The sequence below is a fragment of the Thermobia domestica genome, chromosome 2 (assembly GCF_964235325.1).
Source record: "Thermobia domestica chromosome 2, izTheDome1.hap1.1, whole genome shotgun sequence".
Classification (NCBI taxonomy): Eukaryota; Metazoa; Arthropoda; class Insecta; order Zygentoma; family Lepismatidae; genus Thermobia; species Thermobia domestica.
Genome location: NC_137455.1, coordinates 377,344,358 through 377,488,536, shown reverse-complemented (window position 1 = coordinate 377,488,536; position 144,179 = coordinate 377,344,358).

Here is a 144,179-nt window from a genome sequence, read left to right as displayed (position 1 = left end):
GCAGATAAGTAAATCGTGATAACGGTATCTCATGTAAAATGATATTGTCTAGGGCGCTGTTGTTCCACATTTCGATTATCTTTTTATCTATTTGAAGATATCACATAACTACTGTAAAATTAGCGGTATTTTAATTTCGCCGGGATGAGGCCTCTTAATAAGAAAAATTAAATCTTTTAAAGTTCGTTCTGACAATGCTCTTGGAACATTCTCAATTGGTTTTATCTCGTCTCGTCCCATGAGCAGCATCATACATGTCCATTATGGTGTAAGATCGGATGTGATTGATGGATCCCATACAATATGTACGGTACTATTCTTTGTGATTGTGAGATGGAGAACAGCGCAATACAATATGCCCTTGAAGTATGTCTTTAGTACACACAGATGAGTGCATACAGCTTAAAACGATTTTAGGATTTAGATTTCTGGGCTTTCGGCATCTGTGGACATTTAGCTCGTCACGTATAAGGGATGACGTCCCTCGGCGAGGACACTATCCGGGAAAAGGGGAGGAGGTAAGCGGTCTAGGAGCTATATGTTAGGTACCATCTCGGCATTTGCTTGATGTCAATGAGGAAAACCTTATTCAGGGCGACTGGCCTGAGAAAGCGTTTTACACTTTTGCGACCGAATGCCTGGACGGCGAATCGAACCCGGGACCAAGCTTAAAACGAAAAGAAGAAAAAAAAAGAGAAAAAAATGGATTTTCTTTGATCTTGGCAGTACATTTTAATCAGCGAATGAACACGTTTAAGTTCCCACAGATCATAAATTTGTTGCAACTCTTGCCCCTTCTTTTCTGTGGCAAAATTAATTGATTTTGTTAAAAAAAAAAAAAAAGTGAGAATGAAAATTGATTGCTGAAATGACTACTGTAATACAACATTCCGAAAGGCTGAGAATTTGCTGTTATTAGCATATGATATTACACAGTTGACGAAATCGCTGACACGATGTGGAAACGTGAGAAAAGTTGAGGTAGTGTTTAGCAGAAAGGGAAGAAAAGGGAGCACACCTTAAACTTAGAAAGTAAAAAGCAACCTGTCATTTAGTTAGTGCGTTCGTGCACTGAAGGGGTATATAAGCAGCCTGGTAAATAATTGCTTGTGTCGAAGATAAGCTACTGACTGCAGCAGATGAAGTTGGAGTCTCTCCCCCTCTCTCTTCCAGAACTCCCCCCCCCCGTCCATAGCGTCGGGAGCGCAATGGGAGTCCCTCAAGTGCGTGGGCTCAAGTTGATGATAAGAGCGGGACGTTTCATGTTTGCGAGAAAAGTAGTCGCACAGCGAGAACTTCAAGTGCTAGAAAAAAAATTTAAGCATGATGCATACATATAGATAGAAGACACATGAAGGATCAATGCGCTTCTGTATTAGAAAAGCAGCCAGCGGAACTTTTATGTATCTGTGTACGTGAAAAAGTAATCGAGAGATGCAGAAACCCTCTGCCAATATTTCTAGATAAACAATTGGTTTGTATCTGATTACTGAGAAAGGTTGAAGTGACCTTTTCCCTTGAATTACTACAATAAATATTAAAAGTGTTTACAAAATTTTGCCGTAAACTTTTAACCAGTAGCTGACAAATGTACTGCCAGTAGGTCCTTATTGATTTACAGCGATGCGAAAGATGTACTTATAATAAAACAGCAATTATTTATATTACAATAACGATTAGTACTAATAACTATGATTCATTATATATTTTATTATGAGCAAAATTATTCAAGTGATTATGGGACACCGTAGTTAGAGCATTGGACTCAAGTCCGCGAGGTTCCGGGTCGATTCCCGGTCGGTGCTTCCCAATTTTCGGCGTCCACCCAGCGTTGTGAGGCAAACTGGGGAGTCTAGAAAACTCCTGATGCGCCTGTTAGTGACAGGGCGACCCATCGCGCTGGCGACGTGTTCGTCGATAAGCTGGACGTAGTACAGCCGGTCGCTAGCAGATGGCGATGGAGCAGGTTTAGGCTCAGAAAATGGGCTTTTACGCTAAGTAGTTTGTTTATTATTATTATTATTTTTCAAGTTATTTGACAACAATTCAATATAATACTACTAAAACTTAAAATATACCAATTTACTTACAATTATATTTCGATATATTAGTATTTCCTTTTGGGAGAAGTAGTGCTAATCCAAGTTAGGAGAAAAAAATGAAATGAAATCTTTAAGTTTTACGTCCCACGCTTATGCCGGCTAGACTAAAGGAGACGGTGATTATGAGAGATGAATGAAATGGTGGAATGAAGAAAGTGAGAGGAAACGGGAGATCCCCGGGAAAGCCCACGAGCACGGTGTTTGTCCACCACAAAGTCCACACGGCGCGAGCTGGGATCGAACCAGGGACCCCGAGCACCGGAGGCAATTTAGGAAAGATACTGTTTGCTAAACATGCGTCAACTTACGAAACAAAACCAAACTAACGAACAAGATATTATTTGTGTATCAGAGCAGTGTCGTAACTTGAAACTTTTTCTGGGAGAACAAGGATTACTACTTCAGCCTCACTCAAAAAATAACTTGGCCCCCTTACCTAGAAGAATAGATAATATGAAATTTTGCCCCAACTCCCTCCTAGAATTTTGAACATTAACTAGCAGAACCTGGGTTCTCTACACAGCGCATCATTCACATATGAGCATGAATCTATTTGTCATTCCTCACAACATCTGTACATATCCCTTTATAGACACAAGTGAAAGAGAACTTGATAAAAATCGGCAAGGGGTACCATAAAGCGGAGATTTTTTTCGATTATTTTTCAATATCTCGTACCGTTTACAAGATTTGAGTATACTTCCGGTTGGAGTTTCTAATTCATGTATGATCAGTGTTTTCTTTCTTGTTGCATGCAGTATGTAATAAGGAAATACATTACAAAGCACAATTAATTATAATGGAAGTGATATATGATATTCATTGGGCAAAACACTCCAGACAATAAAGATTCATCTTAAACTGGAGAAATGGTTATCCTTCCTTTTTCATTATCATTGGCCATGAAACAAACGCCTGAGAGATATACTACTCCTATATAAAATAATGTAGTGTTAGAATGTATAAGTGGTAGGATATGATTTTTTTGTCTTAAGTTTCAACACCTCCAGTGAACCTCTATAAATGTAATAAAGAAATAACGGGCCATGTTTTTTTTTTTTTTTTTTTTTTTTTTTTTTAATATTCAATTAGAAGTGAACAATCTACAGAAAATTTTGGAATCGATCAGTGAAAATGGCACGTTTCTAGCACTTGAGGTTTTTGAGATCTCAATGTAGAAAGGATTGGAGACAAATAAATAAAGTTTTCTTTGAAGAAAAACATACAAACCTAGCATTTTAATATGCAAACAAATATTTTTATTACTTCTAAGGACTTGAGATGGAGTTCTACTGAAGTAGGTCATAGATTACTGAAGGGTAAGGGGAAAAAACAAGGAATGTCACAAAACTGCATTTTCGAGAAAACGGCGTTTTAATATTGAAAAACGTGTAAGAAACAATTGTGTTAGTCTAGTCTTTTGTCCGTTTTTAATGAACATTTCTGCATTTACGCATACATGGCATATACGGTCAAATAGTACCAAGGGTCACAAACAGATAGGACAAAGCACTCGATAAAACACATTCATGGACATTCCTTGTTTCTTTCCCCTTACCCTTCATTTATGTTTCAGTGCAGAGCAATATGTTTTGTTCAGATGATGGGACAGTAGGAGTATCTTAATTTATGTTCAGTTCTTTCTGAAATGGCTTTGTGAGCCCATTCCATGCCTTTACCTAATTAGGTGTTACTGTTTGACACAAGAAAATATGTATTTATAGGCGTTAAAATTTGATGAACATCTTATTTTCCCCCAAAAGTGACATTAGCCCTTTTAGACCCAAGCCACAGATATATATATGCGTGTTCAAATTATTAGACTCAAAATTCAGTTTCTGAATATTTTACTGTTCTTACAATATTACGTGAGAAAATACTTCGAACTTAGTCCAAATTACTACTTTGTAACTCTATCCTAATTTCTAGTGGGTGTGGTATATGCTTTTCAATATCAATAAAACAAATACGTACGTAACATTCAAATATAATTACTATAAAGTGTGTATATCCAAATAGGAAACAAAAAATGAAATGGAATACTTACAAGAAAATTATTTCTCAAACAAAGATTAATATTTCTTATGAAATTCCTTATTCTTTATTAAGTCTTTTATCCTTTGTGGCATCCTATGTATGAGTTTAGCACATTTTGCCTTCAATTCAGTATCGTGATACCACAAATTGTTGATCTCCTTGATCAATTGAAGTTTGGTTTTAATGTGCTTCTTCTCTAGCTTTTCTTTCATGAAGCTCCAAAAGTTTTCAATCGGGTTCATATCAGGACTAGTGCCTGGCCACACAAGAACACTAATTTCATTGTCCTCGAAGAATTTTGTCATAGCTTTGGCCCGGTGGCATGGGGCTTCATCATGCATGAAGATGAATTGAACGTCATGAAACCAGAGTGCAGTCTGGGAAAGCAGTTCTTCTTGAAGAACTTGCAGGTATTAGTCGTGCTTCATTGTCCTCTCTACTATATACAGTCTTCCAGGCCCGAAGACAGAGATCACAACCCAGACCATGATTGAAGTAGGATGCTTCACGGTTTATTAAAGACATTCCAACTTGAATTCCTCCCATGCCAATGTCGCACATATTGTGAACATTCATCAGACGAAAAGATACATGATTCATCACTGAAACACACTATTCTCCAATCGCCAGCAGTCCAATATTCTAGGCCTCGTGCCCATTCGAGGCGCTTCTTTGTCATGATTTTAGTAGACTCTAATTTTTGTTTCTTTCTTGACCGTGTGCTTTTATTCCCTCGGCACAAAGAGTTGAATTGATTTTAGCGTCCCTTTCAGCAGCGAGGCTATATGAGACGTGGACCTATTGATTAACGTGGAATCCGAATCACATGAGCTCCCGCCGGTCCTCGGCACAAAGAATCCTTCGAACACTTTCAGGCCAAATATCTGCGTCATACTCAGCCATTTTCATGCTTAAATCTATTAGAAGTTGCACTTCTGTTTCCCAGAGCCAATCTTTTTAGTTTTTGATACCTCTTAGCGATAGCTTTGGTTTTCGCCCACACTTCCCAACCCTATTTTGGCTCTTGTTCATTTCAACAGAGATTCTACTCACAGATTTTTGTTCTATCCCAACTCTACTATAGTCCGCGTCACCCGAATTGGCGTGTGGCATTAGCCAATAAGTTTGCAGTGCGTTGTTACTATCCCTTCAGAGAAGAATCTAATCATTCATAATTGTCCATAAATACGATAGATTCTTCTCTGAAGGGATAGTAACTATCCCTTCAGAGAAGAATCTAATCATTCATAATTGTCCATAAATACGATAGATTCTTCTCTGAAGGGATAGTAACAGCGCACTGCGAAATTATTGGCTAATGCCACACGCCAATTCGGGTGACGCGGACTATAGCAATGTGTTGCCCTGTATATCTTATTTCCACCAGAAGTATTTTGTTAAATTCCATTTTACGCGGAGAAAGGTCTTTTGCTTTTCCCATTATGCTGCAATTGCAGGAGTACACAGAATAAAAGATTGATACACAAAACACGTCACGATCATTTTAAACTGGCCCATTCGAACTGTTGAGCCCTTTGAATGTCTGCTTCTTACGACAGCAACCACAACACTTCACACTGTAATTTGTTAATAGGAACCACAATAGCTATCTACAACTGAAACACCACTTTCAGAATCTCCCCCTCCCCTTCAAATACCATCTGCAGTTCAACGGTGATATCACCACTTCAACTGTACAGTAAACAAATGAAGGATCCTATATTGGTGGTTTAGCCATTAAATTAAGTATTCTAGAACTCTGAAATTAGGACTCCTACATTAATTTTGCATTTTTCGAGCGTGAGTCTAATAATTTAAACACATCTGTATGGATGGATGGTTGAGATGGAAAATTATATGAGGTTGAATTGAATTTTAGGGAAATTTTAGGGAATTGAAATTAGGGAAACAACAGAATTAACATAAAATAGAATCCGATGGAGAAACTTTTTCTGCGGCGATGAACCTTCTACTTCCTTTACCATTGTGTTAGCATAAATAGTAAAACATGGCTAATGGATCTAAAATAAGCATTCATTCATTATATTTAGATAAAACGTTGCCACAAAAGCTGAGACAATATACGCTCTCTAGTGTTGCTACGAAGGGGGGCGAAAGCATCCAAAACAAAGAAGAAAGAAAGTAGGAGGGAGGACGGAATGAGGCTGAGGCAGAGGACCCTTCTCTTGAATTCAGTTGAAAGACACGAGGAAAGAAACCCGTCAGTATCGGCGCCCGGCTTCGTTGACGCTTCATGTTTAGAAAACTGTTCCTGTCCGGACGCTGAGCGACAGCGAGATGCTCTCGAGACATAGTTGCCAGCTTTAAGCGTTTAAAATATTTTCATTCCCCGATCATGATGTATGAGTTTTGTCAGGATTTTTTCATTCGTTTCAAAATGTACCATTGAAGCGTAATAACTCAGTGCTCCTTTGTGTATAATATCAAGATGGTTCATGGGAAAATGAGTAAGAATAAAGTCTGGTAAAGACTTTAAAGGGGATCACGTAATCTTACATTTATGACTAAACCTAGTGGGGGCACAGTGGCTCAGTGCTAGAGCGCTTACTTCTAATGCGTGGGGTAAAAGTCTGAACGCGCCGGAATTTTTAGCCCGAGCCCGGCCCGGCCCGTGAATTTACAATGTGAGGCCTCATCCGAGGCCGAAATATGTTTTAGCATTTAGGCCCGAGCTCGTGTGATAGAGCCCAAAATAAGCCCGAATTACAGACACTTAATAATTAACGCAAAATTGTATTTTTATTTACAGGAATTAGAGGTACAATTTTGCAGTTGTGCTTTAAACGTTCTCCAGAAAGAAATGTGGAATATATAGCGTTGTACAGTATATTTACAAAGTTAGGCCCGAAAAAGCCCGAGAAATATGGTTGTGTATTTAAACATTTTTGGCTCGAACCCGGCCGGGCTCGAAGTTATATATGTTTTCTAGGCCCGAGCCCGTGCACACCTCTAGCGTAGGGTATCTGGTTCGATTCACAGCCAAGTAAGTTTGTGGTGGAAAACATTGTATCCGTCGGTTTTCTCGGGGTACTCGCGTTTCCTCCCACTTTCTCATTCCACCAATTCTTCCATCATCATTCACTTGCTTTAATAATCGTCTCCCTTAGCCTAAAGGACATAATCGTGTGACGCTAAACTGAAAGATATATGACTAAATCTATACTGGTAGTTGAACTGGTCAGTATTATCATGTACCCTCTCACACCCACAAAGTATGTGAGGCTTTAACCACATCAATACCATGAAATCATGGCCACCAAGCTTATCAAGCTCTACCACCAACTATGGGCACTAAGCTTATTAAGCTTTATCACCAAATCATGGATACTAAGCTTATCAAGCTCTACCACTAAACCAATTTTGATCAAGTTCGGATAAGTTTCGTTGATCGCATGCAATGAATGGGTATACTATGTTTCTAGTTGATTTTTTTAGAGAAATCAAATGAAGGACAATAAATACGTGACAAATGTAAGGCAATATCAGGAAGTATATATATATATCCAAGGGGGCTATAGGGGACGCTCAGGTATACACTGGATAAAATGGGCTTCAATCCTGCTTTACACTGGATAAAGCTGCAAACTATGGTTTAGCTCCTCCCTTGATCATATTCTGGATCCGCCACACTATATATATATATATATATATATATATATATATATATATATAACTTTTGATTTTAAAGAGTTTTCTTCTTACTTTGCCCCTCTTTATTAATGTGACTCATTTTATAGTACATTGGTTTTGCACACCAACCAACAAGTCTCCATTCTTTTCCATATTCACATTCGAACATCATTTTTCATCGTGCTTTCAAAACAACAGTTTGTTTTCGTACAGTGCAATACTGTGTATACACAAAATATGTAATGAGTCTTAAAAAAAAGATATATTTAACGGTAACATTATACACTCCTTTCTTCTTTGCCTTTACAATCTTTGTTTTTATTAGAATCACGCTAGTAGACCGTTCACTAGTAGTCATTATAAGATTGTAATGTTATTAGAATTACACTGATAGACCTTATAAGATTGTAATGTTATTAGAATCACGCTAGTAGACCTTATAAGATTGTAATGTTATTAGGATCACGCTAGTAGATCTTATAAGATTGAAATGTTATTAGGATCACGCTAGTAGACTTTATAAGACTGTAATGTTATTAGGATCACACTAGTAGATCTTATAAGATTGTAATGTTATTAGGATCACGCTAGTAGACTTTATAAGACTGTAATGTTATTAGGATCATGCTAGTAGATCTTATAAGATTGTAATGTTATTAGGATCATGCTAGTAGATCTTATAAGATTGTAATGTTATTAGGATCACGCTAGTAGATCTTATAAGATTGAAATGTTATTAGGATCACGTTAGTAGATATTATAAGATTGTAATGTTATTAGGATCACGCTAGTAGACTTTATAAGACTGTAATGTTATTAGGATCACACTAGTAGATCTTATAAGATTGTAATGTTATTAGGATCACGCTAGTAGATCTTATAAGATTGTAATGTTATTAGGATCACGCTAGTAGACTTTATAAGACTGTAATGTTATTAGGATCATGCTAGTAGATCTTATAAGATTGTAATGTTATTAGGATCATGCTAGTAGATCTTATAAGACTGTAATGTTATTAGGATCACGCTAGTAGACCTTATAAGACTGTAATGTTATTAGGATCACGCTAGTAGACCTTATAAGACTGTAATGTTATTAGAATCACGCTAGTAGACCTTATAAGACTGTAATGTTATTAGAATCACTCTAGTAGACCTTATAAGACTGTAATGTTATTAGGATCACACTATTGAGCCTTATAATACTTTAGCTCTTTCGTAGCTAAGCGGTTAGCGTATGCACCTTTGATGTGTGAGACCCGGCTTCGATTCCCGGCGGGAGCTCATGTGATTTGGATTCCACGTTAATTAGTAAATCCCGTCTCATATAGCGTAGCTGCTGAAAGAGACTCAAAATCAACTCAACCTTATAAGACTAATGTAACTAGGATCACACGAGTGGATCTCTCCGTCAGTTAGTACGTTTCTCCGTTAGTCCACAGAATCACTCTTGAATGAAAAATAATTTTTCAATTGTTTTTAAAATGGGCACCAGGACCGATTACTTCGCCCAAGTGTGTTAATAAAGACGGGTAACGGAGTTTAACTGTGGACACCCATATCTCGTACATGAAAATATGTTCTGAATTTAAATTTTTTTGAGATTAAGGGCTAATTTTTTTTAGGCTAAAAGGTAAAAAGAGCTTAAAAGTTATTTTTTTATGATATTAACAGATTTTGAGGGTAAAATCTCACATACTTGAGGTATCAGAGGATGTATACCTCACATCTTTGGATATGAGAGGGTATATAAACCTTAGAGTACTATCGTCGTTTGGAATCAGAGATTCATTCATAAATGTAGATATCGAGTGATTTTTTTTTTTTTTTTTACTGTCTGTAAAAGAATTCATTTTGTGTTCATATTTCAAGATCGGAAATGAAATGAAATCTTTCAGTTTAAAGTCCTTCGATTATGCTTGTAAAGCTAAGGGAGACATGATTTAGGCAAGTCAATGATTATGGGGAAAAATGGTAGCATGAGAATGTGGGAGGAAACGGGAGTAGCCCGAGAAAATCCACGGACACGATCTTCACGAGAAGCAAGATCTGAACCTTCTTATGCATATGATATGATCTGAATCAGCATCATCATCATCATCATAGGTATTCTGCCATTATTGGCAGGTTACTTGCCACAACTGAGTAGCTTCCATGCTCAACGTTCTTCCGCTAACTTCTTCGTCTTCACGTACGATTTTTCTGTTTTAATATCGTCCATCAATTGTAGTCCCCTTTGTCCCCTCCCTCTCTTTCCTGACACCATACCCTCTAGTACACCTTTTATGATACAATTCCTTCTTAGCCAATGTTCCAACCAGTTTCTCTTCCTCTTCTTAATAATATCTAAAATTCTTTTTTTGTCCCTACAATCTACAACATTCTCTCATTCGTTTTCTTCTCGACCCAGCAACTCTCTCCATTCTTCTCTACACCTACATTTCGAAAGTTTTCAGTCGTTTTTCATCACTTTTGCGTAATAAATAATGCAATAATCTTACATCCCTAAAAAGATTGTTAAATAAAATGAAAATGGGCACATTTCAATGAAATGTCTATTATTAGAGCCTTCAGAAATAGTATATGGTGAAAGTGTCAAACACTAACCCCTAATTAGCAAAGGCATGAAATGGGCTCACCAAGCCATTTCAAAAAGAACTGAACATAAATTAATGTACTACTACTGTCCCATCATCTGAACAAAACATATTGCTCTGCAGTGAAACATAAATGTAATCTAGGACCTACTTCAGTAGAACTCCATCTCAAGTTCTTAGAAGTAATAAAAATATTTGTTTATATATTGAAATGCTAGGTTTGTATGTTTTTCTTCAAAGAAAACTTTATATGTTTGTCTCCAATCTTTTCTACATTGAGATCTCGAAAATCACAAGTGCTAGAAACTGACATCTTGTCCACCACAAATTTGCTTGGCCGGGATCGAACCATTGACCCCACGCAATAGAGCTAAGTGCTCTACCACAGAGCCATTGTTGCCCTTGAAGATCTGAAACACGTCTTTTAATATGTAGGCTAAAGTCTGAAGCCTGGGATTAATATCTGTGCCGGTAACCATGTGAGACAACCTGAACTTGAGACATCAAAGAATAAAGCAAAGTGTTGGGATATTGAGAGGTCATGGAGTGGATAAGGATTGATTAAGGTTTTTTTTAAACTATCAGAAATCGAACTTGAGCCCACACCAGGGACCCCCAAAGAAAATTTTCTAGGGGAGTCATCTCCATGGTTGCTATATTAGTCTATGTCTGGTACTTCTGGTATTTAATATACTTGGTTTGGTATATTACATATACACATTTTCGTGAGTAAGGGGGACCCCGAGACCCTCTTGGGGCGCCCATGTTCCACATTATGACCAACTAATTTCCTACTCGGACCCTTAAAGAAATTAAATTCCAGCAAACTATATTACATCTAAAAGTTACATGCCCTATAAAAGAAAACCTTACTTTCACCGGAAATCGAACCCACAACCACGGACGTCAAGGGAGAGACAGCTAATGACCACATAACTAGTCTGACTCTCATTACAAGAAGGATCGTTGTAAGATTATCGTGCAATTGTGTGAATTGTTACGATTAGTCGATCGCAGTTGACGACCTATTTTCCCGGAAATATTTCCACAACATCCCTTCTCAGTCAGACAACCTGTCACTGCACATCACTCGAAAATCCATATGCACACGCATCGCATGTGAAAGTGCTTTGGAACGAGTGTCTCGCAACTCCAACCACATACATACATATATACATACATGTATATAGGAGCATCTTTCTTTGGAGGGCAATAGGAAAGAATCCGGAGGTTCCTGCCCAACTGTCAGTTTTAATCCAGAGAAACCAGGCGGAGACCAGCATACGACGCTTCTTCAGAGATAGAAGAAAAGAAGTGGCAGAGTTGCAGACCATGGTTATGTTTTCATTGAAATTAGGTATATTTCTTTACTATTAATCATATAATAATTACCACAAGGTAATTCCTAACTGTTGATCAATTCTAGGCTAAAAGTTTGAAATAACTTGAATGGAAGTAAAAATTGATATTTATTTATGGCCTTTACAATTGCCAACTTATAGCAGCAAAAAATATTTAATACTGCACATTTAATTTTCACATACACATCTAAACATATATTCCTATTCTTACCAAATTGTATTCTATTCTATTCTTAATTCCATTCTTATCAAGGGGCCGCGGTGGCTCAGTGGTAGAGCGTTCACCTCTGGTGCTAGGGGTCTCGGGTTCAAACCCTGCTCCCGCCAAGTGAACTTTGTGGTGAACAAACACCGTGTGCGTGGGTTTTCTCGGGGTTTTACCGTTTCCTCCCACTTTCTTCATTCCACCATTTCATTCATTACTCATCATCACCGTCTCCTTTAGCCTAACCGGCATAACCGTGGGACGCAAAACTCAAAAATTTCATTTCATTTTTTTTTTTCCATTCTTATCAAATTCTCGAATGCAATCAGGAAACAAACAATTCAAAATTTTGTAATATGAAAGTCGTACAACGATGTTGCAATTCTTTGGTGCAGTTTCCCATCTCTCAGCAAACCCTGAAAACCACGAAGAACTGAACCTTTCGCCAGGGCCGGATTAAGGAGGGGCTTAGGGGGACTATAGCCCCGGGCCTCCACTCTAATCAAAATCTCAACTGGCTATCTAAAAAAAGAATCATGAAGATACAATCATCTTCATAAAATAAAATATGACCAAAAATATGTAACAAAAAAGCGCGCGTGTGTAACACTGAGAGTTCTATTTAGCTAGGGTGACCAATCGTCCCGTAGAAACGGGATTGTCCCGTTTTTTCACTACCATTCCCGGTGTCCCGAAAAACTTTCACGGGACGCCAAAATGTCCCGTGTTTACGTACATTGGGTAAAAAAAAAAAAAAACTTTCCAATCTAAAATTTCCTACTTTATATTATTTTCTAGGATGTGTAATTATATTTGAATATTTCTAACTTGTGAGCAACGTCATTAGGACGTTTGCGATATTGGATGTGGTGGATACACTGTTTTCCCTCCTAGGCCTCCCCCTCCAAGACTTCCACTCCACAGACGACAGTGCAAGCAGTGGCGGATCTAGCCCGAGGCTAGGAGGGCCTAGGCCCCTCCAGTTTTTGGAGTGCCAAAAATAATTTAAGCTATTATTTATAAATATTTTGAAGTTTATAGTAAACTTATGATATACCTATCATAGTCTGGGGTCTGTCTGCCTCTCCAGTTTTTACCTTCTACCTAGTAAATACGCCACTCAGTGCAAGGGGGCTGAAAGTATTATGAAAACAAACTGGTTTCACTCTCTGTTTCGGGCGGTGGAAGACTGAGGCGCTGTCATCAGTACACTACAGTGTTTCCGTGATTTGACTAAGATGTAACGTACCTTCGTTTACGAAAGGGGAACAAAAGTATAGAACTATAAAAGTGAAAGTAAAAAGAAAACTAGTTGTAAGTGAAATAATGTTTAAAAGTAAGAAAAAGCAAATAAAGGGAGTTGGAATCAGATGTTGAGAGTAGTTTGTTATAAATTCTGCCGGTGTCAGATTTTGTTGATTAATAGATGTTTCATATATTTTTAATAATGTTTTCGAAATTTTATTTTTTGTTAGTTGTTGATAGTTACTTGTTATTTAATTTATTCCACAACCATTTCAATATTTTTTAAAACGAAAAAGTGTAAATTTGCCCTTTCTGTGTGTGTGTGTGTGTGAGAGAGAGAGAACGGAGAGGCAAAAATATATATTTAGGGGAGTAACCTATACAAAAGTAAAAAGTTGTCCCGTTTTTTATAGTTGACGATTTGGTCACCCTATATTTAGCAAACCAAAGCTTGTATATGGTCAACCGGGAAAATCCCGATTTTCACTCCTAGCGTCGGGACCAGAATTATCGTCCAATGAACTTTTGGTTATAAAAGTGCGTAGGTGGTAATGCAAATGTCCCGAAAGTTAGGGAGCAGAAAAGTCTCCAAGCATGTCACTATCACGTGAACAAAAGTCCTGCTTCTCGACCATATATGGCCGCAGACTCGAAGTGAGCCCTACCAACACAAATGTACAAAATACCAAACTGATGAAGCAAACTTCTACAATGTTTCTGTATGTACGAGGCTTGGTTAATAAGTTTTGAAATTAAGTTTGTCTTTTCAATGTCTTTTTTTTAAATTCAATAAAAATGAGCTTTGGGTCGGTGATACATATTCCCTTAACTTTTCTACTGTGCTTTCGCAGAAATGTATTAGGCGAAGTAAGCAGAGGCCACATATTTTTTTCTAGCCCCGAGTCTCCAGACAGGTTAATCGAGCCCTGCCTTTGGCCCAATCAAATGCGAACATATTGGCTATCAAAATTGAGGAATAAAACTTAACTTAGGTTGATTCGTGATAATACATGCAAAAACCAAACAAAATAAAATGTTTACAATGTCATGTATAACTTGTAGGAAGAATCATAACAGAACTTGGTGGTAAAAGTCGTTATTTCTAGAAATAACAGAATTGACGTGGTACAATTCATTTACCGTAAAACAATACGTTACTCGATCAAAAACATGCAACTGAACAATTGTTTTACGAATGTTTTATACATCATCATCATCATCATAGGTAGGCCTATTCTGCCTTTGTTGGCAGGTCACTTGCCGCAGCTGAGAAGCTTCCATGCTCCACGGTCCTCCGCTAACCTTTTCGTCTTCACGTATGATCTTTCTGTTTTAATATCATCCATTAATTGTAGTCTCCTTCGCCCCCTCCCTCTCTTTCCCGCCACCATACCCTCTAGGATGTCCCTCATGATACAATCTCTTCTTAGGCAATGTCCCAACCAGTTTCTCTTCCTCTTCCTAATAATGTCTAAAAGTGTCCTTTTCTCACCCACCATTTCTAACACACTCTCATTCGTTTTCCGCTCTAACCCAACTAATTCTTTCCATTCTTCTCCACACCCACATTTCGAAGGCTTCCAGTCGATTTTCATCTCCTTTACGTAATGTCCACGTTTCCGCCCCATACAGTACAACACTCCACACGAAACATTTTATGAGTCTTTTTCTCAACTCTTTCTTCAAGGTCCCACAAAACAGACTTTTCTTCCTCCTAAAGGCTTCTTTCGCCATTCCTATCCTTGCTTTTATTTCACGTTCGCATTTCATGTCATTACTAAGAATACTACCCAGATATCGAAAACTATTCACTTGTTCTATATAGTGATGTTATATAAAGTGATGTTAAAATCTTCGGGTGAACTTTCGAGTCTATATATATTATATATCTCCATAAATGAGTGTTGTTACATGTAATTATCATGAGTACAGAATTTAAATTTGAAGTTTCAGGTAAACAGGTTTCATTAATAGTTCCAAACAGTAGTAATGTTGTTTCGTTAGGTTAGATTAAGTTTTCCAAAGGTAAATGTAGACAGAAAGTAATTGAACTTCCAGACCAGGTAAATAATGTTAATTTCCAGAAGACACGTATTTACTAGGAACTAGAGACCTGCACGGGCCGGGCTTGGGCGGGCCGACCCCGTTATTTCTTTGGGCCGGGCCGGGCTTGGGCGGGCCGACACAATTATTTCTTTGGGCCGGGCCGGGCTTGGGCTGACCGACAGTGATTTCTCTTGAGGTCGGGCTGGGCTGGTGCCGATCAATTGCAATTCTTTAATAATGATTGACTTTCGTTAAACGATAATTGGAATAAAGCCAAATGTTGAAGAAGTGTCTCCGTGAAAAATGTTACAAAGAATGCAATAGCTATTTACAGTTTGTGTTGCTTAGCGGCTCCACTTATGCGGTATTAGGCATTATGCGGTAAATTGAACTCTGACCTTGACCTTCACTGAACTCAAAATATAACAAGAAGGGGTGGGAATGTTTTGCCTGTCGCTAAACAATATTGCCATCTTCACTTTATGCTAAAAATCAATTAAGTTAGATTTTTGTTACAGGGAATGGAGTTTTTGTTCTGTCGATGAAAGGCAAAGTTCTAGGAGACAATGGTACCATTCGGAGGCAAGCGTCAGGTTGTAAACCAGAGTTTAGAAAAGGTTTCTGAGGTTAGGTCAAATTTAGTACTAAATTTTGAGAAAGATTGGAGCTCGAGCTAATTTTTTAAAAAAAAATTATCGGGCCGGGGTCGGGACAAAAACTTTTAAAATTTATCGGGCCCGGGCCGGGCTTGGGCCAAGAATTTTAAAAATTATCGGGCCGGGCCGGGCTCGGGCCGAAAACCTCTAAAACTTTTCGGGCCCGGGCTGGGCTGGGCCGGGCCTAATTATATTCGGGCTGGATTGGGCTCGGGCCGAAAAATTCGGCCCGTGCAGGTCTCTACTACATACATAGTGACTATGCTTGTGACTCTTAATCTCTCGAACCAGCCAACCGATCTCGATCAAATTTTCAACATAGATGAGGCTCGGGCCTGGGATGCTTTTTTATCATTTCACTTTCACGGTACAACTTAGGGTACAGGAAGGGGGAGATATTTAAAAATTATCGAAAATGACCAATATTAGTGCCGAATCCATAGTTTCCGGGGTCGCTGAGATGAACAGTGACACTTCCCATGCCGTTTAAATCCAAATTCAGCCCCGCAACTTGGGGATCGAAAATTAGCAATATCAGAGAGTACTAGTAAAAACTGAATAGCTAACGAATCATATTACTAATCTTTTTTATTTCTTATATAATAAAACCCTGTATTAAATTAAGTATTTGAGCAATTGCTTTAGGTATCTTTGTTTAGTTTGTCTTTTTATCAGATGAGTTATAAAGCTAGCTTTTATTTTTATTTATTATTTTATATAACTGTTATTTCGCATGAATTTTATTTTATTTTTATTTATTTATTTTGTTTCCTTTCAAATTACTTAATGTAGCAGACATTGTAGAATATCTACAATAACAAAATAATCTAGGTAAGCATCATGTTAATTGTCCTTCCCATAACGAAACATCATTTATCTTTTAATTACTTGTATTTATATAGGCTAACATCACCTTAATTCTTATTAATATATTTTTCTTTATTCTATTTTACTTTTATTATCTTTTCATTGCGTAGCTTCTTATATTCATTTTATTTTCACATACATTAATTATTAAATATTTTTCTTTACGGGGAATTGAAATTGTCAATTCCGTACCATGGATTATCCACTTGACTTAATGACGTCTTCTTACAGCTGAATGAAGTTTTTGCTCCATAGTTCTACATAAATGCCGTAGACTATCAGATAAAGACACTACTCTTAACAATATACAGGGTGTGTCAAGAAAATAATGAAACTGGCAGCCGCGCAGCGCTCCAGTCACCAGTACCACGCTCCCTCGGGCGGGGGAGGATTGTGGTGGAGTCCAAGCTAAGCAACGCACTGGGTGGCAGTCACGTCCGAGCTCTGACGCAGAGAGAAGCACGCGTGGGCGCAAAAGCTGTTTTTGAGTTCTGGTCACGGCAGAGAATGTGTGAAAGGAAGCGTCCATGGAGCAGCGCTACGCGATTAAATTTTGCTTTCACCTGGGTAAAACCGCTTCCGAGACGCTTGCCTTTGTCAAGGAAGCTTATAAAGATGACGCCTTGTCAAGGGCCCAAGTTTTCCGGTGGTTCAGTGAGTTTACGAACGGATGGGAAGCCGTTGAAGTCATGGAACGAACGGTGGTCGAAGTCCAGTTGTCATTTTGGCCACGTTTTTGTCCAAACCACTCATTGAAGGGCATCCAGAGCAAAATTTAATCGCGTATCACTGCTCCAACGAATGTGTCCCATTTCGCATATTCTCTGTCGTGACCAAAACTCAAAATAAGCTTTTGCGCCGCGCATGATCCTCACTGCCTCAGAGCTCGGACGCGACTACCACCCAGTGCGTTGCTTAGCTTGGACCCCCATCATAATCCCCCCGGGGAGCGTGCTACTGGCGACTGGAACGCCGCGCGGCACCCAGTTACATTTTCTGGGCACACCCTGTATTGCCAAATCATAACTACATTTACGAGCACATACTATCTTTTGTTTGCATGGAAACGTTTGACATGTTGACCATAACGTACTTCAAATGATTTGTTAATATTTTTATTTGTGTTGTTTACGTTGACTTGAAGATTGCATGACAACAGAAAAATGGAATCGTGAAAATTTTCGTGCGATGATTTATTTCGATTTTCGGCGTGGATTATCAAGACAAGAGTGCTTCGATCAACTTACTTCCACATTTGGCGATGAAGCCCCATCCTTTGCCACTGTGAAACGCTGGTATAATGATTTTACTCGTGGCCGCCATTCGCTCACTGACGAAATTCGCGAAGGTCGTCCAAAATCAGTTGTTATCGAAGAAAACATTGATGCAGTGCAATCAAGATCGTCATACTGCAAGATCGTCATGTGACATACTGTGAAATAGAGGCAACCCTAAGTATTAGTTCCACCAGCATATATAAAAAATGCGAAAACGGGTTTCTTTTACACATACAGAAAAGTTTCTTAGAAAGTAGGTTGATTCAGGGGAGGATCCCCGCCCCCCAGAAAAGTAAACTTTCTTATTTTATGTATTAATAAAACCTATCCCAGAGTTTGGAGCTCTTAAAAGTAGCTGTAAGTAGCAGTATTACAACCTACCGCCCCCCTACTTCCGTTCTTGTAAATACTACTGTTGAAAAAACAGCCAGAAAAAAGGGTGTTGTTTTACTATACTGATCCACAGATTGTAAAATATACATAAGAAATTGGGCAAGACTTTAATTTGCCCATTTTATGTCGAGAATAGAACCCAATCAACCCCTGTGGGGCTTCAAACCCCTTCCTACTACTTATACTATGGATCCGTATAGTAAAAGTACACGGAAAAAAGTTACTAGGAATAGTGAAATTTTTGTACATTGCCAAATTTTCATGAGATTCCTTATTTTCTCCCAAATATAATTATGAGAAAAGTACTAGATTTGTTGGTGAACGTACTAGAACACTAAAATATTATAAAAAGGTACTAGATCTAGTACGGAAGTACTAGCGGTGGTCACACTGTTGCTCACGTTGTAAATTTCTGTTTGGGTAATGTTTCTTCAAGTAAATTTTCAGAGGGTAGGCTTCATCCCCCCAAAACAAATACGTCAATGTAGTATTTGTTCCGGGTAAGCTCTTTTTCCCTCCTAATACCAAAAGCACCAGTTTCTAACAAGTGATAAAGACTGGAATTACAAAATATTCCACCTTCGCTTTCTTTTCCATAATGACCAACATCGATAACTAAAAATCTGTAATCAGCGACAGCTACGGCTTGAAGGACAATGGAATAGAAACGCTTATAATTGTAATACATGCTTCCAGAATGTGATGGACATTGCAAGCGGATGTGCTTCCCATCAATGGAACCGTAACAATTAGGAAAGTTCCATTTTTTAAAGAAATTATTCGACACCTCTTTCAAATAATCTATAGATGGGAAGGGTAAATGAGTCTTTTCGAAGTAATTATAAATAACTTTACATGTTTCATGAACAACTTTTCCTTCTGTGGTATTGGAAACTCGAAAAGAAAATGACAATGCACGAAATGACATTCCAGTAGCCAAGTACCTGAAATGAAAAGAAAGAGGGAATAAGATATATATATAGAATACTTTTTACTACATTAAAATATGTTTACTTAAAAACGAAATGAAATATTTGTTAAGTATTTGCGTAATACTTTATGTCCTGTAGGCTAAATGAGACAGATGATTAGTTAGTTATTATGAAAGGAATTTACGGAATAAGAATATGAGAGGAATTTGGAGAACTCCGAGAAAACCAACGGACAACATGATGTTCACCACTAACTGACATGACCTTGGGATCAAACTAGGGACTCCTAGCCCCATAATTGAGCACTTTACCAGTACATCACCGTATACCCTTATTTTCCTTTAAATGTGATAACTAACTTTGTGGATATATTCCACACGTTAAAAAAAGAATTTAAAAAAGCAGGATATGTTTATCATGCCATCAGTTGATACAAGTTTACATTAAATAAGGGATACGCTTCCAAGCGCGACTAACTTCTCTGTAACAGCCTGTTCACTACTGTAGTTTTCATTTATTTTTAAGGGTCTTCACTACAGCGAAATTAAACTACCGCTAATTTTAGAGTTTTTTTTTTTTTTTTGTAATATCTTCAAAACAAATAAAAGTATTCGAAAAGCAGAAATGTATTGAACTAGATAATACGATTTTGGATGTGTTACCGTTATCACAACTCATCTATGTGCTTTCGATTTGCAGCTGTAGATAGATTTAGCATTTTTTGCGGGTTCTGTAAATAGCGGCATACCAAAAGCAGATAGGTGAATTGTGGTAAATATATCACATGCAAATTCGTATTGTCTAGTTCACTACGTTTCCAATATCTGCTTTTTCAGATATTACAGAAAAACACTAAAATTAGCGGTAGTTTAATTTCGCTGTAAGTGAAGGCTCTCAAATATTTTTCAATCGCTCATACATGGTTACATATTTTTTTCTGGTCTTAAAATACTGTTACAATTTAATTTTTAAAAATATTTGATGGGGGGGGGGAATGTCTCCAAGTCCCTACTTTTTTAGCTGACGCCTCTACTATTACAGGTGCATAGTACTCATTCATATGAATATTCTATAATTTGCGAGCAGAGGAAATGGTAAAGGAAATCAAAATAAGGCAAGGAAATTTCTACATGGCATCATGTTTAAAAATTAAACATTCGGACAGGAAACTGCGGGCCAGAAACAGAGCTTTAACCACCTTCGACGATTGCCTTTTAAAGAAGGAGAGAGAGAGAGAGAAAGAAAGAAAGAAAAGAAAATTCCATTAGCTCCATCAGGAAATTCTACTAGCACGAATGGTATGGTGACATCATATTGACTGCGTACTTGTATTTTGTTTTGTCTATGCTCACGTTCCTTCGTTGAATTATGACGTAAGCACGACACCCTCAGAGGTGATATACGCACAATAATGAGAACAGTGAACTTACATGTTCTGTTGCGTTTTTCTAATCATTTTGGCACTTCTTTCAATAATGGAGCAAAGTTTCAGAATGTAAATAATATTTTATTGTGTCTAAATTCCAATTGAATTCTTAAAGGGTGGTTGGTGGTGGTTGCTATAGACATAGATTAATTACCTTAATTTAATTAATCTATGCTATAGAGCGCTGACCTCTGGAGTTCCTGGTTCAATTCCAGACCATGTGAGTCTGTGAAGACAACATCGTGGGGGATTTCTTAAGATTCTCCTGTGTCCTCTCACATAGTTATTCTACTAGTTCTTTCCCTTCCATTATTCATCCATCTCCTTTACCCTAGAGGGCATAATTGTGGGACGTAAAACTTAAAAAAAAAAAATCCCAAACAGTGAGTTAATAAATTTAAAACTGTTTTTCTAAAAAAAATGTTGAAGAACCCTTACTGTACTGAATAGTTAGTGGACATGATGTGCCTGTACGCATGGTCCTGAGTTTGATGTCTGGTGAAGGAGTAAAATTTTCGTTGAATGTTCGGCATCTGGTTCGCCATACCCCTGCTTGCTGTATGAGACTAAATTTATATATGTACTCGTATGGAAAGGTATGGTATTCCAAATTTAAGTACCAGTATAGATATAAATGGTTTTGTAGCCCAAGTTCAATGTTTCAAATGTCGCTGCGGCGCACCATACAAAATTAATATATAATATCTATATAAACAGGACTGACCCCTGATTTTACATTATGTGTTAGTTAGAAATAAATCTTACGTGGCACTTATGTCCAGCCAAACTTGCAAACAATCTACTTAATAGACTGATTATTTTTACCAGTGACGACGCTAGAGGGGAAGCAAGACTCCCCGACTGCCCCCCAGACATGTACAAATATTTTCGGTATAGAAAGAAACAACTGCCTCCTCCCTTAAAAAAGTCTCTGCCCGCTCCTTTTCCCCCAAGAAAGTAAAGCTGATGCCGTCACTGGTTTTTACTCTTTCTTTCCGGATACAAATTAGAAATTAAACAAAGTTTATAAATTTACTTGAGTGTTATGCTTCATTATTTGAGAGACTAAAAATACTAAATATTACCCACCTTATGCAGAGTCGCTTTGACATATGATTAGAGTCATACTAAAGGCCTGACTACTGCAGGAAACATGTTAGTCGAACTCTTTAGTATGTCTCTAATCACACGTCAAAACGACTCTGCAGAAGGCCCTACATGTTTTATATTTTCAGAGGAGAAGTTGAGAGCCAGATGGAGAAGATTACGGGACACATTTAGGAAAGAATTAAAGAGAGAGAAATCAGGTCGTTCGGGTAACGCAGCTAGTTCACAATCGGCATCATCCTGGTCTCATTTTAAATCTTTATTGTTTCTCTTGCCACATTGCTACGTTAAATGAATGTTGTAGTTGTCATAAAAAAAAAAAAAAAAAAACTTGCAACCCGATCTTTCTATTTACTGTTTACATACTACAACTTCTTGAAAGCAAGAAAGGTATCTCCACACATGCAGCACTGCACTCTAGTGGACAAACAGTGAACCTCCTAATTAGGAACGTGTATTTTGGCGCGGTTCATCTCCCTGTCCAAAAGAATCAATCCGTTGTTTCGGAAGCGGCGAAACTGGTTTTTATTTTATGTCAGTGGGAGGACAAGCAAGACGACCCAGAAAGTTGCACATGGTTCAACTCCTTGCAAGATGGAAAAAATGTTGTGTGTCCCTTTCAAGACTATGTTTACATGGTAAAATATGGTAGGGTTTCAAGATTTTTTTTTTTTTTTTTTTTTTTTTTTTAATGTCAGCTGCAAGATTCATTTAACGTGGCAATGTGGTTTCTCTGAAACAATGATACCAAGAGGTTACTCAGAGAATATTCCTTCGGAACATGTAGAAACGTTACCGCATTCGGAGGTACGGCAGGCAATTGCCACCACAGATGAGACTGTTCCAGACGAATTACTGTTACCGGGACCATCCCATGAAAATACTGATGTAGCCAGTGGGACCAAGCGCTTTAAGAAGCCAGTTTCTTAAAAATAAAAAAAAATATATAAAAAAACGATCATCCGACTTCAGTGAAAAACTATTAACGTTGGAAGCAAAAAAGATTATGTATCTCGAAAATAATGCTATGCACAATGACAGTGATTACCAGTTTTTAATGAGTTTGCAGCCATTTTTGCACCATACACTGTAAGCTTCAACAAGTTTTTATTGATAAACAATAATTGGGGGAAACGGTTTCCTCAATATCGCCATCACGTTCTACATTTGCATCACCAAACGAGTTACCTCATACATCAGAGAGACTGGTCTATCAAACTGATGAGACAGGTTCAACATATTATGTAACATTGCACTAGTGGTTTCAGAATACAGAAATATCAAATATCATCACTCGGAATTATTCCTAATTATCATGTTTTTTTTTTATTTAAATATAAATTTCAGAAAAAGTGGAAAAAATTACATTGTTATTCTATTGTCTATTACATTTTAGGTTGCTGATAAATTTGTATGCATTTTTTAAGGTGAATTAAATTCTAGGAGGAAATGGTTTCAAAAGTACAAAGCAGACAATATAATAATTGTATAAATTGATATAGACTCCTTGTATATATTATTATATTATATTATATTATATTATATTATATTATATTATATTATATTATATTATATTATATTATATTATACTAGCAGCGTTCACCCCGCTTCGCTGCGGTCACCCCGGAACGCAATAAACCTTGTTAATTAGATAATTTTTACTTTTTCGCTTTCAAGTGATATGATAAAAAACATAGTAGATTCCAGTAAATGTTAACATTATATCGCCTGTCATTTATGTTAACCCGCCGAGTCACATGGTCATGCGGGTTGCATATAAATACGTTTATTTTTACCTATGATGAACTAATAACAAAGGATTTGTACGTATGGACACTTGAATGGTCAATTATCTCAAGACACTGGTAATTAAAAATTAAAGTGATATGATAAAAACCATCTAGGGTCCAAATCCTAATAATCCCCCAAAAATGAAAGAAATTGGTTCAGCCGTATTAGCGTGATGAGTTCACAAAGGATTTGTGCGTTCTCTTTTATATATATAGATTATATTATATTATATTATATTATATTCAGAGTTAAGTCATATCGACAAAAGTTAAAGTTTTATTGCTTCAAACAAAGGGAAAGAAGATAGTTTGCCACACTAACTCTATACGAATGGCTGTATTGGGTAAGTTTTCTTTCTTCTAGTTCGAAGCAATAAAACATTATTTTTTAGCGACATGACTTCCCTCACGAGCCGCTCTGATTACATCATACGTTCACGTATACTTACAAATTGAGGGAATGATTAGTGTGTAGTTGGCAATTTATGAACATTTAAAAATAGCTCCAGTTTGTAACATCTACATAATTTGATTCAAATTGTATGTTTCCATATATGAATTTGAATATATATCCAGAAGATCTAAATTGCCGTAATTATATATTCACTTAACAAACAAAACTGATGGTATATTAATAGATACAAGAAAAATGTCGCTTCTTACCTTAATGTCAAAACCAAACGATTCTTCGCAGAGAGACACTCGTGAAATGTTTTTCAAGTGCACGTGAAATTTTGTGAAGTATGTAATAGAATGTTGCAGGTGTCATTCTAAAATACTCGAAAAACTCTTCTTCTTGTTGGTCTAGCTCAGGCAATGAGTTAAATTCTTCCTCCTCATTTCTAGATAAAAATATGTCATTTATCCACATTCGTCTTCTTCGTGATCTCAAAACTTTAAGGTTGGCGTAAAGGGACAAGTATTGCCGATAGATGTCACTACAGTCTTCGTATGTATATAATGTATTTTTTACCTTTCACGAAAATTCACGATTTCTCTTACAAATTTCAACATAGAGATTTCAAATTTTTAGAGAAGGAACTTCATAACCTATTGAAGGCAACAATCCGTGACGATTTTTTATTTAGAATTTTCTTAATTGTTGAAACAGTTACATTGTTAAAAGTTTGGATACCCATTTCAACAATCAAACTTGACCCTTTAAACTAACCTTAAGGTACGAATTTTCAAGCAAAAATATTTCACATTGAAGCTTGAAAAGAGACATTGCAACTTGATTCGCATTCGCAAAACTTCGGATCTAGTAGAGACACATGAATTCGCAGTTCGCATTCGCATTCATATTTGCAATCGCATTCGGAAGCAATGGAGGCGCGAAAGGACCTTGGGGCAGGAGCCCCTGTCAAATACATGTCTCTGGTACATTAAAAAATTACAAAAAGCACAACCTATGAAACTATTTATTTCATGTACTTCGTTGCCACACAAGGGATTTTTATGTTCACAAAATATTATTTTAGCAGGGAGTTACATTAATCGGTGCAGATTTACTTTAGGAGGTCTGAGTATATTACTTATTTATTAAATTTTAAAAGCCTTCACTTCCTCCTGCCATTGTATATCTTGTCTATGCTTGTGTCGGAGTCACTAGTAGAGTTTATCTAATGTTAAATTAATTGGGTCTCACTGGGGATTGAAGCCTCAAACATACACAAAAAGTACAAGCATAAGACAGTTAGCTACAAAGTAATACTCCGGCTACAATAATTCTACCGTCAAGAGCGAAGTGAAAAAATAAGAAGGAAATTAACGATTGAAAGATGTTACCATTTATACACTTTTGATCTCACGTACTATTTTTTCGAGAATATCGAGACGAGACAGAGATTAATTCGACACTTGATCCTCGAGATCGAGACAAGCATTTGTTGGTCGAGACGAGACCGAAACTGAGACCACTGTTTGTCGACCGACCAGAGACCGAGACTATATGCAGTCTCGTCTCGATATCATCCCTAAACTGCGTAATTGATGCCGTTTACCAGTGTTAGGTCCACTTAGGTCTACGAGGTTCAGGTAGGCAGGTCATGTAGCCAGAATAGAAGAAAGTAGAAACGCTTTCAAATTTTTTACTGGAAATTCAATCGGGAAATGACCATTAGGAAGACCTAGGCGCAGATGGGAGGACAATATTAAGATGGATCCCACAGAAATAGAAATACAAAGTAGAAACTGGATCCAGTTGACTATAAACACTAGTTAATGGAGAATTTTTGTACTTTTTTTTTAACCTCCGAGTTCCTTAGACCATCAAGTTTGTCCTTCCCGCCGGATGTGTTATATATATTTCTTTGGAAAGTGAACATTGCAACAATATTAATATTAACAATTACGTCAGAATGCTTGAAGCATGTATATATATAAAGAGTATTTTCCACTTTTTTCTTAAAAACTCGCCCTGATTATTATTCTTAAGGTCTGAAAAAGAGGAAGTTTGGTAACCGTAGAAGTAATACATTCAATTTCGGATAAATCAAGTACGAATGCTTAAGTAATCCAAGAAATCAATAATTAAAAAGTAGTTAGGGACAGGGCCGAGTCTACCGTTTGTGCATCACGTGTATTTGCATGGAGCAGCAAGTTTTGAGGGGCAGGAAAACCTGTCATAAACTCTATTATTTAAAATAAATATTTCTTGCTGGACAGACTTCATGATGATGATGATGATAGAGTTAAATTTGCTAAGCTCATTTTCTATTTGAATACCACATTCATAAATCTTGTTTAGGTCGCATTAGTTTGTCACATGAACAGTGCTAAGGCAAATGGTCAAATAAATCCCAGCATGAATTATTTGATTGTTGTCAAATACAAGAACTCAATTCTCGAACAGTAGCGAACACTTGTTCCATTTAGTTAGGTACCACAGTTTTGTTATGAAAACTAGTCTTTATCACAAACCAGTTCCTTATCATTGAAGGTTAAAACAACTTTTTTAAAAAAGAAAAAAAAACAGATGTAGAAGGAAAATCAAGAAACAAAGATAAAACAGCTAGTTGCACTGGAATTGCAAACTGATATATTGAGATTGAAGCTCGATATTGAATTTTATAGAAAAGGATTATCAACTTTCCTCTGCAGATGTGTTTGTTTTATCTTTCACTAACATACTAGATTATTATTTAAAGAAAAAAAAACACAGACACAAGGAAATTGTACTTGTAGTGTTTAGGCCTTTCTGAGTCGAGTGCTATTTCCCTCTGCTTTCTTGTTTATGATGGAGTGGCATACTTAAGATTTGTTCTTTCTGAAGAAAAGGGGAGGCGAATGATATCACTGCGCGGAGCGGCAAATTGCCTACGACTGGCCCTGGGTAATGAATCATGATTCAAGCAACAATTAATTGTTGCAGAAATTAATATTTTTTAAAAACACAGAAAAGAAGCTCTTATTTCGAAAATATTAAAAAAAATAACCATACAATTTACGGTACGTAATAAAAAAAATGTCCCGTTTACACTAGGCAACGCACACAGGTATACGCCATTTCATGCATATGTGGTATTCGAAATTCGCTTGTTCAAAAATGGCTACCACTCGTACAGCAAGTACTTGGAGTCCAGCAAATGACATAGCAGTCGTTATAGAATACGTATACAGAATTGAATCTACTGTATGTTGTATGCATATCCGGATACGAAGACAGTTTGTTTAATCTTTTCTGACAGCATACCACACAAGTGTTATTGCAAATGCCAGAAGACAAATTGAATTGGCACAAGAGGGGGTTCTCAAGATATCAAAGGATTTGCATAACAAAGAATTTTCCATTTTTTTTTTTTTTTTTTTGTTACTTCTCTATTTGCTATTACTGAGAAGATGTAAGGATTATGTATTCTTTAAACATATTTATTCATAATGCATTCTTCATATGACCATTGTTAAGTCTTCTCAAATAATGCATATTTTCTCTTCGAGTTTTTCTATCTCGCATCCTCCAAGTCTGGTGTGACTGTACACTTTAAGGCAGTGGTTCTCAACCTAATTCTTATTACGACTCTCATTTTTTCACATCCTCTTGCCCCTGACCCAAGGATGCCGATCCTTGGGGGGGTTAGGGTCCCGGGTCCCCCAAAGTTCACGTCCTCCCTTATTGTATTTAAAAATATACAATACTAGGCATAATTTGAATGAAATTTGTCTTTAAATCCTCATATATGCCTTCTGCATCTGAATGCCCCCCCCCCCAAAATTTACAGAGTAATGGCGCCCTAGCAGCGACCCCCTTATAATTTCTAGTTTGTAATAAGCTTGTGTGGGAATTCTAATATACCTATTGCGGAGATCTCATAATATGCATCTATTTCTATAATAGAGAATCCATTTCTTGTATACAGTGGATACAGTATCTCCAATAAAAGCGAATGGATTAAAACCAAATTTGCTCAGTTCATTCACATTACAAATATCGAATCCTATCCGTCATACTGTATCAAAATGGAATCTGTTTGAAAATTTTAAAGCTTCATAACTGCCTTAATTTTGGATCATGTGAAAAAAAAGTGATTTCTCACATTGGTTAAAAAAAAACTTGGACATATGTTTAAAAAAAAAGTTATTGACTAATTTAATTTTCGAGAGGCCGCCACTGAGTTACCTTATATTGTTGTGAATTTCGTACATTGTTGTGTGTGTGTGTGTTCAGTATTACGAAAAACTGTTAGAAGTAACTTGTTTTTCTTCCACGGTAAGCTTTGAAACAAAGAGATGAAATCGCTTATCAGTTGAAAATGAGTTGATAATGTGCGTCACGAAGATTGAACCAGACATTGCCGCACTAGTGAAATCACACCACGCGCAAGTATCTCATTAGCTTTCAATTTTGATTATATTTCAATATGTAGGTTTAATTGCATTTGTATTTTTTTTTTTTTTGGTATTTCAATATGCAGTTCTGATTAGTTTCATATCGTACTTTTTTCATTTAAATTGATTTTTAAACAATATAGGACCTGTTGAGAATGTTTAGTAGACCTATTTTTTGTTGTTATGGACAGTATGTATCCATGTGCCTATCAGAACAAATTTCAAAATAATAGCTAATTAAAAATATTTTCCGGTATTAGATTATAATTATATTTATCTCTTCTGTTTATCTTCGCGACCCACAGGTTGAGAAACGCTGCTTTAAAGGGAAAATTCGTATTTTGACACTATAGAGCAGAGTTTCCCAACCTTTTCCAACTTGCGGCACACTACTGGTGTAGCTTGAATTCTCGCGGCACACTTATAGATATTATTATTATTACTATGATTATATTATTATTATTATTATTATTATTATTATTATTATTATTATTATTATTATTATTTGTAAATATAAAATTCCGTGGTATATTTGTGATTACTGGCTTCCTTCTCACAGAGAAGAAAGCTCGATCACTGTTTTTCCTCATGGTAAATCATTATGTTTATTTCTCATTCTAATTTAAAAATAGAAAACAATTGTAATAAAATATAGGACTCAGGTTTTTAAAAATTCACTTTCTTTTTCGAAAACTGTATCCAACCTTTCACCAAGAAGGAAGATCACTAAATAATGAATGAACAAACATATCTCTAGTACTTTTATGACACAAATGTAGATAATTTGTATGCATGTTTGCTTTGTAGAAAGAACTGAATGATATTTTAAAATTTCAAGTTACGAAATAGTCTGCAACAATAAAGAAGCAATAATGGTCCTGACAAAGATAACAAATACTTTTTTACAACATAAAAATGTACAGAAAGGTACATTACATTACATTACATTACATGTAACAACTTTTCAATAATATCTATTGAAAGTTACAATTGTTTAATAATAATATATGAAAGTTACAAATTTACAAAAATAAGTAAAACAAGTTGGTTCACGAAGCAAAATTAATGTGCAACTATCCGTCAATTGTGGACGAATACTTGATAAACACACCCTCATATCGTGTCCCGGAATTAACAGTTGTGACCTGTTCTTACACTTGATTGAGTTCATTGCAGAATATCCTGCTTCACTTAAGCAGGATGTTGAAAAAAGAATGAGAGCATTTCACAGCCCTTGTAGTATTCACCCCCGGAAAGAAATCCAGATGATGCCATGTCTTGCTGTGAGTGCTGGAGGTTCAAACCTCAGTCATTCCTCACATCAACCAATTCACTTTCTTCCTAGACATTTAATTCTGCTGACTGTAGGATAGAATGCACAAAAAGGTTCCTCACTGTAATGTATGCACAATAATATATTACAATTAATTTTTTTCCATAGTAATGTGAAATTCAAATTCACATTAATTCTTATGTCTTCCAATTTGGTTGACTCTTCGATTTCCACGCGGCAGACCAGCTGACCAATCGCGGCACACCGGTTGGGAAACGCTGCTATAGAGGAAACACGTGAAGGTGTTATCCAAGTTATATGTCAAACAGTTTAAAAATGCGGTTTATTCTAAAATTAATAATAATAAAAGGTACGGTCCACCACAATAAACCTTCTCGCTCCTCGCTCTTGAATGAAATCATGACATATTGTAGTTATGGTTATAACTGAAACGTTTACAGTAGAATCCCGAACATCCGGCTTAATGTGGCAGAAAGGACAGGTCGCATCAGTGATGCCAACCTGGAATCTCAAAAAAACCTTTGAAAGGCAGAAATTCTCATTTTTGCTTTTAAATTTCCTACGCGATATACTAAATTACAAAATTTATAAAATTTGAAATTTGAAATTACTATACGTTATTTACTTTTTCCGATGTTTGAGTGAGTTATTCGTAAATTCCGATCTTCTAAATTCCTAATAAAGCATTTTTCTTAATTTAGAGAGACCATTGAAATTGTAAATGAAAACAAGATTATTTTGTCGTCAGAATTTAGTATCTTCATCACGCTTTAGTGGCATGATGTTCTACTGAACGTAATGAAACTAGACAAAAGTAATTATCCTGTTATATTCCTTGTGGGACGTTTTACAAATTGGCTGTTTCTTATGTGGCAATTTACTTTCTTTTGCTCATGATTTCCCCCCCTTAAAACTCCGAAGCACCATTTACGTTTCTTGTTGCTTGTTTTCTGAGATTCACGAGTTCCTGTATAAATCACTAACACGTACTTTCAAATAATAAAATTTGACAATTAACACTAATTTGACGCTTATTCAAACGTCTTTTCTGTCATAGAGAATTTTGTTGGCTTTGATGAAATACATATGTGAAAAATCTCATATATGCTACCAATTTTGACGAAAATTCCCTTTATCCATATTCGAGTCAAAACATCCCACAAAATGGGATTTTCCCACGGGTTGGCATCACTGGCTGGATAGGCCGTAGTTCTATAATTGCTCAGTTCTTGCCCCACCCGTACCATTAAAAGCGCACTTTTTATACCAAAACAAGCTCTTTTTCGTATTTGCTGACCTCTTATGACAGATCAGTGTTCTATAAATGTTTATCACGTACTGTATTGTATGTTCACAAAATTCATTGCAGAGAAAAGGAAGTGAACTAATAGGTCTAAACAATATTGTATACATTTTAAGATGACTTTTATAGTGTTTAATTTAATTGCAGGGAAACGTAAAATGGTATACACTACACATACACACAATTTTAAAATAAACAAAACATTAAAAAAGAAAAACGTAGGTCTAATTCTGAAGATGATGATTTCAATTTGTCTTCCTGCTCATTGCTAAATGATTAGTAAACAAATGTGTAAAAGATAAATCTAAAAGAGTCAAAACTTACAATTCTTAGTTTTTAGAAAAGTGCTTTATAGCAGGGGCGGCTTTAGGATTTTAATTTCCTCAGTTATGGATACATATACACATTTCATTGACAGTAGGAAATTACTTTTACAGCAGTGGTTGATGCTATTTGTTAAATAATTACAGTAGGTGATCAGAAAAATGGAAACACCTGAACGAAATTGCAACTTACCAGATTAATATGGTGTCGGGCCACCTTTCGCTTTCAGAACAGCCTTGATGCGACGTGGGATGGAGGCATAGAGATCGTGAATGATAGCAAGTGGAATTTTACACCATTCCTCGTGCAGGGCATCGGCCAGTTCTATGAGAGAGGATGGAGGTGGAAATCGTCGCCGGAGTCGTGTTTCCAAGACGGACCACAGATGTTCAATTATGTTGAGATCTGGGGATTGGGCGGGCCAGTGGAGGTGTTGAACTTCATCCCGATGTTCCTCAAACCACGCTGCAACAACGACAGCTGTGTGAATGGGTGCATTATCATCCTGGAAGATGGCGTCATTGTCCGGGAACAACATCCGGACCATAGGATGCAAGTGGTCTCCTAAAATTGCGACATAATCGTTGGCAGTGATTCGTCCGCTAAGTGTGACCACAGGATCCAATGAAAACCATGATACCGCGGCCCACGGCATTACCGAGCCGCCGTCATGTTTCACAGTTGGGCGGAGACACTGCAGATCATAAGCTTCTTTGGGCGTTCTCCACACATAAATACGGCCCGTGGTTGGGAATAGGGTGAAGGATGACTCATCCGACCATATCACACGTTTCCAGTCCTCAACGGTCCAAGTTGCATGGTCGCGGCACCATTTACGGCGTGTGAAAGCGTTGTGGTCCCTGATGAGCGGTTTGGCCCGTGCAACACGACCCCGTAAGTTCATGTCATGTAATTCGCGGCGGACTGTGATTGTCGAAACAGGGTGGGGGAGGTGCTGATTGAGTTCCTCCGTCACTTGCTCCGCAGTGGCACGACGGTTCTGCGCGACAATACGCTTTAATACCCGGCGTGACCTGTCACTCATGATTTTCTTCCGCCCACTGTTCCGCTTCCCCGATGTGGTTTTCACGTGTGTTGTGTAGGCCGTCATCACCTTCGACAGTGTCCCACATTAAAAAAGTGGACACATCTAACACAGTAGCCACTGCCGTCACACCCACTCCACATAACCGCGCACCAACAATTTGCCCTCTTTGAAAATCTGAGAGGTCTCCCATTTTACACTACCACCGTCTGCTGCAGTCACTGGACACTGCTGTTCCACTGCGCCTGACGTAGTATGGAGACCGACCTAACACAACACCACCAGCGGTCCGGCGCTGCGGGCGCCACGACACCACTGCCAACCCATACATCTGACGTGTTGCCAACTACAGGTGTTTCCATTTTTCTGATCACCATCTGTATCTACCATTAATATAAATAGTGGAAAACATATTTACTCTTTATTGCATATTTTAGAGTTTATATAGTTTTCAAAATTTTTGGGTAGGCTCGTGCCTACCCACTAAAGCCCCCATTGCTTTGTAGATGATTGCCAGTCATCGTTGATTATTTTTATATATCCCCCTCCGTCCTCATGTTCCAGGGCAGAACCTCAGAAGTCTCATTGTTCATCAAAGAGACCCCGAAAACTATGAATTCAACACTGGTATTGGTCATTTCGATCATTTTTATATATCTCCCCCTCCCCCAAGTTGCGGGGCTGAATTTGCACTTAAATGGCATCCGAACTGTCACTGTTCATCTCAGTGACCCCAAAAATTATAGGTTCGACACTAATATCGGTCATTCTCGATCTTTTTTTAAAAAAAATATCTCTGCCCCTCCCCCTCCCTTAAGTTACACCCTCAAAGTAATATGACAAAAAACATTTGAGGTTCGAACTTCATCTAGGTTGAAAATTTGATCGAGTTCGGTCCGGAGTTCGGTTTTATATATATATATATATATATATATATATATATATATATATATAGAGAGAGAGAGAGAGATCCCCTTCCCATCCCGAGTTCCTCCGTGGCGGCTAAGCGGTTAGCGTACGCGCCCTTGGCGCTGGAGATCCGGGTTCGATTTCCGGCGGGAGCTCATGTGGTTCGGATACCACGTTAATCAGTAGGTACACGTCTCACATAGCCTCGCTGCTGAAAAGGACACGAAACTGAAATTCAACTCAACTCAACCCCTTCCCATCCCTCTCCCCTAAGTTCTGCAGTCAAAGTGAAATAATAAGAAACATCTCAAGCCCGAACTTCATCTATGTTAAAAATTTGATCGAGATTAATCGTTTGGTTCAAGAGTTATTAAGTTTTATTTATTTTTTAACTCCTCTCTCCTCCTCCCTAAGTTCTACCGTGAAAATAAGTAGATAAATACCATCCCAGGCCCGAATCTCATATATGTTGAAAATTTGATCCAGATCGGTCGGGTGGTTCAAAAGTTAATAAGTTTAATTCATTCTCATATATTTCCCCTCTTCCTCTTTCCCACCCCTAAGATCTACCGTCAAAATGAAATTATAGGAAACTTCTTAAGTTCGAACCTCATCTATGTTGAAAATTTGATTGAGATCGATAGGGTGGTTCAAGAGTTATTAACTCACGAAGATAGTCACTTTTATTTTTATATATATTGATTTTTGTATATCTCCCTTTCCTCCCCCTCCCAACGTTGCTCCGTCAAAGTGAAATTATAAAAAACATCCCAGGCAACGAGCCTCATCTAAGTTGAAAATTTGATTAAGATTGATCTTTTGGTTCAAGAGTTAAGATTTTTAATTTTTTTCTATATCCCCCTCCTCCCCTTCTCCTAAGATCTACCGTCAAAATGAATAGCTAAAAACACTCCCAGACCAGAACTGCAGCTACGTCAAAAATTTGATTGAGATCGGTCGAGCGGTCCAAGAGATAAAGAGTCGCAAACATAGTTACATTCAATTTTATAATATACATTTTAACATTTTTACTCTTATTATTAATTTTAAAATTTTTACTCTTACTATTTATTTTAAAATTTTTATTGTGTGTTGTCGAGATGTTTTTCTTAAGTTTGAATGTATTTTGGAAAAGATTCTGGCACATAATTTAAAAAAATGATAAAATTATGTGACACACTTCTATATTCATTTAATAATCCTAACAAAAGTAAACTGGCTAAGCGGTTAGCGTACGCGCCTTTGGCGTGGGAGATCCGGGTTCAATTAACGGCGGAGCTCATGTGTTTCGAATTCCACGTTAATCAGTAGATTCACGTCTCATATAGCCTCGCTGCTGAACGGGACGTTAAACTCAAAATCCACTAAACAAAACAAAACTTTCAAACTATGCTAAAATGAGTACAACAAATCTCATAAAACGAGTAGTCTAGTTGCTAGGGCGTGCATCCTTGGTGCACGGAGTCTCCTGTTCGATTCCTGATGGAAAGGTCTCGACATTTGAACGCGTTACGATAGTTTGAATTACACCTTAAACTGCAGGCTAATGTCTCACATAGCATCGGTGCTGAAAAGCGGCGCTAAATTTCAATAAACGAATACGGCAACAACAAGAACGACTCTTCGTCTAACAAACTAAAATAGAAGGAACAAGAACGACTGCTCGTCTCATGAACTAAAATAGTAAGAACAAGAACGACTGCTTGTCTAATGAACTAAAATAGTAAGAACAAGAACGACTGCTCGTCTAATGAACTAAAATAGTAAGAACAAGAACGACTGCTTGTCTAATTAACTAAAATAGTAAGAACAAGAACGACTGCTTGTCTAATGAACTAAAATAGAAGGAACAAGAACGACTGCTCGTCTAATGAACTACAATAGTAAGAACAAGAACGACTGCTCATCTAATGAACTAAAATAGAAAGAACAAGAACGACTGCTCGTCTAATGAACTAAAATAGTAAGAACAAGAACGACTGCTCGTCTAATGAACTAAAATAGTAAGAACAAGAACGACTGCTCGTCTAATGAACTAAAATAGTAAGAACAAGAACGACTGCTCGTCTAATGAACTAAAATAGTAAGAACAAGAACGACTGCTCGTCTAATGAACTAAAATAGTAAGAACAAGAACGACTGCTCGTCTAATGAACTAAAATAGTAAGAACAAGAACGACTGCTTGTCTAATGAACTAAAATAGAAGGAACAAGAACGACTGCTCGTCTAATGAACTACAATAGTAAGAACAAGAACGACTGCTCATCTAATGAACTAAAATAGTAAGAACAAAAACGACTGCTCGTCTAATGAACTAAAATAGTAAGAACAAGAACGACTGCTTGTCTAATTAACTAAAATAGTAAGAACAAGAACGACTGCTTGTCTAATGAACTAAAATAGAAGGAACAAGAACGACTGCTCGTCTAATGAACTACAATAGTAAGAACAAGAACGACTGCTCATCTAATGAACTAAAATAGAAAGAACAAGAACGACTGCTCGTCTAATGAACTAAAATAGAAAGAACAAGAACGACTGCTCGTCTAATGAACTAAAATAGTAAGAACAAGAACGACTGCTCGTCTAATGAACTAAAATAGTAAGAACAAGAACGACTGCTCGTCTAATGAACTAAAATAGTAAGAACAAGAACGACTGCTCGTCTAATGAACTAAAATAGTAAGAACAAGAACGACTGCTCGTCTAATGAACTAAAATAGTAAGAACAAAAACGACTGCTCGTCTAATGAACTAAAATAGTAAGAACAAGAACGACTGCTCGTCTAATGAACTAAAATAGTAAGAACAAGAACGACTGCTCGTCTAATGAACTAAAATAGTAAGAACAAGAACGACTACTCGTCTAATGAACTGAAATGGTAACAACAAGAACGACTGCTCATCTAACGAACCAAAACGGTAACATATAGCGAAGAAAGGTTTCAACGTACATAGGATAAGTTTTAACTCGTGCTTGTTCTCCTATTAAAACCGGAAGTTGTGTGATCTACTATCTTTGTTTTAATATTGGATTTTCATGGAGTAAACATGGCAAAATAAAGCTAGAAATGTTTTTTCAGTGTAAATCCGTATCCGAAGAACAAGCTCTCTTATCTACCCTTATCCTTCTGATGACACCAGAAGTGGTCAAGATCTAACACCAACGATTTCAATATTGGACTCAAATTGTTTGAAAATTATCGTAATTTCACAATCTGATTTCAAGTTCACGTGTGTAAATTGTTGGTTTCGTCGTGACTTCCACAAGCAGTATTAAAGGAACACTTTCGACCCTCTTTTTACGCCACCCTAGAGAATGAACTTCGGAACGCAGGAAACATGGTATTGAAATTGCACTTAAAACACTGGATGCCATTTTTAGAGGTGGAGAAGTCTGACATTCTGACATGTATGAGTACACAGAAGAGGATGTGTGTGGTTTTTGGTTCAAACTGCAAGGGTCGTGAGGAAGGGAGAGAGACAATACGTAAGTATTATTTCTGTTACTATTTGCTTTTGTCTTTCAATTTGCAACCAACTGAAAGGTGAGGAGAGAAAGGCAGAAAATGAGAAAGTAGTGGAGTAGAAAGAAAGGGTAATTATATACTCAACTTGTTTGACGGCAATTTGTTAAACATGCGTTTACAGATATATTGCATGTATCTCAATGAACATATGGAAGGGAGTAGGTGCGGCGTAACGAGTTAGTAAACAAAATATTTGTGACTCTACTGACATCAATTAATACAGTACAATTCTGATTTCTTCAACTGACACATCTAGAGGCAGGAACAAAATATGATAGGATGACCCCATACATCTAATTGAAGAAATCAGAACATTCACAAAGGCAGAAACAGAATATGATAGGGCGATCCCACACATCTAATTGAAGAAATCAGAACATTCATAGAGGCAGAAACAAAATATGATAGGACGACCCCATACATCTAATTGAAGAAATCAGAACATTCATAGAGGCAGGAACAGAATATGATGGAACCAGGGTTCAAATCAACGGGGAGGAATTTCCTCCCCTCGTGACAACTTGTCCCCGGCTAGTGATATGTAAATGTCTTACTCGCCGGGGATATATTTTTTCTGTAATGTTATTATTACTTAACTGGTAGAGGTTAAGAATTATTATTGTTGTTTGCAGCGTAATATTAATACCGTATATTTGTATATATTATGCCGTTTTTGTAAAGACACACACATACACATAAATACGTATATATATACCGACAATACACAAGCATCCCCCCTAGTCTGGAAGTTTAATTCGAACACTAGATAGAATGACCCCGTACGTCTAATTAAAGAAATCGGAACATTCCTAGAGGCAGAAACAGAATATAGACTAATAGGACGATCCCATACATGTAATTGAAGAAATCAGGATATTCATAAAGGCAGGAACAGAATATGATAGGACGACAGAAACAGAATATGATAGGACGATCCCACACATCTAATTGAAGAAATTAGAACATTCATAGAGACAGGGACAGAATGACGATCAAAGCATGTACTGGGCCAATTCATGAGTATTTTTTGTTCAAATCTTTTCTAAGAACTTACTTAGGGCCATTGTGGCTCAGTGGTTGAGCGATCGCCTTTAGTTCGATCAATGGCTATGATATGAGTTCTCGTGTACAACATCGTGTCTCTAAATATAGTAAATTGGAAGAAACTTGTGATTTATCAAAAGAATTCAGAGTTCTGTCTATTATTATGGGTAGTAGAGGAGCAATCCCGAAGATAACAGAGAAAGGCCTCGAGCAATTTATCATAAAGTAAACAGAATTTGATGATCATATCAATGCTTACATTGAGATCTTCTATCGAAATTACGAACACATCTCGTCTATTAGTTATATCTGTTGTGTAGGCCTTTCAATATGTAGGTGTATAGTATTTTAATCTTTGAAAGGAAATTTTTGAATCAAACCTGAACAGATGTAAATTCGGAAGAGGACAATATCCTAGACAATTAGAGATATGAACCTTAGTGTTTTGGACTTTTAATCTAAAACTAGCTGAACCTGCGCTCTTACACAGCGCATCATTTACATATGAACATGAATCTCCTCGTCATTCCTCAAAACATCTGTACACGTTCTTTACAGACGCAAGTGAAAGACGTATTGATAAAAATCGGCAAGGTATCATAAAGGGGAGATTTTTTTCAATTATGTTTTCAATATCTCACACCATTTGCAAGATTTGAGCCTACTTCCGGTTGGTGTTTCTAATTCATGTATGATCAGTGTTTTCTTTCTTCTTGTATACAGTACGTAATAAGCAAGTACATTACATACACAATTAATTATAGTGTCAGTGATATATGGTGTTCATTTGGCAAAACACTCCAAAGAATAAAGATCCATCTTAAACTGGAGAAATGGTAATCCTTCGTTTTTCATTATCATTTGGCCATGAAACAAACGCCGGAGAGATATACTAATCCTGTATACAAATATGTGGTGTTGGAATGTATAACTTGCAGGATATGATACTTTACTTTTTAAAAAATTTCAACACTTTCAGTGTATCCCTAAAAATGCAATAAAGGAATGACGGCCATTTGTCAAATGATCAATTAGAACTGAACAATCTTCTCAAAATTTCCAATCGATCAGTAAAAACGATATCTTTCTAGAGCCTATGATTCTCAAGAATTCACTGTCGAAAGGATTGACCACAAACATATAAACGTCCACAAACATATACACTTTTCTTGACCACAAACATATGCAGATAATATAGCATTTTAATATACAGATAATTAAACCCATGGTTCAGCGTTCTTATGTTTGAGCTAGAATGGAAGAAAAAAGGAATGGGTACTTCTTTAAGATGCCCATTCGAGACGTTCGAATTTTTTGGAGAGTCCTCGAGTTCAGATGACTTCTAAATGAAAGGTACAGAAAGAAAAACGAAAAAATATTGCCTACAGTTAACACGTGGGAACACTTGCTGGTGTGTATAAAATCCAAATTCGTTTTGAAAAACCAATGAAGATGTAATTATATGTGAAGAAGAAATTAATAATTCCAGTTAATGTGAAATGAAAGAAAATAAAAATATTTTCCCGTAGAAATCAATAAAAACAAATATGGCGCATGTAATCGACTCCATTAAGATACAACACTGCTCTGGTCTTGGTTGACAGAAACCTGTGCCTTCCAACATTTTCCATTGTTAAAAGCCTGACAGTAAAAACAATACAAAATTTCCTATTTTTCTTTTGCTTGTTTTTCATAAGTGATAGGAGAAAATGAAATGCAACTTACCACAATCATAGGTAATGCTATTCTACAACAGAAAATATGAACGTGAAGAATTTTCAGTGTTGCCATCCATAGAAATTACAGTGTTTCCAGAATAACATTTCCCCTCAAAACTAAGTTAAGGCAACGACTAGAGGAACAAACTCAATTACATTTGATTACGTATTATGTTTTGATATCTTGTGAACTACTTTTTTAAATAATATTATTTTTTAAATTTTAATACCTGTATGTTAAAACTATTTTGTTTATTAGAAACTAAATACAACTATTATTTGAAAAAGTAGTTTTCAAGATTCCAAGACAAAATAATATGTAATTAAATGCAGTTGAGTTCGTTCCTTTAGTCGCTGCCTTAACTTAGATTTTGGGGGAAATGTTATTCTGGCAACTCTGTAATTTATATGGATGGCAACACTGAAAATTCTTCAGGTTCATGTTTTCTGTTATATAACAACGTTATCTATGATTGTGCTAAGTTGCATTTCATTTTCTCCTTTCACTAATGAAAAACAAGGAAAAGAAAAAAATATTATTTTTAATAAGTCAGTCTCTTAAATGTGAGTGAGTCAATTCTTCTGCCTCCGTTCCTGGAACCAGGAAATTGGATAACCTTCGGCCGAAAGCATGAACACCCGCTGCCGGGGGACAAGAAGGTCAATTGCTTAGAATTTCAAAAAAAGGTTTGGTTCTTCGAAATACTTGTCAAAACATATTAGATTCACTTACTTTTCCATTACAGTATTTAACATAAGTACTGTAGTTAATGAAGCTATGAAATAGGCGTCGATATGAAGCGTTATGACTATCCAAGTGTTTGTTTTCGCGATTTGGTATCAGTCTTCCGCTTTGGAAAAAATCCTGTCAGGCGTTTCTCTCCAAAAGTGTCCAAAACAACAAAGCAACTTTGGAATTCAGTTTCAGAGGTCCTAATTTCTAATTTTTCAACTCTAGAAAATGAAGTATTGTTATTCTTATTATTTCATCTCTAATTTCTTTTTGCAAATGTTTCCAGCGACTTCCTTCCTTGAGCGAATGGAGTCCCCTCACACCCTTCGCCATCTGCCACCGATTTCCTTTATCATAGGAGTTTCGCCTCACCAACAGAGAACATTGAAACAAAACTTACTGGGTCATCAATCATATTGAACGTTGCACAGGAAGAAAAAAAAACGTTGGTTCAGGAGGGAGGGAAGACGGGTGGAACAAGTTAAAAGCATAGAACAGTAAGCAGTGGGATGCGTGAGTGAGGGAGCTTGGGATTAAGGTGGAGCTGCCCTACCTTAAGTCAGGTCATTTTACATTTTGCAATGGTTATAATGAATTGATTATATACTTAAAACAGCTCTATCATTATCTTTTTAAGTATTAATTGCATGATGATGAATCTTCGATATTCTTGCCAGTACGCTATTACAAACAACTTGTTTATGTTTCAGAATTCATTAAAAGCCTTTTCCTTTTAGATTTCCAAACAATGCTGTTTATAAGTACGGGAAGTTATAGAACGGCTGTGCTCTCCGTCCATTGGTTTATTTGTCCAACAGTCGTCAGTTATCATAGCAAATGCGCTAATACATTGTGAAAAAATTCTTGATGTAGATTCAGGGCTTCAAAACTAGATACCAACTCCTAACTTATCCCTCTACTCAAACCAGAAGTACTAGGAATCTACTTTTAAAAAAAGTAAAGATGCAGCGCTCCAAGGTTGGATCCATCTTCCTCGTAATCTCTCCTCTAGTAGCAAGAAAACTTTCAGCCAGTTGAACTACGCTTGCACTTGAAACACATGCTCTCATACAATCTTCCTTTTGTTGTACTTGCAAGCGATGTTTTAGACCCTTCGCAGAGCGTCATAGCATCACTGACCGTTCATTGGCTATTGACTTGACTTGACTTGACTTGAAAAAAAAAACTTGCGTCAAGCTTGAATGGAACACTGAATGCAAGATTGCCCCCATGTAACTTCGTTACTGGAATCCAGTTTGTGGCATTCTTGCATGTTTTCCAATCAAGCTAGATACAAGATTGGCCAACTTGCAAATCAAGCTTACAGCAAGTGGTTTTCAAAGCTGTCTCTGCTACTAGGGTCGACTACAATCGGAAGTGATAGAAATCAACCACTGCTTTTGACTTCAATATTGTTCTCGATACAGCAAGAACAGGAATAGTTGAAAGTAGTTTTCTTTTCTCATCTATTCTTTCTCCCTTTTTTATGTATGGATTCAGTATCTCGATAATTAGATTCCATCTATATCTCTCTTACGGTTTCAATATTGATTTTAGTAGAGAGAAACTATGTGAGAGATAAAGAGTTAGAGGAGCATTTTACTATGGATCCAGTGTGATTTGCCCGCGATATTGACAATAAGGTTGTCTTGTCCCGTCTTCTAAATTTTGATAAAGCTTCATCCGTCTCGATTCTCGAGGAATTCTTTCTCATCTAGTATCAATTCTCGAAAAGGGGCCGCGGTGGCTCAGTGGTAGAGCGTTCACCTCTGGTGCTTGGGGTCCCGGGTTCGATCCCAGCCCCCGCCAAGTGAACTTTGTGGTGGACGAACCGTGTACGTGGCTTTCCTCGGGATTCCCCCGTTTCCTCCCACATTCCACCATTTCATTCACTACTCATCATCACCGTCTCCTTTAGCATAACCGGCATAACCATGGGACGTAAAACTCAAAGATTTCATTTCATTTTTTTCAATTCTCGAAAAAAGTGAGTGATGATGGACGAATTGGTGGAATGAGAAAGTGAGAGGAAACCAGAGTATCCCGAGAAACCCCACGGGCACGATGTTGTCCACCACAAGCTTAGTTGGCCGGGAATCGAACCAGGGACCCCACGCACCAAAGTCTACAAAATAGAAACATGGGACGTTAAACTAAAGACTCCATGCTTACTGCTTACATAAAACTTACTCTAGTCCATTTCTCCCAATGCTACTCTACTTTTGTTGTTTGAGGAAACACATCAGAAGTGTAGCTCGTCTGATGATTATAAAAGATGATTCATGACTCGAATGATTCAATGGAAATTTATGAAATCAACCGACAGCGTGACAGCTGAGATCTTCAAACAGAGCGCCCTCCGTTTTATGTTGTCAGTTAGTCAAAACAAATTCATTGCGTTTGGGTAGATTAGAAACAACTTTATGCTTTTCTATTTTTTTTTATTTACTTATTTAAAGGAAAGCATAGAATGATGGGGAGGTTACAAAATTGAAGAGGCAACTGAAGAAGACAAAATGTATTTGTCTATGCGCACATCTTCCAAGCATTAAGCTCAAAGAAGACAGTTCTCCATTTTTTTTTAAGGAAAAAAAGGAAGACAAGGGGTGAGTGAAATGGTTGTAAACTAACCGAAGCTTTAAAAACGGCGAAGTGGAGAGGACAGGGTGATCTGTGAATTTTAAACGCCATGTAAAATTCTATCGTCCGAATCATTTGTCAGAAAAGCGTCAAGCTTCGTTGCAGTTTAGATCCATTCCATTTTTCTGCTCTTCCTCGTTTGTATGTCTGTCCTTGTTTGGCCAGAACCCACCCACAACAAAACAGTCTCATCTTAAGAGACCTCATCCCGGTGAAATTAAAATACCGCTAATTTTACAGCAATTATGTGATATCTTCAAATAGATAAAAGATAATTAAAATATGGAACAAGAGCGCCCTAGACAATATTATTCTGCGTGACGTACCGTTATCACAAGTCACCTAGTCGCTTTCTGTTTTCAGCAGTTTAGAAACGCGAAAATAAATGCTGATTTTCAAAATGGCTCGAAATCGAAAGCAGATAAGTGAGTCGTGATAACTGTATCTCATGTAAAATGATATTGTCTAGGGCGCTCTTGTTCCACATTTCGATTATCTTTTATCTATTTGAAGATATCACATAATTACTGTAAAATTAGCGGGTTTGTAATTTCGCCGGGATGAGGTCTCTTAAGTTTTCTGCGTACATTTTCCTGACGGGGCCGCGATTGCTCAGTGGTAGAGTCCACAACTCTGGAACGTGGAGGTTTTTGGTTCGATTCCAGCTCATGCCAAATAGGCTTTATGATAGTCAAATACCGGGTTCGTTCATCATCATTGTCGCTAATGTTTCTCATGAAACGATAAATTTCTCGACCCTCATGGATAACACTAGCTCACCCAAGTCTTAGGTATCAAATACTGCTTTATTGTTGCATGCTTCATAGTTTTTTTTTTAAAAAAAAACTATAAACTACTTAAAGTGATTGTGCTCCCATTGTTTTTATGTTAATTTCATTTGGAAATTACCAGATCCTTTCAGCGACACGAGAGGTCTACGCAGGTTCTGATCTAGTAACCTTTAAACTATATTTATTATTAAAGTCTAATGTGTAGTGAGTTGCGTATTTATAGACGATGATAATAGGGAATGAAAATCCCGGGATCCCTCCCGTTTTCATAGTCCCTAAATTCCGGGATTAGAGACTTCATAATCCCGGGATTTCGGGCCTAGAAAATCAAAAATGAAATGAAATCTTTGAGTCTTACGTCCCACGGTTATGCCGGTTAGGCTAAATGAGACGATGATAATGAGTAATGAATGAAATGGTGGAATGAAGAAAGTGGGAGGAAACGGGAGAACCCCGAGAAAACTCACTCACACTGTGTTTGTCCACCACATAGTTCACTTGGCGGGGGCTGGGATCGAACCCGGGACCACAAGCACCAGAGGTGAACGCTCTACCACTGAGCCACCGCGTAATCATTATCAAATTATACTCTTACAAGAAGACAGTTATAGATATGCGACAATCATTTTGGATATGAGTGTGCATCAACCATTTCTCTTCTAGACAAACATGTTTTTTTAAAAAAGACAGATTGATTTGATTTTAAGTTTAACGTCCCTTTCAGCAGCGAGGCTATATGAGACGGGACCTAAGGTGGAATCCAAACTACATGAGCTCCCGCCGAGAATGGAACCCGAGTTTCCTATGCCAAAGGCGCGTACGCTAAGCGCTTAGCCACGAAGGAGCTCTTTCTTAACTAAGTATAGAAGTGTCTGTGGAGTTACTAATTTTGGGGTGGGGGATCCGAACCCGGTGGGTGCGTCCCTAATTGTTTGTACCTTCTATGTCTGTATCTAGAGACAGTCGACCCCCTAATATTTTCTCACCTTCGTCATTGACCATTGTATTTTTCTTTGGTCTTGAAATTCCATTATTGTCAAATACAATTTATTCAAGCAGTGGATACTAAAAATTATACAGAACTACCTATAATGAAAAATCCTTCACTACTTTTTTTTTTTTTTTTTTTTTTTGCCTGCATTACGATAGAAGGTGATAGGACTTCGCAAGCGAGACTATCCTCTAATTTTTGTTGTTTCAAAATATTTTGGAAAACAGTTAGGGAGAAAATCCCAGAGTTGTTTTCACAATAATTACAAAATAATGGTTTTTTTTTTTGGTAGAATCTATATATATAAAAATGAAAGTGACTATGTGCCTTCATATCTCTTAAACCACGCAACCGATCTCGATCAAATTTTCAACATAAATGAGGTTCGGACCTGAGATGGTTTGTCATCTCACTTTGACGGTGCAACTTGGGGAAGGGGCAGATATATAAAAATGATCGAAAATGACCGATATTAGTGTCGAATCCATAGTTTTCGGGGTCGTTGAGATAACCAGTGACACTTCCGATGCTGTTAAACTCGAAATTCACCCCTTTATGTTCAAAATTAAATATCTTTCCCGTGCGAAGGACAGGTATTCTACTTGTTCGAGACAGGCCTGTAGCCAGCCCAAAAATGTAGGGAGGCGGCTGAAGTTAGGCGGTGTCCGATGGAACCATATTATAGTTCATCATCATATTATAGTTCATTTGTCAGTCTACCGTGCAAAGTTTAGGAAGGCCAGCCAAAACTTAGGGGGGTCCAGTCCCCTAGACCCCCCTAGATACGGGCCTGGTTCTACATGAAGGTGAGTTTATCAGAATAGGTTGGTGGTTCAATTTCAACCCTCTCTTATGTTGAGTTGTATCGTTTCCTCCCACTAGAAATAATCTCTAATATTCCTTATCAGTTTGCTTCCCAATAGCCTCATGTGCAAGATCAAACATACCTTGATTGACGCATTTCCTAGGCATTTAAAGAGAACCTCCTCTACTTAAAAATGAATGAGAATTTTCCTAGGAGAAATATTAAAAGTAGTAATAAAGCTCACACTTACGCAGGATAACCTGAAGTTATTAAACATATTTTTAAGCTAGAAAACTGAAGCTCTTCTCTACATAAAACACAAACACGCTATAGAATTTAATTGTTAATTTTTAAAACACAATATCTTGCCATCTGACGAACTTCTATTTTGCTTTCTTCTTTTGGTCAGCCGCTGCCAAGGTTAAGAGTCTTCATCGCGGTGAAATTAAAATACCGCTAATTTTACAGTAATTGTGTGATATCTTCAAATAGATAAAAGATAATTGAAATATGGAACAAGAGCGCCCTAGACAATATTATTTTGCGTGAGGTACCGTTATCACAAGTCACCTAGTGGCTTTCCGTTTTCAGCTGTTTTGAAACACGAAAATAAATGCTGATTTTCAAAATTGCTCGAAATCGAAAGCAGATAAGTGAGTTGTGATAACGGTTCCTTATGTAAAATAATATTGTCTAGGGCGCTCTTGTTCCAGATTTCGATTATCTTTTATCTATTTGAAGATATCGCATAATTGATGTAAAATTAGCGGTATTTTAATTTCGCCGGGATGAAGACTCTTAAGCTTACTCAACAAAATTGTAAAGATCACTTTAGAGGCAGTCGGTGAATCAGGCGCAAGCACTTTTCTGTTCGCAACGTTCTGTAGGCAAGGTTGGTAGTAGTGTTACCCACGAGACGATTAATACAGTTTCAAATCCGAGACGGGAAAAGAAACATTACAATCCTCGACTCCTTTCCGAAACGAAAATAGAGACAAGACAAGAAATTTTATGAGGCTCATTTTCAACACTATTTCATCCAAATCATATGTCTCAAACACTGTTTCAGAGTCATATAATTCAAAGTATTAAAATGTTACAAGAATGATAAAGTGGTTCTCAGGCCCGTAGCCAGCCCAAAAATGTAGGGGGCTCGGCTGAAGTTAAGGAGGGGAGCGATCCAACCATTTGATCGTTCATCACCATATTATAGTTCATTTGCAAGTCTACCGTGAAAATTTTAGAGGGGCAGCAAAAATTTAGGGGGGCCAGGTCCCCCTAGACCCTCCCTAGATACGGGCCTGGGGGTTCTACGAACATAATCAAGAGCACTTATCAACATTTAATGGTACACAAGTCATTATAAGATGCACTCCAATAATTAATATGGCTTAAATGTTGTTGTGGACTTCTCGTGACACGGAAGAATTCTGTTAACTTATGGATAAAATGAAGCAAAAAAAAAAAAAAAAATCAGAGTAGGCCTATACATTTTCTATATAAATTTACTTAAGGAGATGAAAGGAGAAAATTTTTCGAGGATCGAAATGAAACGAGGAAGAATTTTTCGAGGATCGAGAAGACACGAGACAGATGAGGGAACTATTTCTCGTCTCGTTGGGAACAGTAGTTTTTCTATTTCAAGTGTGCCCTCGGAAAATATGTGAAACATAGTTCAGCCCCACCTCAATCGCCCTCTTACGGAAGTAACCTTTCCTTTACTTTGGGAAAAGAACTGAATAACCTCGACTGTGTTGCCAAATTTGTCATTCAGTCGTTTGGTCTTGGCGAGAGAAGATCGTAGGCTAATTAGAATGGATAACAAGAGAGAGCACAGCGAAGTTAGTGAAATAATTCAATGTGGCAACCCTGTCTGCATCCAACTATTGAAAGATTTCGGCCACAGAAACTTGTCCCTCCTCTTTTGAGGGAGGTACGGGAAAACACACATCGACAGCAGTGCCAGCAAGGGCATACTTGAAATAGTTACCAAGATTACCAGGAACAAGCACCTGGCACATTACGACGCCAGATGACAAAATCATCGCATTACTAAACGGCGTGACAAACATCTTGTCATTTGAAGGCGGCGCTCCAAGTTCCCTTTAAATGCTGCTAGCAAATGAGAGGCCAGCAGTATTGCCAAACTTATTTTGTACATATCCACGTCTATCCCCTGTCATCTGATCGCGCTGTAATTTGTCTGTTTAGCCATAGCCACACCCGTTTACCACTTGTCAACGTCGCGTCAGAGTTTGCGTTTTATTCGTTTAGCTGAAATGCCAAGATGTTTGTCACAGGCTTTAAATACCAGTTCTTTTAAGAATCCTATCCTTAGACAAATGCAGAACTAGAAATCCCGCAGTTCAATTAAGGGAATTTGTGAATGAAACCTGTTTAAAGTTAATTTAATGTTGGTTAATTTTTTCTTTTAACTTATCAGTTATTTAGACGATAATACGAACTTGTGACAATTGTTAACAATATAATAGTACTTCGCTTGCTATCAATCGACAGTAACGCCATCATGTGATGGAATTCTGCTCTGAAAGATCTTCCAGCTGCTTCATATGTATTTTTATACAGATGTGAAGATGGCACGAATATGCAACCAGGTATTATTATTATTATTATTATTATTATTATTATTATTATTATTATTATTATTATTATTATTATTATTATTATTATTATTAATTATTTTTATTTTATTAAAATATTACTAATTATTTTTCCTTCAATTTTAGATTTAGGCCTGAAAATGTTCCTTCCACGTTTCTAGATCTTCAGTTTCCTCTTTTAACTCCCAACATTTTCTTCTATTTTTCAAGTCATCGATCAATTGTGTTCTTCTTCTTCCTATTCCTCGCTTTCCTTCCATCTTTCCTTCTATGGCGGTATGAAGAAGACAATTTCTTCGAAAGACGTGTCCAATCCAATTGGCCTTCCTACGAAAGATGGACTAGAAGTGTCCTCTTCTCTCCTATCTGTTTTAAAACATCTTCATTTGTAACTCTCTCTGTCTATTTTATCTTCTCCATCTTCCTACAACATTTCGAAACTCTCTAAATATTTCTTCTCTAACTTCCATAATGTCCAAGTCTCTGAACCATAAAGTCCAATACTCCATATATAGCATTTGACCAATTTCTTCCTTGGTCCAATATTACGCCTGCTAGTTAAAAGTTCTTTTCTTGTTGAATGCTTCTTTGGCTATGGCACTTTGACCTGATCTCTTTTGAGCAGTGAGCGTCTCTTTTCAAAATACTTTCCAGACACTTGGAATTATGGACCTCTTCAAGTTCTCTTTGTTCTACTCTGACACGTAAGGGCACGTTTGCACTTGATATTCTCATGATTTTTGATTTTTTGATGTTGACTTCCGTGTCCAGTATTAATACTGTTTTTTTTTCTTCTACTGTTTTTTCACTTTTTGGACTAGTTGTTTATATTTTTCTCTATATGCTTTCTGCACGTTTGTTGTGTTTCGTATAGTGATGCCCCATTAAACATTCCTCAGTCAATTAACCAATCATATTGCGATGTCTATTAGATGTAACTCTCTCTTGTCTTTCCTTATTACTCTGATGTCCGGCTTATTACCTTGTACTTCTTGGTTAGTATCCTTCTGTCCCAACAGGGACGCAACTATGGGGGGGAGGAGGTCCATTGAGTCAAGAACCCCCCCAAAAAATTCATAATTCGTCATATATTTGTATACTTTCTTAATAAACCTACACTCTTTTTTAGCATAGAAATAATTGATATAGACTAATGATTGACCTTACTCATCATTTGTACTATTTCTTTTCTGATAAAAACAATCTAATTTTATACGTATTCTTCTTGAGAATATAGGTGTCAGTACTTAACCAGTTGAGAATGCTCCAAGAGCCTTGCTAGAACGAATTTAAAAAGAATTAATTTTCCTTATTAACTTCTTCAGGGTTTATGCCAATTGTTCTTTGTATTTTATTATTATACTCATTAAACAATTCTTGTAATATATTTATCAATTTATAATTTCCTTAGGTACTAAATATTTTCCACATGTTTTGTTTAAGAGTTCTGTTAAAACGTTCTATTGTATGTTGTTTTACGAAGAGACATGCTCCAAATAGAGGGTTCAACATTAAAAAAATCGCAAAATATCATCTCATTATGACTTACGGTTACCGAGATATGGCTCTTTAATTCTCCTGAAATCCGAACTTTTTTTGGGGGGGGAGGTCACTATCTCGGGAACGGTAAGAGTGACGCGAAAAATTACGTCACTTCTTTCGGATACTTTTTAATGCTTTGTCGAATGGAGGGCTCAAAATTAAAAAAAATCGCAAATAACAGACATAATGAAAAGTCGCAATCGCAAATAACAGACACATACAGATATAAAGAATTACTTATGTTTGATTTCGGTTGTAGAATAACAGCCATTCGATACCACCTAGGTATATAAACATAGTGTCTTGTATTATTATATCCCCCAAGATCTGAACCCTTCGCAACAAAAATTTCTGGATGCGCCTCTGTCCCAGTAAAATTTGTGTATATTATTATTATTATTATTATTATTATTATTATTATTATTATTATTATTATTATTATTATTATTATTATTATTAGAGTAAATCTGTTAAAAGGAAAGAAAAAGTATCTGACTACATTAACACATTAGACTCTGGACTGTATAAAATTAATAAAAATATTTTCATTCAATATTCAGGGGTAATCCACGGTTGCTATGAGTGCAATACAATAAAATAGAACAGGTAAGTTAGAAAAATAAAAGAAAAAAAGCTTATTAAGAGGCCTAATCACTGAGAAATTAAGTTTAAAATCCAGCTAATTTTACAGTGATTATGTGATAAAGACAGTCGAAATGTGGAACAAGAGCGCGCTAGACAATATTATCTTACAAGTGGTACCGTTATCACGAGTCACGTAGTAGCTTTCCAGTTGCAGCTATTTTTATAAACGCGTCGCGAAAATAAATGCCGATTTTCTAAGTGGCTGGAAGAGCGAAAGCAGATAAGTGGATCCTGATAACGGTATCTCATGTAAAATAATATTGTCTAGCGAGCTCTTGCTCCACTTTTTCATTATCTTTTATCTATTTGAAGATATCACATAATTATTGTAAAATTAGCGATATTTGAATTTCGCAGTGATGGGACCTCTCTATTAACTGAATGAAAGTACTAATTTGGAGGCTAATGGCTTAACTTCCTTACCCCAAAAGTTTTCACTCATCAGCTGTAAGTTACATATTTCGTGATAAAATTCAAACTTTCGTCATCAGAATTCGACTCCATGTTTTCTGTGTTGTTGATGGATACCACGAACAGTAGCAGAACCCAGTAGACATTTCTAAAAGGCTGTTAGGGTGGAGGAGGGGGAGTTGAACTGTAACTCATATATGCCCTCAAATAGCAGAGTAGTTCTCTTAACTAACAAAACCCATTTGTCAATATCATTGGCGTGAGAAGTGGTTGAAGAAACAAGGGCGGAGGAAGAAGGGGGTGTTGCACATATTTGAGTAGTGCTTTGTCGCTTATGAAGTTTTGGAGCTTTCCCATCCATCACTTTCAATGTCCTCCTCTGACAACACCCCTCCTCCTCCTTATGCTGCCCACCCCTTTGGAGCTTTACTTATTCTACAGACTTCATATTCTGTTGGTACTTATTACCTTCAGCTAAACATTGCTCTTTCGTACTCTTTGAGTATTTTATTAAGCTGAAGTTTGGTTTAGCGATACTCTTTCCGCATATTTGCCATGTCGGTCGGTACTTACAGGAGTCAAAAAAATAATGTGTCCGTTCGTCTGAGAGACAAAAAATATCTCAAGAAGTATCACCATCATCATCAATTTTGGCCAGGATGTGGAGGATCTAAAGGGGACACCGTAGTAGTAGTAGTTAAAATGTTGGACTCATGTCCGCGTGGGGGGGGGGGACGCGGTGGCTCAGTGGTAGAGCGTTCACCTCCGGTGCTTGGGGTCCCTGGTTCGATCCCAGCTCGCGCCGTGCAGACCGTGGTGGACAAACACCGTGCTCGTGGGATTTCTCGGGGTTCTCCCGTTTCTTCCCACTTTCTTCATTCCACCATTTTACTCATCTGTCATCATCACCCTCTCCTTTAGCGTAACCGGCATAACCGTGGGACGTGAAACTTAAAGATTTCATTTTTTTTCATGTCCGCGTGGTCCCAGGTTCGATTCCCGACCGATGCTTGGCGTCCACCCAGTGTCGTGAGGCAAACTGGGGAGTCACGTGAATAAAAAGATGTGACGGGCACTTAGGTCTAGAAAGCTCCTGATGACCACGTGCTCGCCGCTAGGTTGGACGTAGTTCAGCCGGTCGCTTGCGGATGGCGCTGGAGCTGGCTTATGTCCACAAAACAGGCTGTTAAGCCAAGTGATTTGGTTTCGTTTGTTTGTAGAGAGTCAAAACATAGGAAGCAAGTTTGTAACTCTACTAAAACTGGAAGTGATAATAATGAAAGCAAACACAAACTGTTCCTGGTTTCAAAATTGACCTACAAAGAACAAAACCGATAAAAACAGTTTTTCAGATCGATTTTACGTTCTAGCAGTACGCAAAATATTCTCTCTTAAAGCTATTCAATCCGGAAGTAGCAGAAATCAACCACCTCCGGTTTTAACGCTGGTCGCTATAGACTAGAAACGGTAACCTAAGAGATAGGAGACTAGGGATGTGCACGAGACAAGATTTGAGGCTGTATCGTCTCGAAAATGTGCTGTAAAAGTGATGTCTCGACTCGAAAAACGTATATTTGTCTATTGGAAGAGCTGTGTCTCGACTCGAATTTTCTCAGGAAAATTCTGTCTCGACTCGACTCGTGCGCATCCCTATAGGAGAAGCAGTTTTCTGCAATGAATTAAGCGTTCCAAGAATATGTGCCCTCCACTCTAATCTTTATTAAAACCGGAAGTTGTAGAAATCTACTACAACTTCCGGTTTCAATATTAATTGATAAAATATTACGCCATAAAAACTAAACCCCTTCACGTGGTGTACACGTGACGCTGCTACTTGTTTTATTTATACAAGTAATTATTATTCCGTTATATTATAAATATGTAACAAATAACATATTTATAATAGGAAGCCATGTGCCTATTTAATCGCCGGTTAAAATGCTTTTCACGGACCCATACGGGACGTTTAGTCTTCGAAAATCTCTCGAATAGTCATTTGCCTGTTTGAACAAATCATTCATATCACCTTTTGCACGTTTTCATCTGTTTTTGACGCCAAAGGACGTGTCGATCGTTGCCCGTTTTCAATCTACACCTTGCCGCTTTTGAATCTGTCACATCACTTGTGAACAGACCTTAATACCATCGCTTCATCGCCACACACTGATTTCAACATTCATGAGCTTCTTGGGCACTTTTTTTGCAGCTTAGAACAAAACTTAATATTGGCGCGCAACAGACACTCTTAACACGTCCTCACTTTGGAAACTAATTAAGTGTCACGACTCATTCAAACAGGACATTGAATGTACCAAAGGCTTAGCCTATCGGTGTTTACTAATTGAAATGGATGTAATTGTTTTTAAATGAAGTGTCTTGAAAGAAGTTTACCTAGTTTATATTTTGATGTTCCATGTTGAATTGTTTCTTTATTATGTATATGTGTGTCTTCTTGGCTTAATGCATATAAATAATCGTGGTTGAGTATGGGCGGATTTAGGGATTGTCTGCTGTGGAGGCGGAACTTCCGAGGGTTTGGAATACCCCTCAGTCGAGTATCGATACGGGACTTTTCCCGCAGAAAATTGTTAATATAAAAAGTCGGTTTTTGAGAATTTTCGTGTATAATTCTCGATAATACAACATAAGGGAACATTTCTTTCTTTTTTTTTTTTAAGTTGTTGGCGGGAGATCAAAATCTCTCCATGTCTATCCCCATAACTACGAGGAAGCTCTCCAATAGTTTTCAATCATTATGTAAATAGAAATGCAATCTTTTAGATAACATACACTCACTGTATTTCAACATTTAGATAGCCGGTATGTCGAATCAAATTCGTAATAAAACATAGCACCTCTGCTACTTTTCCTATCTTATCCTTGTGCCTATCCTTCTATAACTGCTTTGAAATATCCTCTTGCAATGGTGGGGTGCTGACTGCCACGGGTGCTGACTGCCACAGCCAATTATTGGTGCTGCTTGCCACGACTGGCACTGATTGACAATATCAAGGTGCTGATTGCCACGATGGCGTGCTGACTGCCACGAGCTTGAGAGAAACTTGCTAGACGTAACATCATCGGACGCCAAGAAGCATGAAAGAAACGTGATGAACCTTAGGATCGTGTTGTTCAGACCAACTTCTAACAAAGGTAGACAGGTCTCTGTACGTATTGAATTAGCCTTCAATAGAGTAATTCACATCTGTCGAGATGTAAACTTTCATGACTCATGTCCAAAATTATTGTCGCATGACTATAAATATGTTGTTCTAGTAATATAATTTGATAACGAATTCGCCCGGTATTTCTTATAATGTTAGTATGTGTATAATCGGCAAAGACGTGTATATGGAAAATTTCATATCAAAAGAGCAGCAAATAAGAACAATGAAAGGAAAATAAAATTTTCTTGTCCAGTTAGTTACATTTTATTTTACTCATTATGATTTTCGTATTTATAATTCTTTTCCTATGAAATTTACCACAAATATACATTTCCTGATTATACACATACGTATTATCAGTATTAAAAGTACTCTGCAAAATCATTATCAAATTATGTCAGGGAACGGCGCGTACAAAATTGGTACGATTTATGTGTTCTCACTTGAATTCCCTATATCAGCTTGAACTATGCACAGCTGCGCAAATGGTTTCGAGCAGCTCTCGAAAGTTTCATCAAAAAAGCACTGCTGGCTGTCCCTCACAAGGGAAGTTCAGGAGAAAGCACTCGCCTGCAGAGAAACTAAGCATGCCATTTGAAGTCCCAATTCATGCTGATTACAACAAGCTAATAACATTCCTGTACAGTTGAGAACGGTTCGACATATTCAACTTGGAAGTTTATATGAGAAAATGAGGATATGCGCATTTATACGCGTTAAGTACAACATAATTGGATATGGGCTGAAAAATCCCCATAAGAATAACATGGGGGCACTTTAAACTGACCAATAATAGAGTTGAATTCATAGTTTTTGAGTTGCTGAGATGAATTTGAATAGTGACAGTTTTAATCCAATTCAACTTCAAGATCATACTCGACTTCCTAGGGAGAGGCCAAATTTTAAAAGTAATCGAAAACAACAAATATTAGTGTTGAATTCATAGTTTTCGAGGTCGCTGAGTTAAACGGTATCAGTTTTCATGATGTTCAAGTTCATCCTCACCACTTGGGTTGGGGGTGGGAGAGGATGACTTTTTAAAAATAATCATATACGCTAGCTAATTAGTAACTACTGTGATTAGAGTGAGTTAACATATTGTCTGGCGCTTGTGCAGGACTCTGCGGGTAGCTAGTTTTAAATATTACTTTATTGTGAATCTTAAAAAGAATTTCCAAAATTTCTCCGCCTCCTAAATTCTGCCGCCCTGTGCTCGAGCACGGAATAGCACTTACCTAAATACGGGCCTGGTTCCTTGTGAGGAATTCTTTGCATAAAATAGATAAAATGTGGAAACAGTAACACCTATACAGTATGTATATCGTGTTCCAGAAACTGTTTATTACGACTAACATAGTATGAGTCCCTCAACTAATGAATGATATACGATTGTTATGTTAAAGAGAAGCAGAAAAATGCACTCAAAACCAAAGGGAACAATTAAGCTTTTGTTAATTAGGAAACACAAGCAATTAAAGGGAAAATTATGGGCTGAGAGTCTTAAAGTCTCGGAAACCCTCAAGGGATTTTCGACGTCTTATGTGTACAGTCTAAAAATCACACATTACTCCTTTTCTTCTCTTGCTTCTCTGACTCCATTGACTCATGGTGAAAGAGTAATTGAGATACCTAACCTTACACTACATATCATCTTTACGGAATCTTTAATAACCATGTTCATATTATATATAGGAAGCTAGAAATAATTAAATGATACAATGACCCCTATCCTCAACTCGTGGTAAATCTTCATACTTAAAGTATTAGACGTATACATTACCAGAGAAACAAGAACGGGAAGAAATTTTAAAAACAATGCATTTACATAGAACTAAAATGATTTTTCTCAGTTTAAACCACAGTTCGGCTTCTTAGACTAAAGAAAACGAATGATTAACGGAAGTAAATTATAGTGGAAGGTTCAATCCATGCTAAGTGATCGAGAAAAAAGGAAAATTGCCGCTCGACCTTTTCAAAAAATCTAATGTGTTCAGAAATGTTAAGTCGATATAAGAGTACTTCAAAACCACAATTAATTATTTTTTACTACATCGCACGGCGACGTAGCGGCTGCCGCCATTTTGCGTTTTCTCTATTTTAGGCGTTTACGTTGTTTGGAATATTTCAGCATGTATTTGTCCTACCGAAATGAAAATTGCTGGGCGTGTCCAGCTTGTGCAGTGCTAAAACTTTGTCCTCTTAACATTTTTGCCTAAAACCACTTGAAAGGGGTGAAATCAGGACCTACAGTAGCAACATTTTTGGACATTGAAGACGTGTTTGGGAAGAGGAAACAACTGACGTAGAGGTCTGAATTTATGTGTGCATGTAGTTCGGGATCTTAAGTTTATACTAAAAAATTTGCAGACCTATAGCTGCTGTCAAAGGCCTGAAAAAATCGTAAAGTTGGGGAATCATGCCAATTTGACATGTTTCACTGTCCAATATCCCCAATGGGCCTCGATAAAAAAATCTGAAATTTTGGGAATAGTTACTCCTTTAGTATATCATAACGCACAACAAAGCACGTTTTGTGTTTTTGAGCAGAAGGGGGTCAAAGTATTAAGGAATGACGTTATACTCTAGGTGTTTTGCTCACAAATTCAACTGGAAATTCGTTGTTGGGAAGTAAAATAAAGTAAGATGAATGGTTAGTCCAGTTAATGCTCTTAAGCTCGTTTCTTTCCTCTAGTTGTGACTCACTATCTTATCACACCCTAGCAGCACTGGTGAAGAATGTCGCTATCAGCAGAAGGTGAGAAGTCAAAATGCAGATCTGACAAAAAGTCTGTAAGTACTCACTGCTCTTGTTGTTTGCTATATCAATGGTATTCAGTGGTGCTTATTCTTGTTTTAACTTTCAACTCATGCGGGAGACTGTTGTCCTTTCGGTTGATCTACATTCTCCAATCAGTGGTTACAGCGAGTGAGCGTTCACTGACTGGGAAATGTAGATCAACCGAAAGGACAACAGTCTCCTGCATGAGTTGAAAGTTAAAACAAGAATAAACATGATAGAATATAATCGATATAGAACACAACAAGAGAAATGAGTACTTACATACTTTTTTGTCAGATCTGCATTTTGTCTTTTTCTTGCCTTCTGCTGATAGCGACATTCTTCACCAGTATTGCTGTGCGTCTGATGAGACAGTGAGTCACAACTAGAGGAAAGAAACGAGCTTGAGAGCCTTGACTGGATTAACCATTCATCCTACTTTATTTTACTCCCCAACAACGAATTTCCAGTTGAATTTGTGAACACCTAGAGTATAAGGTCATTCCTTAATACTTTGACCCCTTTCTGCTCAAAAACACAAAACGCGTTTTGTTGTGTGTTGTGTATACTAAAGGACTAACTATTCCCAAAATTTCAGTTTTTTTTATCCAGGTCCATTGGAGATATTGGACAGTGAAACATGTCAAATTGGCATGATTCCCCAACTTTACGATTTTTTTTTTCAGGTCTTTGGGAGCAGCTACAGGTCTGCAAATTTTTGTGTATAAATTTGTGAACCCGGACTACATGCACACATAAATTCAGACCTCTACGTCAGTTGTTTCCTCTTCCTAAACATGTTTTCAATGTCCAAAAATGTTGCTACTGTAGGTCCTGATTTCACCCCTTTCAAGTGGTTTTAGGCAAAAATGTTAAGAGGACAAAGTTTTAGCTCTGCACAAGTTGGAGATGCCCAGAAATTTTTATTTCGGTAGGACCAACTCATGTGGAGATATTGAATAATCCGTAAATGCCTAAAATCGAGAAAACGCAAAATGGCGGCAGGCGCTGCGTAGCTACGAGATGTTTTAAAAACCCAGCTATCGTGATTTTGAAACATGTCTGATATAGAATAAACATTCATGAAAAAATTAGATTTTTTGAAGATGGTCGAGCGGCACATGCTTGGTCATTTAGAATGGATTGACTCGGAATGATGTGCTTTCCCATTGGAAATCGAAACCAGAACTACGGTCACCCAAGGCACACGCGCTAGCCTTGAGCGATTTTGTATTGGGAAGACACAAATTTTTCGCCAATAAAACAGAACTGACACGGTCAATCATTTTAGGGTTTTGAAATTTGGATTCTGTGTAACAAAATACGTCGAATAAATAAAAATGCACAAAACTTTTATTTATTTGTGTGTGGGTGGCTGTGTACTTAAGTAAAATATTCTTAAAGAATGAATGAGCTCTCTGTCGAATATGATAACAATATGTATTTATAAGTGTAAGATGAACTCAAGTTTAAAAAAAAAATCCCACCCCGTGTCTGATGGACTTAATTTGAATTGATTTTTAGTTTAGCGTTCATTTCAGCAGCAAGGCTATATGAGACGTGGACCTATAGCTTAATGTAAAATCCGAATCACATGAATTTCCGCCGGGAATCGAACACGGGTTTCCCACGCTAAAGATGTGTACGCTAACCGCTTAGCCATGGGGAGTTCGTGTCTGATGAGGACCAACAGAGAAATGAATGAACACTCAGAAAAAACAATTTCAATAAATATATAAATCAATTGAAATCTCGATTTATTTATTTTTATTTTTCTCTTTCAAAATTTTCTTTATTCCTGTCATCTCTATCGAGACCAATTTTACTCCTATCGAGAAAAAAAGTAAAAGAAAAAGTTACGCTTGGTCAACCAGGCTTGTCACCATACTGTGGATCATTTGATATTAAACATTTCTCTCGTTGTTGGCTCCATTCAAAAATTCGAAGCCCCATGTTGTTTGGCATAAGACCACAGGAGTCTTCATTAAAATCTGAAATGATCAATCCACAGGGAATATATAGAGAAAAGAGAAGAGGAAGCCTTAAGATGAAACCAGAATCCCTCAACTGTTACAATTACACCGTTAAAAACAACCCATAACAGTTTTTCATCTTCAGAGGTTTTCCCTTCCTTTCCAAGACAGACCCTCCGCGTATTTCAAAAGACCTTTACCTCCACCCAAATTAACACCCAGGGCATAGCCAAGACGTAACTCAATCTTGCGTTTCAAACAAGTCTCTTCTTTTGAATATTACCCCACTGTTGCCTTTGTTTTCTTAGCAAAATGTACGTCCAGTAATGAAATACCTCGAGGGATTTCTTTAAGCTCATAATGCAAAATAAATGATGTGTGCCCACCAAGGGCAGCGTGTGGGAGCTTTTATCAAAAGGTAACAGATAATATAAAGTTCGCTACAAGAGGAAACGCATATTTTTGTTTCTTTTCAAAAACAATCCTCCTTTATCATAAAATTAGACATTATATGTAGCTATGGCCGGCCAGGTGACCTATGAATAGATCCCATTGGGTTGCCATACTACAAAAATGGAAATCCAGGACGCTACTAAATTACAAGAATCTTTGAAATGCTTAAAATGAAAAGAAGTGTTATATACTAATTTAATTTCTTCCATTAAATAGAGTTGTTCAAGTACTCCATAATAGTAATTTTAGTAGACCTTCTCCTTAGTTAACCAAATGTAAGCAGATGATTTACCCCCTCCCCTGGTAAGCATTTTTTTGTTAATTTCTCAGGATCCGTTATGTGTCATGGCTTTCAGAGTTTGTAAACGGTCAATTCGTTGGCTTCATTTTTTTTTATGCTCAACATTTTTCCATTGTTGTCTGTTCACTTTTATTAATTAAAATAATACAGGGTGCGGCACGTAAAGTGAACACATAAAATGAAATGTAATGTATTGAATATGATTAACTACAACACATAAATGAAATGTAATATATTGAATATGACTACTCACCTTCACAGCAGGTGCTGAAAGTGTCCTCCGCCCATTTCAACACACATGTGAGCACGATTGAGGAGATTCATATATACTCCCTTGTCAGTTCTTGTGTTGTAACGCTATTGGTGACATCCTGGATCCTGGTCTTGAGTTATTCAATTGTGGGTGGATTTGTTTCGTATACTCTTCCCTTTTACAGTCCCCATAAGTAAAATTCACACGTGGACAAGTCTGGTGACCGAGGAGGCCACAAGCCTTTGCTGATTGTCCCCTCTGGTGTAAACATCTCATGCACAAGGGACAATGATGCAGCTGATGTGTGGCATGTTGCACCGTCCTGCTGAAAGTAACATAACTGACGCTCCTCTTCGGTCAAGTGTGTATAAAACTCCTCCAGGATTCCCATATACACGTCACTGTTCACTGTCGTCTCAAAGAATATGGGCCCAATAACGCGTGTGACGGAAATGGCACACCAAACATCAATCTTCTCATCATGCAAGGGTACCTGGTGGATTGCGTGTGGATTTTCTGTCGACCAATACCGGTTGTTTTGGGAATTTACGTACTCAGACAGGTGGAACCACGCCTCGTCACTCATGATGAGCATTAGTGGATTCAAGAAACCACTGGCAACATTGCTCAACAGCCATGAACAGAAATGCACCCTCTTCTGCAGGTCAGGCTCCTTCAGTTCTTGCACAACACTTATCCGGTACGGTTTTAACTTCAGTCCCCTTAAAACACGTCTGCAACTTCTCTCACTCGCATGAACTTGTTGACTCAATCTCCTGGTTGACTTTCGAGGACTTCTTGTCATTATCTTCTCCACCTGCATCTTTAATTCAGGTGTGCAGACAGATGGTCGTCTGTTCCTGGGAGCATTTTGAACCGATCCTGTACGCCGCCATTTTTCAATCAATTCCTGAATGGTGCTTTTTGCTGGCACAGAACGTCCTGGAAATTTCTCCCGAAACAAATTCTTTGTTTTCACAAAAGATCCAGTGATAATGAACCCTTCAACAATGGCAACACGCTCGGGTATCGAATACGGCATTATCACACACTGACACTCACCCGGCTTAACACAACGAGACCTTTTTCTCAACTGGTTTCGACAAGTTTCACTGGCTGCGGCTGCACATGACTGCTGTAAGTCACGTAAGTCGACCCGACCTCGACACGCCATCTCTTGGTAGTAAGGTAGATTATTTAAGTGTTGCCAAAAACACAATATACCAGAATATTACGACGGGCCGGTTTTACGTGCCGCACCCTGTATATTTTTCTTCTTGAATGGTCAGTGGAAAATTATTTAAAATATCGGTCAGGGATTATTGGTTAAAATATTTGAGAAGCAAAAGGCAAATTGAAACATAATATTAAAGGTAACAATAAGATTGAGCAGTAAAACCTTTTGTCCCTGGCTCAATGAAACGAATGCTTCGTTCAATGTCAAAGTAGTTAAATAGTGATTTTAATTAAATCCAAGTTTTACCTATATATTCAAGTTTTATGTAGTCAAGAAGTTGAGAGGAATATTTATATACCTAATCCTGCGATAAAAACAAACTATAATGTTCCCTTCCTTTCTTCTTCGCTGAAATCCGGAACATTTAAGCATCCCGAGAAATATTTTCGGGACGCCGGGATGCAGATCTCGATTCCGTGATGGTCCCGGATTTTCCGGGACAAATGGCAACCCCAGGATCCCGTCTTCCTTATTTCTGGCTATCAAGATCTATCTGGCCCGGGTTTAAATACATTTCAGTGCAAGTGATGAAACGGATCACTAAAGCCCGAAAGCAGTCAGGACCGTGGTCCACGAGACCTGGTGACCCGGAATTCCGGGCAAACATGGACATGACAGTTCATTGTTAAAACCATCGGTCCATGTAGAATATGGGTGGAGCTAGTAATGTAATTCCAACAAACACGATTCTATTCTTTTTATCTCTCTCCCTTCTCATAAAATCTCCAACTTTCTTTTTTCCTTATATTGTACATATTCTATCTGTGTCAAAGCGTTGCACTGAAAGATAACTAAACGTTTACCAAAACATAAACGCGTAAGAATCCAGAAACGAAAAGACACATGTTTTTGTGTGTGTTTGAGAGAGAGAGAGAGAAATGGATCTTAACTACTATAGTGTTCAGTGTCATAAAGACAAACGGAGCTTATATACTACAATGTTCACTGCCATAAAGACAAACGGAGCTTTATACTACAACATTCAGTATCATAAAGACAAATGGAGCTTGTATACTACAACATTCAGTGTCATAAAGACAAACGGAGATTAAATACCACAATATTCAGTGCCATAAAGACAAATGGAACTTTAATACTACAATATTCAGGGCCATAAAGACAAACGGGGCTTAAATGCTACAATATTCAGTTCCATAAAGACACACGTACTTTATCAATCTCTCATTTGTAATCTTAAAGTGTTTTCGCAGCAATGAATTACTTGACACAGAAGTATGTTTTATATTTGAGTTTAACAGCCTTTTAGTGAGGATTTAGGAGACGTAGACTTTTGGTGTGGAGTAGTGAATTTATGTGTGCGAGGATATATATTATTAACTTGCTGTTAATAATATAAACGGCCTTTTGGAACTTGAAAACAGCTTGTCTTTGTCGATCGATGAATGAGACTAGATGTGAAGTCCAATGGATTTACTACTTATCCCGTGCAATGAAGAATGAGAAGTGATGGTAATCAGGGACGGCGCCAGGAACGCTTGATGGGGTGGGCGGAAAGAGGCGGACCTAGTTGCTGGGTGGGCGGACAACGAAAATGAGAACTGGGCAATGTAGACATTTTTTGACAATAATTAAATTTCAATTTTTATACTCTTTAGTTAGCTAAGGCTCAGACCGAAATAGGGGAGAAACAAGGATGTGGAACATCTGTGTTGGCCTTATAGAAGGTGCCATTCCAGCATTCACCTGGTAAGACTGAAGAAATGCAGGACTTAGGATGGGCTGCGGGAGTTCGTGGCAATATGCTCTACCTACCGAATTCCGCGTGGCACACACACTACCTCTACTTTCAGCTTTTTAAATAATAATAACGGTGTGTTCTGTGTAGTCGAAGAAGTTCAAGACTGCTTTAACTCCTCTCCCTCCAAGAATGCACATGAATGCATAGAAATAAAAGAAGGTTCAAACAACGCAGACTAACAGATAATACTCTACTTTTCGTTAATAACATAAAATACACAATAAGTAGGTAAAGTAAAACAAGGATAAAATAGGCTGCTGCAAACATTTTTATCTTTGAAGTATTTATTACAAGAAAGCAAGAGGCAAAAAATATAAATGAGTAACTTCAGAAGCAATGCTGTCGTCTTCGCTCTCTCCAACATCTAGTTCATTTTCACTTTCCTCGAAATCGAACACTTCAAATTGCGAATCCTGGTTGTCACATGTATTTGTATTTCTTGTCTTTTTCCCCATTGAAGAAGAAGGATTATCACTAACATCAACGGATTGAAAATCGCGCTTCTTTGAACACGAGAAAGACACCAAGCCTGAGAAGAAATCGCTAAATTTTTTCGACATATTAGCTGAACAAGCACCGACCGCCAAGACTTCTGAACGCAACAGAGATCAACTCAACAATGCTATAATAAGGGTTTTTACAAATCTGTTTAATGCCACACGGGTAAGACATGTGGTACATTGCTGTAAACAATTGCAAGTTGGAACCCTCTTATAAGAAGCTATCACGCCAACACAAAGCAAGGGCGCCGATTTCTCTGTAAATTTGGGGGGGGGGGGCATTCAGATGCAGAAGGCATGCATGAGGATTTTAAGACAAATTGAATTCAAATTATGCCAAATATTGTATATTCATAAATAAAATGCGGGGGCGCACATGGGCTTTGGGGGAGCCCGGGCCCCCTTGGGTCCCCAGGATCGGCGCCCTTGACACAAGGCACTACTGTCCTCCCTCTCTTTCTCAAAATGAGACAATAGATAATATGGCCAGCTCTGTCCATTATTTAGTTGGCTTTTTAGAAAGCACTTTTTTTTTTCAGTGCAGCACATACAAACACTGGCGTTTCAATAGCACGATTGTGCGTGTGTGTTAAACTTCAATTCATTAATCACGACTTTTGGCATCCATTATATTACTACAAGTATCTATCTTAAAATCATTGTCCATTGCAGAGTTAAATAGAGTCATAGAACCTATTACATTACAATCGAAAGTAATACCTATTGCTTGTGAAGTACAGGATGTCACCTTCAGTGCCGGATTTGCGTATAAGCTAAACAAGCTATAGCTCTCTTGGGGGCCCCAAAAATTTTAAAGAAAAAGTGGCTGTAATGTCATTTCCAAATAATAAGAAAAAGCAAATAAGATAAAACGCACATACAACAACGGTGTTCTGTACTGTTATGTATTAAGCTCTCATGAAGCAAGTAATAGGGCCCTGTTTTCCAACGCGCCTGCAATGGTATTTCTGTTGCCCAGTCCCGCTTATAATGGAACCCTCGTTTCCCAGCTCCGCTTGTAATGGGGATTTTGTTTCAGAGCCCCATTTGTAATCGGGACCCTGTTTTCCAGCCATTACACTTAGCTACTTTAATAAGACTTCACAGCATAAGTGATACAGTATCTTGTATACGGATAGAACTCTAGTGCTACCCTTTCTTGTACTATTTGGAATTCGACAAGAAATTGAGTCTGGTAACAGTGGATGCTTAAGAAGAAGGCATAAAACGACAAGCTCGCGAAATAATAGTAAAATATAAAGGAATTACAGCCCTAAGCGGCAATAATCTTTACATCGCGAAATTATAGCTATTTTATTTCGCTGTACGTAAGTATGAAAAGTAGTTTGCAGAAGTATTTTCATAACTTTCAGAACTTGGCACTGATTTTCATAGTGATCTATAGAGTTGAGTTGATTTTGAGTTTAACGTCCCTTTCAGCAGCGAGGCTACATGAGACGGGACCTACTGATTAACGTGGAATCCAAACCACATGAGCTCCCACCGGGAATCGAACCCGGGTCTCCCACGCCAAAGGTGCGTACGCTAACCGCTTAGCCACGGAGGAGCTCATATAGTGATCTATAGAGTGCGATAATGGATCACTAAAGGCAGGGGCGGATCCAGGTGCGGAGAGGTCTACGATCCCAGTTTTTTGAGTGACAAAAATAATTGAAGCCACTACTTACATATTTTTGAAAGTTTAGAGTAAACTCACGATATATCTATCATAATCTGGGTTTTAGTTGCCCCTTCTCCAGTTTAAACCTTCTAAGTTCGCCTCTGGTTCCAGCGAATTTGTGTCGTATTACACCTTGAGTAATCTTCGAGGGTTACATTCCATTTTGAGTTACTCCAGTAACCTGACCTGGAAAAAGCTCACACGATTAGTTGAGCTTCACTCAGTAATTACTAACCCTGGATGATATTTAGACTGTATATACTTACACGGATCCCTGGAAACGTTTCAAACTTTACCAAACCGAATAGAAACAACTTGAAATGAGAAATGATGCGGTCTCCACATATTGTAGAAGCATGGCGTGGAGCGTGGATCATAGTTGGTGCAAAAAGATCGGCAAGGGACTTTATTGGTACCAAATTAAACTACCGCTAATTTTACAAATTTTACAGTTTTTCTGTAATGTATTCAAAACAGTAAGTTAAGTTAACGAAATATACACGAAAACGTATTTACTTAATAGATATGTATTAGGTCCATAAATTACCATATAGCATATATTCAAACAGAAAAGGCGAAATTTTGTCGCTGAAAAAGAATGCTAGAAATAAATTGGCCCCATTATCTTCAATAGCTTAGGGCCCCATCAAACCGAAATCCGGCACTGGTCACCTTTATTCTTCTTCTTCTGTTGCAGGGGTGTCATTTCAGACTTCGCTTGAGGGGGCAAGAACACCAACAACATAAGACTTTCACAGTTTGCACTAGTATATTAGTAGACAATCGATAAAGTATATGTATTCCTCAAAATCTTGCGGGGGGCAATTGCCCCTCCTGTCCCCCTTAATGACACCCCTGTTCTGTTGGGGTGGGCGGATGGGTGGGCGAGGCCATCCATCGGGTGGGCGGTTGCCCACCCCCGCCCACCCTTAGCGCCGTCCCTGATGGTAATTGAGAGTGTTACTGTAACTTCGCCTCACGATTATCAGAATAACGTCTTAGATCGCTCAAGTATAACATACTTGATTTAATAAAGGATGTGGGCGCTTAATGGAAGTGAATGATTATATAAAAGAACTGGTGAATGAATGAGAATGGGACAGTATAGGAAAACCCATGAAAACGATGCTGTCCAGCAAGAAATCACATGTTCTTGTATTAGTATTACCCACGAGACGAGACAGAAAATGTTTTCTCGTCTTGTCTCACAAATGTTATAGAAGTCTCGTTCCGATTCTGGAAAAGCTTTTGCATCTTGGGCCATTTTGTAAATATATGTATGTACAAAACATGTGGTCTAATTTTTTTCTTCTGAATTTCATTTAGAAGCTATCAGAAGCCTTCCGCGTCACGAGAGGTCCACGAAGGGTGTGATATAACAACATGAAAATAATATACGGCCGGTTCCAGTGAATAACAAGCTAAGTAGATTTTTTTAAAATTGAGGTTTTACAATTATAAGCTTCTTTTGGTGAGTTCTACATTGTGTAGAAGCGGCTAAGGCAAATTTATAAAATTGAGAAAGTTACAGCATTTTGTTATGTCAAAATTAGCATGGTAACTGTTGTAAAATTTAACTTTAAATTGCTCTCCCGTAAAATTAACTTTTCTTGACTTAGCCGGTTATTCACTGGAACCAGCCATATATTATTGAAGTAAATTTTGTAATGATTTGCGTACATTTAAATTGATAAATGCTCTTCATTAGGTTCGTACAATCCCTTTATCAATGTATAGTTTTTACGCTATGAATCATGTAACAGTAACACAGTGTTTGAGAACTAAGATTTGAGTGAACTAGAGCATTTCTTTTTCAAGTGTACCCCTACTGGCGCTGCTGTCGATATATGTTTTCCCGTACCTCCCTCGAAAGAGGAGAGACAAGTTGCATTGTTCGAGATCTTTCAATACTTGAATGTGGACAGGGTTGCCACATTGATGGGCTTCACTGTGCACTGTCTTGTTTGCCGTTCTAAGTATCATGCGATCTTCACTCGCCAAGACCAAACGCCTGAATGACAAATTGGCAACACAGCCGAGGTTATTCAATTCTTTCCCCAAAGCAAAGGGAAGGTTTCCCCCGTAAGAGGGCGGCGAAGCTGGGGATGAAGTATGTTTCACATATTTTCCGATGGCACACTTGAAACAGAAAGGCTGAAGTATGTTTCACATATTTTCCGATGGCATACTTGAAACAGAAAAGCTCGAGAAATATCTCGTCTCAAAACGGACTACAGACTCCTTATGCCAGAGAACAGCGCTCTATCACTGAGCCACCGTAACCCCCTTCCCTACTATTTTATTAGACTAATGGGGATGGCTGAAAACATTAGATAATAATAACCAAATATTTAGTAGCTCCTAACAAGACTTTGTGTGTGAATCAATTACCATTCATCTCTTCAGGAGTTAGCAACGCTCTTGAAAAAAGCAAAATAGTAACCGTGTTATAGATTAATATCTACACATATTAACGAATATCTAGAAAAAACTTACAATGTATTTTTCATATCCGTAAGAGCGTAAATGAGAGTTCACGAAACGTCATAACATGTTCGTTATTATCACGGGAAGCTTACGTTATTCTTATCACCGAAAGTTGACAGGTTCACAGGGAACGGCATTCTCGTACTGCTCTGCTACCACTCACATGCGACGTCAATCAAAAACAATACCAGAACGCCACTGTCATATACAGTTCATACGTATTATAAAACGTTGAATTTTATTGCGAATATATTTTTTCCTTTTTAAATAGAAGATATACATGTTTTTTTTTTTTTTTTTTTAACGAGGAAATGTAGCGTTGCATGAATGCAATTTCTAAGCTTTTACTTTTTGTTTTGCATTTTTATCTTCCACACGTCAGTTCTTTCTTTCTGCTATAAGATTGAAGTTTTAAATCGTATTCCCTGTAAATGACATATGTTTCTAGTGAAAAGTTCACCAAAGTAAGTTTTATTATTAAAGTACGTTGCAATTATTGATTATTGCATTTAAGGGCAATATGAAGGGAATATTGGTACTGTTCAATCAAACATTTTTAAAAATAAAACTTTTTTACTTCTGCAGGTTTTTGAGAACAGTGAACTCGCCAGACGGTGTTAATATTGCAGCGTCCAAAGTAGCGTCATAAACCCAATTGGGGAGTTACCTGAAAGGAAGAAAAAACGATTTCCGATCTAAAAACCAAGTATTAACTGCAAGGAATGCTAACTACTTAGGCCAGCGTTTCCCAACCTTTTTCAACTTGCGGCACACTACGTATGTTACTTGGATTCTCGCGGCACACTTATAGATATTATTATTTGTAAATATAAAACACAGTGGGATTTTTTCTGTGATTATTGATCTCCTTCTCACAAAGAAGAAAGCTCGATCATTGGTTTTTCCCGGTGGTAAATCATTATGTTTATTTTTCATTCTAATTAAAAAATAGAAAACAATTGAATGAAATATTGGACTTAGGTTTTTAAAATACGCTTTCTTTTTAAAAACTGTATCCAACCTTTTACTAAGAAGGAAGATCACTAAATAACAAACGAACAAACAAATCTCTTTTACTTTTAAAATACAAATGTAGGTAATTTGTCGAAAGGATTGAATATTATTTTAAATTTTCAAATTACGAAATAGTCTGCAACAATAAAGAAGCAATAATGGTCATAACAATGATAACAAATACTATTTTTCAACATTAGAAATGTATAGAACAGTAACCCGGTATGAAACTTAAAATTGTAGATTCATAGTAGAGGTTCATAGTAATGTGAAATACAAATATATTTTTTCCTACGTTTTGCAATTTGATTGCTATAAAATTAGTAATTTTGTTTCGATTCCTCGCGGCACACCGGTTGGGAAACGCTGACTTAGGCTATTACCTCAAAAATGTGAGTACCGGCTAGAAGGCTCTTGTCATCTAAGGGTTCTTAAATTATTTCGTAAGTGTTTTTTACTTTTACGTCCGTAATCTTTAAATTATTATGATTCCTTTTTGTCCTAATAATTTAAAATAAAATCTATTACTTTATTCTTTCCTCTAGATAAATTTTAAAGAAGATAATTTCTTCCCATAACTTTTAACTACTTTTTTTTCTGTTTCTCTTGATAATTTTAAGCATAAGCTAGTATTCTTTTCTCCAGAAAATTCTTAAAGTAGATAAATTAATATTTTCCCCTTCTGATAATTTTAAAACAATATTTATTATCTTTCTGTTTCTCCTGATAATTTCTAACATGATCTATTATTTTATTATTTCCTCCAAGTAATTTTTAAAGAAGATATATTCAAATTTTTCTCTTGATAATTTTTGAATAATATACATTATTGTTTTTGTTTCTCTTGTTAAGATAAGAACAAGATTTTTCTATAAGATTATTGTCTACACATGGGAAAGAATATATATAAATTTCTCCTGATAATTTTTTGAACAAGGTATTTTTGTTCTTTCTGTTTCTCTTGATAAGATAAGAACAATATTTTCCATAAGACCATTGTTTATAGCAAGGAAAAGAATTATGTTTAATTTTTGTTTTGATAATTTTTGAACGAGATATACTTTCTGTTTCTCTTGATAAGATAAGAACAATCTTTTCTATAAGATTATTGTTTATACCAGGGAAAAGAATTATCTTTAACTTTTGTTTTGATAATTTTTTGAACGAGATATACTTTCTGTTTCTCTTGATAAGCTAGGAACAATATTTTCGATAAGATTATTGTTTATACCAAGGAAAAGAATTATGTATAATTTTTGTTTTGATAATTTTTAAACAAGATATACTTTCTGTTTCTCTTGATAAGCTAGGAACAATATTTTCTATAAGATTATTGTTTATACCAGGGAAAAGAATTATGTATAATTTTTGTTTTGATAATTTTTTGAACGAGATATATTATACTTTCTGTTTCTCTTGATAAGCTAGGAACAATATTTTCTATAAGATTATTGTTTATACCAGGGGAAAAATTATGTTTAATTTTTGTTTTGATAATTTTTGAACGAGATATATTATACTTTCTGTTTCTCTTGACAAGCTAGGAACAATATTTTCTATAAGATTATTGTTTATACCAAGGAAAAGAATTATGTTTAATTTTTGTTTTGATAATTTTTGAACGAGATATATTATACTTTCTGTTTCTCTTGATAAGCTAGGAACAATATTTTCTATAAGATTATTGTTTATACCAAGGAAAAGAATTGTGTTTAATTTTTGTTTTGGTTATTTTTGAATGAGATATATTATACTTTCTGTTTCTCTTGATAAGCTAGGAACAATATTTTCTATAAGGTTATTGTTTATGCTAGGACTTCTTCAACTAGTGAACACCTACTGTAGTTCATTAAGAAGGCTACTTGGATGCCATAAAAACGATACTCATAATATTACATAATCATACGTGGGGTAAAGAACATTCACTACTAGCGGTCATACAAATGAGAAGACGTGTGTAGTAGTGTGACCACCAAACCAAGTTGTCCCGAAACAACGAACACGCGTAAGCCATGCCAATGTGGAAACGCATTCGTTGTATTGTGGACGTCAACTACTATAGAGGTGAGTTTTAACACATAGTGGTGAACCTTGCTGAATCGACAATACCATCAATCAACATACATGTGACAATTCTGTCAATGTGCACACGTCGATGGGAGGAAAGTGGGGGAGGGAGGAGAGGGTAAGAGAAACAGAAGATATACATGTGTTTATATATATATATATATTAGTGTAAGGGGACAGGTCAGCAAGGGGTAAAGGGTGCTGTTAGGGGGTTAGCCACCATGTCAAATATCCATTTCAAACACAACTACTATACGTTGAGTGAAGTGACTTCTCTAACCGTGTTTTATACCTGAACAAAGATCATCTCATTTTTGGTTTAAAAAAAAAAAACACTACCACTCCCACGTTTGACAGTCCTTTGTGCTAAATTGTTAAAATGTTTTCAATACATTGATTCAACAAAAATGTGGAAAGGAATGTTTTGGAAAATGTACTCTCTCACTCCTAAAAAAAAGTACTTATACTGTTGTCTTCTTTAAGAAAGAAAAAAACAGTATTATATATGTATATTTAATATTGAAGTTACAATTTTTGCAATAAAACTATACTCAATTTGAAATTTTGTTTTACTTATAGGGAGAAGTGAATTCTATTTTTGCCTTTCTTCTATGGTGTTTGGAAATTTTGAAATATTACAAGAAATTTATGTTTTGGAGAGCAATTTCTAAGCTGGTTACAATCCGTCTACGTTATATACAGTATAGCAGGGACCTTTGCGAGATAGAAGTGGAGATGAATTGGTAATAATTTACCGTAGACTACCGAGTGTCCGGCCTAATGTGGCTGAGGGGCCTGATAAAAAAAAAGGTATGCCGGAGTACTATGAGTACTAATATGATTTCATTTTTTACATAAATCTAAAGCTTAAGAACCACAATGATTTCGAATAAAAAAATAAATATTACTGAAATATAATTTTCTTATGAGTTTAAATTTTGTTCCTTATGGAGTAGCAATTATGAAGAACACGGCATACTATTCATGTGGCCGTACCACGTTCAGGACTGGAATCTGATGCAGTTGACTACTACACAGAGCATCATGCAAGATCAACACTCACAGTATAACCGTTCCTTACTACATAGTCTACCCTCCAAGAGCAGTACCGGGTTTAATTCCCGGAGGAGGGACACTTGGTCGAAAAGTGTAAAAGATTTTTCAGGCCAGTCATCATGTTAGAGGTTTTCCTGGGTTTTCCTCATTCACACCAGACTAATGCCGGGATAGTACTTAACATATAGGTCCCAGGCCTCTTCTTTCCTTCCCAATTCCCCGGACAGTATGATCGCCGAGGGACGTCATTCCAAATATGTAACAGATGGCCATAGATGCCGAAAGCCCAGAAATCTAATTGCTAATCCTAATCCTAATCGCCTTTTAAATGATATGGATTTGAGGATCAATCCACCACTCTAGGCAATTTATCTCGTTATACTTCCAATGTTTTAATGAATAAAAGCGGGAAATCCCATAGAAGAGTATCCGTCCCTGCATCTGTCTACAGGCATTTCAGCAAAATTGGTAAGGTTTAACGAGAAATGGTGTTCTGATGTAGGTTCAGTGCCCCCAGACTAGGTTCCATCTCCTCTACTATCATTCTATTGAAACAACAAGTGACAGACCTATCTTTCGGCTTCAGTAGTGGATTTCGATAGAGACAAAACAGCAAAAGAAATCGAGAAGTGCTTTTTCTTACTTCTCTTTTTCGAGCGTGGTGTATTCAGTGTCGAACAGCAGATTATATCTCCTCCTGTATCCCGGAATAGGAACTGGAAGTGGATTCAACGTTGAACAGTAGATTATATCTCCTCCTATCTTCCTCTATTGAAACCGAAAGTGTATTCAGCGTCAAACAACATATTACATCTTCTCCCGTATCTCTCTATTGAAACCGGAAGTGTATTCAGCGTCGACTAGTAGATCATATTTCCTCCCGTATCCCTCTATTGAAACCGGAAGTGGATTCAGCATCGATGAGTAGATTATATCTCCTCCCCTATCCCTCTATTCAAGCCGAAAGTGCATTCAATGTCAAACAGCATATTACATCTCATCCAGTATTTCTTTATTGATACCGGAACTAAGTTCAGCGTCGACCAGTAGACTATATCTCCTCCCTTATCTCTCTATTGAAACTGGAAGTGTATTCAGTGTCGACCAGTAGATTATATCTCCTCCCTTATCCCTCTATTGAAATTGGAAGTGAATACAGCGTCGACTAGTAGATTATATCTCCTCCCGTATCTCTCTATTGAAACCGAAAGTGCATTCAGCTTCAAACAGTACATTACATCTCCTCCCGTATCTCTCTATTAAAACCGGAAGTGGATTCAGCGTCGACAAGTAGATTGCATCTACTCCCCTATCCTTTTATTGAAACCGAAAGTGTATTCAACATCAAACAGCACATTACATCTCCTCCCATATCTCTGTATGGAAACCGGAAGTGGATTCAGCGTCTGTCAGTAGACTATATCTCCTCCCATATCCCTCTATAAAACCGAAAATGTATTCAGCGTCAAACAGCACATTACATCTCCTCCCGTATCTCTCCATTGAAACTGGAAGTGTATTCAGTGTCAACCAGTAGATTATATCTCCTCCCTTATCCCTCTATTGAAATTGGAAGTGAATTCAGCGTCGACTAGTAGATTATATCTCCTCCCGTATCTCTGTATTAAAACCGGAAGTGGATTCAGCTTCAAACAGTACATTACATCTCCTCCCGTATCTCTGTATGGAAACCGGAAGTGGATTCAGCGTCTGCCAGTAGACTATATCTCCTCCCATATCCCTCTATAAAACCGAAAATGTATTCAGCGTCAAACAGCACATTACATCTCCTCCCTTATCTCTCTATTGAAACTGGAAGTGTATTCAGTGTCGACCAGTAGATTATATCTCCTCCCTTATCCCTCTATTGAAATTGGAAGTGAATTCAGCGTCGACTAGTAGATTATATCTCCTCCCGTATCTCTCTATTGAAACCGAAAGTGCATTCAGCTTCAAACAGTACATTACATCTCCTCCCGTATCTCTCTATTAAAACCGGAAGTGGATTCAGCGTCGACAAGTAGATTGCATCTACTCCCCTATACTTTTATTGAAACCGAAAGTGTATTCAACATCAAACAGCACATTACATCTCCTCCCATATCTCTGTATGGAAACCGGAAGTGGATTCAGCGTCTGCCAGTAGACTATATCTCCTCCCATATCCCTCTATAAAACCGAAAATGTATTCAGCGTCAAACAGCACATTACATCTCCTCCCTTATCTCTCTATTGAAACTGGAAGTGTATTCAGTGTCGACCAGTAGATTATATCTCCTCCCTTATCCCTCTATTGAAATTGGAAGTGAATTCAGCGTCGACTAGTAGATTATATCTCCTCCCGTATCTCTCTATTGAAACCGAAAGTGCATTCAGCTTCAAACAGTACATTACATCTCCTCCCGTATCTCTCTATTAAAACCGGAAGTGGATTCAGCGTCGACAAGTAGATTGCATCTACTCCCCTATCCTTTTATTGAAACCGAAAGTGTATTCAACATCAAACAGCACATTACATCTCCTCCCATATCTCTGTATGGAAACCGGAAGTGGATTCAGCGTCTGCCAGTAGACTATATCTCCTCCCATATCCCTCTATAAAACCGAAAATGTATTCAGCGTCAAACAGCACATTACATCTCCTCCCGTATCTCTCCATTGAAACTGGAAGTGGATTCAGCGTCGACCACTAGATTACATCTCCTCCCTTACCCCTCTATTGAAACCGGAAGTGGATTCAGCATCGATGAGTAGATTATATCTCCTCCCCTATCCCTCTATTCAAGCCGAAAGTGCATTCAATGTCAAACAGCATATTACATCTCATCCAGGATCTCTTTATTGATACCGGAACTAAGTTCAGCGTCGACCAGTAGACTATATCTCCTCCCTTATCCCTCCATTAAAATCAGAAGTGAATTCAGCGTTGACCAAGATTCCATCACCTCCCTTATACTTCTATTGAAATTGGAAGTGGAATAAGCGTCAAGAGTCATCTGCTCCTGTATACATCCATTGAAACCGCAACTAGTAGATTGTATCACCTCCCGTATTTCTGTATTGAAACCGGAACTGGATACAGCGTCGACCACTAGATTATATCTCCTCCCGTATTTCTATATTGAAAACGGAAGTGGATTCAGCGTTGACCAGTAGATTATATCTATTCCTGTATCCCCTTATTGAAATCTAAAATGAATTCAACATCAAACAGCATATTACATCTCCTCTCGTATCTCTCTATTGAAACCGAAAGTGTATTCAGCGTCAAACAGCATATTACATCTCCTCCCGTATCTCTCTATTGAAGGCGGAAGTGGATTCAGCGTCACCACTAGATTATATCTCCTCCCGTGTCTCTCTATTGAAGGCGGGGGTGGATTCAGCGTCGACCACTAGAGTATATCTCCTCCCGTATATCTCTATTGAAATCGGAAGTGGATTCAGCGTCGATCAGTAGATTATATCTCCTCCTGTATCCCTCTATTAAAACGAGAAGTAGTAGAGCTATTTTTAGTGTAACTTTTACCAATATTAATTATTAGCTTTTATTCTTCTAACATAAATACATATCAACAAACAATAATGTTCTCTCTCTTTATGTACAGAGTGTCCAAGAAGTTAACATATCTCTAGATATCAGTATCACAAACGGCAATATCACAGTAATTTTATTTCCTATAATCGAGTACTGGCATATACCAACCATGTAGCTAGTGGATCTGTATGTGCCCCATCATGGCATATGCGTCTTAAGTCTTCCTTCACATATTGCTGAGAATTTGAGAAATTATTATTCAAAAGGCTTCCTCAACAGTTTCGCCTAATTCTTACTTTGGCCTGCACCGACAATGAGGGACATGTGACTTGACTACTCCCCACAATGAGTTGTCTCTGTTGTAAAGCTCCGGGCTTCGTCTGGAGCATTTCAATGGGAATTGGGATGTTGGATAGCCACGCTTAATTCAGGAACCTGGAAATTATCTATTAACAAAACCACGTACCTGAAGAGCTAAATGAGCTGGGGCCTCGTCCTGTAGTATCCTCACAATATCCATGACTCCCTTCTCTTGCAGCTCAGGTATTAATCACATTAGCAGCATTTGCAATTGGTCACATATTCGCAAAAAACGAAAAAAGGAAAAGAAAAGGAAAAAGGTCAGAATAAGTATTTTGATGTCATCTCAACCTCTTCTATGCACATGAGCAAAAGTGCATTGACACTTACAATTTTCATATCCTCAACGTTAGACAACCAACAATACCGTTAAGGTTGGTTGGTTGAGAACTACATAAGGTGTTCTACAAGCGATCTAGTTAGTTTTAAAAATGTCAGTATAGCAAACAGCAAAAAATAGAAAAATACCCATGCCTCCGAACGCATAAAAATCAGATAGAAGACACCGTTTAGTAACTACAGAGCGATTGATATCATGAGAAAGTTACAACGGAATCTTATTTAAACTTAGATATACCAAGGAAAAATCAATGTTGGCCAACATTCATTTTATTTCAAAAGCTACAGTATTTTATAAAATCTTTGAACGGATTACATGATTTGTTTCAACATTACCTTAACTTTTCTTAGTTATCAGTTTAACGTTTCTGCTCGAACTTTATGAAAAAAGTATCAGGTCGCGGAGACTTGACTCTCATTTTTAGTTTGCAAGAATACTTTTTATCAGCAAAAGCATCGTAGTTTTTATTTTCTAAAAAAATATTATTAATTTTCATTTACAAGTTAAAGCTAACAAGAATATTTTCTGATGTAATATTATTGGTTTCCAGTGTGTTCGGAAAATGAAAAAATAAAAATAAAAACAAAACAAAAACAAAGAGACAATCTAAGGAAGTAAAAGGAAGATGTGCAGTGTGTTAGTTCAATTTGCGAAAACCATTGCATCAATAACAAAGCATGTGATATGTTTCAAATATGAAATATAGTCATATTTCGTGTGCACATGAGTTTATGTAATTGAATCCCCCAATTAATAATACGAGCAGGTTTTTATTAGAAGCATTACGATATGAAATGAATACGAGCTCCCTCTTGTAATATGCCGTAACATATCATTCACTATCCCTTGCTATATTCTAAGAAATCAAGAATTCTAATTTCGTAAAGAAGAATACAGAAAAATGAACTAAAACATAATCAAATGTGAATATGGATGAATGTTTCTGATAATATTTCAATAGAAGATATCTCCATTCTCTCTTTCTCTCGGTTAATATGTGCATGATTCTTACATCTCATTTCTAGATGGAGAACTTTGAGCAAAGAGAAGTCATCATACAACTTGCAAGGACAAATTAATAGCGTTATATTGACGTACAGTGGATTTGAACTCACGACTCAATGCTTTTTAGACCACTGCCTATAACACCTCGACTATTCTTTCACTACTGGCGAAGTCTCCTAACTTGAGCGTTATGTTCATGAAGAGAGAAGGAACGGAAAAATAAGTTTGAATTAAAAAGAAAAATCTAAAACTAGCTCCTTGTGTGGTAATATAATACATTACTATGTTTCACAGTGATTTTCGTCGCGGGTCTGCAATGTTATAAGTCTTCCTCGAAGCAGTGACGTAAATCAGTCTTCAACATTGGGGGACGAGTAAGACCTTCCCATGATCATTTATAAGTGATGTCTAAAATATTTATGAAGTTGATAAACAATGTTGTGGGGATTCAGTGGAGAAGAGTTGTCTTCAACGTTGGAAGGCGGGTAGATTTGAGGCTTATTCTGGCGGACATCAATTTTATCTCACGTTCCATTGTGGCAACCGGATAAAAACCACATGTCTCCCCAAAAACACATTGGGGGAAAGTCCCCAGTTTCAATATTGGAGGGGACATATCCCCCCTCATCCTCTCAGGATTTGAGCCAGTGCCTGGAATCGATGTTATGAATCGTGGCAGACATATGTCCTTGACTAGGTAATGCCTGCTTTGAAATCAAATGCAAAGTATGAGAATTAAATCTGTCATATCTGTAGTTTGGTGTGGAGAAGAAACAAAATTGTGAAGCATAGGCTTAAGAACAACTCAAATTATTAATATAAACTATGCCAAAGATTAGTCACTTAGCTTATATCATCATAAAAGATATACGACAGACGTTTCGAAGCGAAGAACAATAACGTAGAACGTTGAAAGAGGAGGCAAAGAAGCCTAACGTGAACACACTAAAGACGAAACATTTACCGCGTAGTGACCGTGGTTCAGTGGTCAAGGCGCTCGACTCGTAATCTGAAGGCCCTTGAATAGGATCACGGAAGACAGTTTTGTTTTGCTTTAGAAATTTTGGTGGCGATTGATCGGCGGACACACTTTTATTATCTTCAGATATTAGAATACTCGGATGTTTCAATACTTGAACTATCAAATCTTCAGGAATAACAGTAATAATAATAATAATTATCATTATTATTATCTCGTAGAAGATTAAAAGTTAGGAGCTTATTATCGCTCAGGTCATACTATTACAAGCAGAAACTTGACATTTGGGAAGAATATTTTGGTTTTGTTTAGTGTTGCCCACGAGAAGAGGAATTTCTCATCACGTTTCTCAAAGAAAACAACCAAAATCGAGACGAGAATTAATATTTTACATTAGAGACGGAACAAGGCTAACTCAAATTATCGTCTCGCTTTGAAGATGAGAATCGAGACGAGACGAAAAGTATCGTCAACATTTCTCGTCTTATCTCGATTCTCGAAATGCTATATAACCATTCTCTAAGTAACAATTGCTGTGTAGACCGACTTTAATACGCTTTTTTGTTAATTTATATTTTGCGGCTAATCGAATTTATTATATTCTGTGTAGGTATTTTTGTAGCAAAGCTTTTATTATTACTTCTGCATATCCTAAAAGTTAGTTTATTATATACCTCACTTTTCAGTAATATTCAGTTGTTTTTATAAATTATTTTTCTTAAAACACATGTTAGAATACTTTCTACATGAAACTTTAGTGGAACACTTTTGTGTAATATTTGGGTAGTTGCAAAGGTGTCCTGGAGGTCCAGACTCCCTCTCAGAAATTCCTACTTTTAAGTAAGTTTTGCTAATTTTAGGACAACTTTAAAAATGTTAATACCACTATTGTTATTATTATTATTATTATTATTATTATTATTATTATTATTATTATTATTATTATTATTATTATTATTATTATTATTATTATTATTATTATTATTATTATTATCACTGAAGTTTTGTGAATTTAAGGGTTCACCCAGTTCCAAAAGTTTAAGGTTATATATCTTGGTGATCCAGTCACTTCTCTTCCAACCTGACTATCTTGTAACTTTGCCTAATGTTAGGGGTGATTTTACAGATTTGAATACAATCTGTGCTCATACGGAATTTGCCAACTATGTTATTATTATTATTATTATTATTATTATTATTATTATTATTATTATTATTATTATTATTATTATTATTATTATTATTATTATTATTAGAGACCTCAATATTATGTTTTATTCTAATGCAAATAAGCATACTGAAATTGATAGGGAAAAGGAAAAGAAATTAATTTGGACCCTGTCTAAGAATGAATTGCCTTATAAGAGAAACTTTAGAAGGTATTAGTGTCCGGAAGGAAAAGGGGAAATGAAGGTGTCAGCTCCTGGATAATACGAATATCAAAACTTCGGGTACCTTAACAGAAATTAAGTAGGATTTGTCTTTATCAAGACACATAGTAACGCCCTTTCTGAAGGTAAAAGACTTTGGATTATATATGCGTTATATTGATATTTTAACAAAATATACATACGAATATAAAAAAGAATACTTCCTATTTACGGTTGAACAGGTAGATGGAACGTGTTGGAAATGGCGAACATAAAGATTATTATTTCTAGCAGAAGTAATAGTGGAAGATGTTTGGAAAATTCTAGGAAATAATAACGTTTCAGATATATGTATGACTCATACTAGGCCCTAAGGATAACTCTTTTGTATTCATGAATTGATTGCTAAACACACTACGTTCTCAAATATTGCGAATCAAGGTTGTAGATGTGTGACGTCATGTTAGTATTTCTCCTGTGAAGAAAGTAGTTTCAACTCTAAACTTGAAGGCCGAGAGAAATTAAGTATTTTTCATGTTACTATACATCAGAAGTATAAATATTGTAAATTATAAAAATTCTCTGAATTATCTCAGGTGAAATCGACCCCAGAATCTTTAAATTATAGTGTCACGCCACTACAATAAGATTGCTCTGTGAAATAAGTGTCAGGAAACACTCGTGTATGTAGTAAAGTGCACACGTTTACGATAATAACGAAGCACTAATTTTGGTCATGATAAAATACGATAGTCCAGAGAATTTAAATTTAAATTAGAAAACAGAAAATACATACAAGCACGCAACGACATGGCGGAGAAAGTAGAACCTGGTGCCTCAGACCACTTTTTTTGATTCACCGAAAGTATCTCCGTAACTTGTCTCTATTACACTTGGTTATACTTGTTTTAGAAGAGAGGATTGGACCACCATGACATATCCTCTGCATACGTCCCTACGACTAACTAAATGTTAAAGAAAAGTTTCCAGTCAAATTTCATATAGAAAGTAGGGTTACTGAACTCACAAGAGCCCTCAGAAAATATATGTTTCTAAGTTTTAGGTTCCATAGTTATGCCGGCTAAACTAAAGGAGACATCAATGATGAGAATGAAAGAAGTAGTGGAATAAGGAATGTGAGAGGAAACAGAACCCCGAGAATACCTACATACACAGCATTTCTCCAACACAACGCTCACTGGGCAGGCCCTAGGATAGGTCCAAGGACACAAGGTCCAAAGTTGAGCGTGCTATGACCAAAACAACCATAAAGAAAGTTTAAAGTTTTTGAAACAAAGTGAACCATTAAATTCACAAAACTTCAGTAATAATAATAATAATAATAATGGTATTAAAAGTTCTTAAAACTGCCTTAAAATTTGGCAAAACGTACAGAAAATTCGGGATTTTGGAGATGGGGTCCGGGCCTCTAGGATATACCTCTGCAAGTACCAAAATTTTAAACGAAAGTGTTCCACTAAAATTTCATGTAGAAAGTATTCTACTGTATGCTTTAAGGAAAATAACTGTCATAAAAACAACTGAATATCACTGAAAAGTAAGGTACATAATAAACTAATTTTAGGATATGCAAAAGTAATTATAAAAGCTTTGCTACAAAAATACCTACACAGAATATAATAAATTCGATTAGCCGCAAAATATAAATTAACAAAAAAGCGTATTAAAGTCGGTCTACACAGCAATTGTTACTTAGAGAATGGTTATATAGCATTTCGAGAATCGAGATAAGACGAGAAATATTTACGATACTTTTCGTCTTGTCTCGATTCTCATCTCCAAAGCGAGACGATAATTTGAGTTAGCCTTGTCCCATCTCTAATGTAAAATGTTAATTCTCGTCTCGATTTTGGTTGTTTTCTTTGAGAAACGTGATGAGAAATTCCTCTTCTCATGGGCAACACTAAACAAAACCAAAATATTCTTCCCAAATGTCAAGTTTCTGCTTGTAATAGTATGACCTGAGCGATAATAAGCTCCTAACTTTTAATCTTCTACGAGATAATAATAATAATAATAATAATAATAATAATAATAATAATAATAATAATAATAATAATAATAATAATAATAATAATAATAATTTTACTATTATTATTACTATTGTTATTACTGAAGATTTGATAGTTCAAGTATTGAAACATCCGAGTATTCTAATATCTGAAGATAATAAATAAATAAATACAGACACAGATAATAAAAGTGTGCCATCGCCGATCAATCGCCACAAAAATTCTAAAGCAAAAAAACTGCCTTCCGTGATCCTATTCAAGGACCTTCAGATTACGAGTCGAGCGCCTTGACCACTGAACCACGGTCACTACGCGGTAAATGTTTCGTCTTTAGTGTGTTCACGTTAGGCTTCTTTGCCTCCTCTTACAACGTTCTACGTTGTTGTTCTTCGCTTCGAAACGTCTGTCGTATATCTTTTATGATGATATAGGCTAAGTGAATAATCTTTGGCATAGTTTATATTAATACTTTGAGTTGTTCTTAAACCTGTTTCACAATTTTGTTTCTTCTTCACACCAAACTACAGATTGACAGATTTAATTCTCATACTTTGCATTTGATTCCAAAGCAAGCATTACTTAGTCAATGAGTTATGTCTGCCATGATTCATAACATCGATTCCAGGCACTGGCTGAAATCCTGAGAGGATGAGGGGGATATGTCCCCTCCAATATTGGAACTGGGGGCTTTCACCCAATAATCCGAATTGAAACGTGTTTTGGGGGAGAAATGTGATTTTTATCCGGTTGCCACAAAGGAATGTGAGATAAAATTGATGTCTCCTAGAATAAGCCTCAAATCTACCCGCCTTCCAACGCTGAAGACAACTCTTCTCCCCTGATTCTCCACAACATTGTTTATCAACTTCATAAATATTTTGGACATCACTTAAAAATGATCATGGGAAGGTCTTACCCGTCCCCCAATGTTGAAGACAATTACGCCGCTGCTTCGAAGAAGAGTTAAACATTGTAAGCCCGCGACAAAAATCTCTGTGATACATAATAATGTATTATATTACCACACAAGCAGCTTCTATTAGATTTTTTCTTTTTAATTCAAACTTATTTTTCCGTTCCTTCTCTCTCCACCTATCATTTGATGAACATAACGCTCAAGTTAGGAGACTTCTCCAGTAGTAAAAAAATAGTCGAGGTGTTATAGGCAGTGGTCTAAAAAGTATTGAGTCGTGAGTTCAAATCCACTGTACGTCAATATAACGATATTGATTTGTTCTTGCAAGGTGTATGAAGACTTCTCTTTGCTCAAAGTTCTCCATCTAGAAGTGAGATGTAAAAATTATTTATTTATTTATTTATTTATTTAACAATCAGATACAGCTCAGAGGCCATTTTACACTGGATAACAACAACAATAACAATGGAAAGGATTTGGGAAGGTATCGGCCATTGCCTGTTTACTAGGTATCATCCCGTCATTTGCCTGGTGGGACTGAGGAAAACCCTGGAGAACCTCAGTCAGGATGGTCGGCAGCGGGATTCGAACCCATGATCTCCCGAATGCGAAGCCAACGCTCTACCACTTGAGCTACTTCGCTCGGTAAGCGCGAATGCACATATTAACCGAGAGAAAGAGAGAATGGAGATATCTTCTATTGAAATATTATCAGAAACATTCATCCATATTCATATTTGATTATGTTTTAGTTCATTTTTCCTTATTCTTCTTTACGAAATTAGAATTCTTGATTTCTTAGAATATAGCAAGGGATAGTGAATGATATATTACAGCATATTACAAGAGAGAGCTCGTATTCATTTGATATCGTAAATACTTCTAATAAAAACCTGCTTGTATTATTAATTGAGGATTCAATTACATAAATTAATGTTATATGCACACGAAATATGACTATTTTTCATATTTGAGTTGAGTTGATTTTTGAATTTAACGTTCCTTTTCAGCAGCGAGGCTATATGAGACATCGTCCTACTGATTAACGTTGAATCCGAACCACATGAGCTCCCGCCAGGAATCGAACCCGGATCTCCGCGCCAAAGGCGCGTTCGCTAGCCGTTTAGCCAGGGAGGAGCTCTTTTCATATTTGAAATATATGACATGTTTTGTTATTGATGTAATGGTTTTCGCAAATTGAACTAACAAACACTGCGTATCTTGCTTTTACTTTCTTAGATTGTCTTTCTTTGCTTTCGGTTTTTCTTTTTCTTTTTCATTTTCCGAACACGCTGGAAACCAATAATATTAGATCAGAAAATATTCTTGTTAACTTTAACATGTAAATGAAAAGTAATAAGATTTAAAAAAATAAAAACCACGATGCTTTTGCTGATAAAAAATATTCTTGGAAAACAAAGTTGGCAGTGAAATCACCTCGACCTGTTACTTTTTTCATAAAGTTTGAGCAGAAATATTAAAACTGATAACTAAGAAAAGTGAAGGTAATGTTGAAACAAATAATGTAAACCATTCAGAGATTTTACAAATTACTGTAACTTGTGAAATAAAATGAACGTTTGGCCTATATTGATTTTTTCCTTCGTATGTCTAAGGTTAAATAAGACTTCGTTGTAACTTTCTCATGAGATCAATCTCTCTGTAGTTACTAAACGGTGTCTTCTATCCGATTTTTTATTCGTTCAGAGGCATGGGTATTTTTCTATATTTTGCTGTTTGCTACACTGACATTTTACAAACAAACTAGAGCACTTGTAGAACGTCTTATGTAGTTCTCAACCAACCTACCTTAACAGTATTGTTGGCTGTCTAACGTTGAGGATATGAAAATTTTAAGTGTGAATGCACTTTTGCTCGTGTACATATATAATGATTTTTTCTTGGACCAGAAGACCACATTACTCCTGTGTTAACTACAATATATCACAGATTCATTTGAAAATAACACTCGTGATCAAAATTTTGGAAATCGTCAACAAAGCACGACAGATGGTAACATGCTTTTACATGTCGTTGTCAGATTATTCATTCACAAATATCTTTCTAAATACTTCCATATGCAAATCTTTTTTAATCTGGCCATGCTTTGTTGAGAACGATACATTCAGTTCAACTGCTTTTCTGCAAAGCGATTTTGATGGAGACATCACATTTAATCAACTGACGGTAGCACATGTTTCTTCACGCATAGTTTTACATTGACTACAAGACCTGTCTTTAGACACACTAAGAAGCAAACAGACGTCTCTCGCAACCAAGCAGGGTTAGTTTACGAGGTGGATCTGTGTCAAAGTGATCTGTAATGGTAGTCATTACCTGCGTCATTGTTTTCCTTGTGTGTGGTCGTTCGTGCACCTACATAAATAGTATTAACTGTTCCTTAAATTTATAACTTTTTAGTGCATCCATTTACATCAGCCACGACTTCACAACTAAAATGCTCCACGTTACCTTGAGCACAGGGGTACTAGGTAGTGCTGTCTATAACCAAACAATATTACCAATACCACAATTAAAATCACACTGCTTCGTTCCATCTCAGGGATAAAAGGACTTTTCGGACACACTCTATAAGGGGTTGTGGATTTTTGCAGGCAACCATATTAGGTATATTTTTCCTAATCTGATGGCTTTCAGCTGATTCTTGAAACGTATTCCCTTTTCTTTCTTTCTTTTTCTTACATTGAAAAGAGCTTTTATGTGCAAAGAAGATAACGACATTGGAAACATAACATTTTAGGAGAATCGTGAAAGGATAAAGAACAAAATACTTTACAGAATGTCTATATCTTCTTTAGAATTGACAGGAAAAGGGTGCGGATTTCTTTTAGAACATAAGACTAGCAGTTTACATCGAAGAAACCCTGACTCCTAATGTACGCCTCATTGGTTTCTTTCTTGAATTTCAAATTGTTATTGTTGGTTGTTTGGATATCTTGTGATTAATTTTCATCACGAAAATGTCAACAATTGTTAAGAAAGAAGCAGAAAGTTGACTCAGTTTTCTCTCCTTTATTTTTCACCTGTGAATAGATTTCCTCCATTAAAGAACAATGGACAGAGATTAAAGTGTGTTTTGAGATGTAACGACAGGAAGAAGAAAAATGTAATACTGCATTTGTGGCTTCAAAAGGCATTCATTCGCCATCTTGTTTCTTCAAAAATTATTGACAATTTAGATTACGAAATACAAACCCTAGTAGATAAAGAGTAAGTCTACAATAACAAATCAACTTCTGGGATTTTATTGCCCGCATACAAAGCGAAGTTATGTAATTATACCATTATTGCACTGATTTTACAGAAGCGTTTGATAAATACTAATTGTAATACAAGAATTTAACTTTTCTCCGTAAATAATCACATTTTTCTCCTTTTATGTAAAAAATAAAAAATAAACTTAACTGTATACAAGAAATCTGCAGATCTTAGGGATATTGTGCGTCAGTCTTACGCAGCGCACTAAACAGTCGAACAAGTCCTCCTCTCCCCACGACATAAATGTAAATAGTGTGTAAAATAAGACATCTGCGCATAACATACAGCTCTACCATGGTTCCTCCTACCCCTTCACAAGGATATACAGAACAAAATAAAATGAAATCTTTCAGTTTTACGTCCCATGTTTATGCCTGTTAGGCTAAAGGAGACGGTGATGATGAGTAATGAATGAAATGGTGGAATGAAGAAAGTAGGAGGAAACGGGAGAACCCCGAAGAAACCCACGCACACAGTGTTTGTCCACCACAAAATTCACTTGGTGGGGGCTGGGATCGACCCGGGACCCCAAGTACCAGAGGTGAACGCTCTACCACTGAGCCACCGCGGCCCCGATATACGGAACAGAAAGGAAAAACAATAAAATGAAATCTTTCAGTTTCCTTCTTATGATTTATGGTAACTTTTGTTACCATAGCGTGGTAATGTCCTTGACCGCTTATTTAGGTTCTATAACAGGCATTTAAGCCGTTTTTTTTTAATTGGTCAAGTCAAGGATGGACCAAAGAACAGCAAGACGCGTTTCAACGCGTTTTGAAACCGGTGGTCAACTTGGTGGCACCAAGTGGGTGGGGAGGGGTGTGAATTTTTTTTAGGGCAAATTTCAAAGATTTTTCACGCCTTTAGTTTTCAAGATATCAGATTGAAGCTTCGCATACGGATTGTGTGCACCTTTGGGTATTTCTTTTCTTTTTTCTTTCTTTCTTCTTCTTCTTCTTTTTTTTTGAAATCCCTGCGTGAAACCGGGGCAGGGCCCGAAAGGCGCAAGTGTTTGAGAAGATAATTTTTCAGGGAAAAAAATTAGTTTTTTTCCGATTTTTCCAGTTCATGTGTATGATACGGATATGTGAATGGTACCGCTGGAAAGGGCTCGTTATAGTGAAGAAAATGACGTTTGAACCATGACTCTGGGTCAAATAGTAATGACACAGTATATTTTTGAAATGTATATATATATATATATATATATATATATATATATATAGATAGATAGATAGATAGATATAGATATAGATATAGATATATATATATATAGATAGATAGATAGATAGATAGATAGATAGATAGATAGATAGATAGATAGATAGATAGATAGATAGATAGATAGATAGATAGATAGATAGTAGAAAAGAGGTTACCTTCAGACTCAAAAATTTCTCCCGACCTTAGTTTTCAAGATACAAGATTGAAATTTCGCACACATATTATGTATATAACAACCTTTTGTTTATTTTTTTTAAAATTCAGATCCCTACTTCAACCCAGGCCCGGGCCAGAGGGGCGCAAAAATTTTGAATTTGTTTCAAAAAGTCTCCCAATTTTTCCCGATTTTCCATTTCTTCTTTACACTATGGACAAGCGAGTGGTACCGTTGGAAAGTATGCTCTATCCTGAGAAAAAAACGGGCATGAACCATTATCCTACAATAAATAATAAGGAAGTAGTAGCTATTTGAGTGAAAGTCTAAAATTTACCTAAAGAAGTGAAAATACTAAAACGGTTAACGTCCCACGATTACGCCCGTTACGTTAAGAGAGACGATCATTAAAGCAAATGAATGATTATGGAAAAATTGGTGGAATGAAAAAGTGGAAGGTAACGGGTGTATCCCGAGAAAACCCACGGATATGATGTTGTGCACCACAAGCTTACCTGACCGGAGATCTAACCAGGAACCCCACATACCAGACATAAGCTCCCTACCACTGAGCAATTGTCCATGCCCCCAGAACAGATAGGAGAAAGTAATGTTCAGTTCTATGATTGTAATTCTGTACGACTAAACAGTTAAGAGGCCTCATCCCGCCGAAATTAAAATACCGCTAATTTTACAGTAATTATGTGATATCTTCAAATATATAAAAGATAATCGAAATGTGGAACAAGAGCGCCCTAGACAATATCATTTTACATGGGATACCGTTATCACGGCTCACTTATCTGCTTTCGATTTCGAGCCATTTTGAAAATCGGCATTTATTTTCGCGTGTCTAAACGGCTGAAAACGGAAAGCGTCCATGTGACTTGTGATAACGGTACCTGACGCAAAATAATATTGTCTTGCGCGCTCTTGTTCCATATTTCAATTATCTTTTATCTATTTGAAGATATCACATAATTACTGTAAAATTAGCGGTATTTTAATTTCGCCGGGATGAGGCCTCTTAAAGCCAACACAAATTTCCTTGCGCCTGTGCATCCCTTTCAGCTTGGGAGAAACGAGAACGAGAACGAGAGCACAAGGCTACCAAAAGAAGGAAGAAAGAAAAGAAAAGAAAAGAAAAGAAACAAGAAAAGTGTGTCAAATTTGATTTTACACTATTCACAAACCCATAATGGACAGCAATCAAATTTTCGGACCTTATATTCAATTAACTAAAACTGACCTTTGCTCATGTGTAAGTATTGTTACTACCGTCATAAATTTACTGATTTCCTTTATATCATGGTGTTAGCAAGTTATACTTGTAATCTACAGTATTTCCTTTCTAAAATAGTACATGTTCAATGCAAAATTAATAGCACGCATAATAATACTCAAAAGTAACTAACACCTAAAATATTGAGAAATCTTACAAATACGTATTTGGCCACCTAAATTAGTTGAAGCAGAAATTGTCTACAAACACATGTAGTCTCATCTAGTGAGTATATCTATATATATAAAAGAGAACGCACAAAATCCTTTGTCCGCTCATCACGCTAATACGGCTGAACCGATTTCTTTCATTTTTGGGGGGTTGTTAGGATTTGGACCCTAGATGGTTTTTATCATATCACTTTAATTTTCAATTACCAGTGTCTTGAGATAATTGACCAATCAGGTGTGAATACGTACAAAAAATCCTTTGTCCGCTCATCACGCTAATACGGCTGAACCGATTTCTTTCATTTTTGGGGGGTTGTTAGGATGTGGACCCTAGATGGTTTTTATCATATCACTTTAATTTTCAATTACCAGTGTCTTGAGATAATTGACCATTCAGGTGTCCATACGTACAAATCCTTTGTTATTAGTTCATCATAGGTATAAAAATAAACGTATTTATATGCAACCCGCATGACCCTGTGACTCGGCGGGTTAACATAACTGACAGGCGCTATAAATCACTTGAAAGCGAAAAAGTAAAAATTATCTAAGTAACAAAGTTTATTGCGTTCGGGGATGACCGCAGCGAAGCGGGGCGGGTTGGGGTGACCGCAGCGAAGCGGGGCGGGTTAACATAAATGACAGGCGATATAATGTTAACATTAGTGCAATCTTCTATGGTTTTTATCATATCACTTGAAAGCGAAAAAGTAAAAATTATCTAAGTAACAAAGTTTATTGCGTTCCGGGGTGACCGCAGCGAAGCGGGGTGAACGCTGCTAGTTAGAAATACATTGAATTTGTTATTAAGCCCAAAACAACTTTTTTTTTTTGTATTAAAGCATTTAGTGGAAATATCAACGTATTTTTGGGGATGACAAAGAAATTATTTGTAGTTTCCATCACGCTTAATATTATTAGAATCACGCAGCGGGACTTGAGTGATTGTTCTTTTAGTTCATCCGTCCGTCCGTTACTCCACACAATATTTCTAGAACTAAGGCGAATATTTGATTTTTTTTGTAACAGACAGCGAGAGTGATTATCCGGAGTCAGGTTGTTAACATCTTAATGCATAAAATTGGCTTTAACACTGGCGATCCACATTCCCGGCTAAAAGTGACTTTAACACTGGCAATCTACATTCCCGGCTAAAAGTGACTTTAACACTGGCAATCTACATTCCCGGCTGAAAGTGACTTGAACACTGGCAATCTACATTCCCGGCTGAAAGTGACTTGAACACTGGCAATCTACATTCCCGGCTAAAAGTGACTTTAACAGTGGTAATCTATATCCCTGGTAAAAATGACTTTAACAATGGTGATCTATATTTCTGGATTGACCTTAACAATGGTGGTCTACATTCTTGGGCAAAAGTGATTTTAACTGTGGCGATACATATCCCATTGTAAAAGTGACTTTATAAGTGGCATCTATATTTCTGGATAAAAGTGACCGAACTATATCCCTGGGTTGACTTTAGTCGTGGCGATCTATATCCCTGGGTAAAAGTGACGTTAACAGTGGTGATCTCTATCCCTAGGTAAAAGTAACGTTAACAATAGTAATCTATATCCCTAGGTACCCCACGGTAAAAGTAAAGTTAACAGTGGCGATCTATACAATATTAACCGGAACTACGTGATTTCTATGACTGTCTAAGGAAGGAGACGAGATAGAGCTCTTCTAAGACAAACAGACACCCTTATCAAGACGAGATATCATTTTCGCGATACCTTTTCGAGACAAGACAGCTTCAACTTTTGTGTCGCAGGCAATCCTAATGACATCTCACTGAGAATCAAACCCAGAGTTACGATACCCATCACATTTCAAGCATCCACGAATACTTGGACATTTTTCATCGAAAAAAAAATCTACAAATTTTATAAGAGTTTAAAAGAAAATACAGTGGACCCACAAGTTAAGGATTTTTAACCATTTTGTAATGCTGTTTTTATCCTAAATTAGTTTTCCCACTAAAATTAATGTAAACACGTACGATTAATCTGTTCTAAGCACAGAAACATGGTATTATATATATCAATTGGCTTCAATTGATGGTGGCTTCAATTATACTTTACACTGGATAAAACAGGAAATTATGGTTTAGCCTCTCGCTTTGATCATATCCTGGATCCGCCACTGTATATATATATATGTTTTACGTTTTTAAATGTTTTCTGCGATAAACAAGAATTTTAGGAATGATGAAAAATGCATCAAAAGCTTGCGATCTTGGAAAAATAATTAGTTTTTGGATCAGGGGCCACAAAATTTGTGAACGGCCCCTAAATCGAGTTTTCGTATTTTCTACAGAATAAGCACATCATACTGAGTTAAGTGATAGTTTGGGTTTGGCTACACTGTATGTATTTCTCCAGATATAAGGCGTACAAGAAACTTTTTGTTTGAAATATATTGAATCTTTTGCTCAAAAAATATAGAATAAAATTATTATTCTTTTAAAAGACAAATAAGTTATACTAAATTTAAAAAAAAAACTGAAAGAGCTAGACACACAAAAATGAAAAACAAAAATAATAAAAAATCTATGACAGGTAATGCTGACAGGAAGCGGCCAAAGGCAGTATTAGGTGTGTAGTTTTGTTGATACAAGCAAGGATCTTATAAAATAGAGGATCTGCCCTTACAACAAAATCTTGAAGCCATACGTCACAGTTTCGCCAACCCTATTCTACCCACTCTGCCCAATATGATCGCAAGGTTTTGAGCCAACAATCATGGCGGAAACGAAAGTAGCCAATCAGATGATGGCGGAAACGAGAGTAGCCAATCAGACGTGCCGATGCTCGGTTGTTTTTTTCGGCTTCATTGATTTAATAGGATGAGGATACATATAGGCAGGTCCTCTATTTTATAACATCCTTGGATACAAGTGTGTGTATGCGTTTGTATCCGGAAAGATTGTTCGCGAACCGAGGGATTCGTAAACCAGGGGACCAATGCAAAAGAAAAAAAATGTTCATTATTTTGTTTGTTTGTTTGTTAAATTTATAGTTCCTTTTTAGCACTGCGGCTATATTACAAGTGGATCTATATAGTTCAAGTGAAATCCTAACCACTACAACATGTTCTAACAAAGAAATGAAAACTGAGTTTAACGCCCCACGGATATGTCCTTATGGGCTAAGGGAGAACGATTGTTAAAGCAAATGAATTGGTAGAATGAGAAAGTGGAAGGAAACGGGAGTATCCCGAGAAAACTCATGGTCACGCTGTTGTCCACCACATGGCTGGGAATCGAACCAGGGACACCACGCGTCAAAGGTAAATGCTCTACCACTGAGACACCATACTCTCCTTACGAAGAATCAAACCCGAGACCCAGTTCATTAAAAGTCACGAGCCGTTTTCAGCCTCGATGCTATATGAGACGCGTACCTATAGACTAAGCTGGGATTCAAACCACACGAACTCCACCGTAAATCGAATACAGGTGCCCCCGCTCTCAAGATACGTATGCTAACCATTCAGTTACGAGAAATGAAAGTAAAAGCTTTGAAATGAAGTGATGAACGCACTTGGTCTCGTTGTGTTATATACTTTTGTATGATAAAGTAGAAATAAAATGAATCGTTGTGAGGTATGAGGTGGGGAGTCATCGTGACGAAGGTTAAGGAGAAAAGGCAAAGTAGGAAAGAGAGTGAGAGAGAAAGAGAGGAAATCGTGTTTAGCGGCTCATTTTTCACTACGAAGGCAACCCCGAGACTCCGAGAGACTAATCAATAATCAATTTATCAGGGAAAATCAACTCGCGGAGGCTATACGACTGAGCACCAAAGCTTTTTCCATCCCTATTCTTTATCGCATCTTCTGCTCCCCACTTCCACTACATTTTCACCTCCACCTCCCATCCTTTTACCAAACTCGGAATTCTTCCCTCGCACTCCCTGTTCCATTTCCTCCCTCCCTAACCCCCCAATTTTCAAACACTTCCCAACACCCTTAACTCTCTTTCTATCCCAGACGAATCCAGACCCACATCTTTTCCTCTTTTTTTCAATCACAGGGGAAAAAAATCCACAAATAGTGTTCTAAAATGTTTAAAAGTAGTTGTCTTACCAGCGTGGAGTATCAGAAGATTAGAAGCGACAAATATTATAGAGAAAAGCATGGTTTAACAACGCTGCGTTTTCTTGGTGTGATTCACTTGTTGTGTGTTTATACATGAGTACTCTGCCCGAAGCCGGGTTCTAACCATGTGCGTCCATATTGAGGGATAAGAGGAGACGATTGCCCCCCCCCCCCGGCATCCAAAACACTTTACTTAAAAAAAAGAAAATATTGAAAGAAGAGCATATGAGTGCATGTGTTAAATAAATAACTATTTACTTCATTATTCTAATTTATATGTAAAAACTTAATTAGTTTGGACTATCTCTCTTCTAGGGTGTCAAGAAAACAAGTGAGTTTCGTTCCATAGTATGATAAATTTCCAAACTACGAATTCAATAGTGAAACTTGAAGTAGTACGCCTATAACTACTGGTTGCAGTAGATTAATAAGATCAAAGATGGCACCTGTTCCTTGGACTCTGAATCCATATCAGAAAGCCATTACTCACAATGCCTTACTTTTTTTTTTGTTCTATGATGATGAAGATTGAAACCGGAAATAGTAGTAAATTTGTACCACTTCCGGTTTTAATAGAAAGATGGGTGTGAAAATAATATATTTTCTTCAGATCCTGAATCGATTTCCTAAAAGAAAGAAATGTTTGTCGCTATCTATTATCGCATGTGCTCTATGGCGATGAACGTTGAAAGTAAAAATTTTTAATTTCAAACACTTACAGTTCGAATAGTGTGTGCTGTACAAATAATTCATAAGTTCAAAGTATGTACAACAAAGAGTGTACAAATGAGATAAAACGTATTGTTCGGCCGCTGAAACGATACAAGAAAATCAGTTATCACTATATCTGACAATTTTTTGTATATGGAGATCAATATTGAAACCGGAAATAGTAGTAAATTTCTACTACTTCCGGTTTTAGTATGAATCGTGTACCGTTTCCCATTTTGAAGGTCCTCAAATAAAGAGTTTTTAAAAAGTGACTGTAATGTTTCATGCGGAGTATTGTACTCCATGAGGCGGAAATGTGTACATTACACAAAAGCGATGAAAGATCTGGAGGGTTTTGAAATGTGATCGTGGAGAAGAATGGAGAGAGTTAGGTGGGTTGAACGAAATACGCAAAGAGAAGATGTTAGAAACAGTGTGTGTGGGGGGGGGAATAAATAGTTTTAGATGTAATTAGAAACAGGAAGAGAACATTGGCTAAGAAGAAGCTCTATTATGAGGGACGTGCGGAAAGATATGAAAGACGAAAAAGAAAGGGAGGGAAAGAGAGAGGCTGCAGTTTATCGACAGGATGAAAACAGAAAATTTCTACGTCAGGAAGGAGAGGCTGGCTGAAGTTCGTGCTCACTTGCTAATAGTAGCAATGATGATGGCGATTAAAATACTGTCCTATTCTTGGTGCAAGCGATCTCGGTTTCGATTTCCGGTGGGAACACTCGGTCTAACATATATAAAAGGTTTTTCCAGGCCAGCCATCCTAAATGAGGTTTTCCTGAGTTTTTCTCATTCACACCAGCTAAATGCTGGGATAGTGCCTAACATATAAATCCCAGGCCACCTTCTTCCTTCCCTTTCGTTGGATAGTGTGATCGCCGAGGGACATCGTCCCTCATATGTGACGGGCTAACATGGCCGTAGATGCTGAAAGCCCAGAAATCTAATTCTTAATCCTAATCCTAGTGGCGGGCTAACATGGTCATAGTTGCCGAAAGCCCAGAAATCTAATTCCTAATCCTAATCCTAGTGACGGGCTAACATGGCCATAGTTGCCGAAAGCCAGAAATCTGATTCTTAATCCTAATCCTAGTGACGGGCTAACATGGCCGTAGATGCCGAAAGCCCAGAAATCTAATTCTTAATACTAATTCTAGTGACGGGCTAACATGGCCATAGATGCCGAAAGCCCAGAAATCTAATTCTTAATACTAATTCTAGTGACGGGCTAACATGGCCATAGTTGCCGAAAACCCAGAAATCTGATTTCTAATCATAATCCTAGTGACGGGCTAACATGGCCGTAGATGCTGAAAGCCCAGAAATCTAATTCTTAATACTAATCCTAGTGGCGGGCTAACATGGTCATAGTTGCCGAAAGCCCAGAAATCTAATTCTTAATACTAATTCTAGTGACGGGCTAACATGGCCATAGTTGCCGAAAGCCAGAAATCTGATTCTTAATCCTAATCCTAGTGACGGGCTAACATGGCCGTAGATGCCGAAAGCCCAGAAATCTAATTCTTAATACTAATTCTAGTGACGGGCTAACATGGCCATAGTTGCCGAAAACCCAGAAATCTGATTTCTAATCCTAATCCTAGTGACGGGCTAACATGGCCGTAGATGCTGAAAGCCCAGAAATCTAATTCTTAATACTAATCCTAGTGACGGGCTAACATGGCCATAGTTGCCGAAAGCCCAGAAATCTGATTCCTAATCCTGATTATCCTATTCTTCGTCCGGTGTTAAAGACAGTAGTAAACTGAGTGGGTTTATGCTTCTCACCAGGACTGACAACGGAAATTTCCAAATATGCTTTTCGGGTAAAATCAGTATGTTCAATATTTGCTGATTAAGAGGTTCCGTCACTGCGAAATTAAAATACCACTAATTTTACAGTAATTATGTGACATCTTCAAATAGATAAAATATAATCGAAAAATGGAACAAGAGCTCGCTAGACAATATTATTTTACATGAGATCGTTCTCACGACTCACTTATCTGCTTTCGATTTCCAGTCATTTAGAAAATCGGCATTTATTTTCGCATTTCTAAATGGCTGCAATCGGAAAGCTACTAAGTGACTCGTGATAACGGTTTCTCATGTAAAATAATATTGTCTAGGGCGCTCTTGTTCCATATTTCGATTATCTTTTATCTATTTGCAAGATATCACATAATTACTATAGAATTAGCGGGATTTTAATATCGCAGTGATTAGGCCTCTTAAATCGTTCCCTAGATTTCTTGCCCACCTGTTAACATTAACATTGTTAGCAAAAGCTTGTTGGTAGGGTAACATATTTCGCTTGTTTCGACTCGAAGGTCTTTTAATGTGTTTCTGTCCTATTTTTCCATTTCCGATGCTGTGTTCAGTATTTAGTGCAGCTTGTAAGGTGAGGTGTGGGCAAAAGAGGTTTTCGTCTTCGCTTCACGTTGAGTCCTTTGATTAATTGCTTATTCACGTGTGTTGCTTACAGTTTAATACTTTTCTTTTATTTCTTTTCCTTTCAGGGCTCTTACATAATCCATATTCTTTTATGTCAGTAGAACTCAGAGAATTTGATTGACATGAAAACAAACGCGGTGGGCTGATTGTTGTTTCTATGCCTAAGTATAAAACGAAGGCCTTAGATAACCGAGGATTTCAACCGTTTCCTATTTCGTAATTACATTTCCTCTTTTATTTCTTGGTTCTTTGGGTGCTGAGGTCAAGACGTGTGTGATAGTTCATAACAAATTAGAATATCTTCAGTTAGAAGTGGTAGGTAATTTTTTTTCTCATTTAATTTCGTTGGTTAAAGAGTTTACGGTTCCTATTCTGTACTAATGCTATGTGAGATACGGATCTACACTTTAATTTAGAATCTGAAGCACTTGTGCTTCCACACGAAATCGAATCCAGGTTCTCTGTGTCCAAGGTTGGCAGGCTAACCATATAGCCAGGAGGGAGATATTCGATGGTTCTCCAAATTTAAGGTTAGTGTAAAGCAGGGGCGGATCCAGAGGGGGGCGATCGGGGCGATCGCTTCCCCCCCACAACAGGAAACTCTTATTTTATATATAAATAAACCCATCCATAACAAGTTTGGAGCTCTTAAATGTAGCAGTATTACCGCCGACCGCCCCCCCCCAGAAGTCCGTCCTGGATCCGCCCCTGGTGCAAAGGGACAAGTTTTGCCGATAGATGTCGCTACAGTCTTCGTATCTCTCCCATGTATTTTTTACCTTTCACGAAAATTTACAATTTCCCTTATAAATTTCAACCTAGAGACTTCAAATTTTTAGAGAAGGAACTTCATAACCTATTAAAGGGAACAATTCGTGCCGATTTTTTATTTAGAGTTTTCTTCACTGTTGAAACAATTCCATTGTTAAAGGTTTGGGTATCCATTTCAACAATCAAGCCATTTCAACAATGAAGAAAATTCTAAATAAAAAAATCGGCACGGATTGTTCTCTTTAATAGGTTATGAAGTTCCTTTTCTAAAAATTCGAAGTCTGTAGGTTGAAATTTGTAAGAGAAATTGTAAATTTTCATGAAAGGTAAAAAATACATGGGAGAGATACGAAGACTGTAGTGCCATCTATCGGCAAAACTTGTCCCTTTAAAACAACCTTAATACAGGGGGGTCACGGTGCCTCACTGGTAGAGCGCTTATCTCTGACGCGTGCGGTCCTTGTTACGATCCCCAGTCAACTAAACTTATGTAGATGGCCCCGCGTGACGTAGTATCTAACGCTCTCCCTTTGGTGCGAGCGGTCCTGGGTTCAACTCCCAGAGGGAGCTCTCGGTCGAAAAAGTGTAAAAAGCTTCTTCAGGCCAGCCACCCTGAATGAGGTTTTCCTGGGTTTTACTCATTCACACCAGACAAATGCCGGGGAGGTACCTAACTTATAGGTCCCAGGCCGCTTCCTTCGTTCCCTTTCTCCTGATAGTGTGCTCGCCGAGGCACGTCAAGTCACATAGTGACGGGTTAAATGGCCTTAGATGCCGAAAGCCCAGAAATCTAAATCCTAAGTTTGTGGAGGACAACATCGTGTCTGTGGGTTTCTCATATCCTCCTACTTTCTCATTCCACCAATTTTTCCATCATCAATCACTTGCCTTAATCGTCGTCTCCTTTAGGCTAAAGAGCATAATCGTGGGATATTAAACTGAAGTATTTCATTTTTTTTTTCAAATTTTATAGCTTTTTAGAGATGATCCCCATTTCATCGAAAGCCAATGAGCATTTTGGATTAGTAAATGAATTTATGCTGTTTAGACGAAAGGAGTCAAAGGATTAATGAAAGTAAATTAGTCTAAAAAATAGTGGAATGAGAATGTAGGGAAAACGGAAGAATGTCGGGAAAATCCACGGGCATGGTGTTGTCCACCACAAACTCTCTTGGCCTGGAATCGAACAGCAGAGATGAACGCTGTAGTACTGAACCACTGTAAGCATATAAATAAATAAAACTAAATCTTTGAGTTTAACGTTCTACAATTATGTCCTTTAGGCTAAGAGAGACAGATGATTAGGGCAAGTAAGTGATGATGGAAGAATGGGTGGAATAAGAGTGTTGGAGAAAACGAGAGTACCTGGAGAAAACCCACGGGCACGATGTTGTCCACCACGGACATACTAGTCCGGGGATCGAACCAGGGACCCCATGGACGAGAGGTAAGCGCTCTACCACTGAGTCACCATGACCCCTCAGGTCCCATTCTAAAATTAGGAATGGAAGATGTTAAATTTATTTATTCCTGACATTAGTACCATTAAATTCAGTGTTAAAGGCATTATACAATTTTCTCTTTAACTGGGCCTGATAGACTCATCCTGCAATCCAGCTCTTTTGGAGACGAGATAGTCCTTCAAGGAAAGGCCTATACCTAGGTACTATGGGGAATTGATAGGTGGGAACAGCGTATACTGAGGGAATTGATCGGTGGGGAACAATCTATATTGCGGGGAACAGCCTGCACTGTGGGGAATTGATCTGTAGGGAACAACCTATAATGTGGGAAATGATCTGTGAGGAACAACCTAGACTGTGGGAAACAGTCTATAATGTTGGGAATTGATCTGTGGGGAACCCTATACTGTGGGGAACAGTCTATACTGAGGAAATTGATCGGTGGGGAACAATCTATATTGCGGGGAACAGCCTGCACTGTGGGGAATTGATCTGTAGGGAACAACCTATAATGTGGGAAATGATCTGTGAGGAACAACCTAGACTGTGGGAAACAGTCTATAATGTTGGGAATTGATCTGTGGGGAACCCTATACTGTGGGGAACAGTCTATACTGAGGAAATTGATCGGTGGGGAACAATCTATACTGTGGAGAATTGGTCTGTGGAGAACAGCCTAAACTATGGTGAACAGCCTGCACTGTGGAGAATTGATCTGTAGGGAACAACCTATACTGTAGAAATTTATCTATGGGAAACAGCCTATACTGTGGGACTTGATCTGTGAGGAACAGCCTGTACTGTGGGAAACAGTTTATACTATGGAGAATTGATCTGTGAGGAAGACTATACTGTGGGAAATTGATCGCCTGTCAACTGCAACCGGATTCAAGCATTGGTCATCGTTCGGAGCGCACGTTAATAAATGGTAACGTTCTTCATGACCTCGGTATTCCTAATGATGCAGTGGTATACAATAAAATTATCGTTAAGACCTCGGAATATCCCATTTATTCAGTTAATATGCCTGGATATCCAAGTAGACGATTACTGCAAATCAATAAATACCTAGTAAAGATACTTTAAAATAAAAGGTTTATACATCCCTGCGCTATGTATCATTGTAATTTAACAACAATTAACTGACAGTGTTTTTGTTAATATTTTATCGTAAACTTACTGAAAAAAATAGCCTAAAATATAACTATAGAATTTTAGAACTAGAATGTCTAATTTTCTAAAAATGAGAGGTCTGAAAAAATTAATGTCTCCTTCCACTTGTACGTTTAGCAGTTGTCAACATTGACTTATATCAATGCACAGAACTTTGCAAATAATTACATACGCATATGTCATGTTTACATTTATTATTGACATAACATAAACTACATATTAGTGACTAACAGAAAACAATAAATTACAGCAGGAAAGGGAGGGGGAGTCGAGGCGTTGTGGTGTAACAATAATTCAGGATAGACCGTATTATTTCTACAGTACATTAGTTTATCGAGATAACCTAATATTATATTACTCATTTACGAACACAAATACAGCGAGGTGTTTGAATCTTAATTATCTTTCGGGGTCTTTTCGTGTAAGAAATCGAATTTTAGGTGGATTTTCCATCCACGTCATGAGGAGGACAGTTTTGTTACAAGTTGATGGTCAAACGCCCAACCAAATGATAAATTACTTTGGCCACGTCAAACGCCGCACTGTCCCTACGTTAGGCAAAGGAGGTTGAGAAAAAAATCTGACGTAAGAGCACGGGGGAGAGGGGGGAATTACGAGGGTGGGAGAAAGTATTGGAGATAGAGGAGAAAGGTAAAAAGGGGGTCAGTGTCTTCTCTGAGTTATCAGTGTACAATGCATTACATAGCACCGTTAGAACGTAATATGTCAATCTGCAATGCAAAAGATATTAAGTCACCAAACTCTTTACTCTTTACAAGAAAAAAAAATCAAATTTGCGTTCATCTCTTCTTGGATATTGCATGGCAAATCTAATTTGATTAATCGATTCAAAGTTGGGCGGCTTCACGTAATAGTAACGTTTACACTGTGAACACAACTATCCAGTTGTCATTTGATATTGTGAAATATATGTTTTCAAAAACACCAGATGACATCATTTTAAATACTTTTTTAATTATTGTCTTCTTTACAAATGATATTTTATTATTATTATTATTATTAATAATAATAATAATAATAATAATAATAATAATAATAATAATAATAATAATAATAATAATAATAATAGGGATGTGGAAGACAGTGATGCCAACCAGAAACGTTATAAAATCCCATTTCGTGGAGGCAAAAGTTCCAATTTTGCTCTTGAATTTCCCACGTTGCACTTTTTTTTAAAAAAAAGAAAATTTAGGAAACATGCACAGTGAAATTAATGTGCATCAGCAATTTTCTTTAATATATGAGTGAATTATTCAAAAATTCCGATCATCTACGTATATCAAAAAGTTTATGAACAAGTATTTTCCTTAATTGAAGGAGACAATTGTAAATGCCGATGAAAATAAGTACATTTTGCTGTGAGTTATTTCAATCACGCTTTTGTGCCATAATATTTTACTGAACATAATAAAACTAAACGAACTTCAATATTCAATCATTTCGTATGAAATGATTTGGAAGTTGGACGTTTTTCGTATTTTCCACCGTTAAGAGTCTTCATCCCAGCGAAATACCGCTAAATTTACAATAATTATGTGATATCTTCAAATAGATAAAAGATAATTGAAATATGGAACAAGAGCGCCCTAGACAATATTATTTTGCGTGAGATACCGTTATCACAAATCACCTAGTGGCTTTCCGTTTTCAGTTGTTTACAAACACGAAAATAAATGCCGATTTTCAAAATGGCTCGAAATCGAAAGCAGATAAGTGAGTCGTGGTAACGGTTTCTTGTGTAAAATAATATTGTCTAGGGCGCTCTTGTTCCACATTTCGATTATCTTTTATCTATTTGAAGATATCACATAATTACTGTAAAATTAGCGGTATTTTAATTTCGCCGGGATGAAGACTCTTAATTCTATGATTCTTTCATTTCTGTTTTTCGTTTAATACCAGAGTACAAGTAACGTTTCTTGGCACTTGTTTTTTGAGATCCACAAGTTCAATACATAAATCACTTTAACATTAACATGCATTTTATACTAACAAAATTTGGCAATTAGGATTCATTTCAAGTTTATTGAAGGCTCATTTGTCTACTCCTTGCTCATAGACAATTCTGTTGAAGTCAATGTAACAGATAATTGAAAAATCCCATAAATCGTACCAATTTTTTACGAAAATTCCCTTTATCCCATTTCGAGAAATCATAGTCAAACAATCCCACAATATGGGATTTTCCCCACGAGTTGGCATCACTGAAGAGACGATACTTAAGTTATCTCGTCTCAAGAAGTTCTGTGTCGTTTTGAAGACAAAAATATTACAAGGTAAAATCTATACCATATATACTGTATATAATTGAAAGTGACTGTTTGTGCCTTAATAACTCTTGAATCACTCGATTGATCTGATCAAATTTTCAACATAGATGAGGTTCGGTTCTGGGATGATTTTTATCTATTCACTTTGACGGTGCAACTTAAGGGAGGGGATATATATATATATATATATATATATATATATATATATATATATATATATATATATATATATATATATATATATATATATATATATATATATATCGAAATTTCGAAATATATAATGATCGAAATTGACCGATATTAGTGTTGAATCTATAATTTTCGGGGTCTCTGAGATGAACAGTGATACTTCCAATGCTATTTAAATCCAAATTCATCCCCGCATATACATATATAATCTAAAATGATCGATATTAGTGCCGAATCCATAATTTTCTCGGTCGCTGAGATGAACAGTGACAATTTCGATGCTGTTTAAATCCAAATTCAGTTCCGCAACTTGAGGGGAGGGAGAGTGAAGATATATAAAAATGTTCGAAAATGACCGATATCAGAGAACGATTCAGAAATAGTAAAATGTGACTGACTAACATAACATACTACTATTTTTTTCTTATTTTAACCTAGTGAAGCTAGTATATAATAAAAAAAAAAATAAAGTGAGGGAAATTTGCAACATTCTCGTAATGAAATGGAGATGAGATGATAACAAACCTTAAGGAATTAATGGAAGGCGGATGATGTGTTCTTCACTGGACTATTCGAGACAAGAATCGAAATAGAAGACAATCCAATCCATCTTAAGCAGCCACCTATTCAGTGCGCACTAGCGTACCTTAGGTTTTCCTGACTTGAATTTGGTTCACAAAGATACGACGCTTTAAGAAATCTCAGAAACAACGAATTCACACCAATGTGTCATTTCGTTATGTCTTAGAAATATAAACATGGCAACGTAGACTTCACCATTGTATTTTTTTTAAATTCTGGTCCAGTTTGACATATTACATGATCCCCTTTCTATTTAAAACAATCCAGGGGGCGCGGTGGCTCAGTGGTAGAGCATTCACCTCCGGTGCTTGGGGTCCCTGGTTCGATCCCAGCTCGCGCTGTGTCTACTTTGTGATGGGCAAACACCGTGCTCGTGGGTTTTCTCGGGGTTCTCCCGTTTCCTCTCACTTTCTTCATTCCACCATTTCACTCATCTCTCATCATCACCGTCTTCTTTAGCCTAAGCGGCATAATCGTGGGACGTAAAACTTAAAGATTTCATTTCATTTCATTTTTAAAACAATCCAACAAGGTACAAGATGACGGACCTCAATATGGTGGCCATGACAAACCTACCTCTAATATGTGTATACTTCCTCACGGTATCTATTAATGTGTTTTTGTTTTCCATCTCTTAACCCGTTTTACAAATACACTGAACAGAGCCGTAGTTAGAGATTTCGGCGCCCGGGGCGAAGTAAAATTTGGTGCCCCCTACACTTAGCTTTCCCCTTCCGTTTCTTTTTTCTTTCTTTTCTTACATATAAGAGAAGCATCTTTTGTTGTTATGCTACGCTGAATATTTATCTAGCTCCTTGGACAGACCATTGCAACAGCCAAAAAGCGATCATTATGTATTCTTTTACAAATAAGAGCTGTTTTCAAAGGGCTTATTTTGGACTTTTTTTGGACTTTTTTTTGTTAAACTTGACAAAACTACCTTTTGATGGTATCAGATTCATTTGGAGAACAGTTATGGAAATTTACAATACAACTATTTACAACATTTCATACCATCGATAAGAGATGAAGTTTCAATACATTTGAAACTACGTGCTTTTAAAATGTTCGAAATGGATGATAGCATTAATTTCCAGTAATAATTATAGATTTCTGTAATTTTATTTTGTATGAGACAACACAAATAACATTTTAATTTCGATTCTTTTACGGTAAAAATATTTTGTGGAATGTAACGGAAATTCAGAAGTCTCTTTCTGAATTTCTCAAAACCTTCATTCTCACCATCGTGATTAATCCAATTGGGTAGAAAATCGTGATTATCTAAGCAAACTCATCACTATCAAAACGCCGAACACGTATTTCAGACTTCGACCGTTTATGATTTTGAAATCGCTTCTACGTAGACTATAAGTGATTACTCGGAATCTTGTATATCACATCGTGATTAATAAAACATATATAATAACTTTTTAAGGTAATAAGGTGACGTTGTGATTGTCATTGAAACGTTTGGGCTGCGAGCGTAGCGAGCAAGAAAATTTTTAACAAATCTATTTCTTTGTAAACCGACAATATTGATTTAATAGGGCGCCAATACTTTTTCTTTCTTCTTGCTCATTCAGCGCTCTCTTGCTATCAGCGCCCAGGGCAACCGCCCAGTTCGCCCCCCTCCCTCTAGCTATGGCTCTGACACTGAAATTTTCAGACTTGAAACACGTTGTTTTGGCTTATTCTCATCAATCAGGTTTTTGGTCACTACACACGTCTTTATGGACGGAAGCACTTCAAATTATGCTTACGCTCATTTCTTGATATTACCCACTTCGCTGCCATTCGATTTCGAAATTGTAAAGTTTACTTGTAAATTGAGGGTATATATTTATCATACTTGTCCCCCCTCCCCGGTTCTCGTAACCAACAAAGGATTTTAAAGAAACATGGTGCAATATAACTTAAGGGATCATCGCTCCACTAGCTTCCTTGAATGTGGGCCAAGCTCTACATGTATCTTGCAATATGGTCGTACTTTATTTTGCTAATATTATGTTTGTAAATGCGAACGAAAATAGAAATTAAGGGTAGTGTTGAAGTTAAACGTAAAAAAACAACAACCACTAGATGGTGCGGAATGTCTCCTGACATTTAACGCCTAGGTGGCTGCAACCCAAAGCACAGGCAGAGAAGAGATAATTGGAAAACGTCTTTTCGTAGCAGGCAAACGAGACGAAAAGTGTGGAATTCATAATAACAACGGGTTTTTCTCCAACCTCATCTTTTCTTCGTTCCTCCTTCGGAGGAGGATTTTCATTGCCGAAAACTCCAGAGTAACGAGCAACGAAAGGTCTTATGGGTACGAAGAATGATTAATCCCTGTCATGTAACTTTAACACTTCCGCAAAAGCGCATTTTCGCTTTTCTTCCTTCTTTTTTTTCTCTTTCTTTCTTTCTTTCTTTCTTTTCTGGTGTATCCGTTTTCGACCTTCCCAAACACGTCGTCTCCCTCTCCGTACCACATTCACTATTCGTTTGTTCTCTGGTCTGCCACTAACGCCATCTGTTATTAGGATCTTGAAACACCCAGATATTTCGAATTCCGACTGACACGGACGACTTGTATTTTGACGTAAAAGAGAGAGGGGAAAATAGCAATGGGTTTTAGTTTTTTATTTTTTACGGGAAGGGGTATGGGGAGGAAGGAAATGGGCGTGGAAGTTAGATTTTAAAGAAGTGGATGGAGAAATTAGATTTCGAAAAAGAAGGAACAGTATTAAAAGCTGAACACCATCTTTGGAAATGGAGTAAACAATAGAAATGAAATAGCAGAATTCTATCAATTTATTAAAAGATTCAATCATTCACGCCCATTGTATATCTAATTCAAAAATGGGCAACCTCTGTTTTCGCTAATCTTCGCAATCTATACAAGAAAGTGTCAAATTATGAGACAGTATATGATTAAGCGTTAAGAGGCCTAATCACTGCGAAATTAAAATACCGCTAATTTTGCAATAATTATGTGATATCTTCAAATAGAAAGATAATCGAAATATGGAACAAGAGCGCGCTAGATAATATTATTTTCCATGAGGTGCCGTTATCACGAGTCACCTAGTAGCTTTCCGTTTGCAGCCATTTATAAACGCGAAAATAAATGCCGATTTTCAGAATTACTAGAAATCGAAAGCAGTGTAAGTGAGTCGTGATAACGTTATCTCATATAAAATAATATTGTCTAGCGAGCTCTTGTTCCGCTTTTTGACTATCTTTTATCTATTTGAAGATATCGTATAATTACTGTAAAGTTAGCGGTATTTTAATTTTGCCGTGATGGTTCCTCTTAAAAACAAAGTACATAAGCCCTTTTTTTTTCAGCCAGTCTCTCGATTTATTGCTCAACAAGTACTGTATTGAGATCAAGTCATACATCCCAATAGCAAATATACGGAAGAAACGGTTATCTGCATGTGAGAGAAACTTTATTGCAGATGTTTCGGGGTCAAACAATAAAATCATCGCATTATCAAAGGACGCGCAAAAAAATCTCAAAATACATTGCTTACCAATATTACTGAACTCCCTTACGGAATCTATATTTCCAAGCTAAATTTGTCTATGTATTTTCTTTCAATTGTAGGATTTCCTCAAATCACACATTACAAAATCACCACTGATACAATGTTGTAAATGTAAGCTAATGTATAACGCAAACTATAAGACCAAAATTGTTATTGGAGTTATCCAAAGGCATAGCAGCAAACAAGGTACAAGAATTCTCAAAGATTTTTTTTCTCTCGTGCCGTCTCATTTTGTAAATTGCACGCACTCATTAAAACATCTCTTTCTTTTTTTTTTATTGCAGGTAAATCACGGAAGGTGCAATAATTGATAAGCTTGAGACACGGAGCATCATTCCTCCATCTTCAGAGGAAATCAGCAAAGCAGATCCACGAAGAGGTGAAAGAAGCCTATGGGGATGAAAAGCCATCCTATGATATGGTAGCCAAGTAGAAACGGCAAATCCAAACTGGAGACATGACCACCGCGGACGCCTCTAGATCTGGAAGACCATCTTTCACTGATGATGTCGCCTTGACGGAGAAAGTTGAAAATCTTTAAGTTTGAAGTCCCTCGCTTATGCCGGTTAGGCTAAAGGAGACGGTGATGATGAGTAATGAGTGAAATGGTGGAATGAAGAAAGTGGGAGGAAACGGGAGAACCCCGAGAAAACCCACGAGCACGGTGTTTGTCCACCACAAAGTCCACGCGGCGCGAGCTGGGATCGAACCAGGTACCCCAAGCACCGGAGGTGAACGCTCTACCTCACGGAGCCACCGCTCCCCCACGGATAAAGTTGAGATCATAATGGAAGACAGGGGGATAACCATTAAAAGTGTTATGTGTGTAATAAGTATGAGTTATGGGTCTGCCTGGAATATCATTCAGAATCAAGTGCATCTTCAGAAAGTGTCAGCACGGTAGGTGCCACAATTGCTCACACCTTTCCAGAAGAGAAATTGCAAGGACGCTGGACGAGAAATGTTGCATCGCTGTGAGGCGTATGAAGAGGACTTTTTTGGCAGACTAATGACAATCGATGAAAGTTTGGTTTATCTTTATGGCCCAAAAACAAAGGAAATGAGCAAACAATGGAAACACCACTCCTTCCCCCTCCCCCTGAAAAAAGGCACGAGTGGAAGTCTGCCACCAAAGTTATGCTTTCCGCTTCCTGGGACTGTATAAAAGGGTCATCATGACAGATCATCCACCACAGAGGCGAACTATTACTAGAACCTTTATTCTCATCTCCTGAGTTAAATACGAGAGAAACTGAAGCAAAAAAGTCGTGCATTGGCCATAAAAGGGATGCTACTGTTGGCAGACAATGCATCATCTCATTTCGTCAATGCATCCATGATGAAGGCAATGGAATTAGGATACGAAATATTTTGCCCCATTCATATAACAGGGTGTCTACCCAAATTCCAAAATGAAATTTCGTGACCTTTTCTTTCCCAAACCATAAAGTTTAGAAACATTCTGAAGAGAGAATTCGGGTGCGAATTGAGCCAAATTTTCATGCATGCGATAGAAACGTGCTTTGCTTGCGATTTGATATTGTCTAAAGCCGAAAATAGACATTTTTGGTGCTGAATTTTGACGTTTATAGAACAAAACTTTCCAGTCTATACCATATTTCTCCAGATTAAAAAAAAAAAATCGTGACCTAAAAGCTAAATTTCGTGACCTTTTCTTGACTTTCATGACCGTTTTCTGATTTCGTGACTTTTTCATGACTTTCATGCCTTTCGTGACCGATAGACATCCTGTATAATCACAGGACCTAGCACCAAGTAACTTTTTTCTCTTCCCAGAAATGAAGCGTCCACTTAGAGGACGCCATTTTGATAGTAAGGATGACGTCATTGCTGAGGTTGGACGGTAGTTTCAAAGCTGAACTGCAGACTTTCACAAAAATAGCTTACGGAAAGTGAAGAATCACTGGCATGTTAACTACGTAGAGAAGGATTAATACCATTATGGTGTCGGAGTTCTCCGGATTTAATTTCTTCTAGGTGATTGTACGAACTTTTCGATACCCCCTCGTATATCACCCAGGTTCGTTAATCAATGTCCGTAACGCAAACAAACATAAAAGTCGTTCACAGCACAAACTACTTGTAACTGATTTTAGCAATTAAAACTTTTGGAGTATATATGAAATACAAAAATACTGACTAAATTTCTGACCCCATACAAATATAATAATGTAACAGAAACACTAGTATACACTCAGGGTGCGAAATTCTGGGGGATGAGTAGTAATACTTTTCAATCTACGCAGAGATAAATAAAATTATACTATTGTCAGAAACATGTAAATTAATTACAGTAAGTCATATACGAGAGACAGGGAAAAACGGAATTTCGTTGTAACTATTTATTACCACAATATAGGTACACATTCATTTAATCCGTTCAAAATACGCTCCTTGAGAACACACACGCATGTTCCACCGCTCCCGCCATTGCTGAAAACTACGCTGAAAGTCCTGTTTTGGTACGTTCCAATGTTCAGCCGCCGCGTGGTTTGAATGCCTTCTAAGGTGGCAAAACGGCTCGCAGATTCGAACATTCCCGTCTTCTACCAGCATCCCTACTCACCTGATTGGGCACCAGAGGATTTCTGGCTCTTCCCCACGATCAAAAAGAGCCTCAAAGGTAACCGTTTTGCCACCGTAGAAGACATCCAAACCAACACGACTGCTGAACTTCGGAACCAGACTTTCAGCTTTGTCTCCAGTAATGGCAAGAGGAGTGGAACCAGGAGCGGATTAAGGATTTTGGAGCCCTGCAGCCGACTATTTCAAGGGGGCCCTATGTTACGAATAATTCCAGTACATAAATTTTCTTTGCTATCTTCCACAGCCTCATAGATTTATCTAAATACCGAGAACTATGCTGTATCTCAGAGAGCCCAAATTGATTTGAATAGGAACGTTTTATTGTTAAGGAAATTTGGAAAACCCTCCTAGATATGCTCTAAGTAATGAGAGAGATATTTCAAAGAAATTGTCGCCACAAGCTAATAATTTGGTTTGTAATAAAGGCCCAAAATAACTCACTCTCTCTCAAAATAAGTATCGTGAAGACGCTGGTGAAAGAAGATTTAACTTTAGCGACCGCGAGCGTAGCGAGCGGGGAAAAAATAGCATTAGTTTGAAGCCTATAATATAAAAACTTGATTGCTATATTTTAGTATTAAGATTGGTTTAAAGGGACAAGTTTTGCCAATAGATGGCACTACAGTCTTCGTCTCTCTCCCATGTATTTTTTTATCTTTCACGAAAATTCACGATTTCTCTTACAAATTTCAACTTACAGACTTCAAATTTTTAGAAAAGGAACTCCATAATCTATTGAAGGCAATAATCCGTGCCGATTTTTTTTTTTAGAATTTTCCTCATTGTTGAAATGGCTTGAATGTTCAAATGGATATCCAAATCTTTAACAATGAAACTGTTTCAACAATGAAGAAAATTCTAAATTAAAAAAAAAATCGGCACGGATTGTTCCGTTTCATAGGTTATGAAGTTCCTTCTCTAAAAATTTGAAGTCTCTAGGTTGAAATCTATAAAAGAAATTGTAAATTTTCGTGAAAGGTAAAAAAATACATGGGAGAGATAGGAAGACTGTAGTGACATCTATCCGCAAAACTTGTCCCTTTACACTAACCTTAAAGAGCGTGGGAGTCCCGGAGCCTGGTATCCATTGGCCCTACCCTTAATCCGCTTCTGGGTGCAACAAGTGTGTTTATTCTCTAAGGCAGGTATGTCAAACTGATTTCTTATATGGGACCATTTAAAAATTATTTGAGATGTCAGCGGGCCGCATGTTACGATATTATATATATATATGGTGTCCGAATAATGCGTACATAGTTGATGTCAATTTACAGTAATAATTAAAGGTTATTAACTAAGAATTCTCTCACAAAAATGTTAGGCTTGTGTGTGTGTGTTTGTGTGTGTGTGTGTGTGTGTGTGTGTGTGTGTGTGTAGAGTAGCAGGGAAAATATGATGCTGAAGGTTTCGTTTCCTTCTTTTAATTAATTTATTTATTTATGCAAAATAAATAGTGAGACATAAGCGGGCCGCATTTAGGGGCGATGTGGGCCGCATGCGACCCGCGGGCCGCGAGTTTGACATGCCTGCTCTAAGGAGTCTATTTTGAAGGTGATTAAGTGAATGTGTACCTATATTGGGGTAAGACTATTTTGAAGGCAATGAAGTGATTGTGTACCTGTATTGTGGTAAGACTATTTTGAAGGCGATTAAGTGAATGTGTACCTCTATTGTAGTAATAAATAGTTGCATCGAAATTTCGGAAACTTTTTGACTGTTCCTAAGTAACGTATTTCACATATAGGCCTAATTAATTAGTGAGCTAGTGATTATGGATGTTCAAATATGTGAACGCTCCATGTCCAAATATTCCAGTTAGATGATTTTTTTTTTCACTTGTCTCCTTCCAGCTTTGACTGTTACGAAATCACACCCTGTATACAATTAATCAAATATTGGACAAAAATGTTCCACTAAACATTAATTCATGTAGAAAGTAGGCTGCGTTAGTTTTTAATATGGAAATAAATTATGTAATAAAAACAACTGAATATTACATAAATAATTGAACCAGTGTAATAGTTAAATAGTATTGTATAAATAGATTAAGCTTAAACCAATGACCAATGGCCTTCATTATTCCTTATGTCTAATTTATTCCTAAGAAGAAATTAAATATTCAGAATGCACAAAATACTGCGATGATGTTAAATTAGCTAGGAAATAAAGTACGGTTATTAGGTATTGAATTGCAAGATCCACATCGAAAAATTCGTATTTGAGGCGCTTAGTATCAAAATCCGCCACATCCATTTCGCTTAGTTTCGAGTAAAACGTGTAGTAATCTCGCAAAACGTGCAGTGAAACTCCATATACACGCGTACAAAGTCCCATATTTGAACTAGTTTTTTTTTTTTTTTTTTTTTTTAAGTATGAAATATTAAGCTTTTAAACAAAATTCTGTTTGCATGCAATTGCTTTAGATCAAACATATAACAAGCGATTTATAACTCAATTTCGGTTTAAAAAAAATGGATTTGGCGGTTTTTGATACTAGGCGCCTCATTTATAATTGGAGTATATTGTGTAACGTATTGAGTATCATTAAAGTTTAAAAATACTCTTTCATTATAATTTACAATCACATCAGTTTATAGATAAAGAGAATATAAAGTTTAGGAGTTATCAACAGCCCGGATTTATATGCAAAATGCATGCTTATAGTAACGTACAGAAACGTATGGATTTTTTTTTCTTTCCGATGGACTTGTAAGGAATCGTTTGAGACGCATATGATAGCGCATATATTTGCATATTCTGAGTGAATTTCGATGTGCATGCATGCATATTTCGTAAACTTTGCAGGATACTGTATATTTCCGAATTTTATTGCTGCATACTAGCATATTTCAGAGTATATCACAAGAACGTAGGTTATATTTAAAGTGAATTGAATCACTGTAAACGCAGATGTAGATTTAAAAAAAAAAAAAAAAGCGCTGAGTTCGTTGCACATAATCCTAGGTAAATTCACTTTCGATTGCTGGTAACAATGCGTTAGATAAACTTTGCCAAGGATTAGGCAAAAATCCCGTGTACAAAACAATCTGTGACATTGCAAATGTACCTAATGGTGAAAACATGGAATTGATTGGAAGAGAGCCTAACAGAAGAAGACATTTAGTGTTTTTCACATGAACCACTGCTTCTACTAATGTAGAAGGGAACTTTTCGATCTACAAGACGCTTCTTAGTGATAAACGCACAGGGTTTACAGACGAAAACCTAAGGAAGATGTTCAAAGTCCATTGCAGCGGAAGTCATTAAAGTCAGATATTTTTGTGAGATACCGGTATTGAAATTTTATTTTCTTAGTGTGTATTTCAGTGCATATGTTAAGTTTTTGAATGCATATTTTTGATATTTTTCGTGCATATTTGTATACATATTTCGTGCTTTGTTTGTGCATGGAAATCCGGGCTCTAGTTATTAATAAAATTATGTGGAGGACATTGTTGTACAGTGGTAGAGCGCATACCTCTGGTATATGGGGTCCCTAGTTCGATTCCCGCCGAAGTAAGTTTATAGTCGAGAACATCGTTTTCGTGGGTTTTCTTGGAGTACTCCGGTTTCCTCCCACATTCTCATTCCACCATTCTTTCATTATCATTCACTTGTCTTAATTATCGTCTCCTTTAGCCTAAAGGGCATAAGCATAGGTCCTAAAACTGAAAATTTTCATTTCAATAATTTTGGCCAAAATCTTGTGTTGCTAGGATCATATTTAAAAAAGAAAACTTTTAGATTAACGTCCTATGACTACGCTCTTTAGGCTAAGGGAGGCAGATGATTAAGGCAAGTGAACGATAGTGAAAGAATCCGCGGAATGGGAATGTGGGAGGAAACAGGTGTACCCGACCAAACGGACGGACACAATGTTGTCCATCGCAAACTTAGTTGGCCGGGGATCGAATGAGAGACCCCACGCACCATAGGTAAACACTCTACCACTGAGCCATAGCGTTCCCGAGTCAAAACGAAAAGTGTATATCTCAGTATCAGTTTCTTGTTAATAAGTGGCGTCGATGTACAGCATTTTCTCAAAAACTACGCATGATGATTGACATTCGCTCAATGACCAGGGCCGGCCTTTGACAATTTGCAGTTCCATGCAATGGCAGCATTTACCGCCTCACCTTTCTCCACAAAGAACAAATCTTAAAAGCCACAATTTTACGTATGCTTCCCCATCATGAACAACGAAGGGGAGCCAAGATGCACTCGCACTCAGAAAGGCCTAAACACTACAAATACTATCTCATTGTGTCCTTTTTTTTAAAAAAAAATAGGCATAATAATCTATTATGTTAGTGAAAGACAAAGCAAACACGCCTGCAGAGGGAAGATGGTCATTGTTTTCACAGAAATCAAGTTTCAATCTCAATATATTAGTTTGTAATTGCAGTACACTTAGCTCTTTCATTTGTATTTCTTGATTTTCCTTCTACATCTGTTAAAAAGAAAACTCATTCCCACAGTCAATGATAAGGAACTTGTCTGAGAGAAAGACAAGACTAGTTTTCATATCAAAGCTGTGATAACTAAATGGAACAGGTGTTCGCCATTGTTCGAGAATTGAGTTGAGTTGAGTTGATTTTAGTTTAGCGTCCCTTTCAGCAGCGAGGCTATATGAGACGTGGACCTACTGTTTAACGTGGAATCCGAACCACATGAGCTCCCGCCGGGAATCGAACCCGGGTGTCCCACGCCAAAGGCGCATACGCTAATCGCTTGGCCACGGAGGAGCTCTGTTCGAGAATTGAGTTCTTGTATTTGACAACAATCAAGCAATTCACGCTGGGATCGGTTTGAAGCACTGTACAGTGCTGTTAAAGTACGTAATGCAACCTAAACATGATCTATGAAGATCAGATTAGTAATTTAAGATTGGTTTAAAGGGACAAGTTTTGCCGATAGATGGCACTACAGTCTTCGTATCTCTCCCATGTACTCGTATTTTTAATCTTTCACGAAAATTCACGATTTCTCTTACAAATTTCAACTTACAGACTTCAAATTTTTAGAAAAGGAACTTCATAATCTATCGAAGGCAATAATCCGTGCCGTTTTTTTTATTTACAATTTTCTTCATTGTTGAAATGGCTAGACTGTTGAAATGGATATCCAAACCTTTAACAATGGAACTGTTTCAACAATGAAGAAAATTCTAAATAAAAAAAAAATCGGCACGGACTGTTCCCTTTAATAGGTTATGAAGTTCCTTTTCTAAAAATTTGAAGTCTCTAGGTTGAAATTTATAAAAGAAATTGTAAATTTTCGTGAAAGGTAAAAAATACATGGGAGAGATACGAAAACTGTAGTGACATCTATCGGCAAAACTTGTCCCTTTACACTAACCTTAACTACCATTATCATGAAATCTGTTTTCAACAAGAAATATCTATTTTAAATAATATAGCTATGACAGATTTTGCCACCCCTCGAAACTTGCATCCCAGTGCCAATACACATCTTGTACATACGTATAGAGATTTATCAAGTGGTACAGTATATGCATCACATTTGGTCATTGTTTTCGTTAAATGCTATTTTTTTTTTTTAAGAATTTAATAGCACTTAATGAAACTGCCTGTGGAAGCAATCAAAACAATTACGTAAGTTGTTTTTTTCTTTCTTTTGTCTTGCACCGCAACTACGACATTTAGTAGATCGTGTTTTGTCTACTTTACATACTTTTAATCTTTTCTCGTAGGAGATTTCCTGAAGTGGAGGCTTGAGCGCCCTCTATCAACAATAAAATTTATATCGCGTTCAATCTTTAGGAGCTTAAGATCGAAGACCTATTCACTCTTTTAAAGTTTGTAAAGATGTCTTCTTGACAAGCCGCTGCTGTTCCCGTGGAATTAATTACAACTTGTTCTCATCAAGAATAATCCATCTTCTCAGCAGTTTGCAACAAAAGCCAAATGCGATAGTATAGGGAGGTGTGCCATCTGAAGGAAAAATGATGAACTAGCTATTTATTTTAGCATTTAAAGATTAATGTAGGAAGGAAAAGGGAGCAAACAGAAATCTATTAAAATTGAGGACTCTATCTTCTTTGTTTTCTTCCAATATATTTGGAGATTTTAAATGATAGTAACACGGTTAAAAATAAATTGAATATTTAAAAATGGCTTTTACTCGTGAGTTGTGGTGTGATTACGATATATTATAAATCAGTGCTATTCAACCAGGGTACTCGTACCACTGGGGGTATGCGACGTTTCTGGGGTACGTAATGCTGCTTCTGGGGTTCTGCTGTCTGTTGACAATTCACTGCAAATGAAATTCGATAACTTGTCAATTTGTAACTTTTGTATTTATGCTCGAAGGAGTACAATGAAATTAGTGAGAGCGCTATTTCACTTCTTTCATTTCCATCAATATATTTGTGTGAACAAGATTTCTCTATTAAACATCAATAAAAACGAGGCACAGAAATTTCTTGAATCCAGAATCAGCTCTGATTCTTGCACTCTCAAACATTCGACGAAGAATCGAGGAGTTGACGTCCCGGAGATAAGCTCAGTCATCTCATTAACAGGTTAGTTCTAAAGTTATTTTTAGTTTCTGAATATTTAACATTGTGCTGTGTGCGAATTATCAGGGAGGGTGAGGGGAAAATCCTCCTCAGTAGAACTGGATCTCTCTCATATGTTTTGAAATTTCCCATGCTATTTTTTTTTCGGATGTGCACTTTATCCCCTGTAAATAGTCTTTTGATTGGCACACTGATTGTCCTTTGTTGGGTCTCTATCCCCCCCTCCTTCCGTTTTCTAAATCCACAGAACATGTGTATTAAGTTTAATAAGTCAATTTAGATTTCATTTCCTTTAAACACCTTCAAGGGTACGCAGTTGGGTGACAAACTGTGTCTAGGGATACGCGAAAAAAAAAGGTTGAATACTAATGTTATAGATATTAAGTATACACATACAGGGTGTTCGAAAACAATGTGACTAAATTATAAGGTTGTAATCCAGTACTTAAACGCCGTGAATTGAAATCTAGTGATTTCAAGGTCCTGGTTGCGACAACCTACAGACTGGCCACATCAAGAAGAGACAAGCCCAGAATTCAGTAGCAGCAGTTGCTTTCAAAAACGAACAACTGTCGTTATGGTTTATGGAGACTCAACGATCTGTGGTAGAGTATTCACTTCTGATACAAGTAATCCTTGGTTAGTTCCCAGGCCATATGAGTTTCTGGTGAGGAAGATCCTGTAGTATATGTGAATTTTCCTTAGGGTCTTAAGGCTTCCTTCCAAGACATCGTTCCACCAATACCTCCGCAATCATTACCTCCGTTTATGCAAACTCTTTCTTTAGCCTATTGTAGAAATCCATAGAACGTTAAATTATATTATGGTTTTATTTAATTTTAGACGAACTTAAAAAGTTCGTTACTGAATTGATTGTGTTATTTAAGAATTTTTTAACTTCGAGCTGTCTATTCGATGGAAGATTAAAAACTATCTCAACAAAGTTATACGTCACTCTTATCGTTCCCCAGATATTGGCCAAAAAAGTTACAATTTCGGGAGATTTAAGGGGCCATATCTCGAGAGCCGTAAGTCATAGAGAGATCATATCGGTGTTGATCAATACCTAAGAGGATGGTGGACATTTTGGTACCAAATAGTAGCCGCTGGCCATTGGACAACTGGCCACCGTTCCCCAGATATTGGCTAAAAAATTCGAATTTCGGGAGATTTAACTAGCCATATCTCGAGAACTGTAAGTCATAGAGAGATGATATTTTGCGATTTTTTTTTAATTTTGAGCCCCCTTTTTGGAGTATGTGTCTCGTAAAACATATTGTAGAACGTTTTAACAGAACCTTTAAACAAAACATGTGGAAAATGTTTAGTATTAACGAAGTTATAAATAGATAGATATATTTAAAAGAAGTGTTTAATGATATGAAATCTTCAAGTTTTACGTCCCACTGTTATGCCGACTAGACTAAAGAAAACAGTGATGATGACGAGTGAATGCAATAGTGGAATAAGAAAGTGGAAGGAAACGGGAGAATCCTGAGAAAACCCACGCACATGGTGTTTATCCGCCACAAAGCTCACTCGGCGCGAGCTGGGATCGAACCAAGGGCCCCATGCACCAAAGGTGAACGCTCTACCACTGAGCTACCGCGGTACCGAATTGTTTAATGAGTATAACAATAAAGTACATAGAACAATTGGTATAAAGCCTGTAGAAGTTAATAAGAAAAATTAGTTATTTTTAAGTTCGTTCTGGCAATTCTCTTGAATTATTCTCAACTGGTTGTTTACGAGTTGTGGCAGAGCAACAATTTTATAAATACAAAGTTTTGTACAGAAAGTATGATTATGTTATTTGTAATGTAATAACAGACTCTGGCCACATATTTCCAGGTCACAAATGATAATAAGAATCATAAAAGTAATGTTAGTTACTTTTTTCTTGACTGTCCCTTTCCCGTTGATGAGTTTATTATGTTATTGCGTGTTTTTGGTCTAAATATAGATTTGCAGTTCTCTCTTCTGTCTCCCTTGAAACTATCAATGACATTTTCCTTCCAAGCTGCTCCATCAGCGTAATTGAAGGGATTTCCCTCCCTACTTTCTCCGCCCCCTGAACTTCCTTATTTCTGGTTTACCATTTAAGACTTCAATTATTCTGTTAAGGCTCAAAGTAACAAGATGGGGAGGGGGGTTTGCTAAAAGGGAACAGCAACAAACAACAGGTAGCAATACAATTACTATCCATAATAATAGTGAATGGACCCGAGGAATTTGTAAATGGCGGACCAATGGATAAATGAATACCTTCAATACGTATTAACAGCGGTTTTTAAAGAAATTGCATCGTTTCTTGTAATGCGATGGTGCTTTTCATGACAAACGTTTATTTCAATTTTGCAGAGCTTACGACAAACTTCCCCCCGCCTCTTGTTATTTGGTGACAAATACGAACGACATGTGCGAGGAGTTTCCATAGAAAATCAAAACCATTCTGTGCAGTGGCACTACAAGGATTCCGTACAGATGTTGTTTCGAGGTAATAGAAAAATAAATAAAATGAATCTACATATCTATCTATATAAATAAAAATAAAAGTGGCTATGTTTGTGATTTAATAACTCTTGAACCACCCAACCGATCTCGATCAAATTTTCAACAGAATAGGTGAGGTTCGGGCCCGGGATGATTTTTTAACATTTCACTTTGACGGTGCAACTTAGAGAAGGGGAGGGACAGGAGGAGATATATGACAATGATCGAAAATAACCGATATTAGTGTCGAATCCAGTTTTCGGGGTGGCTGATATGAACAGTAACACTTCCGATGCCATTTAAATCCAAATTCAGACCACCGATATTAGTGTCGAATCCATAGTTTTCGGGGTCGCTAAGATGAACAGGGATAGTTCACATGCCGTTTAAATCCAAATTCGAACCCCATTATTACTCCTAATGGGGAATGGTGACAAGTAAATATAATTGAAAATGCCCGATATTAGTATCGTATTCATAATTTTTGGGGTTCCTAACCTGACTGTGACTGGTGGCAGTTTTGGTGCCATTTATTGCAAAAATGAAACGTATATTTTCCCCGTGCGGAGAACGAAAATTGTGCTATACTTATGCCAAATTGACTTGATCCCTAGTCTTCCGTTGCAAGCGCTGCTATCGGCTGAAGGAATTCCACTCGCTTTCTCTCGCTTAGCAACAGCTAAACCCTTATTGGCTCAACGCGTGGGTGTGTGAGGGTGTGAGCTTTAGTTCGCATTTTTGGCACGGCTCAAGACATTTTGGCAGCACAATAGTAAAAAAAATAAAATGAAAAATAAAAGGTACGGACCACAGCATTCATCTTTCTCGTCCCGATTTCCTAAACTAGACTAAAGTATTTTATGCGAAGGTTTTTACCTAAATACGAACAAATCATAAGGCGTTTTGTGACGCTGAATCCAAAAATATGGTTACATTGCTCTTTATTGAAGGAATTGAGAAGGCTATTTTGGATTAATATGCATTATAAAAGACATGTTCTCTCTCTTGACTTGCTACAAGCTAGCAACAGAAACAGGAAATACGTAAAACTTTCTGAAAATGACTAATGTTGCTTTTGCTGCGCAATTTTGTAGGAAGTTTACTTGTCGAAGATTACTCATAAGTCATCCTACAGGATACATAATCATGATTTTGGCAACGTGACACCGCATTAATATGTTGAAATTGGTTATACAGATATGAATCTGTAGATAAGTCTAGAGATCACGCTATTGAATTCTTCCGGCTGTGACAGTACACGTATGTACATGTGTGTCACGCCACGTATTTTGGGTGCGGCAGTCTCTAAGAGCCAATCAAAATGCAAAAGAGCAATAAGTTTCCATATTTGTGGAGATGATAAAACGGATGTACTGACGGATGTGAGGCTTGGGTGTGACCCTCGAGAATAATATAAAAGAACCTCAAGGTCTCAAACGGTTGATCACTTGTTCCGGTGCAAGGGTGCAGAGGTTCGAGACGTCGGTTGTGACCAGACAGAATCATCGTCAAAGTTTCTAAGAGTTACAAGAATACTACCATAAGGTATGTATAATCTCTTGTTGCATCATAAAATTCAAGTTTAGAGATGTCATGCGGTACTTCAAAATGAATTGTGTACCTACCATAAAACTTTCAAGATTACGAACTGTTGTCACATACTTGTATTTCATCTTCCGTTTCTTCTAACTTAAATATTTCAATCTCTAGCCTGTCAATCAATATATATATATAAGTTAAGGTATCAATCTATCAAATGAACTATCAGATATTCCATTACTTTTGTTGAATCACTAAATCAAATGTTGTTATATATTACCAATTTAGTTATGTAATAAACTTACTTTTTATAAATAATGTTGTCATTCCCCTAGATTAAAACCACCTTTTCCCATGAAAATAATGGCGTAATTTAAGTATATTTCTTTGTGACATCCGCTACAGAATTAGCGTGGGCAGATCTCTACATTATGGTGGAATAAAACGAGCTAAATAAAAAAAAAGAGTCTGCACATCGTCACAAATGGGGGCTCGTCCAAAGCTTTTCTTTTTTTTCATTTTTCGGGACGAAAAATTTTGTGGTGCTGCTATGACATCTTTCCTTTTCTATTTTGTGTCTTATGTTTAGGTTTTGATATTATGTTCATAGTGCATGTTAATTTAAGTGAATTATGTAAATTGTCGCATTACTGCAATTGTGTTATTTTGGATTCTAATGGAAATTAATGAACTGATTATATTGCTCATAGTGAAATACCCCCCCATTATTTTTTTTTGATTTGAGTAAAAAAATGTCTTTCCATTGGTTCCCCTTTTTCAAACCTAAGAAATCCCCACCAAAATTTCATGTTTGTTATATTGTAAAATCGGGGGAAGCAAGTTGCAAATATTGCAGAAAAACTCTTGCTGAGAACGCCGCGCTTACGCAGGCTTTGCGCTCCGAAGTATGTCCCCTGGCAAAAGAAGCAACGGATCTGCCCGTGCAGCAAGCCAGTTTCCCAGTAGCCAGTTCGCCTACTTTACTTGAACCGCGGATAAACCATTCACAGCAGTATAGTTTACCGGATCCTGTGGATAGGCAACCGATAACACAAACGCAGCGTTATAAAGAAAATTTAGCTAAGTTTGAAGAAACTTGTAATAAAATGCCATCCTTGACTCCTTTGGACAGTACACAATATAAACCAGTAGTCGCGAAACGCACAATTTTCCTTAAGCCAGAACAACTGACTAACCCTTCTAATGAAGGTGCAGTTAGTTCCTCTGAAGAATCTCCTGGCAATATGACGAGTGATTTTGAGTTCGATCCCAAGTTGGCGTCAACACCTTTAAAGAAAGAAGAACAGCAGCATATAATTGCTCCGAAAGCGGTCAGGGATTATTTTCCATTTGACATACCACCTCATGTGGGCGAACCCTTGAAAAGTAAACTCCCAGAAAGTTCACCACCTGAATCAAGTAAATATGATTCAGAAGACGAAATTAAACAATTGGCAAAGAAGGAGCTCTACCAGGAAAAGACTGCACGTGACGTACTAACACCAAGTCCTTTCTCATATGACTCAGGCGAAGAATTTAAAGAGTTTATAAATGAAGAACCTTGTATTGAAAATCTAAGTTTTCTTAAGTATCCGCAAATTGCTTCTCACCCTCCTCAAATGAAATATTCCCCCACTGTCGATAACGCACTTGAATTTTTGTTATATAATAATATTAGGCAAGAAATTTTAAATAATCATGAAGTGAAACTCCCTCAGAGGATTCATTACCCTTGGACGAGAATAAGGCAATAAATGTTAATTCACCCCCTCCGAAAGAACCCCAAGTAGAAAATAGACAAAACCTTGATGAATCAAGTGCAAGAGAAGAAAATGGAGATCGAGTAGCCAGTGTACCGGTATTGAAATTGCCGAAATTTAAAGGAAGTCCTAAAGAATCTATTACTAGATTCCTTGATGAATAGCAGACCATAGTCGAGAAATATGATCATAATTTGGCAAACTAATTGAAGAAATATGTGTCTACTTCTCCCGAAGGTTGGCCTCTATTTGTTAGAACTGCTTGTTACGCTTATAATACTGCGAGACACGAACACCATCCTTATTCTCCTTTTGAATTGGTGTTTGGTAGAAAGGCTGTATTAGGTATCGAAGTCGAGACACCATGTCGAACCCTGTATGGGAAACTCGTGAAAAAGAATCTTAGTCGTATAAGAAAACTAGCTCAAAAGACCTTAATTAGTCAGCAGTAAAAACAAAAGCCAAAAAAAAAAAAAAAAAAAAAGATAAGTGTAGGGAAGCCCATACGTAAAAGGAAAATGATTTAGTCTTCATTAGAAATTTGGCAACTAAGCCGGGGTTATTTCTTAAATATAAACGAGGAAGATCTGCCAAAGAAAGTTAATGTCGAACGAATGAAATTATATTATCTAAGTTCTCTAGTTCCAAACCTGATCGATTTGTTAGATCATTCCACACTGCATAGTCAAATTAAAAATGTTATTTTAATAAGTTATCGCGATAGGCGTAGGAACTTCTAACGTGAAATTCAATGTTGATGCAGGCTTTCTGAAAGAAATGTTATATTAATACCTAAATAAATAATTAAGTAAGTAAATGGGTACCCAATCAAATATTTATATGTATAGAAGGAATAAATAGAGAAAAGAGTAGTTTAGAGAAGTACAAAATGGTTTTAAATCCATGCATGGTCGGAAACCCTGCGAAAAAAAAAGGAGAGAAAAGAGAATAATAAGAATATATATATATACAACTAAGGAACCAACTTGATTCCTTGCGTAGGTATTATATTCCTGGTGTTGACAGACAGACCGATGGCCAGACAGACAGACAGACAAAACAAAAAACACCAAGTGAAAAGAAAAAAGAGAAGTGGTTAGAAAAACAAAAGTTATTTTTATTTGCTAAAGGTAAAACTTCCGTTAGAAGGATTGAAAATCGCATTGATGAGAATATAATTTTAAAAAAAGGATATTTTAATACAAGGAGAGAATAATAATTAAAAACAGGATACGCCTTTGTACTTTGTAGGTCCAGATAGGCTTTTGCCCACGCAACCTCATCTGAGCTTAGTAAACCATTGCCTTATTGGCAAGACGGAATGAACGTTTTCGAATTAAGTATGCAGTTCTAAGAGCATGTAACAAACTAGAGTTAATTATGAGTATACATTACATATTAAAAATGGTTTGAACCCCCGTGCTTTGGAAATTATCTTTACTCGTGAGCCAGGTCGTGTGTAAATGAAGTTAAGAGACTACTTAAATTGTATGAATCTGCTAAGGTTCAAGCAGGTTTACGTGCCCTCTCTGATGCTCCCTTGGAGCTCCATAATGTGGAATGTAGTCAACCAAAGTTAAAATCAATCGACAGAGTGTATTGATAAATCGTGGAGAACAATGATACTATAATAATAAGGGTCGTGGTAAAAGAGGTTATTATAATAATAGAGGTCAGCCGCATAATAGAGGGACGACATTCTAGAAGACGCCTTAATAGGGAGAGACAGAACAATAATGTAGGTAGAACTTAAAATGTAGAAATTCCTAATAATGCCCAAATCTCAAGTGCGTATTGGTACCCCCTCCCCTCGCTTTCAAGAATTCGACAAATTTGAATTTTGTAAATAAAATTCACGCAGGACATATCTTTAGAAGGAATTCGATCCATAATCTGAAAAACAATGCACACGAAAACAAAACATATATTATATTCATTTAGAATATATGAAGAAGCATGAATAAGTTCATAAGTTAGGTTAAGTTGCCTTCGATTACGGGATATTACTCCCCGCCACCAATCTATAACAGAATCTGGAATGTATGATTCGAGAGTACTATTCAAAAGACATCCGTGCACAAAAGCTAGTGCAATGCGAATGTTTAATTCAATTATGATTAATTCAAGTGGCAACAGTATAGTCTTCACTATGTATATAGTAGGCTTGCTGTAAATAAATGTATGTATATGTCAATATACATTTACTATAAGTAAATCATTGTAATCATTTAGCCTGTGCACCTACTGTGCAGACTCAACTCGACAATGTGTTATTTGTAGACACCCGTTGTTAGAGTATAGAACTTTATATTGGAATTAATATGTTAATGTTATCTGTTACAACGGTAAATATTAATTGCTTGTAAATTAGAAACGCACTTCCTTATTATACCATATGTCTCTATCTCAACTATGCGAGATTAGCTAAGTTGTTCTCTCTCTTTTCTATTTTATGCGACAGGAAATAAGATTTTTTGCGTACTTATTCGCTTTAAGTGTTCTTATGTTCTTCAAAAGTAAATGAAGTCAGTATAAATTCAATAAAGGAATAGAATATTATGTATATAATATTATTGCATGGCATTGTATGTACCCTTATTAGTTTTCGTTAGCTTAGTATAAGTTGTTCCTTAGTTATATTAGGAACTCTCATTTTTATGATATGTGCAAATATAGGTTATAAATTTCATATACACTGACTACCTATCTTATTCAAGTAGTAGCCTACTACCTTTATAAGCAGATGCAATTCATTATTAGTATTCTATTAGTAATCAATTCCATAATTCTATTAGTATTATTTTACTCTAGAACATTATATATGAAGCAGTGAGAACGTAGTTGTCATTTGAAAACAAAAACAAAGACAAGAAAAGAACACGAGCGACAACAATCTTAATTTTGTATAATCATGTTTTGCTTCCTTTTACAGATAAAAGTCTCTATTAATTGCCATTGGTCGTAAGTAATTACGTCTTGTTTTGTTTGTATTATTGCAATGCAACATTATAGTATATTCTATATAAAGTATTATAGTTACATACATTATTGTATTACAAATATTGCAGATGGATGACGATTCACAATTCACCGTTTGCGTAAGCACTATAGGTAGCCCCGAAATACCTGTGTACCCCCTCTTTATTTTTTTTTTCATTGGCATGAATGTAGGTATAGTACTCTGTTACGAAGCTAGGACGACTTCTTTCCCCTTTACTTTTTTCCGGTCTATTTCCGGCCTGATCCTGCAACGTTCTGTACCCTTTTTAAAGGTCTCCCTCTCCAATCAAGTATATGTTTTGTTATGTATTTCATATTTATTAAATAAAATATTGTTATATACTTCATATTTGTTAAATCAAATATTGTTTCTTTTCTCAACGTTCTTACTTCATGACAGTATTATCTGCTATTATGTAATAATGTTCTTTTGCATAGTTTCTGCATTCCGGAAGTAAGTTATCTACTTCCTTACTCAACTGTTATCAGCACACACTCTTAGTTCTACTATTGGAATTAGGTCAAGTTGAATAGCAGCAACCTTACCCATAAGTTTTCATGCAATACTAATAATGCTAATACTAATAATAATAATAATAACAGTGATAAAATACATAATTTGTACTGTCATCTAAGTTAAATAGTAATACTAATGAGTATATATAAGCTATTCACTTTTCGATTCCCCGTCTAAATTACCATCGATCTCCACTTACTTAAATTCGTTACATTCAATTGAAGAATGTACATGTTACATAACAATTGCCCTCATTACTCTTCCTATAACAATTATTGTATAAAACAAGTATTACTTCCTATAACAAATATTATTTGAATATCTTCTTCTAATACCACTACTTCCATTGTGACTACTTGCATAGCTTCCTGTGCGTATTTCTTGTGCGCCCAATATTGGATACGCTCCCTCCTTATATTAGTGAGACTTTCTAATCATTGTAACTACCATTTACTATTGCAAAGAATTTTATTTTTCTTTGCTCCAAATACTTTTTTCTTTTAATTTTGTTTACTATAAGTTCATTTTTTTTACTACTTGCTATATCTATATAAATTTTTATCAACATTGCGTTAGGAAATTCTGCTTATACTATGGTGTATCATATCAGTCTTTTAGTTAAATGAAGAATTACCTTATTATTTATTTATTAGTTATTTAAATCTTTTAATTGAAAATGGTAAATTATAAATTAATCGTGTTCTATTCTATTTTCATGGATCTAATTGACTTCTGAGTGTGACTTCTGTTCCTTGAAAAATGGAGGAATGCCTAAGAAGAGTAAAATTTGTAATTTGTAAAATTGGAAATAATTTGGAAATCCTTACTGTACTTCGGACATCAGACTACAACTTCAGGAAGTAATTGTCTTTAATGGTGTATAGTGGTGTATTTAATTCAAAACGTGGCATTACATTCAAGTGTTAGAGTATTCTACTTTTTCAGAATATAGTTTCTAAGTTTCTACTTACCACTGGACACTTTTCCCATGGTAATCCATAGGTAGGATGCTGAAGTAAATCACGCCGACGCGATTATAATATTTCCAAAATGATTTAAGTCCCTAACTACCCGTAGTATTAAACGCACTTTTATATTTTAGTAAGAATTGTTGTACTTGCATTCAATATGCATTTCTTACTTAAACAACACTCACACAAACACCTACATTACGATCACTTCGCGACTCTCAAGAATAAGAGTAACTACGATGTGCATGTCAATCCGCGAATTACCAACGTTTGACTACGTGGTCACAAGCTTTGCATAATACAAAATATCCGGCATTCACCCATCCGCTATTGGAAATAATTAATAGACCAAAAAGAATTGACACACCTATTACTTTCCTTATATGATGTATGGTGTCATCCTTAGAACATTAACTCGAATAAGGAGTATCCAACCCGACACTTTATTTGTGAATTATGAACACTCAATAACACTCACAATTAAGCCCCTGATTCTTGTGGGTTCCAACAGTAAAAACAAAAAGGAATATAGCATTACTTCTTATTCAGTTGGAAATTTTGTAAACGTTTTCCTAGCTGAATTGGCACACGCTTCCTGTCTATGCAAATTGTTGACAGTAAACAGGAAATGCCTGCGGTTTTACCTAATCTAAGATTGCGAATAATCGCCTGTGGCAATATACTTTAATGCCAGCGAGAAGTTAATAAAATGTGAATGATTAAAATTCTCTAATTGGCTCAATTCGGTATACCTAATAAAACTCGCCCATGACCAGGCGGAAGTAAAAACCACTAAGTGTGAAGGTCCCAAATCTAAGTATTGGTTCGATTCTCCGAAGTTCCCGAATAATAAACAACAAAGGATCCTTTTCATTCCTCGCTCCTTTGAATACACCTGTAAACTTTTTAAAACGCACAAAAAAAAAGGAGAAAGGAAAGAGAGGATTATTTATTATTTTGGAGGATTACTAAAACGAAACAGGGTTCCAATAAATTTTAAATTCATGACATGTAGACTCAAGGCAATTTCTACGAGTCAACTCAATATTGAACTATTATTCGTTGTTTGTCACGCTTAAAATAATATAACCTATAGTAAATTAAAATTCAAGATCACAATATCAACAGTTTGACGGTAGTTCTTCCTTGAATCTACATGAACTTAATTATTGGAAATTCATTATAATAAATTAACAAATCAATGGTAGTCAATAATAGTAATTCAACCCTTGTTGATATCTCGAATCCTTATGTAACCAAATCTCTACGAGCTATGTAACTGTAGAGATCTCTATTTAAACCCCATTAATAGTTGACGTTACTAATTACTCATTACCAATTACTTGGGGTGACTAAATTGTAATCATTCATTTATCTTTGTAAACAACGAAACAAGGCTGTCTTGCTATGTAATTACCACAATTTATGTATTGGCATATCTTCTTTTCCATTCATCTTAGGTGCCAATCTCTTCATCAATGGTTTATGTTCTCTTATTTCATTCAATCACTTCATAAGCACAATATTGAAATTAAAATATGTGTGTAATGTAATGAAATAATTCAAACTATTTTGCTCCTGAGTATATTACATTGTTACTAATTATAACAATACTACTTCTTACTTATGTAGCGTTAAATTTCTAATGGAACCCTATTTCGTTGAGTATGAGATGGTACACATCTCACTAGATTGTAGTATTTAACGTACGTAACCGTATATTAATACTTACTTTTATTAAAATTCAGAATTTGCCATTAGTGAATCTACTGTACTAAAGAAACTGAATTGAATTTAAGATAGTGTGCTGAACATTACAAAATCACCGTTAGAATGATAAACCGAACGGTTCTCTGTTATTGTCCAGTAGTCTAAATCACTCTCTGTCATTACTTTATTCTCTGTCCTTTTTGCATATATTACAATTCCAATAAAATGTGGATACTTGTCGTTAAGGTTTTTATACAAGATTTTTTTAATAATGAATCTTTAGAACTGAGAACTGTTAGTTGTTAATGAACATTATGTAGGTTGTTGTTCTGTTGCATTCTTGCAATTGTAGCATTTATGATAATTGAGAAAATTCACTTTTTCTCTTAATGTAGCATGTTCAATATGTCATTGACTTTTCAACTTTAGTGTAATATTTCATTCAAGTGACTTCTTGCAAATTTTAGCACATTGAAATGTTGTTCATCTTTACTTTGATATAGTACATCGGTAATGTTATATGATGTGTCAAACTAAAATATTTTGTTAGTTGATGTTACTCATTCATAATCACTAAAATATTCTTGTTAGTTGATGTAACTCATTCATAATCACCTGTATTTCCATTTTAGTTGTGTTATGTGAAGGAACAGAGACACCATTTTGTTATAAACGTTCTCTGTATTATTGTTCAGAAAAGATGAAATGCGACTATGCTGACAACAGACTCATAAGTATACATAACCTATGCTTTCTACACTTTGCGAAAACTTTTTTTTTCAATATAATTTTTTTCTTTTTACGAGGGCCACTCGGAAAGTAAATTACCCATGTTCCAGCTTTAACCTCGCTTCTTGATGATTTTCGAGGTCGAAAATTATGAAGCAGTGAGAATGTGACGCTGAATCCAAAAATATGGTTACATTGCTCTTTATTGAAGGAATTGAGAAGGCTATTTTGGATTAATATGCATTATAAAAGACATGTTCTCTCTCTTGACTTGCTACAAGCTAGCAACAGAAACAGGAAATACGTAAAACTTTCTGAAAATGACTAATGTTGCTTTTGCTGCGCAATTTTGTAGGAAGTTTACTTGTCGAAGATTACTCATAAGTCATCCTACAGGATACATAATCATGATTTTGGCAACGTGACACCGCATTAATATGTTGAAATTGGTTATACAGATATGAATCTGTAGATAAGTCTAGAGATCACGCTATTGAATTCTTCCGGCTGTGACAGTACACGTATGTACATGTGTGTCACGCCACGTATTTTGGGTGCGGCAGTCTCTAAGAGCCAATCAAAATGCAAAAGAGCAATAAGTTTCCATATTTGTGGAGATGATAAAACGGATGTACTGACGGATGTGAGGCTTGGGTGTGACCCTCGAGAATAATATAAAAGAACCTCAAGGTCTCAAACGGTTGATCACTTGTTCCGGTGCAAGGGTGCAGAGGTTCGAGACGTCGGTTGTGACCAGACAGAATCATCGTCAAAGTTTCTAAGAGTTACAAGAATACTACCATAAGGTATGTATAATCTCTTGTTGCATCATAAAATTCAAGTTTAGAGATGTCATGCGGTACTTCAAAATGAATTGTGTACCTACCATAAAACTTTCAAGATTACGAACTGTTGTCACATACTTGTATTTCATCTTCCGTTTCTTCTAACTTAAATATTTCAATCTCTAGCCTGTCAATCAATATATATATATAAGTTAAGGTATCAATCTATCAAATGAACTATCAGATATTCCATTACTTTTGTTGAATCACTAAATCAAATGTTGTTATATATTACCAATTTAGTTATGTAATAAACTTACTTTTTATAAATAATGTTGTCATTCCCCTAGATTAAAACCACCTTTTCCCATGAAAATAATGGCGTAATTTAAGTATATTTCTTTGTGACATCCGCTACAGAATTAGCGTGAGCAGATCTCTACATTATGGTGGAATAAAACGAGCTAAATAAAAAAAAAGAGTCTGCACATCGTCACAGTTTTAGAAAAACTGCCCGAATAAAATACTCGTACCCCCTCCAAAAGCAAACCATCCTTCGTGGATTTGTCATGAGAAATTCCATACACTGTAAAAAAAAATTGCATGGGTAAATTTACAAAAAAAACAGTGGCAATCTGTTTGCCACTCCTCTATGTATCAATTTACACCTATAAAATAAAATTATTAATATGAAATGGTGTAAAATTACATTTTTATCAATAAAAGTATCATACTTTCTTATAAATTTACTGTAAATTTGTAAAAAAAAAAAAAAAACAGCAAATTTTGTAATTTAATCTAAGGAAATGTATATCAACTTACAAAATAAAGGGTAATTGATTTTACATTGATGTTTGGCAATTTAATTACATTTTTTTTTTCAGTGTACTATCAGGTTCTTAGTGAAATATGAAAATAAATTACCTGACTCGATTTTAAGAAAATCGTCGATACAGAATTTACCCCACGATTAAACTTACTCCTTCTGGATTTTCCCCGGAGAAATGGGTCACACTACATCAGTGGCGGCGTAAGGCAAACTGGGGCTCGGGTCCAGTGGGGCCCGTTTTCAAACAATCGTGATTTATACACTTCTATTTTTGACATTCATTTACATAATCATTCTTTCTGTTTGCCCCTTCCCCTTTCCCGTTAGTGTGTGTGTTTAGATCATTATAATCTGGGATATATTAAACAAATAAAACTGGACCACGATTATCATTGCATATTGTTTTTCTTTTTTATTCATTTTTAAACAAAGGACACGATAGAAAAAGGATTAGGGATACAAGTGTAACGGAAACTACAACCCACAACAGAAACGTAACAATCAACAATCCAGAATCTATCCCACACCTATACTATCGTAGTATTAACGCGTACTGTAATTAGATGGAATAGTGGAAGTAATGCTCCTAATAATACAGTTAGAGACAAATTTACGTACAAAACGTAACAATGAGCTGATATTGCAAAAATTGCAAATAATAATATAACCGATGCGATTTTTAAATGTAAGCTCTGTTTTCTAGAATATTTTTGTTCGGTTCTCGCCTTTGGTGTTCCTCCTGCGCAATTTCTCATATGGTTAAGTTTATTCATAGTTTCTCACCTGTCTGAATTTACGTTAGATGGGTTTTATTTGATTAGATTTTTTCCCCTACAATTAGCCCCATTCACTTTAACATTCGGTTTCTCTCCAGTGATAATGTACGATCTATTTAGTCCCGATGCTTTTGCCGAAATATCAATTAATAGTTAAGCACCAGAATATTTCTCTCCTGCTTGTGTTTTTTACTATTGTTTCCAGATTTTGCACTTGTTTTATGACTATATTATTTTGTATTTAATAATTCAGTCACGTTTATATTCTATCACTTATGACTATTTCCATTACCATTTACTAACATACTTAGTATTAGAATATATTATAACAAAAAATCCTGAATATATTGAATATTTGGGGATATTATAGATTAAATATGTGAGCACAGAATTCTACTAGGGTTATAGCATCCTACTTTTCATTACCACCTATCACCAGTCAATTGACAAATCTTGACAGTTTTTTATTACTCTTTTGGTACTTTTGGGGGTGCGGTGGCTCAGTGGTAGAGCGTTCACCTCCGATGCTTCGGGTCCCTGGTTCGATTCCATCTCGCGCCGTGTGCACTTTGTGGTGGACAAACACCGTGCTCGTGGGTTTTCTCGGGGTTCTCCCGTTTCCTTCCACTTTCTTCATTCCACCTTTGCATTCATGTCTCATCATCACCGTCTCCTTTAGCCTAACCGGCATAACCGTGGGACGTAAAACAAAGATTTCATTTTCTTTCGGTACTTTTGTATTTTTATTGCCTTTACTTGAAACATGAAACTACTTTCGACAGTAGTTCCACTACCATATTAGCCTATGTTCCACCAACATTCAGAATGATACCTCCCTTGCTTTGGTAGCAGCGAAAGTCTCAACTATATTATCAAAATCCAAAGTGGATGCTATTTCATTTTCGATAGAAAGAATGGCCAGATTCGTGAATCTTTCCTGACTCATTGTGGAACGCAAGTATGATTTTATCAATTTCATTTTGTTGAAAAACCTTTCACATGATGCGACAGATACGGGCAGTGTTATCGAAATCTGAAGAGCGGTTGCTAAACTTTAGTAAATTTTAAGCCCTATTGAAGATACATATTTCAGGACACCTTGTGGTGAAAAGTCAAGCTGTTCTTTAGCTTTCTGAGCACACCTTAGTGAACGGATTATATCCTTACAATCCTGAAATAATTCTAAGCCATCCAGGTCATTCGGGTAGAACAAAGCCAAATCAGAGCAACATGCTTTTAGCCTTTCCTCGCTCTCATCATCTCACTGATGCACAAAGTTGGCCATAAAACACAGGAATCCAAATCTGTCGTTCAGGTCATGTATCTGAGTAAAATGATCATTTGTTGTCTCATCTCATCTAGAATTTCATTGATAGAGCGCTTCACTTCGGCCTGTTCAGTTAGGTTTCATTCTTTGCTTCTCCAGGCATGCATCTCCTTCTACTGTGTTTACCCACAGTTATGTTCCATGCTCTGCAACTTCTTTCAGCTGTGGATATGATTTCCTTGCCCAGCTCAAGTCTCCAGATATTAATGGTGTTAACCAGGTTCTGTAACTGAATGAGAGTTTGATTGTAACTCATCCTGAGATTGAGGGCATTTTTGGATCCGATCAATATATGAGAGATTTGCAGACCAGAAATATAGTAAAGCCGTGAAGTTAAATGACTGGATGCTTGCAAGAAGACCAGCATCTCCTGTAGTATCAAGCGTTTCAATCGAAGTGTCACGCAGATCTTTCAACGGATCAATTACTTCATCCAATTGACTAGAAAGTGCCTTTAAAGCTTGTACTTTTGATCTCCATCTAGTGTCATTTTCACGTTTCAGACCAATCTTTACATGATTTTGCAGTACATTCCATCGGTGAGTAGATCTAGAGAAGAATACCAACAAACGTTCCATTGCTCTCAACAAAGTCACCGACAGAATGTTAACGTGCGCAGCATGTGAGCCACAAGGATCAATGAATTATTGTTACAAGGAACGAAAATGGCCAAAGAACTTATATTCCGTATAAAAGTTTGAACTCCAGAATATTGCCCTACCATTATAGCCTGATTATCGCAAAACTGGCCTCTGGAATCTTAATACCAAGCCTATCACATTGAAGTTTCTTCAGTATTTCAGCAGAAATACTCTCAGCAGTCTTTCCTTCGACAGAGATGAAATCAATAAATGCTTCCCGAACTTGAACAGAATCACGTTGTTTGTCAACAAATCGAATGATTTGTAACAAGTGTTCCATATGAGAACAATCAGGAGTTGAATTAAATATAATGCTGAAGTATTTTGATTATTTGAACACTTGTTTTCTTATTGAACATTTTCTTCACTCTAAATTTGTGGGCTGAAATGTAAATTCATACGCCAAAACACAAGAGCAGAAAAGGAGAAACCAGCTAAGCAAAAGGGTTTCGCTCGCTGAAAATTCGACTTGTAAAGGACAAAAGCATAAAGACAGAAGGAAACAAGTGAATCAGCGACTATAGCGTCTGCACCAAAGAGCTTTTAATTAGGAACAGAATGCTAGTACCCTAATAAAGCATTATATACGTTGATCCCTTTTTTCTACCCTTCTCTTGAACTGATATACGAATAAATGAATAAATAAATAAATAAACAGTGATATTTTAGGAAGCAGGCTAGTAGACGGGACCCCATTACTTGCATCATAAGACCTTAGAATGTAAATAACACAATATACTTTGACTTCCATTATATTTTAATCTACACTCAGCTTTTCCTTTAAATTTCTCTGAGGTCATCGAACAGAGTGAAACGTTTATTTTATTCATATTTTAATCCACATACATTTTTCCTTTAAATTTCTTTGGGGCCCCAAGAGAGTAAAACTTTTATTTTATTTATTTTTCACCTACATTCAACTTTTTTTTTTTTTAATTTTCTTGGGGACCCCAAGAAAGTAAAACGTCTGTTTTATTTTGCTTCTGCATTCAGCCTTTTCCTTTAAACTTCTTTGGGGGGCCCCCACGAGTATGAAACATTTACTCTATTTTTCACCTATATTCAGAGCTTTTTTCTTTAAATTTCTTTCGGGTTCCCAAGAGAGTGAGGCCCGAAGTTTATAGTTTGTTTAGCTTATACGGAGATCCGCCATTGATTAGCTTTATTAGACAGATATTTCTGTTGTTTCATCCTTTGTTTGGTGTAATATTGATTGACAATTACCGGTAATTGCGTTTACATTTAGGGAAGGTGTGGATTATAAACCTTGACGGCCCTTGTACGGCTCATGCTAACAAGGTTCCTTAGTAATTATCTTTTACCTGCCGTCGGGGGCTCCCACAAAGTGGGGCCCGGGGCGGGGCACAGCTCGCCTTGCCCTTACGCCGCCACTGCACTACATTATTACTGAAATATTGATGTATGAAACATTAAACAAAATCGTTGGAGCCGTTTTTATTTTCACTCTTTAGTCAATTACCTTTATATTTGGGGGTAGGAAGGAAATTCGAAGAAGTAAACGTACAAAATCTAATGAAAATCTTTAAGTTTAAAATTTGGTTGGGATACGTTGAAAGATGCAGCCCCTATCGGCAAGAACGGATACTCAGAACTAATTTTTTCGGCAGGTATTAGGCATGAAACGTCTATATCCGTTGAACTCTCGAATTCGATTTTTTTTTTTCACGATCACCATATTTTCTTCTCATCTTTCGTCGCTCGGAAGTAAAAAGGAGAGAGAGAAAGAATGAAAGAAGAAACTAGTGTGTTAGACAGTGTTTCCTCTTGTAGCCTGCTGGTCGTGGTCGCAACAGCTAAACGGAAACGTCAGTTAGAGCAGGTCAAACATCTCAATCCACAGACATCGTTATACGAAACTGTACAGTTCACGAATTTGAATTGGAAGGTCATGCCAATATTGTGCGCCCCTGTGCTCTAAATAATTTGCCGCCATCCTTCCCCCACCCACCGCACGAAGTTATGCCTCAAACAAGGAAGCAAGCCGTGATTTTGCAAACATACTAGCTCTTGTTGGGTAGCAGTTTAGGTGTTACATGTTACAACTTAATTTTAAATGGCTTAATTCTCTCAGTGATGATGATGATGTAGTGTTCCGCCCGAAGTTAGATGTTTGACCAGAATATTCCTAGGCAAGGTGAACCCACGGTAGTTTATCATTGCCTTCCATAAGATGATGGTGACGTACTAAGGACAGGCGAGCAATGGAGGCGGGTTATTGTCATCGATACCAACCCACAGGAAGTGGAAGGGGAGCGACACCCGAGTCCACAGAGAGATAGAGTAGCCTACTAGAGATCTAATGGGGCGTGATTTTGAAGCTGGGATTGCTGACACCCATTGGTTGACGTCACTGTGAAACGCCAATACCTATTGGTGATAACTGATAAGAAAAATAATTGTTTACATTAATACAATAAGCTGTATGTCTGTAGCGCTTTTCAACTCAAGAGCCATAATATATATACAAACATGAAATTTTAATATGTTTTAAAGCTCCCGGGGAAATTATCCAAATGACCAGTCCCTAGGTTACACCTGAGCTAAGATATGGGGGGAGGGTGCAAAATCTCCATAAGAATAAGATAGGGGCATTTTAAAAGTAATCGAAAACGACCAATATTTGAGTTGAATCATAGTTCTGGGGGTCGCTAAGATGAATAGTGTCAGTTTTAACCCAATTCAACTTCAAGGTCATACTCCACTTCGCAGGGAAGAGCAACATTTGAAAAATAATCGAAAACGACAGGTGTTAGTGTTGAATTCATAGTTTAAGAGGACGCTGAGTATAGCGATATAAATTTTCATGATGTTCAAGTTCATCCCCATTCCTTGAGTTGGGGGTCGGAAAGGATGACTTTTTAAAAAGAATCAGATAAGCTAGCCAATTAGTAACTACTGTAATTAGAGCGAATTAAACACATTAACATATTTTCTCGCGCTTGTGCGGGACTCTGCATGTTGCTAGTTTTACATATTACTTTATTGGGAACCTTTTAAAAAATCCAAAATTTTGCCGTCCCCTAAATTCTGTCACCCTATGCTGGAGCATAGAATAGCACTTACTTACCTAAATACAGGGGAAGGTAAGATTCAGGCCAGTAGAAGCGAATAACGCGTCCATTCGGTTCTGTATCAAATAACGAGAATTTTATTTGAAGCGGCAGAAGTGAAGGAAAAACTCATTCAGAGCTGTAGAAGTACGTGAAAAATTCAATTGAATCCGCAGAAGTGAATGAGATTCATGCAGATTCAATCGCAATGGATGAAAACTCTTTCAAGTCCGTAGAAATCGATGGAAAATTTATTCGGGTCGACAGAAGTATGTGCAAATTTCATTCGGGTCTACAGAAGTAAACAAAAAATCCAATCGTTGCCAGTGGAAGTGTGTAAAACATTTGTTCCGATCCGTAGAAGTGGATGAAAGATTCACTCAACTCAGTAGAGATGTTTGAGAACTCTTTTCGGATCGGTAGAAATGGATGCAAATTCATTCCGATTGGTAGAAACGGGTGAAAAATTTATTCGGGATCTACTCTGCTGAAGTGCATGACATATTGGTTACAAAATTTAACCCATCACCTAACGGAAATATATTAAGAAAATGCGTGACTATAATTCACAGTGGTTTCTAAAAGTACTGGAGAGGTTTGAGAAAAGCCTTCGGGTCTCATCCTAAACGAAGGGAAAATCCCAACCTACACCTCCTCGCGGGAGAAAGCGGGCAACATCTTTGGCGGCTAACGTAGGTGGAGACCGACCGACTCCCGGGATAAGGAGTCAGCTTCTACCAAGTGCCAATGGCCTTCTTGAAGGGCATGAGCGGGTGGAGGACAGAACACCTTCTTGTCCTTAGGAGGGGAAACTGTTCTAAAAGGCGGATGAACCACTAGATGGTCAACGGCATGGAGATATGGAAAGGAAATGGAAATACTAGCACATTATCTTTTTCCCAGAAGGGACGAAGGAGGAGAATAAATAAATATGATGGTTCTTCCTGAGGTAAAAAATTACGGAGGTAAAATAGTTCCCCGTTCGGATCTCTGGGTGGGGACTACTCCTGGAAGAATCATCAGAGGAGAAAATAATAATTTTAATTTCAGCATGGGAACCTGGAACGTACGAACTCTATGACCTGAGGGAAAACTTGAAAATTTAAAAGTGGAAATGGACAAATGTAAAGTGGACATAGTTGGCTTGAGTGAAATGAGATGGCCAGGAAAAGATGATATAGTGTCGGAAAATTACAGAATATACTATTCGGGTGGAGATAAGGTCGAGAATGGTGTCGCGATAGCAATGAAGAACGAAGTAGCAAGAAGTGTAACCAAGTGGAATGCTGCAGTGACCGTTTGATGTTTGTAAAGCTACATGCAAAACCAGTGGATATTGTGATAATACAAGTGTATAGCCAACAACGGACCATCATGATAAAGTAGAAGTAATGTATGATCAGATTAGTGACATATTGCATCAGGAAGGAAGAGGAAAGGTCAACGCCAGAGTAATGGGAGACTTCAAGAGCGTAGTAGGAGAAGGAGCTGCGAATAAGGTAGTGGGACTATTTGGACTAGGTAGAAGAAACGAACGAGGTCAAATGCTTATCGATTTCTGTAGGTAACATGATCTGGTGGTGATGAACACGTGGTTTAAGAAAAGAAAAACCAAGTTGTACACGAGGAAAAGTCCAGGAGATGAGAAACGCTATCAAATCGATTACATTCTTGTGAAGCAACGTTTCAGGAATAGTGTACGAGACGTGACGACACTGCCAGGAGCGGACATTGATCCGGATCACAATCTCCTGGTGGTGGAAATGCAAACCTGGTTAAAATCGATCAAGGAAAATGGGAGGAGAAATCGAAAATGGAACTTAGAGCGACTAAGAAATATCGACGATGATGTGAAAGAAGAGATTGAAGAAAAATTCTGTGCAATGGGCGATGTGGTTGACAATATAGAGAATAGATGGGAAAAAGTTAAACAGATTCTACTTGACACACTCCACAATAAATTGGCAGGATGGAAAGAGCACGGAGAAAACCATAGTTAACTGAAGCGATGTTTAAGAAGATGGAGGAACGCAGAAGGGCAAAAAACACGGACATCAATGAATACAGAAGGCTGAATAATGAATTGAGAAGAGAAACGGACAAAGCCAAAGAAAAGTACATGGAGCAAATATGTGAAGAAACAACGGCGCTGTAGATATGATCTGATGTACCAGAAAGCACAAGAGTTAGGAGGGAAAGCTAATAAAAGTATACGAACGTTCGGCATTGAAGATCAAGAAGGTAATGTAACCATTGGCCATCAATAAATCCTTAGAATTTGGGAGGAATACATAAAAGATCTGTATTGTAGGGTTGGAAAGTATAGGCACGTTTTGCGGTGCCAAATAAATTTGTAGCAAGGAAAAGGATGAAAGTTTGTTGTCAGTAAATATGATGATCTTTATATAGAGATACCCCGCATGGGTAGTTAAAGGAATAAATATATAATTGACATGGTTCAAGTGTAGATAATTGTCGGAAGGACAAATGGTGTGAAAGAATATTGTGAAGACATGATTGATGAAATATATTAAGGAATAAATGTATTATGCAGAATTAATCAGTGGTGTGTACTGGAAGCTATTCTAACTGTTATTAATTATATAGTTTAGTTAATAACATTTCCCATCCTGAATTAACAACATGTATGATCAGAAGAACCACTCCAAAGATATTGCGATCGAAGCAGAAGAAGAGGTGGTTGATGAAAAAGACCCAGTATATTGAAAAGTGAAGTAGTATAAGCAATCAAAGACATGCGAAGGACAAAGGCCACTGGAGACGAGGACATACCAGTAGATTTGCTCAAGGGATTAGGAGACAACGCAATGAAAGTACTGACTTCACTTATTAACAAGATCTACCTGAGTGGAGAATAGCCAAAGGATTTTCTTGATGTTACAACGATTGTATTGCTCAAGAAAAAGCAAGCAAAGAAATGCAGCGGTCACAGAACCATTAGCCTGATTTCCCACACTCGAAAGATCATTGCAAGCATACTGAACAGGAGACTGGAAAGTAAGATACTCGTAGATGAGAGGTTAGAAGAAAATCAAGTTGGATTCCGGAAAGGAAAAGGCACCAGAGATGCTATTGGATTGATGAAAATTATACCAGAAAGAATTTTTGATGCAAAGGAAGAGTTGTGTTTGTGCTTCATCGACTGGCAAAAAGCTTTCGACCGAGTCAATTGGACGAAACTTCTGAGTCAACTGGAGAGATCGACGACTCATTCAAAATCTCTACATAGGACAACGAGTGAAGTTGCGCTTGAATGAAGGAGAAACCAATAATGTGGAGATTGGAAAAGGAGTCAGACAAGGATGTAGTTTGTCGCCCCAATCATTCAACATGTACAGTGAATATTTAATGAAGGAAGCATTAATGGAAATTGGAGATTTCAAGATGGGAGGGCAAATAATTAACAAGATCAGGTGTGCAGATGATACGGTTATAATAGCTAAAACCGAAGGAGGACTACAGGAGATGATTGACAAAATAGTTGACACTGGAAAACTATATGGAAAGGAAATTAACATCGAAAAGTCGAAAGTCATGAGAATATCCCGTGGAAATACACCCTTACGTATCAGAGTAGAGCAAAGAGAACTTGAAGAGGTCGATAATTTCAAGTATCTGGGAAGTATTTTGACGAGAGACGCTTACTACACCAAAGAGATCAGATCAAGAATTGTCATAGCTAAAGAAGCATTAGACAAGAAAAGATCACTCTTAAATAGCAGGCTCAATATTGGACTTAAGAAGAAGTTGGTCAAGTGCTATATATGGAGCATTGGACTGTATGGTTCAGAGACTTGGACATTACGGAAGTTAGAGAAGAAATATTTAGAGAACTTCGTAATGTGGTGTTGGAGGAAGATGGAGAAGATAAAATGGACAGAGAGAGAGCAACAAACGATGATGTTTTAAAACGGATATGAGAGAAGAGGACACTTCTAGCCACCATCCTTCGTAGAAAGGCCAATTAGATTGGACACATCTTCCGAAGAAATTGTCTTCTTCACACCGCCATAGCAGGAAAGATGGAAGGGGAGCGAGGAATAGGAAGAAGAAGAACACAGCTGATCGATGATTTGAAAGATAGGAGAAAATATTTGGAGTTAAAAGCTGAAGATCGAGAAAAGTGGAAGAAACATTTCCAGGCCCCAATGTAAAAATTAAAGAAAACTCCTCATTAGTTTCAGGACCTGCCGAAAGGCAGAATACTTAACAATAATAATAATTCACAGTGCGACTGTGTTATACTTCGATACTTTTAAGCAGTTTACTTTACCAAAACTCCTTTAATAGTATATATTCAATCCGTTCTTGTGTCCGTCAGTTCGGGAGACAAGAAATCCCCAGAATTACTTGAAGCATCCCATCAATATTGGCTAAGATGTAGAGCAGCCTTTCGCAACCTTTTCCCCACTGCGGCCCCTTTAGAGTCTACAATACATGTGAAAGACCCCGTGCAATATATACGCTTAGTATTTATATTTGTTTCCCATGTTAGTGTGTGTATATATATAATATGGGTGTGGATGTGAGTATTTTTGTTTTTATTTGCAATGGTATAATAAAATTAGAGTGGTATGATGCCTACTCTGTAATCGGGTGGTCCCGGATTTCAAACCTGAAGCCGGACACCGTGACTAACAAGAAGAAGGCAGACTTTGGTAAGTGAACTTCGGGGCCATTTTTTTGCGAGGTGGTAGTGCACATTTAAAGAGTTGATATTACAAACTGGGAGAGCGCAATGGGCAAAAATTACGGAGAAAAATCATCTTAAAGTTTTCTACTCGCCATATATATCGTACGACGCGTAAATTTACGAAGTGACGACGTAGCACAGTGAGGAAAATCCGCGACTCCTATTCAGAGTGTCCCGGGATCGATTCCTGTTCGAGTCAAACTGTTTTGTTTTTTGCTTCAACCAATAAAGTAGCTATTGTAACTATAAATAAAATATTAATTCACCATATGTTTATAATGAATGAATAAAACAATAGAAATTTTCAAATCACTTGTAAAATCTTTCCCTGTTTCATGTTAACTAGCAAGAAAATTTAATCTATTCCTTAAATATACTTATATCATGAGTTATATTGTGGTTATGTCAGTCATTGTGTAATAAATGTTCTTGACGCTTCGTGTCTACATCTGTTGAGAAAGTTCGAATTACAAAGGATTTGAGGGGGAAATCCCCTTTACTAATACTGGATGTTGCTATAACCAAAGGAGATTTCCCCCTCATTCCCCTTGTAATTCGCACACTGTCATCAGATGTAGACACGAAGCGTCAAGAACATTTTTTACACAACGATAGCGGTAACAATCATATTTACGGAATGGATTAGATTATGTTCCTAGTTAACATGGAACATTGAAAGATTTTACAAATGATTGAAAATGTTTAATTGTTTTAATCCATTATAAACATACGATGAATTAATATTTTACTTATAGTTACAAATGGCTACTTTATTGGTTGAAGCAAAAAAAAAGTTTAACTCGAACGGGAATCTAACCCGGGACACTTTGTATACGAGTGGCAGATTTTCCTCACTGTGCAACGCCGTCAATTGGTAAATTTGCGCGCCGTACGATATATGTGGCGAGTAGAAAACAATAAGACGGTTTTTCTCCGTTATTTTTAACCATTTGCGCTCTCCCAGTTTGTAATATTAACTCTTTAAGTGTGTACAACTACCTCGCAAAAAATGGCCTCGAAGTTCACTTACCAAAGTCTGTCTTCTCCTTGTAAGATGTTGCAAATACATAAATAAATTCAATACGCAAACAAAACCAAACCAATAGCCTTCCATCAGGTATATAAAAAGAGTACTTTTCTAGAAAAAAAAATGTATTAACTTCAATAAGTTAACATATAATAAGTGTATCACAGCGAGGTACAGAACTTCAATCAATGTGATAGTTGGTATTGGCCTTCAGCCACTAACTTGGAAATGTCAAACGCTTCTGGCTCTGTCAGAAAAAAAAAATGCCATTAAAGTACAGGTAACTTCTTGTAGGTAGAATACCACTTCTTCGCAAATTGACTTGTCAGCTTTAATTTGATCATTTAACTTAAAATGGTGTATGGGGGACCCGAGTTCGATTCCCGGTGGGAGCTCATGTGGCTCGGATTCCACTTAATCAGTAGGTTCACGTCTCGTATAGCCTCGTTGCTGAACGGCACGTTAAACTCAAAATCAACTCAACTCACTAAAATGGTCTATTTCTTATTACTGTGTGTGCCTTTCTCAGATTTGCTTGCGGACCCCCGAGGTCCGCTGACCCCAGGTTGGAAAAGACTTATGTAGAGGATCAGAAGTTCGGAATACAGTTCATTTCCGGTTTAAATGTTGCTCACTATAGAGCAAAAACGGTAATAGGTGACAAAAACCAGTTTCCTATAATCAATTAGGCATTCCAATAATATATCTCGTTTTCAACTATAAGCTCTCTACTAGAAATGGAGTGGGTCAGTGGGTAAAGATTAGCGAGTAGGTCGTAAGTTAACAGGACATGACCCATTGCGAAACACCATCCACTCTAACCACCGTGACACATTCTGACTTATCCTCCTTCCGACCTACTTTGTTCAGTGTACTGTAGACAGCATCTTCTGATCTCTTGTCTACGTTTTACTTTCAAGGCCTCCATTTGTTTTTCCTTTCTCATTTGTCCCTATTTACTTACCTTAGATGAGTATATCTAAGTGAAAGAACTTCAGGTACTTTTGGATATTGATATGTGTAATAGTAATAATAGCAATAGGACTTAACCTTCTACTTAGCTTTCAAGACAGTCGAATTTTAGTTTTTCTTTTTTTCCTTTCTTTACGTTGGCCTATTTTATCTTGATTTGATACTCCCAAATTTCATCCTATTTTCCACTGAAAAGTATCTGTAAATCAAGAAAGAAACAATTATATATGATAATTAAATTGAAATTCATCATAATATGGCCTACGACACATACTTTACCATTTTATATCGTAAAGGTCAGATCCACAGTTATTGTAACAGAGCAGTGCTTGAGAGATTGACCGTAGAAATTCACAGTCTTGTTTTATTACTAATGTAAACTCTTTAGTTAGTGGAGAGGAGAGCATGGATCATGGGTCAGAGTTAATGACGATGTGTTTTTTTTTTTGGGGGGGGTAGGTCGTGGTGGGTCGTGGGTGACGGTGGGAGTCGGGTCGGTGGGTCATGGATCAAGTTTTCATTGAACCACATCTCTACTCTCTACTAAAATCGTAAGTGATAGTAATCCACTCCAATTTTAGGTTTCAATATTGATAATTGCGCAAAAACGATAAAAGAAAACGAAAACCGGTAATCGAGTTAGGGTTCTAAAGATAAGTATCATATCTTCTGTCTTAATCCTCTTTTCAAACCAGAAGTGGTAGTAGAAACCAACCACTTCCGGTTTTAACGTTGGTCACGCTAGAGTAGAAACGCTAGGCTAATAGACGGGAGACGTAGTTTTCTGGAGTCAAATTAAGCGTTCCAAGAATATATGCCAGCTCCACTCTACTAAAACCGGAAGTTGTACAAATTTATTACCACTTCCGGTTTCAATATTAATTGAGAAAATATCCCGTCATACCACCCAAATTCCTTCGCTTGTGTATATGTGACACTATCATTTGTTAATACTTATTATACGAGGAGTGATCGTAAAGTATTGCTACCAAGCCTGCAGTGAAACGTGTTTAGACCCCAATTTCATACAACCAATACAGCCAACAGATAGCATATACATTAGATTATTTTTGGACATTGTCTCCATGTCGGTTGAAATACTTGTCACATTGTGCAATGAGTTTGAAGATTCCCTCCTGGTAAAAATACCGTCCTTGCGTGTCCATCCACGTTGTCACGATGTTTCACCTCCTCGTCTAAAACGAAGTGACGGCCTCCTAGGTGCTTCTTCAAGTGCAGAAACAGGTGAAAATCGCTTGGAGCGAGGTTCGAACTGTGGGGAGGGTGCTCCATGATGTCCTAACGAAACTGTACTCCTCGTCGGTGACGTTTTTTCTACCAGCAACAAACTTTCGACACCATTCTGTGACATGCTGATGAGCCATTACAATCTCTCCGCAGCCAGTGAACTTCAGCCGCGATTAAATGTTTCGCCCACAGAAATTCAATGATTGAGTGGATTTCTTCGCGAAATCAGTTTTCCAAACGAGTCGCCATTTATGTTTTGCTACAACTAGCGCTTAAGTGGCGTGTGGCTGAAACTTTACACAGTTGCCAACTCCATGTATTAAAATTATCGCACACTCTTCATTCCTTTATAAGAGACGAAACTCCAGAAATATCGACCCTGGAACCTTAGTTTCCGATCTTCCCTCGCATATTGATCAATCTTCGACATGCAAATCCTGATATCAAACAGAACTAATATGCAAATCCTAATATCAAACAGATCTAATACGCAAATCCTAATATCAAACATATCTAATATGCAAATCCTAATATCAAACAGATCTAATACGCAAATCCTAATATCAAACAGATCTAATATGCAAATCCTAATATCAAACAGATCTAATATGCAAATCCTAATATCAAACAGATCTAATACGCAAATCCTAATATCAAACAGATCTAATATGCAAATCCTAATATCAAACAGATCTAGTATGCAAATTTTAATATCAAACAGATTTAATATGCAAATCCTAATATCAAACAGATCTAATTGTATATTACTGAAGTAATGATCACTTCATAATTCCAAGGTCATATCAAAGGGAGGTGTCACGTTTTATCTACTAAAACTACTTCAGACTGGAATGAAATGTGATTTTAATCTATTATCTGCTTTACAAATATGTCTTGTTTGTTTTACAATTGAATTGGAACAACAACACTCCCACCCCCACTTATCCCCTCCCCATTCTCTTCACGAATATCTTAGTTTTTGTTTTTGGATCAGAAACAAGAGGAAGAATAAGACGAAGACCTGTCTACCACGCTTGAGCTGAGTTGATTCGTACACAAACACAAGTCTGCTATGAAATTCACCATGGCCCAAACGACGACCTCAGCGCCATGATTGATGACGTATTTCCGGGGAAGGGTCGACGTCAAACAAAAATTTCTCCTCTTTTCTCCGTTTGCTTTTCATCCTTTTCTTTTCTTTTCCCACTTGTACATTTTCCTTTCTTTTCTCTTTTTTTTCTTTCTGTGTATCTACAGTATAGTTTTTCTGCTTAAGTTTTCTTCTATTCCTGAATTTCGGTGCTTGAGTTCTGATTCTAGAAAAGTCGGCCAGCCAGCGTTATTCGGACGAATGAAAGGTCTTCCCCTTGTTGTTTTCGTGGTGTAT